Genomic DNA, 144179 nt, shown 5'->3' on the forward strand with positions numbered 1-144179 from the left:
GACAATCACCCTATTCGACCACTCTGTTGGGATGGAGATATAAATGCTTAGCTTCACTGTCTGCATGATTAGGTGCTGATAGAATTTCTACACTAAAAAGGGCAAAGTTGTAAGAAGCAGAAGAGAGGAGACAGAAAAAACCCTGCACTTAGGTTGGAAAAATAGCAGGAGGAAAAAAAAAAAGCTGTTAGAGAACAGAGGTTCTGGCAACTGCTTCAGTGCCAATGAGAGGATTTACAACAACCTATTCACAATAAACCAATGGACCACTGACCCAATCCAAATGGAGAATCCAGCCCCACAAACACTAACATCGGCCTGAGGTGGCGACGTGGATAATTAGCCCCAAAGGTTATGCTAACCTGGCAAGGGTTGTGGGGAGCTCTGTTGCAAAAGGGATTGTCTTTGGTCTCACAATGAGTTGCTGAAGTGTTGACACAAGACTCATGTAAGTATAATCATGGCTAGGAATACAGATTCAAGTTGTCCGGAATGGTGTAGTCTCTCGACCGGTTTCTTTCTTCTTTTTTCTTTCATTTAGTCTATTGGTGTTTTGCTTGCATTTATGTCTGTGTGAAAGTGTCGGATTCTCCAGAACTGGAGTTACAGACAGTTGTGAGCTGCCATATAGATGTTGGGAATTGAACCTGGGTCCTCTGGAAGAGCAGCCAGTGCTCTTAACCGCTGAGTCATCTGTCCAGCCCCTTGACCTGTTTCTTGATGAGCACTTTTCATCTGCTCATTATTGTTAAGGCCCTGTAACTGTCATTAGTAGAAGACAAGTTATCAGACCAGCACACAGTTGCCTCTACCTACTGAACCATCTTGCCGCCTTTTTTTTTTTTTTTTTTGGCCTTTCCCTGCCCCCTTCATTGCACAAACTCATGAATCTAACAGTTTTGCTCTTGGATCTCTTTTCTCACTCCATGTAACAGTCTCTGTTGCTACTCAACCATCTACAAGATGGAAACCTCATGTCACAGAGCTCTGTCTCACCCTTTCTCCTGAGTGCAAGGACCTGTGTTCTGATCCCTTGTAAACAACGTAAAAACGGAACACATGTTTTCTGGAAACTACCCCCTCTCCTACAGTTCTTTTCTGGTACCCTATGCCTCACTTGGTGTGGTGAGATTTTCTTTGTGCACCCCAATAAAGCTTTTCTGAGGATCAGAGGGAAAAGCCAGCCACTGTAGTAAACATAGAAGTCAGGCAATGGTAGCACATGCCTTTAATCCTAGCATTCAGGAGGCAGAGATCTATCTGGATCTCTGTGAGTTCGATGCCACACTGGGAACAGAGCCAGGTGTGGTGGCATATGCCTTAAATTCCAGCACTAGTTAACCATAAAGGTTTTGAGGTCTGTATAGACAGACAGGAAGTGATGTAGGTGGGTGGAGAGAGGAAATGGGATGGCAGGACAGGCACATAGGCATGGGATACAGGAAGTAGGTCTTTTTGGAAGGTGAGGAGTTGGTGAGGTGAGGTTGGCTGTGGCTTGTCCTATTCCTCTGATCTCTCAGTTTTTTACCCTGATATCTGGCTCTGGGTTTTTGTTAATAAGACGGTTTAACAATTCATCTTACAACTCGGGAATGCCTCAGACCAGAACTGCATAGTCACTTCGGCCACGGTACCTTCTCCATGTCTGTTCTGTTCCCCTCCTCTGTCACCACCATTGCTTCACTTTTTTATACTGATTGGTGTGGATACAGTTGAAGTGTGTTCCTCAAAGACTCACTGGAACTCTGTAGGCCAGGCTGCCTCTGCCTCTCAAGTGCTGGGATTAAAGGCGTGCATCGCCATCACCCAGCTAGAAGTTTATTCTTAACTGTGGCACCCTTGAAAGATGGTGGAGCCTTAAGATATAAGGCCTACTGGGAGGTAATTCAGTCATTCCTGGTGCACCCTCAGAAAGAATGGATATAGTTCTCTCGGGACTTTGGTTTGATCTTGGACACTGATCTCTTGATTCTGTCTTTCTATGTAGTCTCTTCTGTGCAAACGCCTACTGAGATGTTATCTGCCACAGGGCTGTCACCAGAATCTGACCGATGAGGCTACTCAGTCTTGGGCTTTTGGCCTTTAAAACTGTGAGCTAAGGGCTGGGGGAAAGGCTCAGTCACCAAAGTGCTTGTGTAACCATAAGGACTTGAGTTTGGTCCCCAGAAGCTGTATGAAAAAGCATAGAGGTGACCTGTAGTCTGCTGGGGAGGTGAGACAGGCACCCTCCTTGGGTCTGATGGACAGCGAGCCCAAACTCTTTGGTAAGCTCCAGGACAGGGACAGACCCTGTCTATAAAACAAATGGACACAGTCTAAGGGATAACACTTGAGTTTGTCTTCTTGCTTCCCTATGGGTGTATGTACATGCGCGCGCACACACACATACACACACACACACACACACACACAGAGAGACACACAGACACACAGACACACAGACACACACACACACACACACACACGCACATACACACATGCACATCCTGAGAACAGAAGTGTTTGCCATAATAGTATATTCTGAAATCCCAGTTTCTAATAATTTTTATTTAGAACAATAATAAAGTATTGAGCCATTTTTTTCCAGGTAATCATGGAAGTACATTTGAGGAATTAATGAAAAGAAAAATAACTTATCAATAATCATATTCCAGACAGTAACTTCAGTAAAATTTTAATCCCTTCTCTTTCTGTCTCTCCCTCCCTCCATTCTTCCCTTCCTTCTCTTCTGCCTCCCACCTTCCTTCTTTTTTGGACAGGGTTTTGTTATTCAGTCCAGGCTGGTCTTGAACTCTAGATCCTCATGCCCTGGTCTCCCAAGTAAGACACTATTAGGATGAGACAGAAGTATTGAAAGGTGAGGCCTGTGTGGTGTTTGAATGAGAATGGTCCCATAGACTCATGTATTGGAATGCTTGGTTCCCCATTGGTGGAAATGCTTGGGAAGGATCAGGAGGTGTGGCCTTGTTAGAGAAGGTGTGGCCTTGGCAGCAGGCCAGCTTTGAGATTTCAAAAGACTGGGGCCATTTCCACTGTCTCTCTCCCTGCCTTGTGCTCTTGGATCTAGATGTTAGCTCTCAGCCACTGCTCCAGCTCCATGCCTGACTGTTTGTCGCCATGCTCTCCAACATAATGGTTATGGACTCTAATCCTCTGAAACTGTAAATTCCCAATAAACCCCTTCTTCTCTAAGTGGCTTTGGTCATGGTGTCTTATCCCAGCAATAGGGAAGTAACAGCCTATTTACATGAAGTAGGTATCAGGATCAGGGTGACCTGGAGTTGTATCCTGCTTGAGACCCTCTCTGCTTCCCTTTTTGCTTCCTGAACACTATGAGATGAGCTGCTTTATCTGCCCCCCCACACCTCCCCCCCCCCATACCACACACACCTCTACCTCTCATGATGTCCTGACTCATCACAGTCCATTACAATACAGCAAGACGACTTAGGGCTGAAACTTTTGAGACTGTGAGCCAACATCAATTAATATCCTTTTAAATGTTTCTTTTCTTTTCCACGGACAAAAACAGTGGACACAGTTGCCTTCAGACTCCTGATCATTATATTAGCCTCTAAAATTGAGGTGGGAAGACCCTTGGCAAGCCTGGAAGGGGAGTATCTTGATTAGGTGAATTGAGAAGGGAAGACCTGGGTGGCATCATTCCCTGGGCTGGATCTCGGACTGCATAAAAGAGCCCAGCACAAACATTCATTGCTCTCTGCTTCCTCACCGTGGATACAAAGTGATCAGCTGCCCCAGGCTACTGCTGCCTTGGCTTCTGCACCAAGGTGAGATTACACCCTTGAACTGTGGACCAAAATAAACATTTTCTCCTTCTAGTTGTCAGAGTATTTTTATCACGACAATAGGCAAGTTAATCAGCTTTTCACTAGTCAACTTTTAGGGAGCTTTTATTTTCTGGTTACTGAGAAGGAATCACACAGTGAAGGCAAAATCGCCATGCTGCTTTTATTTCATAAAACATAGTGAAATGTAAATAGCTATTCCAAACTCAGCTGTGGACTGAACTCATACTTTCTATTTGATAGTGGGACATGGGTGGAAACTAGCCTAATGGTCCTGATTTTAGGGCAAAAAATAGGTGTTTCTCAACTGTTTCTGTGTGTGTATGTGTGTGTCTAGTGACCTGAAAGTTATGTACTTTGACACGTGTGAGTTCCTGGTTGTGGGTGAGACATGCCCGCCCTCGGTACCCACAGTCAAGTAGGGGAGCCCACCGAGGTCCTGCAACCTTGGCTTCTTTGAGGACATCTCAGCTGTGCTATGGACATCCTTCTCTCTGGTTCCACACAGAACCAGGCTGGCTGCCTTGGGCCTTCCTTCCTCTGCCTTAGCGCTGGAAGACGTCATCAAACTATCTGTAGGCGAGCCAGATTGCTCTTGCAACCGTGCAGTCCGGGACACGCGTCCCTTCCAGTAAGGTGCGCGCAGCGCGGCTCTTCGGAGCCACCTGTTGAACACAGAGCGCGCCCTCCACACCTCCCGCTCCCTCCTACGGGCTCCCGGGGCAGAAACGACACCCGACGAGCTTTGACAAGTTGGAGGGGGCGGGGCCTCGAGAAGGAAAAGCCTAGCGGAAAAGACCCGGAAAGAGGCGGGAGGCCGCAGCGGGAGGCGCGGCCCCGCCCCCGCCGGTGCGCGCCGCGGGAGCGAGCGGGTCCAGCGCGCGCGCAGCCGGGCGCCTGACGTGGCACTCGCAGCCCAGAGCGACTCGGCGGCGGCGGCGGCGGCGGCGCGGGGCGCGGAGCGTGCAGAGCAGGTACCGCGGACGCCGGGGCGCGGGACGCGGGGAGGGGGATGGGGACGTTGGGGAGTCGCAGGTACGGCGGACTCGGGGCGCAGCTGGGGTGCCGAGCGTCCCCACGCGGCTGCACCGCGACTCCCCATCAACTTGGCTCCCTGGTTCCCAGAGGAGGAGGAGGAGGAAGAGAGGGCTGGAAATATTCCGAGGGAAAATGGCAACGCCAGCGTTCGGCTCCGGGACAGCCTTAGAGGGAAACGCGAACTTGTCCCGGGTGACGGTGGACAGGGAAGGATGTGTTGGTGGAATGCGAGCGCTCTGGGTTTGGATCCGAGGCCGCTCTGTGCCAAGTGGCTTTCTGCCATGTCGCCGCCACCGCTTGCAGCTGAGTCAGGTTTCTGCAACTTGGTGTTCTGGGTGAGGAAGTTTGACGTGGCATAGGAGGGTGAGGAAGCGAATTCCTCCCTGGACCAGGGAAGAGGGCTGGGCTGCTTCCCGTTCTTTGCGGGGAGCATCGCTGCCAGGCTTCCCTCCCGCAGCTGCTGCGTGGGTGTGCCGGTGCGGTCTTCTAAAGGGGCTGGGCTGGAGGGGGCCAAGCCGGCTGCCACGTCTCTCTATGCGCAGTGGGAGGAGGGAAAGTGTTGTCAGGAACACAGTGGACTGGAGACCTTTGTCTGCCGTTCTGTCCTCCGTTGAGAAGACAGTGACCTCATAACTACTTTGTCTCGGCTGCCCCTCAGAAGCTTAAGTTTTAATAGGAAAATAAAGCTAAATCGTGAATTTTGGCCTTCACGTTATAGATTTGCATGCCATTTCCAGAATGAAGACAGAGCCCATGTCTTAGGAGGCAGGGCTGGTCTTTATCTTAAAAGCAGCAACAAGAAATGACAGGAGAGGTATGCAAATGTCTGGTGGAACAACTGGAAAGAAACTAGAGAAGCCGCGTTTCACGTGTATTATGGCTTTTGGACACTTCATTTTCTAAAACAGAAAACTGAGGCCCAGTTTGCTCTGTGTCACAGAGCTATGCATTGGCAGATGGGACATGAAAACCCAGTTCTTTTGGCAGGGTTCAGAGGACCCCCTGTCTTGTTACACAGCAGGCAGGTCTCTATGAATTCGAGGCTAGCCTGGTCTATCGAGCTAGTTCCAAGACGGCCAGAGCTACACAGAGAAACCCTGTTTTGGGGAAAAACAAACAAACAAACAAAAAGACAAGCAAGCAAGCAAACAAACAAACAAACAAAAAGACAAGCAAGCAAGCAAACAAACAAACAAACAAAAAGACAAGCAAGCAAGCAAACAAACAAACGTCTTTTGAAAACCTCCCTAGGAAATACGTTTTATCAAAACCCGGGAACATAAAAGTGTAAAGCTAATTGGTATTTGAGCTCTAAATAGACTCAAGATGGGACCTTTGTATTTGTGATTGGGTATGACTACCCACATATGAAACTTTTCTCTTGGTTCCTTAAATATAAGTGCTTGTGTTCTTAGAGGTGTGACATCGTGTAAATCAGAAACCTACCTAGCATCTTTGACTGTGATGGTTGAAGCTGCCACTTGCTCCCTGGCTTGTCAAATTATGACTCACAGAGGCTATTATCAATTCTATCTCAGGCTATAGCCGACGGACTATGGCTTTTTCTTGTCTTAACTATGGATTAAGATGACTAATTAGAAGGGCACCAGAAAGATCCAAGTCATGAAACATCTGGCTGCAGACTACTTGTAATCATGGTGGTCAGTCACTTGAATAGCATGGTATACTTTCAGAATGTGACCATGGAAACCAAGACACAGAATTGTAGGAACTAATGAGAGACTGTAGGAAGCAATTCAGGCTTCTGGGGGGTGGGGGCAGGGGAGTGGTTTGGCAATTACCATCCAGATCTGTGCCTGAGAGTTTTCCTGGGACCACTGGAGTGAAGCTGCTGAATCCCAAGATGCCTTAAGCCATATCCAGGGGGGTGATAATATGATATGTAATGTTGTATAAAACGAAGATATTTCCCGAATGGACACTTTTACTGGTTTTCAAGCCATCCCAAATGTTTCTTGATAGTGTTTACATTTTTTAATAGCATTAAGCATCTAAAATCCTCTTGCCAATTTCTTGCTTTTATTCTTGCAGGGTTTTTCTGCAGTGGCTCTCCTTTGGAATGATAGTTTCATAATGAGCCAACAAGGTTATGTAGCAACACCCCCGTACTCTCAGTCCCAGCCTGGAATGGGCCTTTCGCCCCCTCATTATGGACATTATGGGGATCCGTCCCATGTACCGTCTCCACCAGGTAAATTGCTAATGTCACTTGTATATGATTAGTCATTTCTTGGACTCAGACATGGGATAGTTCTAGTTGGTAGTCTCACATGACAATGTCCTCTGAAGAGGCTCTCACAGCAGGGCACGTGAAGCGCATGCGTATCTCTTCGATCTTCGTCTTCAGTCTAGAAGTCTTCCTTATGCCTGGCCAGTGTTTTCATCGTTCACCTGTTTACTTAGGCATGGCCTGCTCGTATTCGGAGCAATTTGTTCTCTCTCATTGAAGCCTACTTTTTACTGGTATTCCATATCACATGTCAGCCTCACTTATTTAGGATCAACATCCAAACCTTTCGTTATTACAAAACCAAAGCACACTAGCTGTGGTGGCACATGCCTGTAAGCTTAGCACTCAAGATTGAGCCAGGAAGGTAAGGAGTTCAAGACCAGCCTTGGCTAGATGGCAAGTTCAAAGCCAGTCTGGGCTGAATGAGACCCTGTCTCCAGGAAACAGAAACTCCAAAATCAAAACAGACACTTTTATCTTTTATCTGTTCTAATCCAGTCAGTCTTCCAAGAGTTTATTTTTTGATTTTTAAAGATTTTTATCTTACATGTTTGAGTTTTTGCCTGCATATTTGTGTGTGTGCCACCAGCCTGACTCCCAGACTTGTTTTGAGCAGTCATGAGCATCTCTTTCCTACCTCTTCCTCCTCCCATCATGTTGCTGTTTTTGTTCAGTCCATCCCTCTCTCACCCAGGTTACAAACAGCCCCTTAGCCCTTAGGTGTCTACCTGGTACTGCCTTTCTTCAGACCATCTGCTCTTGAACTGGAAGAATTCTGTATAACACACTTGGCTTAAAGCCTTGTATGACTTCCCACTGCCTCTCTTTTTGCATTAGTTCCTCAGGCCTTCATTATGTTATCCATTTCTTCTTTTCAGTTCACCTGTGCTAGCCCCGCATCCATTACATAGCAACTTGTCACTGGGGCGGTGGTTACACTCAGTGCCTGGTGAGCACCTTGCTCTCCCAGGAAGATGACAGTCCTCCATGTTGTCTTCACAGCTGTCTATCTCATGCTCTTTCAGACTAACAGGCAATTCTGAGCAGATGTTTCCCCAGCTTACTTATACATCTTTCCCCTGCTTTATCCTCCTGACACTATGCCGGACTTTAAACCATTTTCCACACTGTTGTACTAGGTGGCGGGGTCTGAGTGACAGAGCACTTACTTGCCTAGTGTACACGAGGCTCTGGGTTCCCTTTCCCAGTACCACCTCACACATATTTTACACACACGTGGTATGTGATCTTTTTGTTGCTTTTCTGACAGACAACCTAGTTGTGGCTTTTTGAAGTGTCTGATCCACCAGAGTAGTCAGTGCTCAATCTTGCCTTGTGTTTTCCACAAATTGCATCTCTGTCAGCACCCAGTGATTGTGTTTTTGTAATTTTCATGTTACGTGGTAACAAATTGAACAGATTTATTGAGTGAGCAAAGTACTTGTCACAAAACAACAAACACAATAATTTCAGTCCATATGTTACTGACTTATCTGGAGGGCAGCACACACAGTAAGCAGCTTGACAATTGCAGTTCCTGGGGAGGGCCTCAGAGAGGAAGAGGGGGGTGGGCCGGGAAGCACACAGCAGCCACAGGAGCAAGTGCCGGGCTCTGAGATGGAGGTCAGGGACAAAGCATCATCTTAGAGGAATGACCTGAAAGGCGGGTGAGACTTGTAGGTAGGAAGTTGACTTGCTGGTGTAAACTAGACACTCAGCATGTGAGCGGAGGTGGGGGGTGCGGAGGTGGGGGGCTTGCTTAAAGTACAAAGTAGTGGGGCCATATCAAAGGTACTACTGCAGTGATTTAAACTGGAAAGGGCCACACTCCAGTGCACAGTGAGAAAGAGCTACACTGGTTATTAGAAGTTGTGGAGGAGAAACTAGGGGTGGGTATACTGTGTGGGGGGAAGAGTTTCTAAATCTTAGCGTTCTTGACATCTGACATGAACGAACTCATTCACATTCTCTCTCTGTCTCTGTCTTTCGTGTGTGTGTGTGTGTGTGTGTGTGTGTGTGTGTGTGTGTGTGTAAAGGGGATACTCTGTGCATTTAGCTACACCCATGGTCTATGGTCTATGTCTACTAGGTACCAATGGATCTCCCTCCTCCTCAAGTTTTATTTAGCACATGAGAATGTCCTGGCATTTCCGAGTGTCTTCTGAGTGGCAAAATCATCTGTGGCTAGAAACAGAGGGCAGACTTGTCACTGTTCTGGGGTCGGGCCTGGGGTAGTGGGAAGGCTGCTGCTACACCATGAGTTTATATAGGTAACCACCAGCTCAGCTCAGAGCTTTGGGAGCACTGGCCATTAGGATTCACAAATGTAGCAGGGAGCTTACATTTGTTTGTTTTAGATAAAGATTTTTTCCCCCACAAATGTTCTTTGATTTTTGTTTTCCTTTGTTAGAAATGGGATCCAATTTAAGGTCTGCTTTTCCATGATGTTGTTTTGATCAGAGTCCCTTTGCTCATAACAGAATCCCTTGTAGTGGAAAGGGGTTTGTTAATGGATGTCAGGAGACAGAGAAAGACTGAGCCCAGGACTTAGGATCTTCTTATCCAGTCTACAAAGATCCTCAGCCCACACAGGACCATTCTACCAAAAATCACTTCCTTCTCGGGCAGAAGGGCAACCTGTGCCACAGAGCTGGCCTAAGATTCTCAAGGGTGTGTCGCTTTGCATAGAAAAAGAAAGAAAGAAACAAACAAATAAACAAACAAACTGTAGATGATCCTAGGAAACAAGAGTCTGTGTTTCTAGCTCAGGATCATAGGTGAAGACAAGCCTGGAGGGGATTGATGGTCCCGCTGAGTAAACCAGCCCATAATACCTGCCGCCATGTTAAAGATGGCTCTTCTGGCATAAGTAGTGCTTTCTCCTGCTGTGGTATTCCTTTCCTCTTAAAGTTCCCCTCCTGCTCTGAAGAACTGGATCTTCTTTGTGTCTGGTCACTTTTGAAAACGTCAACTCTGTGGCCCATCCAAGACTCTGTCTGCCTCTGCCAGTCACCATGATACTGACTTCCCTTTGCCCTGGGGTCAGAGTCCAAATGACACACCAGACTTTGTAGTCTGACTCCAACCAATCTGGATGGCAATTTCTGTTCTTGTCACCTTACCCCCTGCACTGTGTCCACCCAGGCCTCTGCCAGTCCTTGATTAGGCCATGCTTTCTCCGACCACTGGTCAGGCTCCACTTCTGGCTAGAATCCCATGTCCTGTCTGCTGTTCTAAGAAGGCACTGTCCTGAAGGTGTGCCTCAAGCTGTCTTTCCTCACTGATTTTTCCAGGAAGGGTTAGGAGTTCCTCTGCATAGTGTAACTCCTGTCACATCACAGGGTCACTATTTCTTGCATAGCTGTGTCCTCCATAAGTGCCCTTAGTGAATTGGAGGCATGCTAAATGCATGTTGAGGGAATGTGGATCATGGTTGACCCCAGAAGTAAGAGGGAGAGCATATCTTACTGGGACAGATATCTAACAGTGCTCTGTGTGTGTCTCAGGACTGCTACAAGTCTCCTAACACACGTGGACGCTGGGGAAACTGGTCACTAACCTGCTAGCCTGGTTGTTGTTTTGTTGTCTTGACACGAGCTAGAGTTATCTGTGAAGAGAGACCACGACTGAGGAAATGCCTCCACCAGACTGGTCTGTAGGGATTTTTGTTTTTTAATGATTGGTGAGGAGGGTGGTCCCAGCCCACTGTGGGTATTACTACCCCTGGGCAGGTGGTCCTAAGCCGTATAAGCAAGCAGGCTGATGGAGCCATGGGAAACAACCCAGTGAACAGCACTCCTCCATGGCCTCAAAAAGGTCTTAGTTCCTGCTTCCAGCTTCTTGCCTTGAGTGCCAGCCCTGACTTCCCTCAGTGGTGAGGTGTGAGCTGAGAGCTGTAAGATGCAGTAAACTCTTTCTTCCCCAAGTTGCTGTTAGTCATGGTGTTCAGCAGAGCAATAGGAACTAAGACACCTATTTTTGACTGGTAAGGGTATCTGGCTCCTGCTCAGGCAGTAATTATTTAACCTGAAATATTCTGGTGATGCTCCTGTGGATTTCTACCCTTGTCCAAACTAACATTTTAAAAATAAAAACATAGTGTGTTCTTAATGATCTATGTTTTATTAAATCATAAGCCCTAAAGGTAAGACGAAAAGGAAGTCAGGGCATATGGCCAGGCAAGAGAGAATGGTTTTGAGTATTCCCATAGCTCTTTGCCTTGCCGACTTCTCAAAGCAGCCATGGAGAGCAGAGGGATCACAGCTGTGGTGCAGCCTTCGAAGTCGTGGGTCGGAAAGACCAAGTGTCTTGGTTTTTCAGTCATAGCAGCTCCGTGGTATGGTTTTCTTACATTGCTGAACATCATCTAAAAATGCAGTGTTCAAAGAACTGTTTTCACTTTTTGGGGGGGTGGGTGGGAGGGTCGCCACCCAGCTCCCAGTTATATCACACACAGAGGCTTATTCTTAATTATGAATGCCTGGGCTTAGCTTGGCTTAGTTTCTAGCCTGCTTCCCTTAAGTTAAATTATCCCATCCACCTTTTGCCTCGGGCTTTCCCCCTTCTCTCACTTCTGTAAATCTGTGACTTGCTGTGTAGCTGGGTGGCTGGCCCCCTGGCTCCTCCCTCTCTTCCCCCTCACCTCCTTTTCTCCTCCTGTATATTCTCTCTGCCTGTCAGCCCCGCCCATTCTTTCTCCAGCCTCACTATTGGCGGTTCAGATCTTTATTACACCATCAGGTGTTTTAGACAGGCACAGTAACACAGCTTCACAGAGTTAAACAATGCAACATGGACAAAAGTAACATACCTTAAAATAATAGTCTACTACAAAGAACTTTTTTTTTTTAAATTCATGTAGGAAAAATACTACATGATCTGAATTGTATGTGGAAGCCAAGGAAGTTGATCTTATAGATGTTGAAAATTGAAGTGTGGTTCATAGGAGCTGAGATAGTGGGAGAAGGAGGAGAAGGAGGAGGAAATTTGATTAGTGGGAGCTAAGTTAGATAGAAGCAGTGAGCTCTCACGTGGTATTGTATAGTAGGTACAAATAGGTACCATGTATGCACTATGTTTTTCAAATAGCTATAGAAAGAGTGTTCAGTTGCTTCACCATAAAATGATGTTTCCAAGATATGTATTTAACCTGGTTAGAATATCTCATATCTATAAATTTATCACACGGTACCACACTAATATGTATTTTTATCAGTTCAAATAACTTATAATTAAATAATAATATTTATTATTCGTCCTATATGGAAAGTTGCAAATAGGACTGAGTATAAAGTTAATAGATAACGTTCCTCACTCAGGCTGTGGTGTGGGCCTGTGATCCCATGTGCTCAAGAGACTAAGGTGAGAGGCCTGAAGTTTAGAGTCTTCCTGGATGAAGAGCGAATTCAAAGGCAGCCTAGGTAATTTAAGAAGACTTCATTTTAAAAAGATAAAATACAGAGAAGGGCTGGGCTATGACTTGGGCTATGAACTGGGGCTTGCCCCATGTGTGGAGTCCTGGGCTCCATCTTCAGTTCAAGGAATCATGCTTGATGAGGCATGATAGGCATTTCAGTCTATAATCACTCACAAAGACTGCTGCTCCCCCAGTCACATGGGCTGGATTATCCAAGGACACGAAAGTGCTTTCATGAAGGTACTAGGACAGTCTGACGAGGTCTTCCTGGGTGACTGCCGTCCATGCCATCATTTCCCTTCCTCCTGGGGGGGGGGGGGGGGTGGGGTAAGCTTATGTGTGTGTGGGAGGGAACAGAAAGAAATCAGTATGGATGCCACCTCCAGGTGTAATGGAGAAGAACACACAGGCAGCTTGTAGGTCACAGGGGCGCACAGAGAGGGGGTCGAGCTAAAGGTCAAGGGACCAGGCCGTCTAGAGTAGATTTCATTTTCATTTTACAAAGATGCAAAGGTCCTCGGAGGAAGCTCCTCATCCTGTTCTGAGCAACTGCTAGTCAATGCAGACGTGGCTTGGGGTTCTCCATCACCACCAGGCTTGGGGTTCTCCATCACCAGGCTTGGGGCTCTCCATCACCAGGCTTGGGGCTCTCCATCACCAGGCTTGGAGGTCTCCATCACCAGGCTTGGGTACTCACCTTTGCTTTAGAAGAAAAGAGAAAAATGCCTGAAAAGGGTTCCAAAGAGAATCCTTAAAGCTCTGTGGTGATATTGTGTTCCCCAATATATTGTGCACCCTAATAAACTTATCTGGGGTCAGAAAACAGAAGAGCCAGTAGATAAACAAAGAGGCCAGAAAATGGTGGCACACACACCTTTGATCCTAGCATTCTGGAGGCAGAGATCCATCTGTGCTGGCTAGTTTTATGTCAGCTTGACACAAGCTAGAGCTATCTGAAGGGAGGGAACCTCCACTGAGAAAATGCCTCCCTAAGATCTGGCTGTAGGCAAGCCTCTAGGGCATTTTCTTAATTAGTGATTGAAGGGGAAGGGCTCAGCTAGTGTGGGTGGTGCCATCCCTGGGCTGGTGGTCCTGGGTTCTGTAAGAAAGCAGACTGAGCAAACCATGGGAAGCAGGCCAGTAAGCTGCACTCCTCCATGGCCTCTGCATCAGCTCCTGTCTCCAGGTTCCTGATCTGTTTGAGTTCCTGTCCTGATTCCCTTTAATGATGTGGAAGCATAAGCCAAATAACCCCTTTCCTTCCCAATTTGATCTTTGGTCATGATGTTTCATCACAGCAACAGAAACCCTAATTAAGACACTCTCTGAGGAACCACTGCAGGACTGGTCACTGCGAGGAGCGCCCGTCATTGTGTGGGATTCCCACATTCTCTGAGTGTGATGGCTCAAACACTCCCTCGCCTGTCTCAGGATATGCTGGGGAGATAGCCAGCTCTCCTAAGGCACTGTCAGGGGCTTGTCTTGCATGCATTTAGGATGCTCTACCAGGCTGCTTTCTGATTTGTTGACTTACTTTATCATCATTTTATTTTTTGTTTTTCCTTGTGTGATCTAGTATTTGTAAGATACTGAGTTCTCTTAGGGTACCTCCAACCTTATGCAGAGTTGATTTCTTCTATTCAACTTTCCATTTGGTTAAAAAAATATTCTTTTTTGTTCTTTTAATATTATTATTACCAAACATCAATAGCCACTCTAGAGAGAGGCTGGAGAAGGTTGGAAGGGCCTGTGTCTACTCATTGGCATCCCTCACTCACTCATGTTCTGTTAATTTTCCTCCTTTGTATTATTATTTCCTTTTGCACTTTAACATGCCCATAACTGTTCCCTTCTGTTGCAGGCATGATGAAGCCATCCGGGCCTTTGGGAGCTGCTGCTGCTCCTGCAGGGCTATTGCCCCCAGGCCCTTTACCTCCTGGACCCCCACAGTTTGGCCCCAATGGAGCCCATGCCCCAGGCCATCCTCCCCAAAGGTGAGCTAAATACATTTCTTTTTTTTTTTTTTTTTTTTTTTTTTGGTTTTTTGAGACAGGGTTTCTCTGTGTAGTTTTGTGCCTTTCCAGGATCTCACTCTGTAGCCCAGGCTGGCCTTGAACTCACAGAGATCTGTCTGGCTCTGCCTCCCAAGTACTGGGATTAAAGGCATGTGCCACCACCACCCAGTGGCTAAATCCATTCCAACCCTCATTTGAATGCCCTACAGTACTCTCCTCAAGTACCTTCTCAACTTGTATGTTTCTTGGTTGAAAGTTTATTGGCCTTGTCACAAGTTCCATATTTAAGAACACATAAAAATTGCTTGTGTCAATGCTATGTATTTTAGGTTGGGGTTATATTCAGCTTATTTGTAGAGTTTTGTGTTTGTCTCCAGTTCCTTCAGACACCTAGAGTCTATATTTCATACAAAATATTAGATCATGCTGGCATGGTGGCACATACCTTCAATCCTAGCACTTGGGAAGCAGAAGTAGGCAGATCTCTGTGATCGTGAAGCCAGCCTGGTCTAAATAGCAAGTTCCAGGGCTACATAGTGAGACCCTGACTCAGGACAAAACAAACATTAAAATTTAGAAATTCTCTTAGATCATGCTCTTCTCCGGAGCTGCCCACATCCCTGCACTCATTACCAGTAAGTGCCTACCAAAAGTTTTAAGACGAAATCAGATTGAGGTCAGTGGTGCATACATATGCCAGCCAGGGATGCTTCATTGGCAGGCCTGCTGTGAAAGCCACTCAAAAACTACCTCTTGTGTTTATTTGTAATAAATGGAGAAAGAGGAAGTCAGAGGCAGGCCTGTCAAAGCCAAGATCTGCCAGAGATATTGAGAGCCTGTGATCCATAAGGGACTGTCACCTGGGTGGAGCCAGCAACACCCCTCAGGGCTTGGAAATCCCCGTGGTACTCCGGCACCTAGTAGCTTTTACCTTGGAGCTGCTCCAAGGATGGCCCAGAGGCCCCCTTTCCCAATTCCTTTCCCAGGTTGTCAGGTGGAGTGGGGGTGGGGTACAGAGTAAGTCCGCAGTGTGAGTCTGTGTCTTTTAGGAAGGATGTCATTCCTGGTAATAAGAAAGTGGAGATTCTGAAATCAGCAGCAGCAGCAAAAGCTCTTGCGGTGCTTTTGAGTCTGACACTCCTGGATTTTGTTTGTTGTGGTAACTATCACTAAGATGTAGCTATGGCATCACAGAGAAGCATCACACAGGGGACAAAAAAAGGAGTTTGATTTGTGAGCATGCCTGTGGTTTGAGCACAAAGCAAGGATTTCAAAGGCCTTGTTGTGACCTGGCCTTTAGTCTCCAGAGCATGATGCATGGGGAATGGGGGTGCACAATGCTGAGGACCAGTGCAGGTAGTGGTATATACCTGTATCTGGCACTCCGGAAGACTGAGGCAGAAGGACTGTTATGAGTTCAAGGCTAGCCTGGGCTGTATAGCTCCAGACCAGGCTAGACTACAGAGTAAAACTTTGCCTCAGAAATCCAAGGAGTCTTATATAACTTTGGGTCCTATATACTGTGCTACCAATCTACCAGGTAGGATATACCCACTGGTGCATAGTGGCATGCCTGTTATGGGGGAAGCCAATAGCTTTCTGATTGGATTTGAAACCCAGTCTGCAGAAGGACGTCATGCCGGATATTGTGAACCTGGTTAAAAGCATGCTGCTGGTGAGGTCACTCTAGGGCAGAATCTTCTATTGTCGTTTTGCCAGATGGACACAGAGCTAAAACACTTTCAAGCATTTTAACATAAATATAATGTAAATGTATTTTTATTTATATTCACATATAATATAAATATAAATGTGTGTTTATAGCCATAGACTGGGGCTGTGTAAATTGGCAAGCCTTCTGTCAAAGCAGCTCAAGTGATATAGCTTGTGCTTGTGTTTGTAGTGAGTTGGGAAAGAGGGAGTCAGAGGCAGGCCCATGAAAGTCTTGGTCAGAAAAGTCTCCTTTTTACAGCAGATGATAGTGCAGAGACTATTAATCGAGCCAAGTACTGAGACGAAGTGACTGTTGAGTGCTCAGCCCAAAATGGTCCATCAGCCCTTCCTGGGTTCAGCAGACATGGAAGGAGAGGAGGGGCTGAAAACACTGTAAGAGCCAGAGGGTGGGGAGGAGTGCTGTGCAACTGTCTTCTAGACGTGACATCATCAGTGGAATCATAAGTGCACAAGAGCTGTGGAAACCTGCATGTCACCGATAGAAAATTAGGTCCTCAACATTGCATTGTGGATTTGGGGGGCACTCATGAAGTCCTACCCTTCCCTGAGGAGCTGTGGGCCATCAGTGATTACCAGGGGATGCAGAGTATACCATCTTGTTCAGGGGGTGGCCCTTGGTAAGTTATCCATGCCTTGGTAAATAGCCTCCCACCCACGTTCATCCACTTGGCCCTAATTCAACTTAGCAATTCAAACACCATAATACTCCCCTTCAATAAACCATGAAAGCTAGTTGGGAATAAGAATAATATGGCAGAATGGGAGAGGGCTAAGAGAATGTATAGGGAATTCATATTATCACAATACATTGTATAAATATATGGAATTGTCAAAAAGATGTTAAGTTTTAAAAATATCTAAGAATAAATAAATAAATCTAGAAAAAATGCTGAGAACTTCAAGGTAGCTTTGGCCTCAGTAGCAGAGTAGCCTGGGGTATTTGGTGACATCCTTGGCCTTAATTCCTTACTGGAAACATGAGGAAGTGATCTTCTTAGTCCAGAAGGAAAAGGAAGAAGACTCAGGACAGTTAATTACTCTCGACTCCCTCCCTGGCGTCTCCGGATTTAGAAGAGAAACACAAAGATGGAGCAGCGGTTTTGAGAACAAGCTTTGGTCACTGGTACTGGCCTGGCTGGTGGACCTCTTTGATGACTTGTCCCTCCTGGGAATGATGTCATGAGCCCCATACAAGGCTGGCACCCTGAGGAGTGCGGACATGTTTGCCAGGCATGCCTTAGGGGGTTGTTGGCTGCACATGTTCTAGTCACATGCTGTGTTGTAGCCGGAAGATTTCTCTGGTCTCATCCGCCCTGCGGTCCCTCAGCCACTTATAAAATAATCACTTAACATTAATTATCGACTGTATGGCCTGTGGCAAGCCTCTTGCCAGCTAGCTCTTACAACTAAACTCAGCCCATTTCTATAAATCTATATGCATTGCCATGTGGTCCTTCCACACCTTGCTTCTGGCAGCATCTCGCAGCGCCTCTCTCCTTTGGAGGACCTTCCGGCTACACTGTGTAGACTTGTTCCCCCCATTAACAGTGTGGTCTACAGGTTCTAACGAAGCTAGAGAATTCCTGGGGCTTAGTGGTGCCACAGCATCTGAATGCCATCACCTCGTGTGCTTGGGGTGCCGCTGGTGTTCACAGGTCTACTCACTGCCAGCAAAGAACCCTGGGTAGGGATGCGGTGACTGCACCAGGTCAGGTGTTTCCCTTAGTACTGATCATTATTCTGGAGTGTTCTCCTACTTGGAGACATCTGTTGTGACTCATGTGTCGTTAACCAGCAGCTGCTTGCCGGAGCTACTTCACCGCATCTTAGTTGCATTTTTCTCTCTGCTTGATTTCTGTGAGTGTTCTTTTGCTTTCCATGGTTCTAGGAATAGCAGACTGTGTGTACCCTGTAGCCTAAGGGTGTAGTAGGCACTTCCATCCAGGTTTGTATCTCCTATGTGTTTGCACAGGGCAAAAACACCAGTGACACATTTCTCAGACTATCCTGTTGTTAACTAGTGTGTTGTAACTAACTTAACCTCTGTGTGGTTTTCCTTTCTCATCATTCACATCTTGAAGACATTGTTGTGAGGATTTTGCATGCAAACTACTTTGCACAGCACACAATACCCACTTTAGCCCATTGGCTCAGTCTGTGTGTGTCAGCAGCTCTCAAAGTCATTCCATTGGATATAGTGTGCCATGTCATGGGATGGAAAGTCCACTTGCTATCTGTGGATTGCTCTGCCTCGGTCTGCTGACTCCAGGAAGCTCGGTTTCAGAATCGACTTTGACTCTGATTGCAAGGAAGCACAATTAGGTCCTGTTCTTTCCCCAGCACTTTTTACCTGGTACAACTTAAATAATGGCCTAAAAGTTAGAAGTAGGTTTGAAAGATGAAAAAGTTAGGGAGAATGTCTAACATTTCAGGCTGGGTTTCCAGGTTGACTCTTATCTGCCCTGTGGGACACGTTTCTATACACAGAGAGCGGTGCAAAGGTTAAGGACATAGTGATCTTATGAGTGAGTCACACTAATCTGGTGACAGAGGCTCAGAGGAGACTAGATGTGTGTGACTTTCCTCCCTCTCTCTCTCCCTCCCTCCCTCCCTCCATCCCTCTTCTTTCCTCCGTTATTCCTTCTCTTTGCATCTTTTATGTTTTAGAAGCTTTTTAAAAGTAAATTTTAATTTATTCTTTGAGAATATCATGTATTTATTCAATGTGTTTTGATCATATACACCCCATCCTCCTCCACAACTCCTCCCAGAACCCCAAGGACACTCTCCACTTCATTTGCTCTTTAGTTTAACATCTGAGTCCAGTGAGTGCTGTCACTGTGTAAATGTGTGTAGTACCCTCCAATGGAGCATGGGCAGCTGACCAGGGCCCGCTTCCCTGAGCTAAACAGCTCCTCAACTAGGGGTGGGACCTTGTGATTCTGTCCCTTACTAGTGATGGAATCTCTACTGGCTTGGTCTTGTCCAGGCAGCCACAGGTGCTGTGTGTTCATGTGTGCAATGGTCATGTCTAGAAAACACTGTTTCTCAGCAGCCCTCCACAATTGTAGGCTCCTACTATCTTCTGCCTCCTCTTTCACCGTGAGGAGAGACGGTCCAACATGGGCAGTATGGGGTGGGTAAGAGAATAATGGAAAGGGAAAGATTTAAGTGGGGAAGTAGATGTGAGGCCAGGGCAGAAGAAGGAGTTTGAGGAGAGATGGAGAACACCAATGGTCTTTGAAAAAGGCAGATAGAAACTTATTCTCTCAGTCACTGTTGTATTGTAAGACACCATGACCAAGGCAACTCTTAGAAAAGAAAGCATTTACTTGGGTGCTTGCTTACAGTTTAGTCCATTTTCATCATGGCAGGGAGCATGGGTGCATACAGGTAACCACTGGATCAGTAGCTGAGAGCGCTACATCCTGATCCACAAGGAGAGAGAGGAGAGAGAGGAGGAGTGAGAGAGACTTGGCCTGGTATGAGCTTTTGAAACCTCAAAGCTCCTTCCATGTCACGTCCTCCAACAAGGACACACCTCCTCATCCTTCTAATCCTGTGAAAGAGTTCCACTCCCTGGTGACTGAGCATCAAATATATGAACCTATGGTGGCCATTCTTATTCAAACCACCACACGTAACTATTTTAGAAACTCCCTCCAAACCAATCACACACACACACACACACACACACACACACACACACACACACACACACAAACAAAACAACAACAAAAAAAACAACTTCCTTTTTTCTTTTAAAGTCACTGTGATGATCCTCCTGCCTCACCCTCTCTAGAGCTGGGAGTTCAGGCAAGTGTCACTATAGCTGACTACATGTAATCTTTCTTTGTGCGTGACAGCACTTTATCCCTCCACAGAGACTCAGTCACAGAGATAAGACGTCAGCCAATTCAAGCCCAGAGTTACCATGTTGATTTAAATATGTATATGATTTTTTAAAACAGTGATATTTGGGGCTGGAGAGATGTCTCAGTTGTTACAAGTACTTGTTGCTCTTACAAGGGACCTAGATTTGGTTCTCCAAACACACATGATGGCTCATAACCATCTGTAACTCCGGGTCCAGATCATCCAACACTCTCTTCTAATCTCCATAGATACCAGACATGCACATGGTACAGGAAAAACATTCATACACATAAAAATAAACTAAATAAATCTTTTAAAGGTTTTTTTTTTTTTCTTATTTGTTTTGTTCCTTTTTTGAGACATGTTTTTCTGTGTATTCCTGGCTGTCCTGGAACTCACTTGGTATACCAGCGTGGCCTTGAACTGAGAGATCCACCTGCCTCTGCCTCCCGAGTGCTGGGACTAAAGGCATGCACCACCAATACATGCCAAACTAAATAAATCTTAATGATCTTTTATTTCAAAGGAAATATCTGATAAAATTTAAAAATAAATCTGTCTTAGAGTTTCTATTGCTGTAGAGACACCATGACCATGGCAACTCTTATAAAGGAAAACATTTAATTGGGTGGCTTACAGTTCAGAAGTTTAGTCCATTATCATCATGGCAGGATATGGTGGCATGTAGGCAGACATGGTGCTGGAGAAGGAGCTGAGAGTCCTACATCTTGATCTGTAGGCAACAGGAAGTGAACTGAACCAGATGTAGCTTGATCATAGGGAAGACCTCAAAGCCCTCCCACACAATGACACTCTTCCTCCAACAGGACCACACCTACTTCAAACAAGGCCACACCTCCTAATAGTGCCACCTCTATAAGCTTATGGGGACCCATGACATTCAAACCACCACACATACCTAGTTATGTGTTTTTATTTGATCATGGCTGAAGCAGGATAACTGTCTTAAAGTACTTCCAAGTACTTCTAAAGTTTTCTACAGAAGGTACTACTAGGTGGGATTAAGCTGTTAAAGTTTATACTCTAAGAAGTCAGTGTTTTCATCATAAGGGGAAAATGACAACTAGTCAATTGTAATTCATCTATTTTGACCAAGAAATAGCGAGTTGGAGGGAGAATGAAGGAGACCTAGCTTCCCAAACGGAATGTATGAGACTCTACCGAGAAGTGTTGCCGTGTTAACAGAGGTAGCAGTGAAAATAAGGCATCAGCTTTATTTGCTTGTTTGTAGTACTGAGGCCTGCATCCCTGGCCTTGAACAGGCTCGGAAAGTGTTCTTCCATCGAGCTACACCCTCTCCTTTCCTTGGTGTCTCTTTTCTTTCTTTTATGTGTCTGGGCGGTGGTTTTAGCCATGTGGGTGCTGGGAATCAATGTGGGTCCTCTGCAAGAGCAACAGAGTTGTGCCTTAATTTTAATCACAGTTGGAAGTTAGTCAGAAAAGATTCACAAGGACTCCCAGCTCGTTAGCTTCCTGTGACTTGTCACCAGGGGGGACCACTGCTTGGGTGAAGGCCATTGCTTAGACACAACAGACAAACTCCACCAAAGGTGATAAAGCATGGTGAAATTTTTAAATGAACAACACAAGAACAAAAACCACCCTCTGCAAACTTACTGCAGTGTTGACCGTCCTACACCATTTTGTGGGTCGTGTGCCTTGCTGACTTCAGAATGTAAGACAGGCCACATGTTGTTGAACCCCTGGGTCAGAATGATCACCAGCACACAACCACAAAACAGGTGTTCTCATCTTTTGTTTCGTTTTGTTCTGTTGATCGAGTTTAGTTTGTGACGTGGCTACGTTGGGCTCACCTTTCCAGCTGATTTCCAAAGCTGGCCTTTGTGTTCCTGTTAGAAACTTCTCTCTCCCTTGACATAGGAAACGTGTGAGCGGAGATGAGGGTAATGCCACATGGGTTATTTTGAGCTCAGATCAAGATTAAATATTTGATCCACAGTATCAGTCATTTTTTCTGACCCCATACAGGAGGTATTTTTGTTGTTGTTGTTTTAGAATATATTAACTATTTTGTGTGTCATTTGCTTAAGAAATTCTGTGACACTAACAATACCTTTTGTCTCTTAGATTTCCAGGACTCCCACCTGTCAATAATGTGGCACCTTCTTATGCATCAGGCCAGCCCTTGCCACAGTCATCTTACCCAGGTCCTGGGTCCACTTCCTCCATCACCCAGCTGGGCAGTCAGTTCAGCTCCATGCAGATCAACAGCTATGGTAAATGTGCATTTTTATATAAACCATTAATACTATGGCTAGTTTTCTCCTGAGCATGTTGCTACTATTTCAAGAAAACTGAAGAATCCTCAGAACATTTACTGATGAAACAATAAAAAACAAAAATGCTGACTTTACAAATAAGCATTAAACAGTGAAATTAATTGAGGAGCCATGAGGGTAGTTTTAAAATTGTATTGTTTAATACAGGTCCTCTAAATTGAAAATAAAATGCGTATTGTTTTATGGTGAGTTTTAATTCCAGGTTTAGGTCATTGGAAGAATCAAATCTCAGATGCCACAAACCAGAAAAGAGGAGAGGTCAGGAATGTCCTCTCTAGTAGCAGCATGACTACATGTTATACTTTCAGGTTGAGACCCCTGTGAGGGTCAAATGACCCTTTCACGAGGGTCACTGGAGACCATTTGCATGTCAGATGTTTACATTTCATAACACTAGTAAAATTACACTTTGAAGTAGTAACAAAAGTACCCTTCTGGTTGAGAGTCATCACAATGTGAGGAACTGTGTTAAGGGGTCACAGCAAATAGAAAGGTTGAGACCCGCTGCTCTGTGTTCATCATCTACTGCTGTGATGAACACCGTGACTGAAAGGCTGAGACCCGCTGCTCTGTGGTCATCATCTACTGCTGTGATGAACACCGTGACTGAAAGCAACATTAGGGGGAAAGGGTTGATTTCAGCTCAGACCTCCAAGCAGCTGTCCGTCGCTGAGGGAAGTCAGGCCAGGAACTCAGGGCAGGAACCTGGAGGCAGGAGCTGATGCAGAGGAGCCTGGTTCTAGCATTTAGAGAAGATGCTGAGGCCGCCTGCTGCAGGGTGCTGTGTTTTCACAAATAGCCTCTCTTGGCCTCTCTTCAGAGACTGACCCTGTCACATGGTGCTAAGCCTCAACTTCTCTCCCTTCAGTCCTGGGGCTTCTGCTTCAGCAGAGGTTGTACCCTGACCAGTGGCCTCCCCTGGCCTCTCATTGTGCCGAGCTGCTCTCCATGACTCCTTCATGCCTTCAAAAACGCTGCCACTTGGGAAACTCCTCCATATTATCAAGTCTGGCTGCCAGCACAGGGTACAGCCTTGGTACCCTTCTGGACCGCAATCTCTAGGTGCTGATGCCTGTCTCCTCTTAGTCACAGCCGATTCTCTGGCCCCAGCTGGCCAGCATCTACTGTCTCAGCAAAGCAAATGTTTTACCCAGTGGTTCTGGTTTCTTGTTAAATACGGCTGGTTCTTCAGCTCTAGTTGACACCATGGATTCTCCTCTGTTGGTTTGTTTGCTTTGAGACAGGATTTCTCCATGTAGTCCTGGCTGTTCTGGTACTCACTCTGTAGACGAGGCTGGCATCGAACTCAGAGATCTCTCTGCCACTGCCTCCTGAGTGCTGGGAATAAAGGTGTGTGCCACCACTGCCGAATCAACACCATAGATTCTTTGTTATTTACCTTTGAGACAGGGTTTCTCTGTGTGGCCCTGGCTGTCCTGAAACTCACTGTAGCCCAGGCTGGCCTCGACCTCACAGAGATCCACCTGCCTCTGCCTCCCGAGTGCTGGGATTAAAGGCGTGCACAACCTCCACCCGGCATACCACAGATTCCTAACATGAAAACATCGCACAGATGGCCCTGGTAGAGTCTCCGCTTTCCTCTGAAACTTCACCAGTTAGGCCTCCATCATCTGCACTGCTCACACCATTATCTCCTAAGTGCCAACAGAACAGTCCACTGATCTCTGAACTCTCAAAGGTTTTCAACCCGAAGTTCAAAGGCTATGACAGTCCTCTAAAAAACACATGGTCAGGTCTGTCACAGCCATCCCTTAGGCCCTGGTACCAGCTTCTGCCTTAGTTAGAGTTTCTGTTGTTGTAATAAAACACCATGACCAAAAGCACATTGGGGAGGGAAGAAAGAGGGTTTGCTTTGTTTTGCTTTGTTCAGGTCTTACAGCTTGTAGTCGGTCATCCAGGGAAGTCAGAGCAAGAACTCAAGGCAGAACTAGACACAGGGACTGGTGCAGAGGCCGTGGAGGAGTGGTTTTACTGGCTTGCTCTTCGTGGTTTGCTCAGCCTCACTTCTTACAGAATCCAGGACCACCTACCTACTGCCCACAGTGAGGGGGGCCCTTCCTCATCAATCGAGAAGATGCACCACAGGCCAGACTGCTGGACGAATTTTCTCCGTGGATAATCTCCTTTCTAAGAGAACTCTAGCCATGCCACGCTGACATTAAACTAGCCAGCACACGCCATAGAAGGACTGATCATAGTCGCCTGGAATGCTTCTGGTCTTTTTTACCAGTTTCCAAATGGACGACGCAGGAAGAACGATGTTTCACATAAACCTAGACCAGGAAACAATACGTGTTTCCGGTGGGGATGGAGAGCCTGTCAGTGCCCCGAACTTCGGGTTATTTCTACCCGCTTCAGAATTCAGTTGGTCAAGTCAAACGCAGAGTGGTGTAAGCTATCTGAATGATGCTCGCTCTGTACAGGTTTTTCTTTTATAATATTTTCAAGGTTCTGTAGGAGATACAGATGTTTTAAGTTAATTCAAGGGTCATGTGAAGTTAATGAACTGGAGTTAAAATTTGTGCTGTTAAGAAGTCTCTCACTGGGGACTGGAGAGATGGCTCAGGGGTTAGGAGCGCTTGCTGCACTTGCAGTGGACCCAGGTTCAGTTCCCAGCACACACATCACTGCTCATAACTGCTTGTAATTCTAGCTCTCTCTGGCTTCCATGTGCTCATGCACACACACAAATACAAAACCTTTTTTAAAAAGAAATTTCGTACCCAAACTAGAGATGTTACTTTTATAATCTCCTAATTTTTTTTATCTGTAAAAAATGCCCCCAAATAATGTTTTTATTACTTTCTGAGGGAAGATTTTAATTTGTGGCCATAATATATACATGAATATATACTTCGTAAATGTATGGAAAATAAGTGTCTCTGTCATGCTGAGACAATGTGGCACTGAGGCATGGTCTTCTCTTCCACAGGTGTGGGCATGACTCCTCAGAGCCAGGGTCCTCCTGGCCCTCCAACAGCAGGCTCCTTCCAGGGGCCTCCACAACCTCCACAGCCATCTATTTTGCAGCCAGGATCTCAGGTTCTGCCCCCACCCCCCACCACTCTGAATGGCCCTGGTGCCTCTCCTATGGCTCCACCAACTCACAGGCAGGATGGACTTCCTGGACCTAATCCTCTGAATGCCCAGTACCAGCCCCCACCAGGTAAGGTGGGCAGGGTGAGGCCAAGGCATGGGTCCCCTAGGGGTGTCTAGAGTTGGAAATCAGGTTGGTTTCTGGGTCAACTGTGAAGGGACAGTAGCCTCTGGCTAGTGTCAGGAGAGCAGGTTAAAGAGGAAGTGTGGGAACTCAGTTTTAATTTCCCGCTGTATTCAGCAAGATGGACTTGGTGGCATGCTTGAGTCAGCAGTGTGATATGGTCAGTGAGTCTTACACTTGGGTTTGGAGATTGTCATTTTCTTCTTTTCTTTTTTTTTTCAAGCAGCCAACTATGGACCACAGATGGGAGGTGCACAGCTGTCTTATCCAGGAGGCTTCCCCGGAGGTCCTGCACAGATGGCTGGACCACCACCACAGGTCCAGAGGAAGCTGGATCCCGACTCCATCCCCAGCCCTGTAAGTGGTCCTCTGTCTCTCCCACACAGAAGCTCTTCCATTTATTTGCTAGCCCTGAGTCCTCCAGGGCCCATAGCAGGCCTGGGACACTGGCCACATGAGGAGGCTTCTGTTCTCGCCTGTACTTGTAGGGAGGCATACTCAGGTTCACAGCATGCTGGGGCTTAGAGGAAGGACGCTGCCTTCTGATCAGGGAAAGTGTCGTGTTGCAAAGGAGACGGATACAGAGAGGGGTGAAGCATCTGGCTATTTTTATAATTCTATTAACTTGAAGGTTTGGGATAAAGTAGCCAGTATTCATAACAAACTTCATAATACATTAAGAATTCAACTTCATCAGCTCTCAGTACTTTCATTATTATGACTTAGAATATGAAAGATCCTCACAAATGCTTTCTTCCTGGTCAGCTGCTGTCTTGGAAGGTTTGAAGGTTTAGGAGATAGGACCTACCTAGAGGAAGCCAGCCTTTGGGCCTCTCTTGTTCCTGGCCTGTGGTTGTTTGAGAGAAAAGGTCCCCTGTAGGGTTATGCGTTTGACTGGTGGGCTCCAGCTGGTGGCACTGTCTGGGAAGGCTTAGAAGGTGTGGCCTTCCTGGAGGAAGTGCGTTCTGGGGTGGGCCTGGGTCCTTTTCCTACTGCCAGTTTGCTCTCTCTGCTCCATGCTCGTGGTTCAAGATGTGAGCTTTCAGCTTCCTGATCCTGCCACCATACTGGCCACATTCTGCCCCGATTTTTTTTTTTTTTTTTTTTTTTTTTTTTTGGTGTTTTGGAATCTAACCCTCTGGAACCATAAACCAGAAAAAAACAAGTTCTGTCAATTGCCTTGGCCATGATAGCCACAAAAAAGGAATTAATACATGACCCTTTTCTGCTGTGCTCTCTGCTCGCTGTCTGCTTGTGAGGTGTGCAAACACAAACACACAAATACCACATACATGCTACGTGCTCCTCCACCATGAGGTTCTGCCCAACACTGTGGGGCGCAGCGGCCATGGACTGAGTCCCCTGAAACAGCCGGGATAAATCTTTCTTCCTTTAAGTCTATGCCAGTGACAAAGTATCTTTAACTAAAACAAGATTATTTGATTGTTTGGGTTAAAAGATGTGTTTCTATTGAGCTTGTTTTGAATGTCTGCGCGATTTCAGATAGCCTCCCCCACTTCCGTTCTCACCAGGTCTAGTCCTGTTCCCATCCCAGGCACCTGTAATAGCCTTGCGGATGAACTTCCTGGTTCCCGACCTCCTAGTCTTCCGCCTTCCCTGAGTTGTCTAGGTTTCACCACAGTCATCAGCGAATACTGTCGACTTCCGGGCTGTCGGTTGGAAGCGTTGTTGTTTCCATCCACAGCTTCCTGCTTTGTAGCTCATTCCCTTCGAAACTGCACCCACCATTCCCTCCACCAGGACTCCCACACCCAGCACTGCTCTTCAACTTCCATGCCTCCAGCTCTCAGCCTCGCGTCTCCATTTGCAGGGGAGTTGTGTGTACCTTCGTGATTGTGCCTTTGTATGTGTGTGTTCGTGAATGTGCATGTCTCTGTGTGTTGTATGCAGGTGTTTGTGTATGTTTACCTTTGTGTGTGCATGTGTTTGTGTTTGTACATGTGTGTGTTCATGTTGAGTATGTATGTGAGTTAGTGTTTTTGCAGGTCTGTGTGTGTGTGTGTGTGTGTGTGTGTGTGTGTGTATACGTGTATTTGTGTATGCATGAATGTGTCTATGTGTGTTTTTGTATATACTGTGTGCTTATGTTAGTTTGTGTGTATAGGGGGTCATATGTATATGTGTATGTATGTGGTGTGTGTATATATGTGTATGTGTGCATGTGTATGTGTGCATGTGTTTATGTGTGTGTATTTGTATGTGTGTATATGTATTTAAATGTGGGTATATATATGTTTGTGTGTGTGTTTGTGTATATGTGTGTAGTCTGTGCATATATGTATGTGTATATGTGTGATATGTTTGTAGACTTGTGTGTGTATGTATTATGTATGTATGTATGTATGTATGTATGTATGTATGTATGTATGTGTATGTGTGTAGGTGTGGGTTTTTGTTACTGCCTGACACCCTTGTCCCAGTGTTAGAGTTCCCCAAAGCTTAACCTTTGGGATGACCTTTTCTTCATGGACATTTGTTTGGTCTCTAGGTCAACCTTATCCAGAGTACACCCCCAAGAACATGCAGCTGACCTCGGCTGAGAGCATTAGGAGTTCTTGATCTAGACCCTCCATTCAGACTGTCGGTCACTCCTGACCCGGCTCCCCTCTGCACATGACCTGGCCTCTTGCCCTGCACCCCTACTTTAGTTATGTCAGCTCTTCAAACGTGCCTTGTGTGCCTCCACTTGACCTCTGACATCTCCGCTGCCTGTGTATGCCCCTCTCCTAGGCATATGCGAGGCCCAGCTCATGCTCTTTTTTCCATGTTTTTACTGCCCATCTATGTCACACATGACCACGACATCTAACTGCCTGGCAGAGGGCACATTATTTGTGCGGTTATTTATTGGCCAGCGTTCTTCCAGACTCGAGCGTCTGCTCCATGGGGCAAGGGTCTGGTTTGTTCACTGCTCTTTCTAGTGTCTACTCAGAGCCTGCTGCTCAGTGCGCTGAGTGAAGGGGTGAATGAACACTCATGAGAAGCAGCAGCAGATGCCACGATTCATCATGAACCTCGAAAGTGTGTGTGTGCAAATCGGCCTGATGTTGCTTATCTTGAAGTAATGACATAGTGATGCCAGATGGAGCCTGTTTGTTTTCCTCTGACCAAAACAATGTGTTTTTCTAATGAAGTAAACTCTTTTTGGAAGGAAAGATTCCATACTCCATACACGGTGTGGGTGAGGTACTTAATCCAGCCCTTTGACTGGTGGTTTTAGCCACATTATGAAAGGGATGGAAGCATCATTGCCAAAGCTCTTCCTCACCCTTTTCTGCCTCTGGAGGAGGGCTGTACAGAGGTTATGTCCTTCCTCGGCTCCTTCTGCCACCCACAAGTCAAACAGTTCCGTCCTGAGCATCCCTGCTTGAGTGGCCAGGCATCTTCCCTGAATCCTCCTTGTGCATCTCTCTCAAGAGCAGTGCTTCCTTTGTATGCTCTCCTGATGATGTCATACGATCCTGCAACATTTCTGGAGATGATTCTGGTGGCACATTTGAAGGGGAACGAGATCCCCGTCTTCTGGGAGAGCCCTGACATTGTCCCATGGCACTGTGCTAGCTCTCGGCTCACAGGTGCAGGTCCCAGCCAGTCACTGTTGGGAGTTCTGCTTACTGTTTCATTTCTGATCCTGTTTCTCAGGAGTGTGCTTTTGAGGTAAATCAAAAGCTATTTTTAATAATAGCTAGACCTGCTTGATATGTCTTCCTCTTTTCTGTGTCTTGTTCTGACAAGATGTGGATTTAATTAATAATGATGAATTATAACATTGTTTCTTTGGGGATAGGGCTTTGAGAATTGTAAAAGGATAATTTGAAATAAGATTTTCTGGAAATATGGTCTACTGATTGGTGACTGTGTAGGTTCAGTGTATTAGGCACATGGTGATAATGTTCACCTTAGACTTTGTAGGTTGGAATGATTATGCTAACTGTTAACATTTAATAATGGAAAAGCAACTCTTCTTTTGAGTAACCTGATTAGCTTTGTGGTTGAATGCAGAATATAATCACAGTGCTTGGATGTTTCCATGCATTTCTCCATGGTAGCATCTTGTCTGTGTCTTGCTGTGGTAGTGATATTTGGAACACATCCTGTATCTTTGTGTTTGTAAGTACTCAATTTCCGAGGAAGCCAGAAGGCAGCCAGATATAGGTATAAATTCAGGCAAAGTCGGTTGCCAATATTCTTGGAAACTGTGACACCAGCACCATCTGTACTGGGTGAGACCGGAGCAGAAGAGAACGCTTGAGAGATGGTTCAAAGTCAGCGTTATTACTAACTGTGGAAACGGTGTATCTTTTCATTTTTATTCCAGCCTGGCTGTTTCCCATCGCTGTCTTCTTAGGCTTGTCTTTGGTTTTGTTGTCTGCTTGCTGTTTTCTTTACCACCCCCTCTTCTATAGACAGCGAGGGACCGGAGTGGAAGAGGAGGGAATAGAGGAGACGGTCCCCAGACTTTCTTCTTCTTTCCCTAACTTGGTTCTACTCAGTTTTGCTCCCAATTTTTAACCCAAGATAGTTATCACAAAAAGAAAAAATTAAAACTCTTGTAGCCTTCATCAGCAAATATTATTAGTAGAAAATATGTTTCTGAGTTAGATGGCAACATTTGGAGACCTTTGCTCCTGATGATTTCTAAACAATAGACACCCCACCCCAAGGTACCGTATACTCTTTATAGAGAAAGCTTAAAAGACAAACTGGGGAAGAAGATGGATTCTGAGTAGAAGGTAGGCAGCTTTAGCTCAGATATTGTACATCATCTCTTCTGTATTTAATGATTTAGAGTTTTCTTTTGATTACAAAAGTATTTTCATTAAGAAAGGTTTCTTTTTTTAAAGTATTTTTCAAATGATCATCTATGGTTATAATAAATAAGATAAAATATAATAAATAAGATACACATGATAAAAATAAGGATCTCTGAAGGGTCAGGGTCTGAGCTAAGAGTATTACAGACTAGTTTGACGATTTGATAAATATTGGTATAAAATTGTGAGGTAAATAAAGATGAAAACTGAAGGCGTGGTAAACTGATTTCTCTAAGAAGAAATGAAAGCAGTTTTAAAAGATGCCCCTCTCTTTTCCTTGTTCTCCTTCCTCTTCTCTCTTTACCTCCAGCCCTCCCACCCCCCTTTTCCTCTTTCCCTGGAAGGGAGGAGAGAGGAGGATGGGGGAACAGGAGCAAGCCATTGTCCCTTTAACTGAGTGTCATGTAACTTAGTTTAATTCACTCTTGTTTGTCAGATTCAAGTGATCGAGAATGACAGGGCCACCAGAGGCGCACAAGTCTACACTACCAACACCAGAGGCCAGGTGCCTCCCCTCGTCACCACGGACTGCGTGATTCAAGACCAAGGTATTGATTTTCAGTGGCTTTGAGGTAATCCATCCCCTATGTGGGCTGATTTGTGCACCATGCTGGGCATTGTGAGCAGGACAGTGAGGCTAAGCTGTATTAGTCAGCTCACCTGCTGCCGCCTGAGGAGACTGTCTCATCAGGTCTTTACACTCTGGTTCTGGGTTCCCCGCCTTTACACCAGGAAAAGGGGAAATTGAGCCCCGTGCCTGATCTCATTTTAATCTGCCTCTCAAGCCCCACACACATTATTTTCCTGTTGTCCCTGGCAAGTCAAAATGTGACCCGATGGGCTCAGAGCTGCAGTTCCATGGTAGAGTTGTGCCCGGCGTACCCGAGGCCCTGGGTTTGATCCTCAGCACCAAACTCAAAACAAGAGTGGCTTGGTGAAGTCAGAATATACCATTTTAATGGCCATGTACTCTATGTACTCTATCCTGGAAGTATGACGTCACCCCTTTATCTCAGAGTCGTGGAGCCATCGGAGACCCAGTCACCCCCTCATATTATCACTTGAATATTAAACTGAGTCATTTCATGTACTGGTCTAGACTGATTCCTTTGCTCCTCATGACTTACACAGTCATCGGAAGTGTGTAGTGAGTTCATGTTTGTACAGTGTGATGACGTGCCATACAATAGTCTTTCCTCCTCTTGTGGGTATACGGGTACGACAGTTTCACTCCAGACTCTTGGTTCTGCATGAGCATGTTTTTACATGCATTGATTTTATTTAATACTCTAAGTATGGAGGTATTGGAGTTCTTTTCAGACCTCCTCAGGGTCTCCGTCTGGATTGCTGAGCCAAGTGGTCACAGTGGTCTGGTAGCAACATCAGGTACAGGTGGTCATATACCCTTTTCTGGATGAGCCTTCCTCATTTCAGAGCTGGTTCCATGGACTCTCTGTTTTTAATCCTTCCTCGGTCTTTTTTAAGTGTGTTTCTCTCTCTCTCTCTCTCTCTCTCTCTCTCTCTCTCTCTCTCTCTTTCTCTCTCTCTCTCTTTCTCTCTCTCTCTCGTGCAGGTTCATGGGTGTATATGTATATGTGTGTGTATGTTTAATGTATATGTGTATGTATGTGTTGCAGGGCCCTGGGCTTGCTTAGTCCTTGTTCACCTTTCCTTTGGCCATGGTTATTGCTGTAGTGATTTAGCCTATGTCTATGTACCATCTCTGTTCAGAGCTCCTAAAGGTACACAGCCAGTCTGCACTCCGACTCCCCTCTAGCCAAGTACTCAGACTTGTTCCGTGACTGACTGCCTAGTACATTTCCCAAAAGGGACATGTTCTAACCCAATTCTGATCTCTCTCCTGACACACCCCTTAAAAACGGGTTCCATCCCTATTCTTTGCAGCCTTTCCATTTTCAGGGATGGCAACTTTAAATTCTTGTTCTTCAGACTCTCACATCTGTTTACCACACACATCGTTCCTGCAAACATTCATGCCACTGTATGGACAGGTGCCCCGAATCTTTCTATCACTCCATGCTCTGTCGCTTTGGGGCTGGTCTGAGCCACACCTGCTGCTCGCGTGGCCCCTGCAGCAGCCTCCTCCCGAGCCTCCCTGGCTCTGCCTCTCCTGTTACAGCCATTCTCCACACCATAGCCATGAGACCAAGTCAGGTCATGACACCCCTGTACCCAACCCAGCAGTGACGCTCCACTTCATCCGTAAAACCTTGAGGGCTTGCTGAGCTTTGAGAGTCTACGGGATCTGACTCTGTACCTCCTCTGAGCTCAGCCTCAGCTGCTGGGCCCCAAGAAGACTCCAATCTAAACAGCTCCTGTTCTTCCTCTGCTAGACTTCTTGTGTAAGTCCGCCTGAGTGAATTCCTTGTCTCCGTTGAGTCTTTATTCAAATGTCATCATTTTATTGAGGCTGACCCTGCAAGTATTTAAAATTTCGATCAGCCTCTTACTCTCTGGGACTCCTTAAGCAAAGAGGCATCTTTCCCCCAGCATTTATCACATTCTAATGTCCTAGATAGTGGACTCATGCTCTTTGTTTCTGTTATCCATAACCTGTTCAAAAACATGGATAGTCCACAGACAAACTTAGGACAGTGCCTAAAATGAAGTGGACTGTCAATAAACATCATTTGATTATATTCTCTGGTCCTACTAGGTTATAATTCTAAGTATTTTAGATCATATGATAGTTAAGGCCTGTTGTACTAGTTCCCCAGGAGGATGGGGCAAGAGGATTTCAAGTTCAAGGCTTGTCTGGCATATAATAAATTCAAGGCCAACCTGGGCAATTTAGTAATACTGTGTCAAAATAAAACCAAAAATGATAGTGGTGTATATAACTCACCAGTAGAATGATTTTCTAGCATGTGAGGCCCTAGGTTCTATCCCTAGGACCAGTGAAAAATATTATAAACCTAGGACAGTGCCTAAAATGTAGTGGACAGTCAATAAATGTTTTATTTTTATTAACCCTTTGAGAACTTCACACATGCATACAATGTATTTTGATCACACTCACCCCCTTCTCTTCTCAGATCCATCCTCACTTCTGCAACCCCTCCCAGATTCCCATCTTAAAGAAAAAAGCAAATGACCTAGTCCAACTTGTACGGCCATAATGGGTAGAGGGTCATCCACCTGAGTGTGATAGACCTGCCAGGGGCCACACCCTTAAAGAAAACTGACTCTTCCTTCTCAACAAGCCATTAAGTGTAGGGGCTTGAGAATCCCTTTGCTCTCCGAGCTAGAATGTTGAGTGGGTTGATCTTGTGCAGGTCATATGCAGCCAGCCAGTACTGCTGTGAGTCCGTGAATGTCGTAGTAATGACTGCACAAGTCCAGGTTCACTTAGGTCCTCCCAACCAAATCTGACTCTTACAATACTTCTGCCCTCTCTTCTGCAATATCGCCAAGCCTTGGGCTGGGGCACAGGGGTGATATAGTTGTGCTATTTGTGGCTGAGCAATCCAGTCACTTATTCTCTGCGCTTTGAACAGTTGTGAGTCTCTGTGTTAACCGCCATTTGTTGCACAAAGAAACTTCTCTGATGAGGTATGAGAGCTGCACTAATCTATGGGTATGAAGATACAAATTTAGAAGGCAGACTGGTTCTCTGTCCATTTAGCAAAATAATAATAATAGGCTCAACCCTGGGGCCTGTGAGATCCCTAATCATGGCTTCTTGACCCAATTTACAGTAGCAGGCTTGCATTTCCTTCTGTGAATACGGCCTCAAATCCAAGAAGAAGGTGGTTGGTGCCCCAGTAACATTCATGCCACTGTTACATCAGTGAGCATATCTAGCCATACCATTTGTTACAGTAGCTCAATGGACCCCCAGCTGGGTAAGAGTGTTGATAACTTTCCCCCTAAGCAGTCTAAAGAGTACTTTCTGTTACTATGAAAACTAGCCAATAGGTGGGAAGCTTGCTGGTCAGGAACTTGCTTTCTCCATATCCCAAGCAAAACATATGGTGTCTTCAATTGTAGGATCTTACCATCAAGTTCTGGTCAGAACCAAGGGCAATGAGAATAAGCACTGGGCTTTTCACCTGACAATCTCTGGCTTTTGGGAGGAAAATCATGGTCTGTGTAGGGTAACTCCAATTAAATTCTTTTATATGAAGCTTATAAAATAGGAGCTCTCCATATGGCTTTCCCAAACACCCTTAGCATTAATTTCCTTTGCCCAGCTCTCTGCCTGCCTAAACTTCCATTTCCCTGTTCTTTTGTGCATCACCTGTGTTCTGCTGTCCCCTCTCCCTTGAGGTCTTCCTCCTCTGTCCTAGTTCACTTGCTATTGCTGTGATAAGGACCATGACCAAAACCAATTTGGGAATAAAAGGGTTTATTTGGCTTATACTTCCATAGCACAGTCCATCATTGAGGGAATCCAAAGCAGGAACTCAAGCAGAGTCGGAACCTAGAGGCAGGAGCTCAAGCAGAGACTGTGGACAGCTGGCTTTCTTCTCATGCTTGCTCAGCCTGCGTGGTTCCAGCCACTCAGGACCACCTGCCCAGAGATAGACCTGTGCCTGGTGACCTGGTCCTTGCTTATATTCTCATAATTAAGCCAGTGACCAGCAAGTACACCTTCATGGAATTAAAAAGTTCTGTGGAGCAAAGGAAGCTGTTAGTCAGCTGAAGAGGAAGCAGCCTACATAGAATGGGAAAAACTTTGCCAGCCACATATCTGACAGAGGATTAGCATCTCTAACAGACAAGAATAAGGAAGCATTTTCCCAGTTGAGGCCCTTCTTCCCAGATGACTCTAATTTGAATCAAATTGAACAACAACAAAATAACCAGGGTGTCTCTCTCCCCACCAGTGGTAACTTCCTAGTTCCCCGTGTTCTAAAAGGTACCCCAAGTTAAGCAAACAATCTGAAGATTCAACACTAGGATCCATATGTGAGTGAGAACATGTGATATTCTTTTCTTGGATCTGGGTTACCTCACTCAGTATGTTTCCCAGTTACATCCATTTACCTGCAAATTTCATAATTTAATTTTTTATGGCTGAATGAAATTGTGTTGTGTATCGGTGTCATATTTTCATTGTCCCTTCATCAGTTGCTGGACATTTAAGCTGTTTCTGTGTTCTGGCTATTGTGAATAGAGCAGCTGTGGACATCGATCATGCATCTCTGCAGTATAGTCATCTGGGTATACACCCAGGAGTGGGGTAGCGGCATCAAGGAACAGCCACACTGATTTCCATAGTAGCTGTGCCAACGTGAACCAACAGTGCCAGAGGATTCGCCATTCCCCATAACATCAGAATTTGTGGTTGTGTGTTTTCTTCATCTTAGCCATTCCGACTGAGTTAAAATGAAGCCTCAAAGTAGTTTCAATTTGCATTTTCCTGATGCCCGAGGATGGTGAATACTTGTAAAAATACTTCTCAGCCATTTGTATTTCTTCTTCTGAGAAATCTCTATTCGGTTCCTTAGCCCACTTTTTAATTTGGTGGGTTGTTTTCTTGGTGTTTAGTTTTTTGAGTTCTTGTGTGTTAGAGATACTAATCCTCTGTCAGATGTGTGGCTGGCAAAGTCTTTTCCCATTCTGTAGGCCGCTTCCTCTTTAGCTGACTAACAGTTTCCTTTGCTCCACAGAACCTTTTAATTCCATGAAAGTGTACTTGCCAGTCACTGGTCCTATTTCCTGGGTGACTGGCATTCTATTCAGAAAGTCCTCACCTGAGCCTAAGTCCTCATCTGTCCTCCCTGCCCTTCCTCACCTGAGCCTAAGTCCTGAAGTGTACTCATTCTTTATTCTGGAAGTTCTAGAGTTTTGGGTCCAATGTGGAGATCTTTGATCCATTAGAAACTGATTGGTATTCGGGTGAAAAGTAAGATCCTTCTACATGTAGATATTCAGTTTGCTGGCACAATTTGTTAATGATGACAGTTTTGTTCAGTTCCTAGCACCCACGTTAGGCAGCTCACAACAGCTGTAACTCTGGCTCCTGGAGATCTAGTGCCCTCTCCTGGCCTCCGTAGACACCTGCACACAAGTGCCTACCCAACCTCTTACCCCTCCCCCATCAGACAGACACTACCATAAATCAAACTAAAAGTAACTCTTAATAAAAAGAATGACGGTGAGCCTAAACTGTATTCTTTCACACCTTCATGTCTCTTTGTTTCATATCTTCCATTAACTCTAAACCCTCTCAAGTCTGTATTTGGACGACATTAAAATACAGCTGATGGAAAATGATAATAGTAATCAAACACTTATGTCATATCTCTCTAGTAAAATCCAGCTTGTCTTATGCATGTCCTTGGACTGTAGATTACAGAATTTTACAATATTACACTTTTTCAGAAACAAAAATTTATATAGATAAGAATGAATTGTTTAGATGTACTCTTGTTTAAGTATCTTGGCCCAGATGTTTATTCTAACCAAGTTTTGTCTGCTGTGACTTGGAATACTCAGGCCACTCGAGCCCCCGGTACATCCGCTGCACCACCTACTGCTTCCCGTGCACATCAGACATGGCTAAGCAAGCTCAGATCCCACTGGCTGCTGTCATCAAGCCCTTTGCCGACATTCCGTCAAACGAGGTAAGAATGTTTTGTAGTATGAATCTTAAAAGTTCTTATTAATGAAACCAAACCCGAGGCCAGTTATTGGGGTGATTGCTGGAAGATCAGAGAAGCAGAACAAGCCACAGCTATCTCACCTTGCTAGTTCCTCAGGTGATCCTGTTTCCTCAGGCTGAAAGCTTCTGAGTCCTCATCCCAATGGCTCTCAGCTGAACTGGGTTGCTCCAAAGCCTGAATGCTAACCAACCAAATGCTTAACTAACTACGTGCTTTACCTTTCTAGTTCCTGGCCCTCATGCCTTATATACCTTTCTCTTTCTGCCCCCACTCCCAGGGATTAAAGGTTGAGTTTCTGGGATTAAAGGCATGTGCTACCACTGCCCAACTTCTGTTATGGCTTACTCTTCCCATTTTTTAGCCACCATTTTTGGCTTTGTTCTAGTGGCTGTCTGTTCTCTGACCCCAGATATGTTTATTTCAGGGAACACACAATATTTCAGGGAACACAATACCCACCACAATGCTTACAAAAAATGATTCGGTAATTTACCTACTCCAAAATTTCTCTTGTCAGTTTTTTACTATACATTATTACATACTCCAGGGAACTGGAGTAAACTTATACAATTTAAAAGCAGCTAGTCATCCAATGCCTCTGTAAGTCAGAATCTCATAAGCAATATTATTAAATGCCCTGGGTACTAATCAAAATCGTCTGAGTCATGTTTTGACTTACTGTAATAATGCACACAAAAAGTGTTGCCTCGGAGAAGGTTGTGTAATGACAAACCACATGACTAGCAGGAAGGCCTTATGCCCATTTCAGGGCCTGCCATTGAGGTGTTTTGTTGGTAAAAGTCCTTGACCTTAATACATCTGCTTTAATAATTACTGTGCCAAAGTGTTCACAAACTATATATTAGAAACATAAGGTAGATAAATCTATGTGTATTTGTTTATAGGGATATGCCTAATATATAGTTCAGTAGTAAAAAAAAATAGAAAAGTGATTCACATTTAAAATGTGTGATTATAGGTTACTGTTGCTATTGATCAAGTATTAGACTGCTGAAGTATTTGATCAAGATATCCAGACTGCCGCAATTCTGTTCCTCCTGCAGCCATTCTTTTTATAATGGTCCTTAGTGACAGCTACTCCAGTGCACAGAGAGAGGGCCTATAGCCGAGAAAACCTTCAGTGAGGCTGTGACATGACCCATCCCAGGAGTGCAGCCCTATGCTGAGCCATTGGATTCCTTTGGCTGTGCTAAAAGTTGAGTCCCCACTCCCCTCGCCAAAGACCCTCAGTCTTAGGTCTAGGGATCCTTAGAGGGAGGCTGGTCTACTCTAAGTAGCAGCATCTTTTTAGGGAGGGGAAGATCCTCTGCTGCAGTGGAAGAAGGGAGGAGGGCCCTCACCTGAGGGAAGAAAGGAAGATGGCACCCATGCATACAGTGGCCTTCATACGCTGCAGGATCTCTTCTCTGGAGAGTGGACTGAACTGGCTAGAGTGGGTCAGGGGGAGGCCTGGAACAGTCTTCAAACTCTGGAAACCACATGTCCTGGATTCAGTGTCAGCTCAGGAAGCACATTCAGCAATTGAGCGCTCTTCTCTCCCAGTCTCAACAATGGTCCGCAAGGCTTTCAAACTTAAATTATTTTATATCTAACTGTGTTTGGCCTTTGTGTAAGTACTCACAGGGTAAGATGAGGATGTTGGATCTCCTAGGATTAAAGGTCCAGATGGTTGTGTGCCGCTATAAGGGCTGGGAATAGAACCCTGATCTTCTGCAAGAACAGTTGGCACTCTTAACCGCTGAGCCACCTCCCCAGCCCCATGAAAACTCTTTAAAAAAGTCAAAACACTTAAGGAGGCTAAGATAAGCCAGAATGTATTGATAAAGAGATCCTGTGGTGTACCACATGTGTATCTGAATTAAAGTGCTGTAGTTATTGCCAATGTTTTATTGAAGGGGTAAAAGGTAAGGGGGAAATGTTGTAACTATATTATAATGTCAAAAATATTTTGCCGGCCAGTGGTGGTGCATGTCTTTAATCCCAACACTCGGGAGGCAGAGCCAGGTGGATCTCTGTGAGTTCAAGGCCAGCCTGGGCTACAGAGTGAGTTCCGGGAAAGGCAAAAAACTACACAGAGAAATCCTGTCTCGAGGGGAAAAAAAAAAAAAATAAAAAAAAAATATATATATATATATATATATATATACACACACACACACACACACACACACACACACATACATATATACGTATATATACATACACACATATATATAATGTTGAACCCACAGAAATTTTAAAATAATTTCATGTCATCATCTAAATACTATTAATGTTTGTTATTTTGTCACATACCTACATTTTTATTTTTGTGTTTTGGAAGTGTCTTAAGGTTAGTTGTAAATGTCAATATACTTCACTCATGCACACATTATTAACTAATGTCCAATATCTGCTTACTGAGACACAATTCATCTATGATAAGAATGTACACCCTTTTGTGGTCTGGCAATCAACCCCAAGGTCTCATGCTTAAGAAATGCGTGTCTTGAAGTCACTATGGGTTACATATGAACCAGTCTATATACCTGTGTGACCTTGATGCCTATCAAATCTAAACTATCACAGTTACTCTAGAGACGTACCCATGGTTCTCAGCCACTCCCACCCTTCACACAGCCTCCCTTCCTGGTACCCACTGTTCTGATTTTTTTTCTGAGACAGATTTGTATTGTTCTTCTAGTGCCTTATTTGGCTAAAATGACAGAGGATAGAAAAAGCTCCTATGAAATTTGGAATGGTGCACTTACTAGTTTGAAAAGGGTACACTTACTATTCACATACACATGATTTATCATTAATAATATAAATGTCAAGATCTGTTATGAGTTTTTAGAGAATTAACACATCCTGGGTATATGTACTTTCTCCTTTACTGAGATCCAGTCCTCTTCCCTCCCTTCTTCTTTAGGGACAACCACAAACACACTTGATGCTTTCCTCACCTTCTGACAATGTGTGGCATTCTTCTTCGCTTAACTGAGATGATGACATTTGAATAAATGTGGGCGTTCCCAGTGGAGAATCATTTCTCCCTGCTGCTTCCCCACCACCTTTTTCCAAACAGCCCTCACCCATTCTTGGAGATCCCTCTTACAACTAAAATATACACATACCAGCAGGCACGCGTTCATCCTGTAACGAACTCAATATGTGAATGACTGTATCAGTGCTGGCACAGCTGTGCCCTGCTCCCCACCTTTCTGTTGTCTGTTAGTGCACTCGTCCCGTGCTCCTGTTCATAGACCTGTGTCATCCTTACCAGCGGGGAGACATACGTGTCATAAGACAAACGTCATTACCATGTGTGTGTCAGGGTGAGGCTCACACTGAGTTTGGAAGCACAGAGCTTTTGTGGTCCCAGAGCTGAGGAGCTGTGTTCCCGTAAGAACTGTGTGCCTGGAAGAACCAGAGACTCCCTCCTCCTCGGGGTGGGGTTGCTGCAGGCGTACTTTCTCTGCCTTGCCTCAGAGATCTGTAACTTTCATGGTCAGGGGAAGATGAGTTTATATCTTAAAAGCTATCCCCAGAATATGTAAAATAAGAAAGTATTCTAGGCAGAAGTTCTGTTGCGTATCAAAATCGTGGATGTGGGCTTTTGGCCCCTAATAGTATTGTTTTGGGGTATACTGGGTTCCCTGTAATAAACTTGGCACAAGCAAAAACCACCTTTCGTCTCATGAGAAAGCTAACTTGGCTCCAATAGCCCTGGAAGGGGAGTGGGCTCAGTCAGTAAGTGCCAACTTTATAGGCAATGAGGACTTCAGTTTTGATCCCAGTCCACAAATAAAGTCTGGGCCCAGCAGCACATACTTGTCACTCTAGCACTGGGACAAAGAGACAGGTGGTCCTAGGGGCTTGATGGACAGCCAGTCTAGCTGATTAGTGAGCTCCAGGTTCAGTAAGAGACTCTGTCCCCCAAAATTAGTAAGACAGCAATAGAGAAAGGCACTCAACATTGACCTCTGCCCCCTCTACACATGTACACACATATGCATATACTCCTATACATATACTTACACCATACACAGACATGTGCTTACCCAGAGAGACAGCATACCTGTGCTTGGAACAGAATAAAACTCAACTGTTGTTTGCTGATAACACGACTCCTTAGCCATCTTATTATATGTTTGTTTCAATGGGTTTTTGTTGTTTTGAGACAAGGGTCTCATATAGGCTGGCCTCCATCTCACTAGCCAAGAATGACCTTGAACTCCTGTCTTCACCTCCTGAGGGAAGAATGTGGTATGGGGCTGGAAGCTAGGAGCTCCATGCACACAGGGCCAGCGCTCTGCCCGCTGAAACATACTCCCCGCCCCCAACCTTCCTGTTATGCTAATACTAATAATGTCATTATTCAATAATGTGTTTCTAAACATCAAACCTGATATTTAAGGAGATTTTGGGTGTTGTTGGGGAAAAAAAAAAAACCCTTTCAGCCATTAATCCAAGCCTTTCCCCCAAATCATACAGACATTTATATCGAGACTGAATATATGCTTCCCGAGTTTAAAAGTCAATAGTTTTAACCGAATGCTATCTACCCTCAAGCCTGAAATGTTCCTTTGTGCCATCTTAAGCTTCAGGAAAGTCTCTGAGCTTTCCAAAGCCATGAGCAGGTGAAGTTAGACTGCTCGATGACTTGAAATCTGGCTTGGGGAGAAGCTGGACTTAAGAATAAAAGACCATTGCTCTTTCAGTGTTTGGAGCCAGTGTGCACTGATCAGCTAGATGCCTTTGACAGCTGCCTCTAGAGGGCAGCCTCTGTCAGAAGCTCCGCCCCTTTCCTCAGAGCAGCAGCAGAAGGATCATTTTGAGTGGACAGATGTGAGGGACGCAGCACCTGCTATGGCAATGTCCCCTTGATGAGAATTCCTGCTCAAAGAAGCACATTCGTTTTACTTATTGAAGCAGAAGGAGCAGAATAGGGGTGAGCACCTGCTAAAGCTCCAGGGACTAGTTCTGGAGGGCATGCCTTGAGGAAGCATATACTCCGTGGGCCTAGCTGGACCTAAATGGGGAGAGCCACCGGCAGCCGAGAAACACTGTCGAGAACTGTGCCAGCCAGCCTGGGTCATTATTCCCATTTTAGAGAGAAGGAAAGCAAGGCAGAGTGCGGTGTGTTGAGAAGGTCAGCAGCTATGAAGTGGCAGAGCTAGCACCCAAAGTCAAGCACCAGAGTTCTTTAAAGTCATATGCTCTCTCCCTCCCTCCCTCCCTCTCTCCCACTCTCCCCATTCAATCCATATCTACATACTCAGATGCTTCTCATAGATTCAACATGTTCAAAAGTGAATTTCTTGCCTATGTGCCTGTTTATTCTTCTGTATACAAATAAGTGTTACCATTGTTGGCTCAGGCTAGAAATGAAAACTCAGTAATTATAGTTAGGCAATAGAATGTGGAGGACAAGGCTGTTTTAGGTTTTTGTATTTTATTATCTTTTTTTTGAGATAGGGTCTCACTGTGTATACCAGGTTGGCCCCAAACTTACAGAGATCCACCTGCCTCCTGAGTGCTGGGATTAAACATGTGTGCCACCATGCCCAACCCTCAAGGAAATGAGTTTTAAAATACCTTTCTCAGTGGATAAGAGCACTGACTGCTCTTCCAGAGGACCCGTGTTTGATTCCCACCCAAACATGGTGGCTCACAATCATCTATAACTCTAGTGACAGGGGATCCAACACCCTTTTCTGGCCTCTGTGGGCATCAGGCATGCACCTTGTTCACAGCCATACATGCAGGTAGAAACATTCAGACCTGTAAAGTAAACATAAATAAAAAAGATTCAAATACAATACCTTCCCTAAGCAAGGTTATATAAGTACAGGTTTCCATATGAATAGCATTTAAAATCATTGCCCTCTGGTATAGGTGGCTTGTTATTTCTGATTGCCTAAATGCTTAGGATTCTGTTTGCAGTGGGCTAACATGACCATCACCACCACACTGTAAAAGCTTTCTGAGTAACAACCTGATTTGGCATCTCTCAAAACAATTTATGTAGCACAGCTTTTTAAGAGTTGGTTCTGTTGTCTGACAAACCTTTAGGAATGCATTGTGTTAGCAACAGCCTGCAAAATCAGACCTTGCCAGGAAGTTATTATCAGGTCCGTCCCTGCCAGCGTTTGCTTTGGAGACGCCTGCTGCCTCCAGGGCAGGGCTGGGTCCTCATTGTCAAACATGTCGCACTGCTTTTAAACTAGGCTTTAAGTGGGACCCATTCCCGTGTTCAAATACAGCTAACCCTGAAGTATTTGTTTCATCAAGTTACTGATCGTGTTGAACATTTTCTTAAATCATTTTACTTTTGATGCAGTGTCTTAAAAACTGAGGTAGAAGCCGGGCGGTGGTGGTGCACGCCTGTAATCCCAGCACTCTGGAGGCAGAAGCAGGTGGATCTCTGTGAGTTCGAGGCCAGCCTGGTCTACAGAGCTAGTCCAGGACAGGCTCCAAAGCTACAGAGAAACCCCGTCTTGAAAAACCAAAACAAACAAACAAATGAAAACCCAAAACTGAGGTAGAAATCCTCTTGATCTCAAGTACGAAAAGACCGAAGACTGTAAACATTTGGATTCTTTTCTATGAAGTGTGAGAACTTTGCTTTTTGTGCATTCCTAGGTAAGTAACGAGTAATAGCCATTATAAAGCAGGTGGCAGAAGTTTTTATTCCGTCCGTGGCTATTTGTGTATACTTTTCTATCGCAAGTGAACATAATAATGTCATTTGCTTCCTTGCTGCATTAGCAATGTTGAGCTTTGGTCCATAGCTCTACACTTTGCTGAAGTTACCTTTCTTACTTTATGCTAGGAACTGAACTAGACATTAGAGACAATGGAGAAAACACCAGCTACTCTTGAGCAGGTCTTAAGGAGAATTTGCAAACATACAGTTTTGTTTTGTTTTTTGTTTTTTTTTTTCAGTGTGAAAAGGGGTCTATAAGTCTTGTCTGTGGAGTTCACAGTTAGGGAGCATTTTACCTGAGATGTGGTTTATTTATGTATTTTTTAAGGTATGAGTGTTCTGTCTGCATGCATGCCAGAGAGAGCTAAGGATCCCATGATAGATAGTTGTGAGCTACCATGTGGGCACTGGGAATTGAACTCAGGAGCCTTGGAAGAGCAGCCAGTGCACTTAACTGCTGAGCCATCTCTCCAGCCCTGAGATGTAATTTAATAAAGAAGGTTGTCCTACTGTTCATTACTTCTTTAATTCTTTCTTTGAATGATTTTATATTCTTATAACTCAGTATATATGAAGAAGATATACCACTGGAAAGAAAAAAAGAATGGATATTTAAGAGCTGGCAAATAGTGCTAACAGAAAACAAAAACGAGCCTAGGACAGTGAATTCTGCCAGGGAAGGGTTCACATCCATGTGGAAGGAACTGATCGTCATGCATTCGACTTTCCAGCCAGCCTTTCGTGCCCCAGGTGACATACTTTGGCAGATCAGCTACTCTGTTTAATATACCAAAGGAAAAACATTCTGTCTCCCTGGAGCGTAGTTTGTGTCAGGATGACCGTGTGCATCCATCCTCCTTTCAGGAAAATTACAGCTTGTAAGGTCCATGTCACCCTCTCTCCCTCCTCCCCTGTCTTTTCTCGTTTTTCTTTTATGATGAAGCTCTACAGGTTCGGGCTGTTTAAGGCCACAGGTCTAGGAGTTGATGCCGCTGGAACTCTGGTTGGAAATTTGAGTTCTTCAGGCTCCACTGGGTTGAGAGAAGCTGGCCAGGGTTTTGTTTGGTTAAGTACTTAGAAGGGCATTCCTTTTGCTTACTAATAACAATGGGCTCTTTTGTTCCTCTGAATTTGTGAATGAACTTGCATCAGGAAGCCAGTCCTTCACAATCCTGGAAGGCCAAGGTCACCCAGAATTCATCAGTGGATGGAGTAGAGTTAGTTTTGCATAAGTGGGATCTCCTTGGGGTGGTAGAGACACAGATCAACTAAATCACAGAAATGGTGTTAGTTTATAGGTTCTTAGACTTCTAAATTAGTATTTTCAGGATAGCTACTCTTAATTGGGTCTGTTAATAAATGATACTAATAAAGTGTAAGTTTGTATCATATATTGGACATTTTGTTTTGTTCTTGTAAATGACTATAGATACTATTTATAGCTTTATTTACCTTTCCATAAATTCTGTGGTTAATAAAAAATCGTTTTAGAATCCACTGATGTCTTTTTAAAAAGCTCATCCACATTCATAAGAACTAACTTAGCCCGTTCTCTCTTATTAACAAGACAGACTACCCAGAAAGGACAGACACTAAGTTATGAAGAACCTTCAGACATTTAGGGAACCAGTGAAAATTGTAGTGTATGGCAACCTAGGGACAGAAAACCAGGCGAGGAACCAGGAGGTGATTACAGGTCAGGCTTTACTGTTGAAACCTTGGCCTCCACTCCCGGGTAGAAGCAGTCTGTCCCTTACAGACTGCAGAAGGCAGGGGCCGCCTGTCTCTTCTCCTGTCCCTGTTGAGTATCCACTGTGCACCACCTTCTGTCTATACACCTCGGGTGTTGTTAGACGTTCTCGTGAGCAAATGCGCAGCTACTTTTACATGTATCTATGCTTTAGAATGAAACTACCACAAAATATCGTGGCCTCTCTAGTTCCTTGCAGAATTTAAAAGGAGACTTACAATTAAAATTATTTTTGAACAGATGTTTCAAAAGCCCTAATTATCTATTAAGATGTGTGCTATAATACAGCCCAAAGCTTTACTGTAAAATTTTGAATATATTAACCAAAGGAAAAACTTGGAAAGCAAAGTGCACATACTAAAATAGAAATAAGAGCAGTGGATGAAACATTAGCAGACCTTTACTGTATAAAGTTACTTTGAAACTAAATCTTAATCCCTCGGTGGGGTGGGTCACTCTTGTGACTCTGTGAACAAGGCTGGCAGCTGAAGAATGTGGCCATACATACCCCTTACAGAGCTCTGCTATCATGCTGCAGCAGACTGTGGTGAGTTCACATTGGTCAGGGCAAAGTGTGTTTGAATTCTGTTTGTTGTAGCTGGAAGGTTTCTCTGGTCTTGCCCGGCCCCAAGGTCCCACGGCCGCTTAGAAAATAATCATTCAGAGGCTTAATATTAATTACCCATTGCATGGCCTATGGCGGGCTTCTTGCCAGCTGGCTCTTGTAGCTTGACTCATTTCTGTTCATCTATAAGTTGCCACGTGGCTGTGGCATTACCAGTACTTTCACATCTTGTTTCTCCTGGCAGTGCTGGCGTCTCCCCGCTCTGCCTTTCTTCTTCCTGTCTCTCTCTTCAATTTCCTGCCCTGCGCTAGGCCAAATGGCTTTATTTATCAACCAATAAGAGCAACACATATTCACAGCGTACAGAAAGACATCCCACAGCACTTTGTTACAGTTAGAAACAAAACGCACCAAGCTGATTTCCTCAATCACAAAACTATTCTCTAAAATCTTTTATTTTTGTTAGATGAAGAATGACCTCAGGGGAATAAGTAATAAAGGAAAACATCTGGCTGTACTTCAATGTACAGGGAAAGTAAGTCTGCAGTTTACAGTCTGGTGGCCTGGGGTGCCGTATCTACAGTCTGAGGCTCGACTAGAGACCCGCTTCTCTGATGGGAGCTGGGGTTCAGAGACAAGCCTCCTTAAAGTGAGCTCCCTAGCACCTGCTGACTGATGTTCCAGTTAGTGGTGGGGGTTGGGGGGTGACACGGATGGACACCCACTTACTTAGAGAGGCACAGGGTGCGGAGGGGTGTGTTGGTCAGACATCAGCTTGGGGACTGGAAGCTGTTCTCCTCTTTCTGTGTGTTGAAGGATTGGACAGAGGGTTCAGGCTTGGGGAGGTGCCTCTACCCATTGAGCAATCTTGCCTGCCATTTTATTCATCTTTTAGATTTCAGATTAACTACCACCTCAGTAGAACTTTCCAACTCCCTCACCCCACTACTTTCCTCTACACCTCCCATCGCAGTTTCAAAAACGTTTGAGGAAAAGTTTCAAATACATGTATTATTTTTCATAGATGTAATTGTGAAAAAGATGGTGATTTGATTTGTTATGCTCCTTTATAAAATAAGATTCATAATTATATAATCACATCTTCTATTATAGCAATATTTCAATGATCATAAATACCATGATCCACATTGTCATTTGATTGGTAGTTTATAAGCAGTGTCCGTTTTTGTGATGGATAATTGATTGATTATCGTCTTATTTCAAAATGGGATTTCAGAGTAGCCATTGGCTGCTCATGCAGCTTGGGCTGGATGGTGTTCTGGGCACGTAGGGTATGCTAGTGAAGAGCAGACAAGGGTTTCACCCCGGAAGAGAGTCTGTTCTACTGCAGGGAGGTAAGACCCCAGATTATCTAACACTGTGGAGGAAGAGAAAAGAGAGCAGTGAGGGACATGACAGCTTCTTGGATGGGGCTTCAGATTAAACTGGATGGCTGCTCAGCTAGGCTGGCCTGACACAATGCCATCACATAAGTCCCTGCACAGATGGAAGTTGTTTGGAGATGTTTTCATGACTGGGAAGAGACAAATGAAGGGAACTCCTCCCCCACACACTGGTAATTCCTACAGACCCAAAGACAGTTCAGCTTTGAATTTATTATTTCAATCCTTCCAACTTCTATTTGAGGAAGAGAAGGCTACCATGGACCCTATTAGGGAAAAAACACACTTGATTGATTCAAAGTGATTTAAGTCTAAGATAAGCTCCCAGTGTCCCTGGAGCACTGTGTGTTGCAGCAATTAAGCGTGTCTTCTGCAAGCGGCCTGCATTTGAACTCTAAGATACGGTTCTCCTTTAGAAATCAAAGTGCAGCTACATAGGGTCAAGGTTTATGAGAAGCGGGAGGGACTGGCATTGAACAGCAGTACTCTTGTGCATCGGATTCATTGTGCAGAGCATCCTCAGAAGTTTCTAACATCTGTCCCAGCAAGAAGAACGATGCTGATCTTTGCACACGCATGACTCTGCTGTCTGCCCAGCTCAGTCCAGGCAGACCAGTTTTAGTCTCAGGAATATTATCTTTTATGGTGCAGCCCTGTACCAGTGCTGCCTTTCAGGCAACTTGATACCGCCTCCAACTGTGCTGATAGTCATTTCCAAGACTGTTTATTTTAATTATGTGCATCTGTGTGTGTCTGCATATGGATTTGTGCATGTGAGTGTAATGCTTGCAGAATCCGGAAGAATTAGATGTCTGTAGCTGGAGTTACAGGTGATGGTGTGTAAGCTGCCCGATGTGGGAGCTGGGAACTGAACTCAGGTCCTCTGTAAGAGCTGCACTGCAGATTCTTAACCACTGAGCCATCTCTCTAGCTCGGGTGTGGATACTTACTTTCTCCTTTGAAGGTATAGTACCTGAGTTAACAACTACTTTCATAGACTCAATCCGATGTGACCTTCCCTGGCTTTTGAGGGCTGGATAGGATGGTCTCAGCTGTGTTTACTTTAGGAGTCACATGGTGTGGTTATTGATGCCTATCTGAGGATTAACTTAGCATGTTCAGGCTTATATAGCTTTGAGGTCTGTAGAGGCTAACCTGTTTCCATGCTTTGAAAGCCCACCATTATCTCCCTGCTGGTGGGGTGCTCTGGACCTGAAGGAAGCCGCTTCAGGGGCTTCTGCGTTCTCACTCTGCAGCAGAGCTCCACTCCAAGTAAAAGGCTCTACCTACAGATCTGGGGATCTCCCAGTTGATGAGGTCTGCTCCTGGGCACTGAGGGCAGGAATCCTTTCCTCATACGCTTCGCTGCTGGGCCCAAGCCTGCTACCTGTGCTTTTCAGCTTGTTAGTGCCTAGGCCTCTGCTTCCTATCATGCTGTGGGGCTTGTATCCTGCCTGTGACTTGAATTCGGGCACTCGTGATGATGTTTCTCTGTTCCCAGGGCCGGCCCCAGGGTAGCTCAATTTTAAACGAGGGGTTGTCTTTCAAAATGGCACCTGGCCATGGCCCTCTGAGCCGGAGACCTGTCTCATCATAGAATTCATTGTCCCAGCAAGACCCACAACTGGAGTCGAGGCCATGGGAGCTGTGGGATTAGCCAGTGGGTAGGGCTGCCTGTTTCTTATCCCTATGCTCTCTGACCTTTAGGATGAGATGTCTGCTTCCCTCACTGCCAGAGATCCAAGTGGCTGGAGCTAGGCTTGGCATGACCATTTTCTTTGTGGTACTTTGCCCTCTTGTCTCTCCACACTGTTCAACTGTCTGCTGTGTGTGTATGTGTGTGTGTGTGTGTGTGTGTGTGTGTGTGTGTGTGTGTGTGTAGGCTCTTTGGAACCACCTGTGTTTCCTTATTCTGTTTCTTCTCTTTCACTGGGTCGCACGTGCGAGGTTTCAAACCTTGGACAACTGGCTAACTGAGGTGCCCATTAACTTACCAAAGTGGACGGACATGGGCTGCCAGATTTCCCCTGCATCCCTCGGTCTCTACCTGTTACAGAGCCCTCCTGGCTGGCGGGCCTCACCCCTACCCCAGTCTTCTCCGGCCCTGGGACTGGGCTGCCCTTCTCCCAGCTGCCCTTCGCTATATAATCCAGCCATTCTTGTTACCTGGCTCTTTCTCTACTCTCTTGGCCAGGCTCTTGGCCCAGGCTGCCCCTCTTGGTCGGCAGCTGCTCTTCCCTCTCCCTTCCCCTCCTGCCTCACATGGCTCAGGGTCATGACCATTCTGGATTCTCCCAGATGCCTCTGCCTCTGGCTATGCTCCCCCTTTTTATCTATAATAAACTTTCTCCTCCACCATACCTAGGAGCTATGATGCCCTCCTTTTTATTTCCTTTTTTTCATTCAATGTGGAAGACAGCTTCTCTCTAGCAGCGCTAGAGGGGGAAAAAAATGTAAAATCATCCAAACTTTCAAAAAGATAATTTTCTGGAAATATAAAATGAAGTAGAGCCAACTACAAAAATTCTTAAAAGTATAAATGCGATCTTTGAATTGTACGTAGAAGATATGTGGTGTGATATTTAATAGCACTCAGAAAAAATACTCTTCAGGCAGGCAAGTCACTATGTGTTTGGGGACCACCTCCAAGACTTCAGGCTGGCCTGATGATGAGGCTGTCCCCTGTCCACGAAGGCCAGCATGTGGTCATCCTCAGGCTCAGCTGTGGCAAGGGCCCCATGTGCCAGAGGGTCACCCAGAACTCTGCTCTCCAGTGACCCCTCCTTGGGAGAACCTCAAGGCCAGTGTGGATGTGCTATAGAGCAGTACCCAGAGAAAAGCCCATTGGTTTCAGATCATGTGACCACGTGCTCTGTGATGTCCGAGCTGCACATCCTGAGCCAGGAACACCGACTCTGAGATGGTTTCTGAAGACACTGGCACAGGCCACAGCACAGTGAAGCCTGTGATCAGGACTCAGTGACCAGCCAGAAGGCTCCATTTGAAAATTTTAAAGATTGTGCCAGCCAGTGCTGAATTCACCCTCCTAGTGGTAGGGGTTCATGATGTCACTGGCAGGCCAGCAGTTCAATAGGAAGAGGAAAAACCTGAAACCCGGGTTGCCAGGCTGAGTGGGTGCAAAGATGCCGCAGAGCCATTCACTGAACTGTGCAGGAATTTGAGGAGCCAATGAGTGTGCACCCGTTTTCTGGGATGGAGACTAACAACATTGGGTCTCATGTTTACACACTCTTCCCAAACAAGAGCATGCCAATTTCGTCCAAAGAAATAAATCCTGAAAAAGAGGGAAAGGTGACTGGAGGTGGGGGAGGGGAGTGGGAGAACCCAAGTGTGGGTGGGTGGGGGGTGTGGGGGGGCTGTTCACATGAGTGCTGGTGCTCGAAGAAGGCAAGTCCCTAGGGGTGAGGCTCGTGCAGTTTCCCCTTCCTGTTAGCTTATTTAGTGGTGTTGTCAATGTTCAGGTCTTCTTCAGGCAGCCATAGTGTTCCAACAACATTGTGGATGTTATTTCCCTCTCATTTGTGAGAGACAATTATGTTTTTCCCAGAGACGAGCCTCCTACTTGGTTATCCAATACCAAAGCATCAAATTTTTTATTCATACAAACAAAACTAAATGGCCTCAGTAGTTTATAACTATATATTTATGTGTGCACATATATATGTGTGTGTTGTATATATATACCTATATGAACACACACACACACACACACACACACACACACACACAGAGAAATAATAATAACGAGAAAGAGGCCATGGATTTGAGGAGGAGTGAGGGGGGATTTGGGAAGGATTGGAGGACACAGGAGACACAGGAGGGATTGGTGGGAGGAAAGGGAAGGGGAGAGATGATGTAATTATGTTTTAATTAAACATTTTAAAGTAAAGAAAGTGTCTAAGTGAGGCAAATGCAAGACATGAGAAGAGACAGGCGGGCACTCACTCACCCACGGAGTCCTGGATGCTGGAGGCAGGCCGTGACTGATCCTAGGCGTGGTCGCTGGGCCTCATCCCAGCATCAGCATCCTTACTGCGCTTTCCTCTTGGCTGCATCTCCTCTCCATCCCAGGGCTGCCCAGAGCCGTGACTCAGCACTGGGCTCCTCTGCTCTGCTGTCACTCAGCCCCTTGGTTGCCAGGGTACAGAGCAGGAGGTGGGAGCCTCCGTGGGCGTGCTGGCTTCCTGATGGCCTTAGCTTTCAGCCTACTTTGATGTCGCCCGCTGTGCCAGTGGCTGCCTGTCCATCCCAACAGTATTTCTGCTTTCCTATGTGGAGTCAAGGAGGAGTTGGCAAAATGTTAGCAACATTTAAAACACAATGTTTCCTATTACCTCAGTAAATTTGGTAAGTGCTTTAATGTCTATGAAATGTCTACAAAATATATTATATATGCTGTCTTTTGTTAATTTGTTTTAGAACAGTTTTCAGCTGTTGGTAAGTTTTAATAAACTTTGTTTATTAATTTTATGCTCTAAGTTAGGCCGTCTCTAAAATGACACGAGTGCTGTAATTGTCATCTTGGCCATGGCCCCAGAGCTTTGTTTTCAATTTCAGTCTCACAGTGCCACCTACTGGACATAGTCTATAAAACAACTTTACAGTTCCGACTTAGTGGGTAACTGCTGTAACTCCCCGCTGCCCTAGAATACAAAGTCTACGGCAAAACTTAAGTGTCTGGGGTTTTGTTTTGTTGAGACATGGTCTGTGTAAGCATGGCTTCCCTTGGACTTCCCATACCCCTCCCACAGCCTTCCTCCTGCCGGATCGCAAGCTCCTGCCCTTGTTTTGTGCTTTGTATGCACAGTGTTCACGGCACTGTGCAAGCCCAAACAAAATCCCACAGCCTAAAGATCTTAGAAAAAAATTGGTGGGCTTTCCTACACAGAGGTTCGTTCTCTTGACCAACCGATTTTGCTTTGAAGGTCTAATCTGTGACTGGTTTCCCATGTCCTCTCTAAGCTAAAAATAGCTTTTGTTAGTGATGCTCGGTGATGCATCCTTGGCCTTTTAACTGCACACATGCACATGTTTCCCTACTGTCCACTCCATGTGTGGTGAGCCCCCTAAGACAGACAGTGACTCAGAACCCAAGGCAAGGCTGCCACAGGTGCAGGAGAATGAAACTCACTGATCATTGAAATAGGAGTACTGACAAGATTGTGTCGGTGATGTTAGAGAGATGTTGACTGATACTGGAAGACCTCTTCTTTAATGGAGAAAAATAATCAAACATTATTGTGTTTGTAATCAATGACTGCATATTAATGCTGAGTGGTATTTTTTCTTTAAAAATTTCTTTTTTACATATATTTTTATTATAATTCCCCCTCCCCCAGATCCTCTCCAGTTCCCTTACCCAGTCAACTTCATGTTCTTTCCCCCTTAAAAAATCCAGAACATTAAAAGGCAAAATCAAAACAAACAAATAAAAACCAACAATACAAAATCAAACAAACAAAAAAAAACCCCCAAAAGTAGTGTCTACAAGATAAACAAAACAAAACATGATCTGTTTTGTGTTGGCCTGCTATCCCTGGGCGTGGAGCCTGCCATGGAATGTGATTGTCAATATGAATGCACTCTATTGGAGAAAACTGATTTTCCCTTTACCAGCAAATGCCAGCTGCAAATAGCTTCTTGGTCGGGGTGAGGTTTCATGTTCCCTTCTCCTTCTCTGGGATTTGGTCTGTTTTGAGCCTGTGTATGCTCTCACGGTTTCTGTGAGTTCATATGTGCATCAATTCTGTTGTGTCCCTAAAAAACAAACCAAAAAAGCTTTGGCTCTTCCAGTCTTTCCCCCTCCTTTTCCACGTAGACCCTTGAGCTTTGAGGGGAGGGGTTGATGAAGATACCACATTTCGGGGGATGGGCCAAGTACGCCAAAGTCTCTCACTCTCTACAAATTGTCCAGTCTTGAGTCTCTGTGTTAACGCCCATCTACTGCATGAAGAAGCCTCTCTGATGAGGGCCGAGTGATGTTCTGATCTATGGGTATAGCAGTATGCTATTAGAAGTCATTTTATTGCTGTGTTTCTTTAGCAGAATAATATAGTAAGGTTTCCCCTAAGCCCATGACCTATCTGTTCCTGGCCATTTTCAGTTTCAGATGGGTTCCATCTCATGGAATGGGCCTTAAATCCAAAAGTGGTTGGTTACTCCCTTAACATTTGTGCCACTATTACGCCACTGTATCTTGTATTCAGGTCACTGATGTAGGTCATAAGAGTTTGTAGCTGGGTAATATCAATGATTACTTTTCTCTTCAAGTAGCGTGCAGAGAATACCATCCAGCACTATGAACTCTAGTCATGTGAACTCTAGTCTATGAAACTTCTAGTTAGGCACCAGTTTGATTCTGCATATTTGATACTGATATCTTTAGCAACAGGCCTAACCATTATATTGTGGAGAGTAACCAATAGACTTGGCAATGGCCTATGATGTTTGCATGGTCTATAGGACCCCTTTGACCAACTCTGAATGGTAATTTTACTTACATAAAAAGATACATTTTGGTTACGTAAAACATGTTATTGAAAAATAGTATCACTATGCTATTTGTCATGTCCTTGATAATCCAAAGATAGGAGATTCAAAATCATCTTTGTCCTTGCCCGTCTTCAGTGGCCCCTTGACTTACATGGTGATAAACTCATGCATGGTAGCAGAACTAAGAATAGTCAGGAAAAAAGAGAAGAGTGAACAGGCATGTGCTAGAGGTCAAAGACAGAAGCATACTTAGAAGAAACTATGGGGGCAGGTGTGACCCGGTGAGTGCCCGTGGTAAGGAAAGTGAGCAGCCTTAGCCAGTTCTGCAGAAGAAGGAATTTCACTTACAAAAGTATATTCACTACAATGAAACAGAGGCGAAAAGGCATCTTAACTCTTTCTGAGAGTATATGCACTTTACTGTGCAGCAGATAAGGGGCATATGGAAAGAGAGTAAAACCTGATGGTTTTCAACACCGCCTGAGAGATTAAACAATACACTGCCATTTAAAAATCCTTTCCCTGTCACCCCTGAAAAAAAGGTAAACAGTTAAAAAGCTTTTAACATTCTTTACTGCTACCCTGGTTGTCTGAAGACCCTTCTTTCTTATCACCATCTGCTTTCCAAAGGAGGGAACACAGGAAAACGTGAGAGTTCTAAATAGCCAAGATATAGTCTTGACTTGACTGAAGTTTATGGCTAGACATCCATGCTTAGTTCTGTGAGTTGAATCTGCCAGGACTGGAATGCTTGCATGGCGGTTAGTGATAGTTCCCAGACGTTTTAGGCATGGTCTGCCTTTGGGCAAATTATAATACTGAAAATAAAGGCAAATTACCTTCCATTTCCACTGGCTTGTCTAGCAAATAATTGTGTCGTATTTGTTTCTAAAGTATTTCAGGGAATTGGCTGTAGTCTTTGAAGTCTTTGAAAACAAAAGGATGAAAGAGTAGAATTTGGCCACGGTGAAGGTGAAGGCTAACTGCGGAATTCCTCCTTGCTTAGCTTCAGAAAGCGGTGTCTGGTCTGGGGTAAAGAGAAGCATCCAGAAGCAGTGGCCTGACCCGTGCGTCTGCCCTGTCTTCAGCTCTCACTCTACTGAGTCTTTAGTCCCAGGTCTCTCTGTTTGGTGCCTGCATCTTCTTGCTCAATCTGGTCCCTAGAGCATGTTTTCTTGCTACTCTCTAAAAAGAGCAAACTGAGGCCAGTCCGTATCTTTCAAATGAAAAGTATATATAAAAACATTACCGTGTACATCCATGTGCAGGTTTGAGGCAAATCCCTAGATGCTTAAAAATGCCTCTCAACTTTTAACCACTAGTTCATAACCATGTTAAAATCTCCTGGAAGGTAGATTTTCTGTCCTCTAGGTCATTTTTATGAGAACACTTTGCAGTAACTAAGAAGTTTTTCTTCAGAAACCCAAGTACATTTCATACTATCCAGCTCTAACCCTCCCTTTAAAGACAGTTTTTTTTTTTTTTTTTTTTTTTTTTTTTTTTTTCCGTGTGCTAAGTGCTTTTTACAGAGATAAAGTTGTTCTGGATAGAAACAATGGCAGCTACATTTCCCCAGCCATCTGTGCCAAGAACATGTCTCTACATTCGCACATTAATCCTTGTCTCAACAACTCCTCCGTCCTCCCCTTTCCTCCTCTTCCACTGTTCTGGGACCTCACAGCTCATTTCCAAACCCCCAGCAGTGGATCGGCTTTCTCTTGGACCATCTGACAAAGGCAAACATCAGGACTGGGTTTCCTAAACCTTTGGGAGAAAATGGCCTGAGGTCCCTCACCCCCACCTGATGGTCCCTCACCCCACCTGATGGTCTCTCACCTCACCTGATGGTCCCTCACCCTACCTGATGGTCCCTCACCTCACCTGATGGTCCCTCACCTCACCTGATGGCCCCTCACCTCACCTGATGGTCCCTCACCCCACCTGATGGTCCCTCACCTCACCTGATGGTCCCTCACCCCACCTGATGGTCCCTCACCCCACCTGATGGTCCCTCACCTCACCTGATGGTCCCTCACCCCACCTGATGGTCCCTCACCCCACCTGATGGTCCCTCACCTCACCTGATGGTCCCTCACCCCACCTGATGGTCCCTCACCTCACCTGATGGTCCCTCACCCCACCTGATGGTCCCTCACCCCACCTGATGGTTCCTCACCTCACCTGATGGTCCCTCACCCCACCTGATGATCCCTCACCTCACCTGATGGTCCCTCACCTCACCTGATGGTCCCTCACCCCACCTGATGGTTCCTCACCCCACCTGATAATCCCTCATCCCACCTGATTTTTTTCAAAATTTTTTATTAAATGTATTCATTTTATTTTACATGTGAATGTTTTGCCCACATGTATGTATATGTACCATGAGTGTGCTTGGTGCCCATGGAGGTCAAATGAGGGCATCAGATTTTCTGGAACTGGAGTTATGGATGGTTTGTGAACAACCATGGTGGTACTAGGAATTGAACCTGGGTCCTCTGTAAGAGCAAAGTGCTATCAACCTCTGAGCCATCTCTCCAGGCTAAATAGTTTTATTTTAAAAGAAGTCATTTGTATACTACATGAACAACATGCTGCCATACACACTAAACCCTTAAAACAGCTATCTTGTTATTTTGTTTGGAGTGTGCACAGCTTAGCAGTATGCATGATATAAGCACCAGGGACATTTTAACATAGCTTAATGAAATATTTACATTGTTACGTTTTCTGTATTCTCTTTTCACACACATACGGGTAATCATGCATATACATATTGATTTCCGCATGCAGGTGTTAATATGTGCTTACAATTGAGATATGTTTGTAAATTCAAATGAGTCTTTGAGTGTGGTGGGCTGTGTCATAATCCTTGAATTCCGTGGTCATCTGGGGAGAATCTTCACTGTCCTGGCAAATGCTCATTAAGAGTTTCTTAGTGAGTTCCAGCGGAGGATTTTGATGGTACCCAGAATCCCTGTACTCCCGATTCCTTTTGTCCTTCTTCTAGACCCCCCTGTACTTGGTGAATCACGGGGAGAGCGGGCCGGTGCGGTGCAACAGGTGCAAAGCCTACATGTGCCCATTCATGCAGTTCATCGAAGGCGGAAGGCGCTACCAGTGCGGATTTTGCAACTGTGTGAATGACGGTAAGGGGCGCCATTGAGAGCACTCTGTAAAAGCATTTCATTTAAAAATAAGATGGGTTATACTTCTTAGCTTAGGAAAGACAGACTTTTTGGGGGGCAGGGGCCACTACTTGTAACGTCCCTAAAGAGAAGCCATTGCGGATGGAGCTAGGTCCCTCTTACCTGGGTGTAGCTGCAGGAGCCTCCCATGGAAACTGCTGTAGCTTTGCATGAAACTGACAAGTGTGATGGTGGACTGTGTCTCCCCCACGGTGCCCCATTCAAATGCAATAGGAGACTTTCCTTCTTGCATTTGCAGAAGATAAATAAGACCTGGAGACTTCTCTTTTGTCTCCTGGGCTTGTCCTTGAATTCATTGTTATTTAGGAAAAGCTCATATAACCAGGGGCTTTCCCCTTCTGATATGAATGTTGAATATTTAGGAGGAAGGGACATTATCATGATGTCTTTTCGATGTGTTTTTCGTTTTATCCTCTCACAAATCTGCTAATGTGCATGCTAGGCGAAGTGAGGGAGGGCACTATGGAAAAAGCACTTGTCCACAAACATGAGGGCCTGAGTTTGGTCCTCAGCATCCATATGAAAAATAAGCAGAGTGTGGTGATGCCTGTTTGTAGGCCCCAGGGTTGACAAGGTGGAAACAGGAGAATTCCTCTGGCTTCTTGCCTGGCTACCCTAGCCAAATGGTCAAGCTCCAAGTCCCAGTGAGAAACCCTGTCTCAAGTCACAAAGTGGACGGCTCCTGAGGAACACCACCTGAGGTTGACCCGGCCTCACATGTGCAGCTGCAAACACACATACACATGCACACGCACACACATGCACACACACACGTGCACATACATACACTCACATACACACACACAAGGAGAGAAACAGATCATAATTTATGGTGTGACTTGAGTTTGGTTGAGGATAGGTGACAAGATAATATTAAATGTTAATGAGCATGTAAAATTAATTTTAAAAAATCACATTATATGTAGATGTATGAGTGTGAGTGAATTATATATTATGCTGTATAGAAATTACCATTCCACACACTATAAGCCAGACAACCCAGAAATCTGCATGACACCTACATGTAACTAAGTCATCATCATGGCCCCTGGTTTATTTGACTTTACTGAGAGAGACTGTCATCTTCGTCTTCTGTAATCTTTTCAAGATGTTGAATTCATCAAGTTCAGGGTCAAAGTATGTAAATATAAACTTTATAAAGTTCACTCCTAAAAGAAACAGCCATGAGATGGTAAGAACATAGAATCTGAAACTTCTGTTTTTTTGAAAGTCTGGCTTTAGAAAAATAGCCCTGTTATAATTTGCTTGTTCACAGCTGATGAGTGTTGGTTTCAACCCAAAAGGTACTGCTTTTGTGTTTTTACAAAGGGAGATGCTGTTCTTAGCAAAATACTTAAAAGCATTGGTAACTTTCCCACATACTATTAACAGCATTGCACGGCCTTCTCTGGCCATCTCCAGGCAACAGGAGCTCTTTCGCGCAGAGACACCAGGCCTTATTTGTCCAAGAGTTCAGTGTGTGAGTCATAAGTCTCGCTCTGCCTTTGGGTGACTTCCAGAACGTTGCTAGAAGTAACCTTCTGAGACATTTGAATCAAATTAGGACTTCAACTGAGATCTTTCCCTAATACAGTAATCTTCTCCATGAGTAGGGCCAGATACTAGCAGATTAGCATGTGAAAGCCCAGGGCTGAAGATATTTCTTAATTAAGGTGGAACAAAGATCGTAGTTGAGAGTATAATCCAAATAGCCAGCATCAGTCTCTGTCAGCTATGTTAAAAATTCAGATAGAAAACTAAATCCTTAAAATGAGGTAAATGAGTAGAGGCAGATATTTGGGTATGTTATCGTGAAAACAGCAACACTTTTCTCTGGCATTTCCAAAATTATGAATGTTCTTTGCCATCAGTAACTTGTATATGGTCAAGAGGCTTTTAGCAAAGCTCTCATTCTGGTTACATGAATATAAATATTGTGGTCTGTGGTTTTTCTATATGTATAAAACATTTTATGACTAAAATGTAGTAATACATTATACTGAGAAACAGTAAAGAGGAAATCAACATTGGTGAAAATTATTTATAAAATTATGTAGTTCCATAGATAGAATTCTAGGCAGATTGATTTCATCATAAAAAATCAAAATTTATATATGACAAAACTATTATAAACATAATTGAAAGGCAAAAGTGTCATGACTTACACCATATACAAGAGTCAGAAAGTAAGTTTAAAAAAGAGAAAACTCGTTTTTCACATATTTCTAAGACATGCTCTCACAGTAGTGATGCTGAGAACAGCTTGTGTTCTTTATCCTGACTCCTTCCCTCTATTATAAAATCTGAGAATTTGTTGTGTTGTCTGCCTGTGAAAACAAAGGATTTCCTGCCTTGGCTTGTTTTTCTTAGTCCCTCCATTCTATTTCCAACATCTGGACCACATTGGAAGGCGAGTGGACCACTTTGAGAAGCCGGAGCTGTCGCTGGGATCCTATGAATACGTCGCCACGCTGGACTACTGCAGAGTGAGTGGTGCCAGGACTTGAGCATTTCTGTGCTGATGCTGAGTTTCACTGAACGGCTTCCATCTGTAAAGACATGACTTGGTTCGCAGACGGAGCATCTCCCAGGGCATGTAGAAGCACCTCAGACACCGATCCAACCTAATGTGTTAGCATGGTTCAGTTGCTGCAGAGCCTCCTGGGGTAATCAAGCTTAGAAATGTGGGATAGAAGTAGGAAACCATTCTTTTTGTTTGTTGAGAGAGAGTAGCCTGTCTTTTTGTTTGTTTTGACTTGGTGTCTGAGACAGGTTCTCACTGAGTTTGGTCCTTGACCCTACTATGTGGCTGAAGGTGACCTTGAACTGCTGATCCTCCAAGTCCCAAATGCTGGGATGAGTGGTGTGTGCCACCACTCCCAGATGTTGTACTGCTTTTTAGTGCAGTAATCCCATCCAGGTCTCTGCCTCTTTTGGTTTGTTAATGACTTCTCTGCCGAGGGAGAAACTTAACCAGTATGCTTAGAGGACTGCTGGCTTGCTCACTTTAATGTGTAACTGTGAGACTCTTGACTACCCCCCTTAAACTTCTTTGGCTTCTTTCTTAAAAGAAAAACAGAAGATAACAAAATTAACTTTCCTTGTAAAGCCACCAACTGTGGGACACTGCCACCACCGTCGCAGAGCTGTCTACAACTGTATGAAAGTCTCAACACAGAGACTGGCTTTATCAGCTCTGCCTTTGTATAGATAAGAGAAGAGGTGTCTTTGCACTCACCCATCATGTGTGTACGACCCTTGTCTGGCAAGTTCCTACTTCTTCTCTACTTCCTGACTAGATGGAAGTTTACTGTGAGCACATGTTTTCATTTATTTGTTCCAAGTGGTGCTTTGTGTGTCTTCATCTAACTTAGGGGACATCTTTATTTTATCTGTTCTCCCTGGGGCATTGGGTGTTTGCGAGTGTGTTCTCATAGATTCTGACACCTTGGGGTCCCTCTAGTCATCTTGTGACATTCCTGCACGTCTGACACAGGTGGGAGTAGGTCAGCACAAGTGGGATGAGGGGGTGAGTGAGTGTGCGCACCTGCAGGTGTGGTACCCTGACCCTTTGTGTTGTGCTGACAGACTCCAGCGTGGGTCCCCACAGTGCCTATTCTTGAGTCACAGTGCTCCTGAAGCGTCAGGAGTCGGTGAAGGCACAGGTCCATTGGGACTTCTTTCCTTCCTTTTCCGAAAACAAGTGCCTGCTACTATCTCACATCTGGAAAACAGCCTCTGGCTGCAGCTTCCCTCCAGAGACTTAGTCTAGAGGCCAAATTTGTGTGTTGAGAGCAGATAGCAAGAAGATGTATCCAGATTAGTTTTTCTTTGCAGTTGGTTTTGGTATAAGGGCAATAGTAGCTTCATAAAAAGATGTAGGAAGTATTCCCTCAGTTTCTATTTAGTGGAACAGTTTGAGGGGTATTGGCATTAGTTCCTCTTTGAAGGTCCGGTAGAATTCTGTACTGAATCCAGCTGGTCCTGTTTTTTTTTTTTTTTTTTTTTCTGTTTATTTTTGTGTTTTCCTTTTTGTTATTGTTGTTAAGAGATTTTAAATTCCTGCTTCTGTTTCACTGGGGGATTATGGGTCTGTTTAAGCTTTTTATTTCATCTTGACTTAACTTTGGAAAGTCTTATATATATGAAGAAATTTGTCCATTTTTTTTAAGGTTTTTCCAGTTTAGTGGAATATAGATTTTTAAAGTATGTCCTTGTGATTCTCTGAATTTCCTTGGTATCTGTTGTAATATTCTTCTTTTCCCCATAATTTTATTAATTTGTATCACCTCTCTCTATATTTTGATTAACTTAGCTAAAGTTTTGTGAACTCATTTATTTTTTTCAAGGAACCAACTCCATTTTGTCTACTGTTCTTGGATGGTTTGTTCCTTGTGCCCTCTTGGGTATAGTTAACCTCTTCAGACTCAAGTTTCCTTCTAGTGACTTCTGTGGGGGTAGATTGGTAGGTAGAGATTGTTTAAACTGGTTTGTCATGGAATGATTCTCTTTCTCCTTTGATTGTGATTGATAGTTTTTCTGGGTGTAGTAGTCTGGGCTGGTATCTGTGGTCTCTCAGAGTTGGTAGAACACCCATCTAGGCTATTCTAGCTTTCAACTGTTGGGAAGTCAACTGTTATTCTAATGATCTTTTTCCCTTACAAGCTGGCTAGAGCTATGGGGCAGGTCAGTGAGGAGTGACTTATGGGGAATGTATGAGAGAGTATTAGATACAGTTGGGATGGTCACCAGGAGGCTTTGCTTTGATTAATGAGAATGGTTGCTATTTTACCTGGTAGAATCCAGTTTATGGGAAAGAGGAGATGGAACTTGGGAATTCAGAAGAAAGTCTCATGCAGACACTGGCAGAGCTCCCTCATTCCTAGGCTGTTCTGATTTGGGATATGGAAAAGTGACATTTTCAGATTGAATTTTGAGTCTTATAAGTTTTAATTTGAGATGGGGTATTTTATTAGAATGGTATTATGTCTGTTACAGTAGATACAGACGGAATCAATGAGATCATTTGTAACCGTTATCATCTAATCATATAATAATGGAAATATATTTTAATTTTAGAACATTTTTCTGCTTTACCATAAGTTGAAAAACTCTTGGTCTTGGATCTTTACTCTCTAGTGGAGGTCACTGATGATATTTGCCTGTGGCTTTCTTTTCCAAACATTTTATAAATCCCAGCTGAAGGATCGCTTCCTTATGAGCTGTTTGGACAGCAGCCAGGTTGGGAAACAGTGAGGCCCATTTTCCTCACAGCTGCTTTCTGTTACAGTGACTGCTGCAAAGACATAGGGAAGGGGCCATTTTTCTTTACCACAGATATGAAGTGAGTTTTGAGAGTATTTTATAATGTACATTTTTGAAGGTATGCAGTTAAAACTAGACATTTTCATATCTGTAGTTGAGTGTGTTGGTAGATTCCTGTAACCCCAGCATTGGAGAGCCTTAGACAAGAGAATGGATGATGTTTGAGGCCAGCATGAGGCACAGCGAGACCTTGCTTCAAAAACAAAACCAAACAAAAGTATATCGAAAACCAAAGGAACTGGCAAGAGACCTGAGAATCCTGATATCCCAGTTAATGAAGCTTGGTTTTATCTCCCAAAAATGTTAATTTCCAATTGTACTCCTTTTTAGCATTCCTTTTCAGGCCCCCAAATACATTTTCTCCTATAAGGGAGCATGTTGCATGCAAGGTTGGCCTAATGCTCGATCTCCCTTCAGCAGTCACAGTAGGGGGTCTCTGGAGATCTGAAGGTGAGCCATCTCTGTTAAATATAATAGACAGTTCATGTCATAACTTGGAAACTAAGTGGCTTCTTTTATTTATTTATTGAATAGCATCAGGGACTGAGTTTCCTAGCAAGTTATTTGATTCACAAATGTTATATCCTAAGTATTGACCAAAGCATCTGATAGCCCTCGGAGTTTGTTTACACTTGGTTATGAGACATACTGACGTTGTGTCTACTTGTGTGGTGTGTTTGCCTTCCTGCAGAAGAACAAGCCACCCAACCCCCCAGCCTTTATCTTCATGATTGACGTCTCCTACAGTAACATAAAGAATGGACTGGTCAAGCTCATCTGTGAAGAGCTGAAGACTGTGCTGCAGAGACTACCCAAGTAAGGGAACTGCTGGGCCTCTGTGAGTTATGCTGTAGCACCGAGCTGGTGCAGACTGGCTGGTGAACGTCATTGGCTAATGGGAACACTGTAGTTATAAATCAAACTTCACCCTTCTTCTGAAAATCCAAAATGTCAAGGTGGATGTTTGCATAAGGAAAAGAAAAGGAAACAGAAATAAAAACAGTGATAGACAAACGGACCATCTCAGAATACTTTATAAATGACAAGGAGAGTCCCAACAGTGAGGATGTGGGGAAAAGTGGGGAAGTCTGTTACAGAAAAGCTGGTGGGTGCTGAGAGTGGCAGAGCCCAAAGGGTTCCGGAACACTGAGTGACGGTCATATGAAGGGAGGGAATCTTTTTAGCCCAATTCCCTTCTGCCCTTATGATGGGAGCAAGCTCTGCCCTGCTGCTTGTGTGTCCTGCCGTAGCCGTAGCCGTGTAAGGGAGGTGAGCCTCTCTCTGCCATTCCAGCAAGTGGTACTGAGAAGGAAATGCAGCAGCAGCGAAGCAGGTGCCTCTACCCTGTCCTGATGACGTCACCACCGCAACCTGCGTTGGGAGGCTCGCTGGCGGCGTGCTACCTGCTCTAGACGAGAAAGGGAGACAAAATTGATGGCAATTTTAGCCATAAAATAGAATTGTATGCATGCATGTAGCTTACACTAAATTTGGCAGAGAAAAAAAACAAAGCAGATTTGCTTTGAGAGGTCGGAGAGGGGTGCACAAAAAGCATTTTTTATGTAAATAAAACCCTTAAAGAGAGACTAGGAAAAAAATGGCAGAAAGAAGCTATTAGTATCCTTTTGTTTCTCTCTCTGGTCTCCTGCACCAAAATTAAAATCATAGCTGAGTTCTAGCTGTCTCTGTGCACAAGCTAGCTGCTTGGAACTGGAGTTCATACCGAGCATGGAGATGGGAGCAGGGGGATGTTGTCTTCTGCCGAGAGGCCAGGCTCGGAGGACTGGGAAGCCAGGACGTGTGCGTTCCACACCTCTCACCTCCTCCCTCAGCACACAGGGCGACATCTGGCCTGGACAGGGGAGTTTGGGTGAGGAGGAACTCCTCAGCCATGGTGCTTCTTGGCCTCTGAAGGCCCACCCCTCTGTAGTCTTTCCATCAGAACAGATGCTTTGTCTGTGAGGAAGGAGGACGAGTGGGCTCTGGACCTCCCAGGAACGCCTTTGTTTGGATCTGTTAAGCTGAACTCATAATATTGTTGCGATGGTTTGGAAAGTCGTGGGGATGTTTGAGAAACACTGAGGTGACTTCAGACTGGCCTGAGGTGAAAGGTCAGCTGGAGCCAGCTGCAGGTGGCGGCAGAGGCCCACCCAGATGCCCTGAGACAGCTTTTGTCTCACAGTGTTTTCAGAGGGACTTGAGAAGGAGCGTTTTCTATTAGAGGCTAGATAGCATGTGCCTCATCATGGAGCCTGCCCATGGGCTGACTCAAGGTCAAATCTGAATTTTACATTTAGTCTATAGAAAGGGGTAGTTTATAAAGAACCACTCCATTTTCTGAAAACGGAACCATTCTTCCCTTTTATTGTCTCCCCTGGGTCAGGCTAGCCTATCTTCACCAACAGTCACTCCGCAAACCCCGTGTTCCTTACCAGGAGCAGTGGTGTGAAGCTGGCAGCATTTAGGTCTAAGATCTGAAAGTACACCTTCTGGTGTTCTCACTGTAACCATACCCCCTGAAGCAGCGTGACTTTGGCAGAAGACAAGAGAGAAGAGTCAAGGGTCACAGCTGCTTACTCTCTGGTGCTATTCAAATCTCTCTGAACTGTGCATTTTCAAAACAGCTGTCTTCATTTTAAAAAAAAAAAAAAAACAAAACACCTGGTTGCTTTTGGACTGAAATTGGTTTTGGTCTGTGTGCATATGCGGCCTTATTTTTTATTTTTTAATTTTTTTACGGTAAGACTGCCCCATCGATCTGATAGCTCGTCTTGTATGGAAGTGGGTGACGTGCTTTGTGGTCTCTGTAAAACAGTCTGCGTGTGCTTGGTGTTCTAGAATGTTTTGAGTTCTCCGAAAAGAAAAGCCCCTTCTTTTCTGTTTGACTTTGAATTTGCATCTGGCCTTGCAAAGTTTTTAGATTTTCTGACTTCTTTGAAACAAAGAAGAAAAACTTTAAAATCCTTCATCTGTTGTTCATATCAAATCATTGGGTCATTTCGACTTTTGTTTCTTTCCAATGTTGATGAAGCAAATATTGGAAACGAGGCTGGCAGGATGGCTCAGCTTATAAGCATTTGCCTTCATTTTATTTTATTTCATGTGCAAGGGGGCCTGAGTTCAATTTCCAGGACCCAGGTAAGAATGCCAGGGCCTGTGGCTGGCAGCTAATCTAGAGTAATTGGCAAGCTCCTGTATTGGTGAAATTATTAAGGCCACTCCACGTAGTTAAAAGGGAGGTTTATTTTGTGGGGTACTTACAAATGAGGGGGTAGGTTACAGGGTCTGGCAAGGGTATAGTGCAGTCCGGCCGTGTTCTCTGGAGAACTCTGCTCGGTCTACCTCCAGCGTCCAGAGTCCGGGAACCAAGAGAGTGACCTCTTCCCGATCCTTGGTCTTCCGCTTCCTCCTCCGCCCTGCCTTGTGGGCGTGACCATTACCGAAGCCTCAATGGGGGTTGGAACTTCCAGGCAATGCTGGGATGGCTATCCACTACACTCCTGGCCAGTGAACGACTTTGTGTCAAAGGAGGTGCTGGCACCCTGAGGATGACATCTAATGCTGACTGTTGGCCTCCACACACACCTGTACACACAGAAATCTACAGGAGCGTACAAAAGAGAACAACTGTCTAAAATTAATAAAAATTCATGAGTTTGGAGTTTCATGGTTTATCTGCTTACCAATGTCTGCGGTATCGCTCTGCCAGATTCATACTATTAAACAATCTGGCTGCTGTTAGAAAGAGTGTAGCTGAAAAGCAGAAGAGGAAGGCCCCTTAACTCCTGACCTCTTCATGTACCCCACAGAGTATTATAGTCATTCATGTATTCCCACAGTTATGATACAGCCCTGCATGTACCCCACAGAGTTAGGATATAGCCCTGCATGTACCCCACAGAGTTGGGATATAGCCCTGCATGTACCCCCCAAGAGTTATATAGAGTCCTTCATGTACCCCACAGAGTTAGGATACAGTCCTGCATGTACCCCACAGGGTTATACAGAGTCCTTCATGTATCCCGCAGAGTTAGGATACAGTCCTACATATACTCCACAGAGTTATACATAATTACTGGGGAAAGGCAGTTTTCTTCATGTGACATGTTAGAATGTTGAGGAAATTTCAAAACAGTTTTATGAAGAAATTTTTGAAAAGTTTTGTATTGTTTCTCAAATTAAAAAGCATGTTTCTATAAAGATGAATGATAAATTTTACAATGATGTAAGATATTCCAATTAGATGCTCTTTTAAAATGTTAATTTAGATCACCAGTTATCCCTGTGGGTCCCAAGATGCTCTTTCCCACCTAGACAGAACGTGCCCAAATCCAGTGAGAGGTATAAGTCTGGAGTGAGTCTCTCTTTTTCTCTTTGTGTGTGTGTGTGTTTGTGTGTGTGTGTGTGTGTGTGTGTGTGTGTGTGTCTGTGTCTGTGTCTGTGTCTGTGTGTTGCCCTATTGACTGCAATTTGACTATGAAAAGAGAATCAGTCCCTCATGATTTATCAGACATTTTTATTTAGGCAATGAAAGGTTACTAGGAAACATAGGTGAATGCATGATGTGCTGGTGAACTGTTTGTCAAGTAAAAACCCATGATTTGCAGCATCTTCTCATTGCACATGTCAGTGTTTCTGGCCAGGCTGATTATAAACCAGAGTTGCACCATTATGGCTTACCTTTAGACTTCTGTTACAGAAGCAGCTGAAAGAAGGGGTTCATTTTGGCTCACACTTTGTGGGTACACAACGTCATGGCAACCAGGCAGGTTGGCTACATTGCATCTGCAGTCAGAAGCAGAAAGAAATGAACAGCACTATACAGTGCTCTTTCTCCCTATTTGTTTATTGTCAGTTACGGGTGTGTACACATGAGTGCAGGTGCCCACAGAAACTTCTATAAAAGATTCACATTCCCCTGGGGCTAGAGTTACAGGAAGTTGTGAGCCACTTGATATGGGTGCAGAGAACTGAACTCGGGTCCTCAGCAAGACCTCTATGTGCTCTTAGCCACGGAGCCATCTCTCCAACTCAGCTTTGTCTTCTTTTTAATCCAGTCTAGAGCTCTCCCCCAAGGAATGTTACTGCCCACATTCAGGATGAGTCTTTGCGCTCATCTAGATAATCTGTCACAGACATGCCCAGAAATCTTTGTTGCAATTGATTGTCAGTCCAGTCAAGTTAACAACCAGGATTAACCGTTACAAGCTCTGATTTGCCACCGCACAGTCCAGTGTTTCAGCAGCGTGTAAGTCACCCTCAATACGAATTCTCCACCACAGTACGCTTTGTGGAATGGCACAGGGCAGGGGTTGGTGGTAGATAAGTCTTGGGCATTTCCTTCCATTAACTTCCAGCTGTGCTGTACACTAAGAAACGCTTTACAGGAATTTAGAAGAAGAAATTACTTCTAGCTGGTAGCCTCAGGAGATTTCATAGAGGAGGAAGAATTTATGCTTGGTCTTGACAAGCAAGATTGTAATAACAGGGAATCAGAGAAAGCCCAGAAGCAGTGCCGTACACGCAGTGATGCTCAGGGTGGCACAGCATGTAGCGTAGCAGCTGCTGGGGTGAAGTCATATAGCTCAGGAGACACCCGTGTGTATCTATATCTGTTTGAACCAAGTAGATGGGAACTCTCACTTCTGAAAGCATTGCAAATGTCCAAAATGTAAGCATTTACTCATTGCTTTGGCAATAGGTAATGAGAACCTTTTAAACTTTACCCATTTATCAAACCCCATTGAAGAAAGAAGTGAAACAGGTAAAAACCAGTTCTTGTCAGCCTGGACTCTGACATTTCCACCTGAGATATCTCTTGGTGGGCATTTTCATTTCCTTTTTCCTTGTGTTCAAGTTGCTTGTATATAAACATGCGCACACACACACACACACACACACACACACACACACACGCGCGCGTACACAACACACCTCATTCATTGATTATTTGAGTTTTTTGAGACACTCTTATGTAGCCACGGCTGGCCCTAATCACCTGATATTCCTGTCTCTATTTCCGAAAAGCTTGGGTTACAGACAACACCACCACAGCCTCAAGGCAGGATTTATGTTATGGAGAAAATTCAGAAATGAGAAGAATATACCCTTCTTCAGAAGAAAAGTGCCCTAAGCAGATGAGATTTCACTGAAATGGAAGAGTCAAGGAAAATGCAATGTACCTTTTCTGTGGCTGTCATTCAGACACTGAGCACTGTGCTGTATTTGCCTGAAACCTAGAGTGTGTGTGGAGTGGATAGTTTACTTAGGGCAGTCAGAAGTGGGCAGAAATGTGGTCAGTAAGCAGGTAACTGGAGCCTGTACCACTAAATTCTGAATATCTTCACTACAGATGAGGTGAATGAGTTAATTCTCCTATACTTTCTGGAACATTAACAGTTTGTTTGGAATTCCTGAAAGAAAAGATGCTGTTTATTGCAGTTTTAGAGATTTCATCTTCTTATCATGACCACCACAAGACATCTTATTTATAAGTGCTGTTATATAGTTCTGTGGTGTATTGTTAAAATCTCACTATTATTACATTGAGATTTTGTAGGATATGCAGTAAAAGTATCATGCAGGAGCTGAAAGTTCTTTCCTGATGCAAACAACTGTCCCATTGGTAACTCAAGCATCCCTTCTCTCCAGTTGCTTGAGATGCCCCATTGGTTTGGTCTTTCAGTGACTTCTAAGAACTATTTATTTATATGAATATAATAAGCCCAGGTTGTTCATGGAAATTCTAAAAGTGTAATTTCCTATGAAGTAAAAATAAGCCAAGCATATTGTAGCATGCCTTTCATCTCAGCACTTGGAAGGTAGAACAGGCAGATCCCTGAGTTCAAGGCCAGTCTGGTCCACAGAGTAAATTCCAGGAGAGCCAGGACTACACAGAGAAACCACATCTTGAAAAGACACCTCACCTCCCCCCAAAAAAAATTAAAAAGAAAGAAAGAAAAAGAATCACATGAGCAAATATGTATGACATGTTTTCATAATATCTAATCCTAGACCTAGAATTTTGAGAATGTCTTCCTTTGTCAACCTGCTTAGTTTTGAAGTAATCTGGATCCCTTCCTGCCATGATTTACTATTGCTTTCTAAGGGCAATAGAAATTGAAGCCAGAACTTTAAATATGCCTTTCTGATGTTCTGTAGGAGGCACAGTTGTTGAAGTTAGGTAGAAGCCTCGTCTCACAGGCAAAAGACTTGAGAAGGCAAAATGGTCTCCGAGTCCCAAGTCTGTGGTGCCTTCATCGCCTTTGAGCGAGAGCCAAACCGTGTTCTTGAGAGCTTGTGCCTGAAGTTCGGCTTTGTTTCTTCTCCTAGGGAGGAGCATGAGGAGACATCTGCGATTCGAGTTGGCTTTATCACATACAACAAAGTCCTGCACTTCTTCAACGTAAAGAGTAATTTGGCCCAGCCTCAGATGATGGTGGTGACAGATGTGGGAGAGGTCTTCGTTCCTTTGTTGGATGGTTTCCTTGTCAACTACCAAGACTCTCAATCTGTGATTCACAAGTAAATATCAAGTGTCTTCTACTTAGGTGCAGATTAGGTGTATGTTTTAAGTCACACTGTGTTTCCATTCAACTACAAATCTTGTTTGGCATTGTCGTTAGCAGGGGCTTATGGCATAGAGTACACAACTCTTGGCATGCATGTTAGATTTACCCCTTTGTGGTGTAGATCATTCACTCTCAGCCCTTTAAATTCTTTCTCCTTGATGGAAAGGGAATGAAAGGAATGCATTTCTTGCATGTACTGTACATATTAAGATAGAGTAGGGCTGGAGAGATGGCTCAGAGGTTAAGAGTGCCGACTGTTCTTCCAAAGGTCCTGAGTTCAATTCCCAGCACCCACATGGTGGCTCATAACCATCTGTAATGAGATCTGGCGCCCTCTTCTGTGTACGTAATAAAATAAATAAATAAATCTTTAAAAAAAAGATAGAGTATTATTTAAAGCCTCATGGGTATTGTAAATAGATAATATAATGAATCAAAAAGTGTCTACAGTGAGGGTAATTTAGCAAAGGTTCCATCCAAAGAGTAGGTTTTGGTGCCAGACTATGCTAAAATATCTTTCCTTAAGGAGTGTCTGTATCAGGATACCTATTCCCTGTGGGTAACAATTACCCACACATGCTTGCTCACCAAATAAATGTCATATGTGTTCAGGCTTGAGATATCCGTGATTTATCTTCTGAAGTTTAGGACAGATTTGCTGAGCATTTAAAAGCCTTTCTCCTCTTGTTTCCCTCAGTTTATTGGACCAGATTCCAGAGATGTTTGCTAACTCTAACGAAAACGAGACTGTCTTTGCTCCTGTCATCCAGGCTGGCATGGAAGCCCTGAAGGTGAGAAATGGCCTCCTCTCCTTGATAGCAGAGGACATTTGTGACCAAGAGATTAAGACGGAAAACATTGCATATAAAAAGAAGTACAGTCTTCATTAAATGCCTAGGTTCTTAGGGTTTCTAAACTTGTCCAGGTTTCAGGAGGAAATGGCCCGAGTCACAAGCACTCTCTGTGTTGACATCCCAGGCCTGTTAGCATCAAACAGCTGTTTGTCAGGATTTCGGCTTTCCCCTCTCTTTGCCTTTTGGATGAACTTTTGTGATCTAGTTGTAAAGTTAGTTCAGTCAAATCAGAGCTATCAGATATGAGGAGAAAAATTCCTGCCCTGCCCTCTCCTTCCTTGGGGTTTTCAAGCCTGCAAAGGCAAGGCCCGGGGATAGTTTGTGCCATGGAAGTGACTGATGTGCATGGCCTCACTGACTGTCATAAGTGGAGGAGATGTTGTCCTTGTGTCCACTGGGAAGGCTGAGCTCAAGTGGCATTTTGTCTTATGGGACTGAAGAAGTCAGTGTGGTCTAGAAGGCCTTATTCCTAATCGCTGTTTCTTTAGGACAGTAGTCAAACCTGTTGGCTTTGACAGCTCATTCCTGAAGTTAGTTTTAAAGTTGTGTTTTTAAAATTAAGTCCACACCAACTTTTAAAATGGAATGACTAGTACTAATGACAAGAATAATACAAGAAACAGTGTTGGGAAGGCCTCTTCACTCATTCATTCATTCATTCTTTTTGACCAATAAAAACCAGTAAGTGCTTGTGTTTGCAAGGCAGTCTAGACTGTCCTGCTCCTAAGTTCTATGAAGTGTTGTAGGGGAGATTTAATTCTGTATTACAAGACACAATTCTCCTGCTGGCAAAAGAGGGAGTAGGGAGGTCAGGGGTAACTTGGGAAAGCCCAGGACTGTGGTTTGGTCAGTAGCTCAGAATATCGTGTACAGGGAGCAGAGATGGGATGCCACTCGCTATGTGCAGGGGCAGCATCAAAAGGGGGCGCGTTGTACTGTGAAGGCATTTCAGAACTGGGCTCCCCACTTGATTTACACCTTTTATTTCTACCAGATAGATACCAAGTAAAAACTTTATATGTATATATGCATATATAATTATATGTGCTACTAATTATTCATATAATTATTATATACCACTGATATATATTATATTCTAATTATATGCATATGTCTGTATATAATTCACATATATGTAGAATTATTAATAATACACTTCTTAAAGCAAACATAACAGATCAAAATTAGCAAAAAATGTGTACATTTGTCACAAAGATAAACTATGGCTGTTTGGAAAGTCTTGTGCATGTTCCTAAATGCCCTTGAAATACTCAACTAAGGGCTTTAATGCTTTTCTGTTGTGCTGTGTTGTAGTAGAATATTATTTTAAGCTGTGTTACTTTTGTTTGTATTGCATTGTTTAACTCTTCGAAGCTGTGTTACTGTACCTGTCTAAAACATCTAATAGCCTAATAGAGACTGGCCAATAGCAAAGCAGGAGAAAGGACAGGCAGGGCTGGCAGGCAGAGAGAATATATAGAGGGAGAAATCTGGGAGGAGAGAGAAATCTAGCAGCCAGAGAAGGAGGAGGACTCCAGGGTCCAGCCACCCAGCTACACAGCAAGCCATGGAGTAAGATTTACAGCAGTAAGAGAACGGGAAAAGCTCAGAGGCAAAAGTAGAGGGGATAATTTCAGTTAAGAAAAACTGGCATGAAACTAAGCCAAGCTAAGGCTGAGCATTTATAAGAAATAATAAGCTTCCATGTGAGAACTTATTTGGGAGTTGGGTGGCAGGCCCCCCAAGAGAGCAAAAACAAACAATAACACTATGTTCACAGCATCTTCCAATCTTAGCCTCTTTTTTTTCCTCCCATGTAGTAAAATCTGTATTTAGCCTCTGACACTCACATAAATCAATTACATTCAAATTGCTGACAAGATTGTTTATCTAAGCCAAATAACTTGATAAATAAACTTCTCTATAAGAATTGGGCCAAAGGGGTGCTAGAGAGATGGTTTAGTGGTTAAGAGTACTTGCAACTCTTGCAGAGGACCCAAGTTCAGTTCTACACAGTGGTTCACAACTGCCTGTAACTCCAGAGGATCCTGTGCCCTCTCCTGGCCTCTGTGGATACTGCATGCACATGATGTACTTAAATACATTCAGGAAAAACCTTCAAACACATAAAATAAAAATAAGGAAATCTTTAAAAAAAAAAAAAAAAAAAAGAGTTGGGCAAAGAGTTGAATATACATGGGTTTCAATGGTTATACCTGAAATGTATTACTACCTGAATACAGGGGTTCAATCTACTTTGAGATCATTCACAATCAATACTAAAATTCAATTTCAAGATCTATCATGACACTCCATTTATAGACTGTGCAAAACTCTTAAAGAGGGAAAGACAGACCTGATGTGAAGCGGAGAAGTAAAAGCATCTCTTCTTCGTGGATCCTTTTGTTTCCCGGAGGCCGTGGCCGTTAGAGGGTGGGAGGCAGTGTCATGATCCCAGAAGCTGATCTTTAGAATGGGCACACAGTGACAGAGGCAGCTGGCTGGTCGCTAGTACAACAGTCTCTTAGACGGAAGAACGTTGAAGGTGAATTGGAAGCAGAGTTCTTGAGGCTCGTCCCGGAAATCAGAAGGATGAATGCTGTTCATCTCATTCTGAATGAGTCACTCTTGTGAGCACAGTTGAATTTTGACAAAAACATCAAATTTTGTAGGAGTATAAACCATTTGCCAGATATAAAATGCTTTATAAGGCTATAATTAGTGAAGCTATAACTTTAAAATAGGTTGAATAAGAATAAATAAATATAGCTACTGTATGTCTTACATGTGTATGTGTTGTATTCTTGTAAGTTTTTTTGTGTATATATATATATGTGTGGTGTATGTGTAGAAATGTGAGCATATGGATGAGAGAGAGAGAGAGAGAGAGAGAGAGAGAGAGAGAGAGAGAGAGAGAGAGTGTGTGTGTGTGTGTGTGTGTGTAGACATGAAGTTGTCATCAAGGGTCTGCCCAGATCGCCCCTCCTCTCCCCTTGGAGCGGGATTTCTCCTGGACCTGAAGCTTGCCAATTCTGGCTAGTCTTTTCTGTTTTTCCTAATTGAGTGCTGGGATTACAGGCATCCAGTATGCCTACCAGTTCTCTATGTGGGAGTTGGGGATTGGACTCAGGTCCTCACATTTGAACTGCAAGCACTGTATCCTTTGAGCCGTCTCCCTAGTCCAAGCTACTCTCTAGTTTACAATGCTGAATGTTCTAACGGGCCCTGGGTAGGTCTTGTTACTACTCATTTAAGCAGACAATGAAGTATGTTTATCGTAATCAACTGAGCCACCTAAGTCTCCTGACTCTTGTGTTCTGTGGTCACTGTGTCTAGGTCCTGTGTGGTATGAAGGATTTTTAGAGGAGTTGAGTGATTTTCCTGAAATCACAGAGCTCACACAGCAGCTAACATTCTAACCCTTAGCCTGGAGGAACTGGGACCTGTGGTCTGTGTGGTACAAAGTCTAGCGCCTCTGTGACTAGACAACGCCTAGATGGGGTGATAGTGAGTCTCTGTGGGAATTGGGTGGCCCAGACAGGAGACATTTCACTTTATATTTTTGAGAGCTGAATGTGTGATTGTGAGAAATATTTTTAGTTTGATCCAATTAACACAGGAAGTCTCCATATGATGTGATTTTCACTTTCCTTTTTAAAGTAAATACTAGATACTGTCTTGAAAGCAGAAAACAGAAGGGAGGGTCATTTAAATTTGAGGGAAAAGCTGGTGGTGACCGTTCAGATACAAATGCAGGCTGTTGCTTTTGTGGTAATTTTAGTGCTGAAGAACATTCTAAACCTACTGAAAAGTAGTAGATAGTTTGCAAATGCTTTGTTGACTCAGACTCGCTGTGGATAGTGCTGGATTCATCACATTTCTCCTGCACACACCCCCAGTCTCCTCTCCCTTCTCCGTTTCTTTCCTTTCTCTGGCATCTATGCTGCTAGCAGGTCATAGGCATGTATGGCTTTCTGTGTGTATACAAAGCACAGGAGCCAAAAATGAGAGAAAACTTGCTGTCTTTCTGAGTCCAGCTTATTTAACTTAATACGATGATCTCCATTTGCATTCATTTCCCAGCAAATATTCTCCTTCTGTGTCATAGCTGAATAAAATTCCATTGTGTGTATGGACTACATGTCCTTCATCATCTGTTGGTGAACACCTAGACTGATTCCGTTACTTGGCTGCTCTGAACAGTGCTGCCATGAACAAGGATCTGCAGGGATCACTGTGGTGTGTGGACTCAGGGGACTGTGTGTGTGTGTGTGTGTGTGTGTGTGTGTGTACAGTACATATATATGTATGTATACGTACTGTATCTTTGTCATCAGGCGAGATAATGTCACGTTAAAGAAAAGAAACAAATCCATGGTGTTGTTTACCCGAGAGTGAGCCTGACGGGATTGGAAGAGCTCTGGCCTGCTCAGGCCTCCTAAACAAAGGCCATTCTCTTATTCATTGAATAGCACAGCAACTAGGAACTTACGTCTTGATAGGTCTCCTATAGATGTTTTACAAGAGAGGAAACTGCTTTTCGGCCCTACTGACCCAGAACAGTACACAAAGCCACAACCACATGTTACCAATCGATCCTCACATGGTTTTTCTTCTTTTAACCCCTTTACGTTGATCTCACTGCCTCTCTGCTTCCAGTGAATAGTCTCAGGTGTGACCACCACATCTTAACCACACAGCACTGTCCTAAGTCAGTGGTGTGAGTGGGTCACCAAGGAGAAATAGAGCATTTAGATCAGGGAGTTCAAAGTATAGAAAGATTAGTTACATTGTTGTTTTCAAAGGTCATTTAATTCTGGACGGGCTGAGTGCACTGTATGTAAGCAGAATGAATACATCATGATAAATGATCTCCAAGCACATTATTAACTTGGTTCCAGGTGGGGTGAGTTTGCTTTGTAAAGGCAGTCTACAAGCAGTATTTCTCAGAAAGCTCATTCCCGCGGTGTGGTTTTCCGTCACTGGAGGGACCTCCACACCATTTTCCTCAGACTTGACTGGTTTGCATTCTAGAGACAAGCAAGAGGCCCCATCCTCAACAGTAGTTTGCTCTCTGTTTTCTTTGATACCTTTCTGACTGGAGTAAGGTGGACTTTCGTGTATTTATGATTCTCTTAAAGTACAGCTGTACCAACCCAACATTTTGTGTGATGTTTTTAGGCAGCAGAGTGCCCTGGAAAGCTGTTCATCTTCCATTCCTCCTTGCCAACTGCAGAAGCACCAGGAAAGCTCAAGAACAGAGATGACAAAAAGCTGGTGAACACGGACAAAGAGAAGGTACTTGGGAGCGGTCACTCTCTGAGGCGTCCACTGAGGCGTCATTGAAGGGGTCCCTCACTCCCTTAGAATTCTGAACTGTAAACCATTAAGGAGTTGCATATTGCTAGGGAAGCTGATAGTGGACACATCTGAATGGAAACTGTAAAATGAGAACTTTAGAGAAATGGAAGGGGGGGGGGGTTGCTCAAAGAAGAGACAGTGGAGAGGGAAGATGGATGCACTGTGGCATCCTTCCCCTGAGGAAGAGACACTAGTCCTGAAGCGAAGGCCCCAGGTGCAGAAAAGAAGCCTTCACGCAAACCCGAGCCAGTGTGGCAGCCAGGAAGAGCCTGTGGTGTGGAAGATAGCTCTGACTGAGGTGCACACCCCTCAGTCACACAGACCATCCAGTCCACAGGGCGCTGTCCAGGCCTGTGGGCTAGGATGGGGGCAGGACAGCCCCGTTAGGGGTGTTAGAGAATCAAATAACCTGAAGTACCACCAACGATTTTATTTCATTAGCCCAGTCCACTTAATGGGAGGGAAAAATCCCATATTTTCCTCATTTAAAATTTCCAATTAAAACAATTGAACAGAAAACTTAAATTTTAATTAAAAAAAAATACCGCGTGGCTTTTCTTTTCATTTTCTTCCATCCTTTTCTTCAGATGCTTTTCCAGCCCCAAACAGCTGTCTACGAATCTCTGGCCAAGGACTGTGTGGCCAACAGCTGCTCGGTGACCCTCTTCCTCTTTCCCAGTCAGTATGTGGACGTGGCTTCCTTGGGGCTCGTTCCTCTGCTCACGGGAGGAACGCTTTACAAGTACAATGCTTTTCAGGTAGGGGCAAGCCATCTGTTCTTCTGTTGGAATTTGACTGTTTCCTTAAAATACACTTTGTCTTTCTCTCTCTTCCTCTTTCCTCCTCCTCCTTTTTCTCCTCCTTCTCTCTCTCTCTCTCTCTCTCTCTCTCTCTCTCTCTCTCTCTCTCTCTCTCCCTCCCTCTGGTGTATATGGGGTTGTGTGGATGCAAGTGTCACTGAGAGCTTCTGGTGGTCAGGGCAGACATTCAGGAGTCAGTTCTCTCCTTCCACCCAGCTGAGGTAGAGTCTCCCTTGTTTCTGCTTGTGTGCTGTGCAGGGCCCTAGGCTAGCTAACCCATCAGGCTTTCTGGGAATTCTCTCTACCTCCTGTCTCACCATAGGGGTTCTAGAAGCCAGAGTCACAGCCTCGAGCTACCACACCTATTCATTGTTGCCTATTTTATGTTTTTACATGTGGGTCAGGACCAAACTCAAGTCATTAGGCTGGCACAGCAGGTGTTCTTTTAAGGCCTGTGCTGTCTACCCAGTCCAGTTTAAGTTGGATGCTTAAGTTCATGACTTAAGAAAGTTGTGTCCCGTTGTGGACAGCTAGCAAAAGTAAGTTTAGTAGATATAAAACCATGCATGTCTGATTGGCTTCCTACTAATTTTAGCCACACATTGCGCTACCCCAGAGTTGACTATTAATGTGAGCTTTGCTGTGGGGGAAATGATACTGTCTATAAGAGACAGCTAAGATAACGTGTGAAAACATAAGTGCATCTTTGTTTTAATTTGTTGGAATCTGAGGTGGGTTCAGTTCATTACACCCTGCTCTTCCACATTGGACTAACGTGCCTCCCCTCAATTTGACAAAGGCATACACCCCAGTTTAGGGTAGGCTTCTCTTGTGGACAGTTGTGCCTTGAAGTCTTGCTGTATTTAGGCACAGAGAATGGGTGCTGCTCCAGGAGCACCCAGAGCCAGGCCACTGATGTTTGCGCTCCCCAGGGCAACTGATCATAGAGAGGCGTTTCCCTAACAGAAGACAAGTGTTCATGCTGTTTTAGCTTAGGACTGACTAAACATCACCTAGTTACATGCTCGTATTGGAAGTTAAGTAGGAGGCTTAGTGATACCAAAGACTGAAAATGAAGTAAGTTAAAAACAAACAAACAAACAAACAAACAAACAAACCTGTAAGAGCCCTTTGAAGACTTCTGGATACACATGTCATTGCTAGTACATTAGAACATAAGGTCTTAATAATGATAAAATTCAGACACTCATCTGGTCGGAATTCAGGATGTTTGAGGCATGGTGCAACTGCTTCAGCTCATTCTCTTGTGAGGGAAATCCATGTGATCAGAAACCTCCGACTTTGTTCCTTGTTCAAATCCTGGCTGAGGAAGTGCTGGGGTCCCACGTGGGTGAGGCTGTCACCTAGTGTCACAGTGACCGAGGGCAGGGTTGACAAGAGGCTCTGGACCTCACTGCTGTTGATGCCATTCTGTGTTTCCAGTGGTGTGCAGTTCTGTGGTTTTTGGTAAAAAGCCCTTTGCTTGTGTGTCAGTATACCAGAATTTACTATTGATTCCATTGATGTTATTAAAAAGGAAGGGTATCATCATCCAGCAGAGGAAAACCCTCTGCGATTTCAGTAAGCAGAACATTTTAAAACCAGTGTTAGTGTTAATTCGCTTCAGCTTTTATGTGCATTGTTGTAGACTGAATCATATCTTAGCATCTCCATCTTAGCTTTAAAAGTAAAATTTTTAATGGTTTCTTCCATTAAATACTATTGCCAGATGAAAATGATGGTCAAGAATGAGGTCAGGCATCTGGTGTATACCTGCAGTATCTTTTATAAGGACTGTCTGTGATGTCGCTGTCTCCTTTCCTCTTGGGGATTGGGGATGTGGGAAGGGGGGCAGGGAGGAGAGAGGAGAGAGAGTGGAGAGAGAGAGGAGAGAGAGAGGAAAGAGGGGTGAGAGAGAGACCGCCTCTCTGCTGCCTGTCAAGCAGCAATGGTAGGAATCTCATAAAGGCTTACTTGACCAGGTCAGAGATACAGAGATACAGCATTGGCTGCTGCCTCTCAACTAGGTAGTGTTCTAGGTGAGTCTCAGCTCTGTACTATATGATTATGTACTCCTTTAGTATTGCTCAGGTGTGGGCTGTGAACAGCTTTCAGAAATACGGTTTAAAAGAGTAGGGAGAGTTTATTCTCCAGACTCCATCTGAACTCTGACTGAGCTGCTAACAATAAATATGGTCAAATAAAAGACCCCATCCCACTGCTCCCCTCCCCTCCACTGCCACCTCCATTACAGTGTTTTCCCCAGCCTCGCTGAATATGTTAATCAATGCATCATTTCCCATGCCTAACACCAAACCCTGAGTGAATTGCTTATGCTATTTCTCCATTTGCAAAGCAAAATTAAGTCATCTTCCCATCTGAATGCTCTGAAGATAAAAAAGATAGGCAAGGGTTAGGAACTCAACTTGGAGTCACTGCCCAAAGAGGATATATTTTCACAAGATTATACGTGTACATGAGATATATATGTAAGTGTGCTAAATCAAAATATAAAAATAATTATTTTAAAATCAGGTAAAAGTAATGTGTTTGCAAGTCTTCTACTGCCCCCTGGTGGCCACTGATCACATTTTTATCTTTTAGGTAAATGTGGATAGCCAGCAGTTTTTGAATGACCTCCGAAATGATATTGGAAAGAAAATAGGCTTCGATGCTATTATGAGGGTTCGTACCAGCACAGGTAATTATCATTTATATCATTTCACGGCTCTTCTGAATAATCATTTTCTCTTTAACAGCCCAACGAAGAACAGCGAAATTCAGATAAGCAAATTTCCCTTTCTTCCTGCTCTTTAGGTTTCAGGGCCACTGATTTCTTTGGTGGAATATTTATGAACAACACCACGGATGTAGAAATGGCAGCCATCGACTGTGATAAGGCCGTGACTGTGGAGTTCAAGCATGATGACAAGCTCAGTGAGGATGTGGGAGCCTTGATCCAGGTGATCAGGCATTCCCCCAGCCTTGGTTTCATGCGGCCAGATGTGCGGCATCTTCCCAACAACACTCTACTCGCTTTCCCAAAGCAGGAACCCTTAGAGTACTCGTGTGTGCTTTATCCCCAGGTTGATACATAGATGCTACTTAATGTGACAGGGTGATCATCAGCCAAGCCAAGCGATGTGAAGTGTCAGGCACCACCAAACTTGTTTCCTCAGTGTCTGTGTCCAAGGTCCTTGCAGTCATATAAACCACCCCCATTAGTTCATTTTCGCTAATTCACCCCTTTAAAGGTGCTGCCTCCCTGGCCTTTCCTGGGGAGGACCACATCCCTTGTTTGTCCAGTACCAGACAGTCAGCCCTGAAAACATACATACAAGTAACATTATATGGACCGAACAGGTTGTATTCAGGAATAAATAAGTATATACATAGATACATACAATAACAATTAGTGAAATAAGAGGCCCCGGAGTTGAAGGAGAGTGTGGAGGGGCATATGGAGAGAGGAACAGAAGGGAGAAATATTGTAATTGTATTAATCTCAAAAATAAAAAAGTAAAGGTCCTACCTCCAAGGAAGTCATATTCTGAGGTGCTGGGGATTAGAACTTCTGCCTGGGGCGGGGGTCACAATTTAGCTTCCATCCTGTGCATGCAAATAGGATCCGATGAGCTTGTCTGGATCTGGCCCAGTAATACTTGTGCCTCAACATTGCTTCTGCAGTGTGCTGTGCTCTACACGACCATCGGCGGTCAGCGAAGACTTCGGATCCACAATCTCGCCTTAAACTGCAGCACCCAGCTAGCAGATCTCTACAAGAGCTGTGAAACAGATGCCCTGGTCAACTTCTTTGCCAAGTCAGGTAGCGTCTTGCTAATCTCATAGTCTTGTATAATACTAGAGGACCAGCCTCAGTATTATACATCCCAGGGGCTCGGGAGAGAGGACTACTAATGGCGAGGACTATTTTCAGGAAGTAGAATCAGCACACCGAGCTCCAGAGTCCACTTGCTTTAACTCCTCTGGCATAACATCCTATACACACACAGCTTCAGTTCTGTTCTTGTGCCTAGCTCCTTCCTTGCCTGATTTCTCTCTACACTTATCTAAGTTCTATCTTAATTCTCCCGTCTTAATTCTGCCTCATCTAGGTCCTTCTCACCTTGTTCTTACCCAGTTAGGACTTCTCATCTGACTCTTCCTCATCTTCCATCTCGTTCCTCTAGTACTCTCTTCTAGCCCTTCAGTCTAGTTCTTCCCCATCTCAGTTTGTTCCTCTCAAGTTCTTACCCGTCTAGTTCTTCTATTCTCTTTTCTCTTCTCCATCCCTCATGCCCTGGAAGTCCTGGTATATAAAGCCAGGCTTCCAGGGTCAAACGGAGGGGTGATAATAATCACAGAGAGGGGCAATAACCGTTAATTATCATTTGTAACCCCAAATGGAAGTGACCAAAGGGGAAATGAATTAACTAAAGGCTAAATTCGGGTAGTATCTAAGAAGAGGGAATCTTATGTGCTCAACTATAGTCTTAAACATGATTAGTAGAAAATGTTAAGAATCTATAACTCTAGGTCAATGGGAGAAAATAAAACTGTCTTCTTTTTTCCTGTGGCTCCTATCTGTCCAAGCTATCTGCCGTTTTTTCTGCAGGGTGGGGTAAAGTGTGCTCAGTCGCTAGGCAACCTGTGCACAGCTAGATGCCTCTGGTGATAGTTAAAGGGAGATCTGGAACTGGAGGTAAGGTTTGGGAAAGGAGGAAGTTAAGTTTAATTGGCACATCCACCAGGCTTTCTCAAACAGGTAGCCTGGGTGCTTAAGTCTGTTCTTAGAGAATACAGAGGGATCTCTGCTCAGGTACTTTTCTCCGTCTGGGGATGGACCTGGCCGGGTGCTGCCAATAATGATAATTACAGGGAGGCTTGAACTAGGGTTCTGGCTGAGCATAGCTGTCAGCACAGAAGGTTATCTAAATATTCCTAGAAGTGGTTAGGTAAGGAGTTAGAGGTCTATAAAGTTAGTAAGGCTATAAGAAAGGAGGGTCTTAGAGGTTTATAAAGTTAGTAAGGCTGTAAGAAAGGAGCTAAATCGTTGTAACGTCCACCTGACCCAGGCGGTATCTCCTTGTGGAATTTACCTTAAATCAGGAGACTTTCATGTTGACTGTTATTACTGCTAGTTCTTGAAAGTGGCTAAGGGAGATACCTGATTCCAGAGAAAGCCTTTCCTGAGGCTGTTCTCCAAATACCTGGAATGTGTATGTCCAGAGAATAATCAGTCCACACTGTTAGCCCTTCTTAGGGAAAAGTCAATTGGGAAAACTATGAAGGCACACATGATTTTCATAACAGAAGACAGCTGATATATAACAAGCCAAGTAACACCTCTGGAGGAATTCCTTAATCTCTTTAGGTAGTGACTTTGCCATAACCAGCTGAGTTCTTATGATGTATTCCTGCGGCCCGCAGCATCATAGTGCAGTGATACAGTCGAGACTCATCGGGTAACTAGTCAGAAGCTGGAAAACACTATAGTGGTACAAGAACCAGTAAAGTCAGAGGTTGAAGTGCAGCCAGCTGCAATGGGTGAGACAAGACTCTCGGGCCAGTCCACACAGATCTGGCTTAAGTTTCCTTGCTAGTAAGGAGTATAAGGTGAAGTGTAAGGGTGTGTGAATGTGCTCTCTAGCACAAATGATGTGTACCAATGTTGATTATCTGCGGCCTGACCACTGAGAAGCAGGATGGGTGATTTCTTTGGCTTCCCTTCTGAAAGTCTATACTTAAGGTATAGAGGAGAGCATTTCAGTCTGCAGAAGTCAGGGCCTGGGCAGACAACAGGCTGGCCTGTCTTTTCTGTATATAGAATCCTATTTCTGGTAGTCTCAAGATAAATCTGGGTCAGTGTAACCCTTTGCTGTAATTAGAGCATTGTCCTTCATTGCCTGGATCATCCTATTTACTCAAAAGAGGGCCAGTAGCAAGAACATCCTTGTTTGGTTGTCTCAAGACAACAGCAACTTGCTCTTTGTTATTATTTGAAGAGATCAGTTTCTAAAGCTTTCGTGTCCTTTCTATTTGTGGTTTTGCGCTCCTAGCTTTTAAAGCAGTTTTGAACCAGCCTTTGAAGGTCATCCGGGAAATTCTAGTTAATCAGACAGCCCATATGTTGGCGTGTTACAGGAAGCACTGTGCCAGTCCATCTGCAGCAAGCCAGGTGAGTTCCCCGCTGTGCTGAGCAGCCAGCATGTGCAGAGCAGGTGTGTGCAGCTGCTGCAGCCAGCCTGTGCAGAGCAGGTGTGTGCAGCTGCTGCAGCCAGCCTGTGCAGAGCAGGTGTGCGCAGCTGCTGCAGCCAGCATGTGCAGAGCAGGTGTGTGCAGCTGCTGCAGCCAGCCTGTGCAGAGCAGGTGTGTGCAGCTGCTGCAGCCAGCCTGTGCAGAGCAGGTGTGCGCAGCTGCTGCAGCCAGCATGTGCAGAGCAGGTGTGTGCAGCTGCTGCAGCCAGCATGTGCAGAGCAGGTGTGTGCAGCTGCTGCAGCCAGCATGTGCAGAGCAGGTGTGCGCAGCTGCTGCAGCCAGCATGTGCAGAGCAGTTGTGTGCAGCTGCTGCAACCAGATGCTCTAAAGTAGAGCATGCAGTCAGGGAAACTGAGGATGCAGCTGGGGTGGGAGGGGACCATGACAATGGACATATGTGCCTTTGTAGTCAACATCAAAAAAGAAACCTGGGCTTAAAGTATCTAACCAAAAAAGGTGACAGTCACAACTACATTGTTTATAAACAGAGGAATGTCATAACAGAACAGGATTCTCTTTTGTATGTAGACCTAGATATTTTTTGTGAAATGTGCATGCATAAATGCATCTAGGCATATAAATAGTGTTGACATGAACTGACAGCAGTAGTAACTCTTTAAAAAGTAAATGTAACTTATAATGATGGAATTATTTTCATTTAAAAATTACATATTGGGACATGGTCTCACTATGTAGACCTGGCTGGCCTGCAACTCTCTGTGTAGACCAGGCTTTTTACTTTTTCATGAGTAAGATAGATTGCGAAAGGTCTGGGAAGGTTCCTGTCAGTAAAGTGCTGGCTGCATACTGTGAAGTCCTGCATTCAATCTCCAGAGCCCACATTAAACTCCTGGGCAGAGTAGAGGGGTGTGATCTCGGTGCTCGGAGGCAGACACAGGACAGGAGAGGCCCCAGTGCTCACCAGTCAGCCAGTCTGCTTAACTGGTGAGACTTTGTCTTAAAGGAAGAAGGTCTTCCTGATATGATACCCGAAGTTGTCTTCTGGCCTGCACACGTGTAAACACACACACACACACACACACACACACACACACACACACACACACACAGAATGCTAAAGGCTCATGAAACAAATGTTTTTCTCTTTCAGCTTATACTGCCAGATTCCATGAAAGTACTGCCTGTGTACATGAACTGCTTGTTAAAAAACTGTGTGCTGCTCAGTAGACCAGAGATCTCCCCTGATGAGCGGGCATACCAGCGGCAGCTGGTCATGACCATGGGTGTGGCTGACTCCCAGCTCTTCTTCTATCCCCAGCTCCTGCCTATTGTAAGCATGCGGCAACTGTGTATTCCCTAGCATTGTCTTGGATGGAAAGCATGTGCTGGGCTCTTGGTTCCAAGAAATTCAGTCAAAACGTGCCGTCCAGGCTCATAGCAGACTCTTGGAGCAAGTTGCATGTGCTCAGAGTGGCTGGGGAAGGGTGTGAGGGGTCCAGTTTTGCTGAATTGTTCAGATTGCATCCCTTGTGTCATTCTCGAATTAGTAATAATCAGGTAAGTAGGCACTCTTAGAATCTGTAATCATGTTGGTGCCCGAAAACTTCAGTCGAACTGCACGTCATACAAGGTCACATGTGGAAACATGTGCTGGGGAAATCCTGTGCAGGTGTGAATGATCTGTTTTCATATAACATGTGACTGTCAAGAGTCACCACGTTTATTCAGACTGGCTTTTCTCAAATCATTCAGGGACTTCAGATGAGCACATACTTGAGGATACCTGTGCCATGATTCCTCAAGGGTTCACATGGCAATGCATTCCACTTTGTTGAGGTGTTGTTAACATCTTGATTGCCCAGCACCCTGCCTGGACTTTCAGAGGTCTAGAAGGCTGATAGGTTGTATGCAACTCCTCCTTAGTTTCAGCGGTAACAAATGGTAGGCATTTAGCAACAATGCAGTCAGTGATAACTTGTGCTAGATGCGAGGGTAAGAAATGAATGATTTCAAATGATTGTCATGTAAACTTGGATTGTCAACAATGGGTGGACCAGAGATTAGAAACTGGAGCCTCTGGGAAGCTGCTTTCTTCCTTCATTCTGTCCCTTAGAGGTGCTTGTGTTCTGGGCTTTAAATGTCTAAATGACCACACATTCCTGTCTCTGGATAGGAGGTAGGCATTGGAAGGTTTCTCCCACAGCCCTCCTACCTCCTGCCTTCATGCTGGCTGGGTGCAAAGTCTTGGCTATCCTCACTCTTTTCTCTCTACCTTACATACCCACTGTCAGCAAACAAGCCAGCTCTCCTGGGGGGTCCACAGTGGAACTACTTTTTGTCCGTTTGTTGCTACCAAACTCAAGTGGAATCGTCACTGTGCTCCTGCAGTCTCAGCCTAGTGGGTCTCCTTGTTCCCAGATCGCTCTTCTTCTGTCTGCCTGCGGCTCACAGGTCAGGGCAGACTGAGACAGCCACCCCTCTCTCCTCTCCTCAGGCCAGGCCAGGGCATCTCTGGCCCCGTGCTGGTCCCCCTCTGCCCCCTCTCTGCCCCTTGCTAGCTGGGCTTCTCATTTCATGCCAGCTGCACACTTCTTGGCTGATCCTCAGACACCCTAGTCAGGCTCATGCCTCAGGACCCTTGTATAAATTTTCCTCCGTGTCTGGAATGCTCTTCCTTAGATTTCTCTAGGCTCAGCTCCTCACCTTTTCTCACCTGCTGGGGTAGCTTTACTCAAAAACTTACCTTTACCTAGCTACCCTGCCTCCACCACCGACCTTGATGCTACTTACCATTTGTTGTCCATAAAGCTCTTAACACCACCTACAATTATGCATATTTTATTTATTTTATGTCCTATGTCTTCCTCCAAAAGGCAGAGATTCTTGTCTACACCACGTAGGTTTTAATAACTATGTACTGTAAGGGAGGGAAAGGGGGAAGAGAAAGTAAATGAAATCGAGAGAGGAAGGAGTTCCTGAGTCTCTCACTTTGCCCCAACAGCACACATTAGATGTGAAAAGCTCAGCACTGCCTGCCGCTGTCCGCTGCTCCGAGTCCCGACTCTCCGAAGAAGGAGTATTCCTGCTGGTCAATGGCCTGAACATGTTCTTATGGTTCGGAGTGAGTAGCCCACCAGAGCTGATTCAAGGAATATTTAATGTGCCATCATTTGCACATATCAACACAGATATGGTAGGTAGTCTTCAGTTTTTATGATAAAATACAAACATAAGTTCTTAAAATTTATGTGCAGTTTTATGATACAAAGAAGAAAACCAGTATGTGTTTATGTAATTCTATACGAGGATCATATTTTGATGAATAAAATTAGAAAATGTAAAATAATTTACTGAAGTGTTGAAGTAAACATAGCTTCAATAGAAACTGATAATACAGAGGGCCAGAGAGATGGCTCAGTGGTTAAGAATGCTTGCTGTCCTTGCAAAGAACCTGAGTTCAGTTCAGGTAGCTTATAGCTGCCTGTAAGTCCAGCTCTAGGGGATCTGACATCCTCTTCTGGCCTCCATGGACTCCTGCACATATGTGGCATATGCAGACAGACAGACAAACCCACATTCATGCACACATTCACGCACACACCCATTGACAACACTTCCAGATCCCTGCTGTTTGCCAGTGGGTATTCGCTGTATGTACTTTAAAACCATAGTTCTGTTTCCCTGTCTTGACACATTAGTCAGGTAGATGCTGCAGCAGTGGGTTCCTGATGAACTAGTGATGCTAGGGGCAAGTTCTTGACACATTAGTCAGGTAGATGCTGCAGCAGTGGGTTCCTGATGAACTAGTGATGCTAGGGGCAAGTTCTTGACACATTAGTCAGGTAGATGCTGCAGCAGTGGGTTCCTGATGAACTAGTGATGCTAGGGCAGGTTCTTACAGGTGATGAAGTCAGAGGTAGAGCTGGATTTAGTTTTCAACTTGGTTTTCTTCATCCTTGCCGCCGAACTGCCTGTTCAGTTCCCTTCAGAGGTATTTTGATACATAGTAAGATGAATGAGGCACAAAATAAAAAATCACACAAAGCAGAGTGTCCCCAACCCTACCCAAAACCCCAACTCTCCCTTTCTGTTGTAATCATGACAAAGGAAATTGTGTGCTGATGAAGAAATGAATAGAAGTATCTATTTTCAAATGTCTTAGGAAAACTCGGCACTAGCAGGAGAGTTAACCTGTGTTGCAGACTTCCTTGTAGGACCTAAGTGCACATGAAATAGGGGTCTCTCCACCACAGAGCAAGAGTCTAGGGTTTGAGCTTTTATCATCATACCTCCTCACAGGGTTTCAAAAAATGAAACAAAACTAAAACCCAAATAGGGTTATTTTATTTTTAGGCTCATTTGGCTCTCTGAGATATGTGTTGTATATTCAATATTATTTCTTGAATAAAATGATCCACCATAATACCATAAAATAAACAATGGATGGAGTGTGAGCATTAGTGACAGATGCTCTGCCCTCCTCAGAACTCCTGTGAAATATTTTGGCCATAATCTTTCCCCTAAGATTTGAAGCTTTACCATCACGCATTCTCATCCTCCCTGGTGGCTAACTCGTGTGTTGATTGGATCTTGGTATCTCCTCACTGAGAAAGCAGCATTAGCACCCTGTTCTCTTACATGAAAAACTCCAAGGGCAGCTGTGCTGTTTTCCAAATTAAACAGATGTCATGGAAGTGTAATATGTAGCATTTCCTTGGCAACCAACACTTGCTGGTTACTTCAATGTTGGAACGCATTTCCTAAAGAAGGTAAAGGGATAGAGACATCCTTTTCTCTCCCTTGAAAGGGTTTAATCCCCTTCCTGAGAGATGGTCCAAAGCTGCCCTCTGCATGAATCACACCTGTTGCTGCATTGCAAAGATGACCTGTATTTCCAAAAGAGATAATTGGTTCATTGGTGGAAATGTATGCTAATAAAAATGAGTAATTTATAGTTCAGTTTTCCATGTTTTCAGGTAAATGAACTGAGCCAATAAATGGTCTCTGTAGCATTAGAGGGAAGGTTTTAGCAGTTTGGTATCTTGTCTTGCTGCTTCTGTTCTCAGTAGCTCAAGCTGTACTGAAATTGTGCTCTTACATCTAGACATCGCTGCCTGAGGTGGGAAGTCCATACTCTCAACAACTCAGAATGATAATGAATAATATCCAGCAAAAGAAGCCATACTCAATGAAGGTAAACTGAGATTTTTTCCCCCTCTCCCTTCAAGTGTTTATTTAATCAAAAATCCTCTAGATGCATATTCTATAGTTAGATCTCATGATCTTTGATGGAAAATTCTACCTCTGAACATGTCTGTCTACTTATTAGGCACAAACTCAAAAATCACCAGCTTTGACCATGGGTTTTCTTACTAGATACCAACTTAGTGATCATGATGGTCTTCCTTAAGGTGTAAAAACAACTGTTGTCATTAACAACCTTTGAAATACCTTCCCTTTGGGCACCTAATGTTATATAATGATAGAAATATTATTCAGAACATTTGTAAAATGTTTTGTTCTGTATCTGAAAGATTTTACAATTATAGTTACTCTCAACCATTTCATTATTTCCTATTTGAATAAAATTATGTCTTGAATCCAAGAAGGTTGGACTTGGTTGCCAGGTCCAAGCTGCTTGTTCCCATCTCCTGGAAGTTAGGTGCTGGAGTCTCCTGCATTTGGGGCTCTCACTGTGTGTAGTACTCTTTACCATAAGATGTAAGACATCTTAGATGCAGGCCCCTGCATGACCCAGGCGACTGTGAGGCCAGTTTCCTCCTGAAATGCAAACTGGATGCCAATCTTAATCAATAACTTTAACTATAGAAGTAACTCCTGTGTGCAGATAGCAATTCTGGTAGAGCTGAGGTAAATGGAAATATAACAGCTTCACAGTCTCTAGACATGCGGATGAACACTTGACATTCCAGAACTGTTTCCATGCCGTGTGGGTGCAGTGTAAAGCCAGGGGCAGGGGCTGGAGAGAAGTTCAAGTACTCCACACGACACTCCCCAGCATTGGCAGAGGAACGGCATGAAACCTTGAAGTCCCAAGAAGCACACATCGAAAGCCCCACATTGCTAGTGCACAGTGATGATGGTCCCCTTCATCCTGCCTGCAGCGGCTGCAACCCCCTCCCCACGCCCATCAGTCAGGCCATGGAGGTCATCCTGTGCCCTATGCCCTCCTTCCAAGGAGCACCAGGCATTTCTCTCCTCTGCTTTTTCTCCCCTGCTCTACTAAGCCCTGAGTTAAGGTCATTTCGACACTGGTTGTAAAATAAATAGCTGGGGTAAACTTTGCTCTGCTGTGTGACTAGAACAGAAGCAGCTGGAATAGTTCTTGGATTTTCTAATGCATCTGCTGTTACTTTAGATTTCTCTGACTTTCCCAGTTTGAAACGCATTAAGCCTACAAATGTCACAGCTGAAAAGGGACGACAGCATACCTGCTGCACTTGGTCCTTCCATTTCCACGCCCCCAGACTGGTGAGAGCAGGCTTGAGGGAGCCAGCCAATTTAGTCGGCATCTCACAGCTTTCTCAGGGCAGATTCAAGGCCAGCAGTACCATAACAGGGTCACAGCAGTTCCCGGTCCAGAGCCGCAGCTGTACTATGACACTTTCTATCACAGTGTGCTCCCAGATGATGGAAGTCAACTGCTTCCCTCTTAGTCCCTGCCCCTTTCTGTTCTGTGTGCCGCTGTCCCTTCCTATTACCTGACCTAGTTCCTCCCCACCCACTCCTTCGCACAGGGGATAAGCCTGCAACTCTCCCTTCAGGAAGCAGCTGCTGCTCTAGGATTTCTTTCCATTTTTTTCCTGTTCATTATTAAACTACTGTATCGCACCAGGCATCAGTTTATCTTCCAGACTTCCAGAGAAAGTCTGTGCTAGCTCCACCTCCTTCGATGTGTAGATTTGACTCATTAGAGATTCCTCACATGGGACACCAACATGTGGCCGGTTTGAATGCAGTAAGGAAAATGGTTAAAGCACTCCCCATTGATGTCATTTAAGAGCCCAGGTTTGAACTCTCTACTTCTTTCTCCTGTGTCTTCCATCATTGCCGGTCTATCTGTTGTACGAGTCTGAGTCTTTGCCTGCCAGAAGGCTATCTTGTAAATCTGTCTGTCCCTGGTTCTCTGTGTGTACCTGTCTCTAATAAACACCCTCCCTCTCCCATTATTGACAGCGCAGAAAGTGTCATATGGGGAAGGAATGAGGTATCTTTCAGTAGAGTTTTACAAGGGGTTAAGTCACTGTCTCCAACTGACCCAGATAACAAACGGTATTACAAGCATCACTGTTTATCAAGCAATATCCATCTGTTGCTTTCAACATTCATGGTTGCTATTTCTAAAGGACTGTTGTCAGCCTATTTGCTATTTTCAGCAAATCATGTTATAACATACAAACACACATGTATTACTTGTAGGTCAGGGACATGGAAAAGTACAGCTAGGTGTTACCTTGGTTCGTAAAAATTGATTATATGGGAAATCCAAGGCAAGTAAGGTCTGCTGTTATTGTTCTCTCAAGGGCAATTTAAACAAACAGGTTGATTACACATGAGGATAGCAGTCTTAAGTGATCTCAAGGTGTATTATTACCTGTCTTTGAGGTTCAGCAATAGTTCTATTCTCTTAGAATATAAAAGACATTTTCATAATAATATATAATAAATAATGACCCCCTTCCCACTTCCAGAGAAACTGCCAAATTGCTAAAGACAGTGGATTTCCAGGTATCTGGCAGCCACCCAGGGCTGGGAGAGAACAACTTCATTTCTCAAAGTCATGCATGGGCACATTCCTGTATAGACAGATGAAACAACCCCTTGGCATAGTCATCTTCATCATCACTGTTACATGTGGGGGGAGATTAGATCTACTGAGGAATTTGTCTCCATTGAGGAATTGTCTCCATTGGGCCAGCCTGTGGGCATGTGGGGGTGGGGCATTCTCAGGATTGCTAATTGATGTAAGAGGTCCAATCTACTATGGGCAGTGTCATCCCCACGCAGGTATAGATAGAAGAAAGGTAGTAAGCAAGTTTTCCTCTGTGGTCTCTGCTTCAGTTCCTGCCTCTAGGCTCATGCCTTGGCTGTCTTTGATAATGGACTGTAACCTACCAACTAAAACAAACCCTTTTCTCCAAGTTGGCTTGGGGCAGTAGCGAATTAGAACACCCCTTAAAGGAAGTTTCTCCAATGGTGTTTTAAGGTTACACCCTGACCTTGAACCATGGGCATCCTCTTTATGAACCATGGCCTCGTGGCTGTGTTGCACATCTCTCTCCTACTGTACAGATGTGATGGGGGCACTCCTTGTGCTCTCACCAGTGAAGGAGTGGCAGGCGTCCTGGCTCTTCTCCCATGTACAGGACGCGGGAGTTAGCATTTCCACAGGGAATCAGTATAAGCTGTTTGGAGAGTTTCTACATTTCTATACTACATTTTACAATCTGTTGATTCTTGCATTTACAGCACATGCCGATTAGGACTTCCCCTAGCCGTCCATGGAGCTGTAGCTACTGTTGCCATGAGCAGCGGTGGTTGTTTTGGTCTCTTTCTCGTATTTACTCCTTTTCCTCTCTGTCCCTTACTGGTACTCTGGCCACCTCCTGCCTCCACTAGCAGCCATTCCCCATGTCCCCTTCATCTCACTAATGGACCTCCTGCTGCCTGTTGACTCTCTCACTTCCTCCATCTTTACCCTCACATACCGTGTCCTGCAGAAGGCCCAAACTCATGATAGTGGTAACTGTCTCTAATCCCTTACTACCTTCTAAATGTCTGTAAGAATTTGCATGCCAGCTGTCTCTGTACCTCTCTATGTGGCATGGTATATACCAGTCCGACCTGCCCTGTCCTTCCAGATGTAGAGGACAGTGATCGCCATTGTGAAGCTTATCCCCAGAGCCACTCTACTTATGGTAAAGTTTCACTTAGGATTGCCTTTGTGGTTTAAATGTTAGTGTCTTGCTCCTCTCCCAAGTAACAGGCATGGAGCTGGAGAGGTGAAACATACTGCTCTTCCAGAAGACCCGACCCAATTCTCTTCCCAGCACCCACATTGGGTGACTCATAACTGCCTGTAACTCTTGACTCCAGGGGATCTGCTACCCTCTTCTGGACTTTCTGGGCACCTGTACTGATTTCTACACACACACACACACACACACACACACACACACACACACACACACACCTTTTAAAGACCTACAGAATCAGGCGACATGCTGACACCATCATCCAGGCCTCACACTCCTACCATGTTTGGTAGGACTGAATCAGATGAAATGGCCGGACCATATTCAGAATGTGTGTAACCAGCTGTTGTTGGGTTTCCCTAGCTCATCATCGTGAAGCAGCGCGAGCAGCGTGAGATGGTTTTCCGACAGTTCCTGGTGGAAGACAAAGGACTCTATGGCGGATCCTCTTACGTGGATTTCCTCTGCTGTATCCACAAGGAGATCTGCCAGCTGCTTAACTGAGTCCCCTCCCCTCCCACTGAGCTTGCATTTCTGAGGAGACAGACTCCGACTTGGTGCCTACTTTTCCCAATGAGAGTAGGCTAGTTTTAATTTCTTGATCATTTTCAGGATAGCTTGCCAAGACAGCACATAGACCTTCAGCTTTGGTGCTCGGGTAGTAAGCCCGTGGAGGTGTGGTAGTACCATAAATTATGGAACAGTCTCTTTCTGGCTGTCCAACTTCTAATTCCTAAAGCTGACATTTGCATTTCATAAATAGTTTACATAACCATTCACAGTCTCAATTGTCTTTCTTTGTGCTAAATATATAAATTATTTTTCAAATTGTATAGATTCACGGTAAAATTGTCTTGGTTCCTCCCTCTTTTGCTGAGAGGAAAAAGATTTCATTTTTACCTTATACCTAATGTTTTAAAACTCTGTGACTACAGTGAACAGATTTTTTTTTTCAACTTAAGATCTGCATGGCAGACTTTTGAAAACCCTGTAATCTGTCTGGTAGAACAATTTGTGTTCTCCTCTTTTCATAATTATATATTATCTGTTTAAACTATTTTCCAGTTGTTTGTCTATAAAACGGTATCTATATTCTTAATGGTTCTTTGTACAATTTTGATTGTTTCTACCTGTATATAATGGATCTTAACCAATATCAATAAATTACTTCATATACTCTGGCTGTTTTTTATGTCTTTTGAAAATTAAAACAAAACAAAACAAAACAAAAAAACAAGGATAGCACTAAAAGTACATGGCAAAAACTCCCAAACTGGATGGTTTACTGAGAATAAGTCTGGATAAAAAAATTATCTTTGTAAATATTCAGTAATATTCAGCTATCAGGAACACTCCTTGAGAAAGGCATTTACAAGTTATTGCCTAAGACACATCTGGCTGAGCTGCTTGTGCCCATTGGACTCTGCTCTTGGCACCGTGTTAAGTTTCCATCAATGCACATAGTAATAAATAAACAGTTCTCTTAAACCTAGAATGGCTTTGAACGGCACCTGTTCCATGTGTGCCTTCCTCGACTTCATCAAAGAGAGGATGTATAATAACTGTTGCATCACAGTGGATACACACACCTCCCCAGATCTCCACTGTCTTCTGACCATTTCCGCACTTGTTCCCTGCAGCAAACTTCCCATTGTTAGCATCTTTTACATAGGAAGACAGCCTTGTAGTAGCTCAGTACTTCATCTGTGAACACATGGCTCGGAAGGATCATTCATAGGTTGATGGATGCTATGAGCTGAGAACAGCAGACACATTCGCTGGCCTACTAAAATGCCCTCGTGCTAGCGGACTAGTGGGCTGTTCTGCTTGACCTGGATGAGTTTAACAAGAGTCGAAGGTCCAAAAATGAAATAATAATGGAGATGTTTATGGAAAGCAGGTTAAAAACTTAAAGGCATTTGTCATGAAGGGAAGTGGGGTGAAAGCAAACGTGGCCTCAGTGGAGAAGCAGCCAAGGGACTGAGGGACCATGCTGCAGCCCAGCAGAGGGACCAAGCTCAGGCCCTGGAGCCAATATGGACTTCTTGCTCCCACCACTAGCTGTGACATCAGGGTAAGTAACTGTCTCAGTTTCCTATTCATGTGCCAGCCCCTGTCATCCTCCTCTCTCTCTCTCCCTCTCCCTCTCCCTCTCCCTCTCCCTCTCCCTCTCCCTCTCTCTCTCTCTCTCTCAGGAATTCTACTGTCCTGGTTCACAATGTAGACTACCTTTTCCATTTAGGCATTCGATTAAACCGCTATTCTTTATTAATTTAAATAAAGAGCAAACAAAGGTGGCTCTGTCCAAGACCTTGGAAAGACGCTAATTCAGAGAAAACGACGTGATTCCTTGTCCTCAGAGATAATACTCTCAAGACAGAAAAAAGCATCAGTGGGTCAGAAGAGATCTTAAAAGGGGTTATTAGAAATAGCCTGAGGGACTGGAAAGATGGCTTAGAGGTTAAGAGCTCTGGCTGCTCTTGCAGAGGGTTCAGTTCCCAGCACCCATAGTGGTTACAACCATCCAGAACTCCAGTTCCAAAAGATCCTCCACAGGCAGCAGGCATGTAGGTGGTGCACATATATTTATGTAGGCAAAAATCTGAAACTAACATAGAAGTGTCTGGCTAAATAAATAAAGATATACCAAGAATTACTCCAATTATTAATAAAAGGGAATAAGGAACTACTTACCGAGCACTTATATGTGACATATACTTCAAGTTGAGAAAGCATACTATTATGTTCATAAAGAAAATAGCAAAGACTTAATACTCAGAGCTTAGACACCTGGACAATAAGCTCAGGAAGAGTAGATAAAGGCAATTATCAGATGAAGCAACAAGCTTTTTATTTGACTAGAGCTCAATGAGGCAGCCACAACTGGTGCTGTCCTGACCCATATCTTACCAGGATGGAGTTGGAACTTGAGATTCAAGGAGTAAGCTGGCTGACACACTTAAAATTACTATCTACATGGTTCTGAATTTTGCTATAGAATTATGAATACATGTGTATAGTATTGTGGATCGATCACAAGGCTTCAGGAATGACAGACAAGTTTTCTTCCACTGAGCTACATCGTTAGGCCTTTGACTATTAAAGACAATCCAGAAACTGTCTTGAACCACATACTTATTGAATGATAACCAGTTTCCCAAGTCACTTCAGCAATTGCCTCTGTCATTTAACAGCATAAACAACTGGATATACCGAAAACATTTCTTGACCTTTTGCCCTCTGCTTTCACAAAAGGTAATCATACACAAAGGGAAATGATCTCTCCGTCTTCTACACTCTTAAGAACTGTAAATGTGCCAGGCGGTGGTGGCGCACGCCTTTAATCCCGGCACTTGGGAGGCAGAGGCAGGTGATCTCTGTGAGTTCGAGGCCAGCCTGGGCTACAGAGTGAGTTCCAGGAAAGGTGCAAAGCTACACAGAGAAACCCTGTCTCGAAAAACCAAAAAAAGAACTGTAAATGCTTGTTCTTGTGTAGGAGTCTCTAGCAGGTGATGAGAGAGAAAGAGGTCTGCACCTCTACACTGTCTCTCACTGGGGAGGTGAGTGGCTTAGTCATATCACATCATGGTGGGCAACTTCATAATCCACATTGTGTCATACTTGTGTGTTTACCCCAAAGTTTGCCAATTCACATCTTTCAAAGACAATGGTTACCTTTTCCAAGTGAGTAATGTCCCCCCCGCCAATATCTCAGTAAATTTGGCCGCATGGTATTTAGAAGCCAAAAATTACAACAATGGTATCCTCATCTTAACAAATTAAAGTTCACGAGTAGAAAATAAAGCAAAGGATGCAAACAAGCTTGTCAACGTCTACAAATAGGAGCGATTTCACTTGACCATCCAACTCTTTCTTTCTGTGTGACCATCAGCTACTGATGGCAATCAATGTCCACATTAACCAGGTCAAGAGCTTGAGGGAGACCAGCTCCCACTTTTCCTCCCAGGGTACTCTTGAAGGAGAGATGAGAAATATTTAGGTAGAAATATAGAGGGAGATAGAAACACAGGATAGCTGTAGGAGGGTCTGGATCAAAACCCACCAGCCCCTCCTGTCTCTACTAAAGGGCTTTTAAAGGAATGCCAAAAGGTGAAGCCAAAGACCTTCCCACAGCACAGCCCAGTGCAGACCCTTCCAACCACCTGGTAACCACATACATGGTCAAGCCATCCCCTAATGCAGCTCTGCTGTGTAAAGCAAGCTCAGATCTCACTAGGAAACCTTTATGGGTTCCCTCATGAGCTCAGTCACCATCCTTTTACAGACTCAAGGCCAAGGCATTTGTTAAGGGACTCTGTGCTGCTCTAATTTCTTAGGAGTGGAAGAAAAGCAGTGAAGGAAAAAGAAAGTGAGTCATAACATCTACCCCTGTGTTTAAAATTTAGATAAAACATGCCTAAAACATCAATTGTTCCAACATGCAACAAATTCCTAGCCTGCTTCAATTCTGGGGTATATACTTGGGTCTGTGTGCATTTTACACTGTTAAACTTTGAGGATTCTGACTTCATCTCAAGTTGGGAGAGAATCTACTTCATCTTCTGTTCATAATCACCTTCAGTTAAAAGGAAGATCTGTAACACACACACACACACACACACACACACACACACACACACACACACACACAGTGATCATTTGAACATTCTGTTTAGCTCTAAAGACAGTGTTTATTAGGAAAAGTTGTCCAGATCATTTAGACTAAAGGAGTTAGTTTTTTCCTCTGGCAATGTAACAGTGTTCACACCTTAGTAAGTAAGTGATGGAGGGCTTGGAAGCAGGAGTGGTATGGTCATCTGGAAAAGGAGTTTTCTGCTGGAGCAATGTTATGGGAAGTCCTAGATTTATAGCTTCATAACTGACTGTACATCTTGAGACTCTAGCTAAATTTCACTCTTATCAACAAAGGTTAAGGACAGGACAATGATAAAGTCCTACATGAACTCTGCTATTATAGTGTTTTGTACATTTTGTTTTGTTGGTGGTGAGTTTGGGATGCTGGAGATTGAGCCCAGGGCCTTAAACATTCCAGGCAGTGCTCTACTCCTGGCCTCCAGCATGCTTTAAAACATAAGCTGCTATAACTAATTAGAACGTGGAAATCAGCAACTTAGATGGTGTAAAGACAAAGGCTGCAGCCACTCCTAGCGACGGCTGCAACAATCTATTTCACCTCCGTCCACAAGTGGCTTTAAGTGAGAATAATTCGTGGCCCTTTCTTAGCTTTAGCAGAATGGGTGTGTGTGGTGTAAGTTTCTCCACATAAAGGCTCACAATGAAGCTCCCCAATTCACCACAGCTACAGGGTCCGTACAGCTGCTGCAGTATGGACCTAGCCTAACTCTGAATGTGACTGCCTCCCTAGCACTTCCAGCTTTACCTTTCAGAACCTGTTACTCCTGACCACCATCTCCATAAGCGCTAACAGAACAGGATAGTTTTGTTGGGTACAGTAATCTTCACTATAGAACTGTAGGTGATATCAACTACTTCCCTGTGAAGCACAGAGTCTAAGCACTTTAGGCCTCCTCCTTCTCATCCTTTGAAAGACGTGGGAAGAATGGCTGCTGCTAGAAATGGGCACTGCCCTGGCCACACTACCTGGAGCCAAATGCTATGTAATGCCAGGCATGCTGCTCTGAAACTTTAAATAGAGAAACAAAAGGCTATGCCATAACTTTTACTCTCCAGAACAACTAAAGCAACTAAAACCTGTTTTTATAGAACTTTGTGACAATATGAACTCAACAAAGATCCACTGTCTCTGCCCTCCAAGTACTGGGATTACAGATGTGTGCCACCACACTGGGCACAACACTGGAAATGAATGAATTCTAATCTTTCCTCGATCAACTCCAATCTTACTGCTTTTCTACATAAGATGGGCTGTGGATCTAAGCTCCAAACTACAAAAAATCTACTTTCTCTGTGAGATGAACTATGAAGCATATCTGATAGGAGCCTAGGCCAAGGGAACACCATATTGCCACTGTCCTTTATGCCCAGAATTTGGAACATGAGAACCTGATGGAGAATCTATGGAGGGAAGGGATACTCCTTAGTCAGATCTCCTAAAAACCCACCACTGAACCAATGGGAATTCCTACCTTCTCCTTACAGGTCAAATCTGGCATACAGTTTTGCTTTTGGGTAATTTATAATTACTGAAATTACAAACACCATTACAGCAAATATTCTAACCACTTGTGATATCTAAAGGTCGTCTGTACTAGAAAGCACCAGTTGGTTTGAGGAAGCCAAACTCAGCAAGCATTTAACATGTAAGTCTTTCCAGCTGTGTTCCAGCTGTGTTCCATGGCGCTCTTATATACCCATCTTTGACAGGGAGAACTCAAATGCAATCCAAAAGAACTTCACTTTAGGTCAGGCCCTTTCCATTTGCTAACAACAATTGTGTTTAAGGAAAACCAACTCAAATTTCAAAGTTTTAAAGTTTTATTAGAAAAGTTATAGCAAAATAAAAAAGGAGTCACCAAGAACAATAATGTATTATCTCATCTGGCATATCCAAATCCATTCAAGCATGAGTTAAGGTGTGGAAACACAAAAGCATGAAGTTTTCCACAGCCAATGACAACCAGCCCCGAGGAGAGAAATGCACCACAGTTTTAACAAAAGTCAGCTGCAGCTCCATCATCCAAGCTATGTTCTGGAGGGTTCTCTGTAATTGCTTTTACATAAAACGTTTTCAGTAGCAACTTTAAAGATTTATGTCATTTCCTCATCACCAAGCATTTATTCTGTAAAATGTCTAAACCAACCCCCTGGCAAATCTGTTTTCACCTTTGTTAAGACACAGCAATCATCTTAGAAAGTCAATCCAAGATCAAGTCCACACCACAGCTCTCTGACTTGGGTATGTGCCTTCTTTTGCTTCTTAAGAAGCATGATTATGAGTCATCTGTAGCTGCACAATTTACATTATGATAAGTTTTTTTTTTTTTTTTTTTTTTTTAAATCTACTAAGTCCTACCTCTTCCTTTACCTACCCTGAGGGCTCCAGCACCCCTTGGATCCTGATCTGGAAGAAAGTGATTTCATTTCATCTCTCAGTCTTCAGTACTCAAATGATACTTCAAGTTATTTTTTAGGATTTAAAAGTAAGGAGGAAATGGTCTACATCTTTTTAGTGTTTCAACAGGAAAATATTAAAGGCCCAAAAGGCTCACCACCAGTCTGTTCTCCCCAGGTTCCCGGTCTCCCATTGCTGTGGACACCATGGCAAGAACAACACAGCCCCGACTCCTGCCATGCTCCTGAGATGCAGAAGCCACTGCTTACCTATTTTCAAGCCAAAGCCTTGGGTGAAATCAGTCATTCTGTCCCGCTGCGTGCACGTGACTCACCTACCCTGAGCAGTACTGCAGTCTCTGTGACAACTGCAAGGACCTGGGGATGGGGTTGGGGTAGCTAAGATCTTTCTGGCAACATAGAAACTAAAGCAAAGTGCAAGCTGGGTGTGAGTTCTAAAGTACGTCTCCACAATAGAAGCCAGAAGGGTCATAGTCAAGTGTCTTGAAGTTACCGTGGTGGAAAGCCACCTCTGTGTGTGCCTCCACGACCACCCCTAAAGCCACCTCTTTCTCCTCGAAAATTGGATCTATTTCTTTCTCGACCTCGGCCAGCAGACGCTCCCCCTCTCCCTCCACCTCTAGGAGCTCCACCACCACGGTCAGACTTGGATTTGGGAGGAGGTGACTTTGGTCTAAGCCTCTCGATTTCCTCTGTACATCCAGTCAAGTATGAATTGGGGGCAGTGAAATAGGATGCGTATGTTTCTGCATTGTAGTTACTGTTTGTAAGCGTTGGTCCAACTGTGAGCCAGCCTGAAATAAAGGGGAAAAAAACCAGATGAGACTTTCCATCTCCTTTCTCTTTTATTGGTCCTGTAGGAGCTAGTTCAAAGCCTCAACACATTGTTAAAGCTGGCTCAATTACCCACAGAGCCACCATCTCTGGTATAGAACATAAACACCCATGGTCATATCGTAAAAGGGTTCATACGCACACGCCTTGCTTCTTATCCTAGATTATGGCTTTTGTGTTCCTTATACATGTACTATAGTTGTGATACCACTAATAAAAAATATTTTAGGATCTAACAAGTTTGGGTTGGGTTAAAATTTCATAAAGTATATACATACATCTTTCCTATTTATTTGAAAATGGGGCTGCTGTTTTCTCATTAAATCTTTTCTCTTACACAAAATATACTCAGTTCCTAGGTCCTAGGGGTTCAAGGACAACGCTGTTGCTCCTCATGCTATCTTTCCATGGGCAACGACTTCTCTGAAGACACACACAGCCAAGGAAAGGAACAAAATGCACACCACCATTCATAACCAAGGAAACAGAACCACAGGAGCTTATATCCTCTCACCCCAGTCAGAGTGGCGTGATCCTAGGGGAAGGGAACGACCGCGGCCGGAGAGGCTGCAGAGAAAGGGACTGCCACATCCACTGACGGAAATGTACGCTAGAACAGCTGTTATGTCACACAGTACAGAGGTTTCTCAGAAACCTAGGATGAGGGCTTCGTATGACCCAAAGATCCCACTCCTGGATACACAGCTAAAGGAACTAAGATATGGAAGCGACCTAGGTGTCCACTGATGGATGAATGGATAAAATGTCATATACACACAAAAGGATGAAATTCTGTTGTTGGGTGTAAGGGAACTGGAAGGCATTATGTTAACTGAAATAATTCGGGCAAAGAACAAATACCACATATTCTCATTTACAGGTAGAAACAAAAAGTGCATCTGAAGGATGCAGAGACTAGAAGAGAGGTTACAAAGTTCAGCTAATAGTGGGGGAGGAGAGTGCACAGAAGGACAGGAAGGCGCAGTGATGCAGAGATAACTATGAGTGACAACTGAGAATGTCACAACAGCAAAGAAGATTCAAAACTTTTCCAATACAAAGAGAAACTGAGGCGCTATATACTTCAGTTACCCTGACCTTACTACACACATGGACAGAAACATCACTATAACCCCAAATGTGCATAATTATAAGGTACCAAAAGCTAAGTGGCGCACAGAGGACTTTCAGGCAGAAGTACGTGGTGTAATATTACAATGGTGGTTAACGTACACTATGACCAACTTGTCTAAATCCACAGACACTACACCCCACATCAGTCCTGAAGTAAATTATGAACTTTGCACAGTTATGTAAGGACTACTGACAATGGAGAGGCAATGCATGTGTGGGCAGAGAGTACAGGAAATCACTGCCTTCTCAGTTTGCTAGGATATAACTGCTCACATGTGAAGTATAGGGAAGAGGAATCACATATGTAAGACTTCTATTTTAAACAACACTATGTCCTATTATCTAGAACTGCATCTTAAAGAATAATAAAACTATCTTTTCAAAACTGAGTCTCACCTGGCCTGATAGTACTATCTCTTCCAAACAGGTGAAGACGTCTTCTTCCAAGACAAAAATGCTCTATTATATGAAAAATTTCTACAGGTTTTTCTATATTGCCAATCTCAGGTTCTTCTGTGATAATTAAGTCAATGTCAACATTAGCATGAATGAAGTCCCCATCTGTGCTTCGCTTCACAGTCCCTTTGATCCCCATGAGGCAATGTTCCTGTAACAGAGCAGTCCAATTAACTCTCAGTATCAACAATCATATTTCATAGATTTAACGTATTCAATGTCCTCAATCAATTCTAAAACAAATTCATTTCTATGGGTCATTGGAATATTTATGATAAAATTATGACAAAAAAGCCTAGATCCCTGGCTGTCAGGTAGTCATCAAGTAAATAAGGAAAACATTTCTCCCCACTTCTACATTCTCTCAAGTACTTTCATTTCAAAGTCCTACTTCACTTCCAACCCAGGTATGAACCACATAACTCTCCACTTTTCCCACTGGAGTTCCACATCAGTTCAGTTATGACATAGACTACCTCACTGGTACAGACCCCAGTGGTTAAAGGCAAATGATCCTAAGATGACACTCCAACTTCAGGTTTGAATCCAAAGTCATATGCTTCTGACCAATTATAGAACTTAAAAATACAAATATAAATTAGAGGTTGCAATGATCCTCCTGGGTTCAAACGTTTGCCTGGGTGGCTCATGGACTTAAGTGCTTTATTTACTATAGCATGTTTATTAGAAAAGGATGCACAACTCAAGTAGCCAGATGGGAGGATACATATGATAAGGAGTAGGGTAAGGAGGATGGAATTGAATTCTAGGCTGCCTCCAGGCACACCTCCCTCTCAGCAGTTCCACAGCTTCACCACTCTGGAGATTTTCTAAATCCTGTCATGTACATGATCTAGTTCAAGGAAGACTTAGTAAGACAGATGCTCCCTTCAGTGGCTTCCAAAGTGTACTATGCAAAAGCTCTTACAGCTTAAACTAGCAGACAGAGTCACATGCAGTAGAAGTCCTCAGTGGTTCTTGTATAGTAAAAGGCGACATTTGCTGGGTGTTGGTGGTGGCGCACGCCTTTAATCCCAGCACTTGGGAGGCAAAACCAGGTGGATCTCTGTGAGTTCGAGGCCAGCCCGGTCTACAGAGTGAATTCCAGGATAGCCAGGGCTGACACACAGAGAAACCTTGTCTCAAAAAAAAAAAAAAAAAAGGAGGCAAAGGGCAAAATTAGGCAAACATGGCTCTGACCGGTCAGCTATTAGGTGCCGTAGTCATTTCTTCTTCCTGAGCTCGGAGGAGGGCAAACTGCTGCGTCAGAGCACACACCTAAATTGGAATTAATGTCAGTTTACTATATACTGGTCCAAGATGGCGAAGGAGACTCTTTTTTAAGTTGTAATGCTACACTACTTTACAAGCATGGGAGCCTTACCACTGAAATTAATTTCATAGTATATACCAATTTAGAGAAGTCTGAGAGAATAAGAATATAGAAAAGAAAGTAAAAAAAGGCAATACCTTTGTTCTCTGAAAAACTGCCTTTGGATCTAGAGTCTTTGTCTTTCCAGGATTGTTTTTATTGGTTTTAATCCAACAAATATCTTCACATCTTCTATAACCCCACTTTCGTAAACACTAGAAATAATTTCAAAATTAAATCCTTAAAAAAATACTTAAAATAACCAAAATTTTTCTAGAGGGATACCAAATTGCAGAGCATCACAACAATTTTGCTCTAATGAAGACAAAAGAAGAAATAAAGGCGTAATACATATTAAATAAATTGTTTAAATATTACATTACTTTTCTTATCACTGTGACCAAATACCACATATGTGATATACCTCAAAATAAAGAACCGTATGTTTTTAATTCTAAATTACTTTTAAACGAGTTCAGAAACTGGAGACAAAGAACATTAATCTTGTTGCCTGTAAAACATTTTTCCCGAAGGAACATAAGAATCCACTGAAAAGGAACTAAGAACAAAACAGCGAACTACTTACGACTCTCCCCAGGTCTAGTCCTTCCCCGGAACCGCACCAGAGAAATATAAACGACCGAGGAGCTGCAATCTCATCGATTTCCAACTTCATAATCTAGAAGAACCAAATAATAGTGCATAAGGTTTGCCATTCATCATAAATCCAAAGAATAACTATTGAGACGTATTAGGATCTCTACAGCTGTATTCTTCAGATATTCTAGGAAAGACCATAGAAAATAAATCCTACACCTGAAATTACTTTGATATGCTGCTGTTTTGTTATTCTCTATATAAGCACCACACATACATGTGCAAAAATACACACACATAAACTTGTTTTCCACATGTGTTCAAGAGAAAAAGTTGATAGAAAAATACACTTACAGAATGATGGAATTTTACTACGGGGATTATAAAAGAAACAGTCAGGTTAAGAGAGCCCAAAGTTACCGACAAAATGAAATGTAAGTCAGGTGTGGTGGCCTATGCCTATAGCCAGACAGCTTGGGTGGCTGAAGCAAGAGGCCCACTTTGCCCAGTTATCTGCAGAGCTTCTCTTCCAGGTGAGTACTGAGTCTTCTGCTGTTTCTTTGTTCATACTTACTGCAGTCTAGTCCAGCTCACTTGCCAAATGGATGATCTCACTAACCTCATTAAAACCTACAAAACCTCAATGACTGTCAAATAGAAGACTAAACTCTAAGAACCACAGTATAGTGTACTCATAACTCCACTTTCAGACCAAAGAACCACATATTCATCTGAAAGGTAAATACTTCATATAAAGTTTCCCCATACGTCATCCCACGTCCAGCACTTCTCATTTGCAGTGATGCCAGTCTCTCTATAGTATTCTTCCAAAGGAGGCTCCAGAAGAATCACATCAAATTTGGGGGTCAATTCTCTGATGTCAAAGGCTTCTATGTCTGCTTGTAAGTACCTAACAAAGGGGGAGAGGATTTTGAAATTATCTCCAGTGGTAATGAAGGAAATTCCTTACCCAGTCTTATTGGATAATTATTGCTAAACATTATTCACAAGATAATCATGAGCTAACTACTAATAGCTTTAGTAGGTTTTTTGTTTTACTGCAGACTTTATATCATCAAACAGCAACATCTTCCTTAGGACATGGACATATTTACAACAAAGTAAAAATTATTCTCTATGTATATCAAGAATATATTCTTCACTTATTATTACACTGGAAATCTACACTTAGATGCCATCTCTAATCTATTTTGATTTTTGTATTATATAACATTATTATTTGCACTAGTATATCATTATTTAATTAGGTTAGAAAAATGACATCTATCTAAGTTTCAAATTCCTCCTTTCAGAGTTCTATATATGGACATTATTTACTTTTATGAGCTGTTCAGTAATAAATATATTTACATTAATGGTGCTGTCACACTCCCTAATGAACTACTAGTCTTTAATGAAGTTATTTTTACACAGCATTCAAGACACTTTTAAGAGAACATTTATTTATTATTACTGGGGTTGGGGAGGGCAGGCCATGGTGTTCAGTTGGTGGTCAGAGGACAAACCTGTGCCCTGGGTTCTCTCCTTCCACCTCTACACAGTCTCTGGGTTTGGAACTCAGGTCACTAGGCATACAAAACTGGACAACAAGCACCTTTACCATGGAGCCATCTCACTGGTGCCCAACTCAAGATACTTTAAATATAGGGATTTTTTTCTTTTATTGAAAGCCAATGCTTAGACTAAAAATCACAGGCTTTAGTGACGTCATCACCATCTCTGAAGGACAAGTACTTTCTTGTCATTCAAGTAACAGGTAGAGGACCAGACTTGCCCACAAGCTCTACTGAGTAGAGAGTAGACAATAAACAAGAATGCAAGAATATGTAGCAAAGCATCATGAGCCAGGCTTCGCAAGGCAGTCTCAAATGCAAGTGGAGACTTTGAGGCAGAATTCACAGCCTCCCAAATTTCCTAGAGGATTACATGAGAAGCCACCACAGACTCAGCAGTTTCAAAATAACACAGTTTACTAGAAATAATAAAGACTAAGGCTACAGAATAGACAGACTGATATGTGAGTCAGTTAGAAAGACAAAGCTTCGAATACTTACATAGGAGGAGTATTTGATTTAGCTATTAACTCATCCTTTAGTCTGATGAGCTCCCTAAGTTTAGGGTATTCTTCAAATCTGTCAGCTAACCCTAAGAAGGAAAAATAGTACATCCTAAATTTCAGTTCAACTGAAGTTAGCACTTTATGAGTTGTAAGTCCTTTTGACCATCACTTTAAATTAAAATCTGTAGTTCATCTTTATTTTTGTTTCCCATACACAAGAAACACTAATAAGAAAACAAATTACATAAACCTCTTAAAAACTAAAACTGTGGGGCAGGAGATATGGTTCAGCAGCAAGAACACTTGCTGCACTTCCAGAGGACCCAAGTTCGGGTCTCTGCATTCACATCAGATGGCTCACAACTGCCTGCGATTCCAGATCTAGGGGACCTGAAGCCCTCTTCTAACTTTTGGGGACACAAGCACTCACATGAACATACACACAAACACATACACCTAATTAAAAATAGTAAATTAAAAAAAAAAAACAGTCTTTAACATGAAGAATAAGGTGAAAAGCTTGTAAAGCTCCTTTAGTCAGTGACATGAACTACATTTCAAATAAAAAAGTTTGAAGACTGTATTGCTGCCGGGTTTGAACACAACAGTCAGCCTCTAGTCTACAGAACAGAAGGTAGAACCTGAAGCAATCTGAACCTGTCTTCCTCTACGATCTGATGAGCAGATCTGAGGTGTCCTATTTGGTGCATGGAGATCTACAATCAACCTTGGTCCTTGTTTCTCAGCATTTAAACCTTGGAAAAATCAGGTACCTTTTATCATGCTACCATAAAAAATATTCACTGGAGTTTTTTGTTTTTTGTTTTTGTTTTTTTTTGCTACATCAATATAAGGTATTTTAGATCTCAGTTTTAATTCAAATCTCTACTTGATTCAAAATACAATTAATACAACAACCTCTTTTCAATTTACAACAATTTTATACTTACATTTATCTTGGGAAATCAGGTATTTTAAGAGATGACTCTATATTCAAATATGAGTATACAACTGACTGTAACTTTTTAATGCTATCCTTAAATTCTACTTATAAGAACATTAAAAACAGAGCCTGGAGTGGTAGTATACTCCTGTAATCTCAACCACTGAACAGGCTGAAGCAAAAGGATCACAAGTTGAAGGCTTGGCTAGGCCACATAGCAAGTTAACAGTCAGTCCAACAGCCTACATAGACCTTGTCTCAAAATGACACAATAAAATAGGGCTTGGCACTTGCTTAGCATACACAAGGACCTGAGTTCAAGCCTTCCTAGTGAGAAAAACAATATATAAAAATCACATTTAAATTAATTCTTCAGGGGTGATGATGCTTACAGCTGACAGAATTTAATTATATCACATTTAAATTTTTATACTGCAATGATACTATCAAAAACCTAAAAAGACAACTAGCATAATAAGATATTTATAAATCATGTGTGTATGTACAGCAAATACAAAGAACTCTTTTAATTCAATAGTAAAAAGACAAAATATTGTACAATATAAGCAAAATATTTGGTTATTTCGTAAAAGATATTTAAGTGGGTCAGTGTGCCTATGGGATGCTAAGCTTATCATTAGTCTCCAAGAAAATATAAATCAAAACCATAGCAGAATGTGGGCCTGGTGGCAGAGACTTGTGATCATTGCTACCCAGAGGCTAAGGCAAAAGGATGTTCACTTGGGAGATAGAATGCTTAGGCCATCTTGGGCTACACAATGAGACTATTTTAAAAACAAAACCACAAAACAAATCCAGTGCACCAACCTAGTCTAAACTTAAAGTTAAGACTCTACTGACATCACACACTCTGGACGCAGGAGTTGGAGGAATCAAGCTAGGACTGACCTGGAAGCCTCCTCCCTGAGGACTGGCTCTCGGTAGTATTTGAAGGTGCTATTCAAGCTGCCAAGGGAGAGGAGCAAATGGTAGTCCTAACCAGCTTTAAAGCCTATGAACCACAACAATGATTGGCCCTGCAAAATATCCCCAGTGGTACAATAGCGGCACTTACATTTTGGGGGCAATCAACAGCCATCTACATGGACTTAAGGCTCTCTCAATAGGAAGGAGTTCATGCCTAGTACTGTAAACTACTACTGTGACTGGAGGTCACAGACCTGAGGGTACCTACTACTGTCATTTCCCTAAACCAATATAATTTCGAACTGTATTCTAAACGTATCCTTATATCCACAGGTAACAGCAGCTCTCACCCTCACATCAAAGAAGCTTCTTTTCTGCACCAGATGGGGCCTATTACAGAAATCCACAACTGGTCAAAAGGCAGAGAACAGGGGACTGTGAGTGCCCAACTCCCAACTGATACATCTACAACACAGCCCTCACATCTTAAGGCTCAGGGAAAATCATGGAACAGGGAGTAGAAAGATTATAGGAGCCAGCACACTTATTGTTACTAAGAGCCAGAGGGCTAGCACACCTACTGTTAGGTGCAACAGGGAAAACGCACCTCTGAGATCTCAACAACATGGTTGCCTGAATAAGACCAGAATAATGACAATACCAGTTGCCATGTCTACATTGACATGGGGAATTCCACTTGGTGCCACCATGAGACAGGGAGAATCAGTTTCCTCTAGGGGTGAACTACCACATAGGATGTGCTTAGCCTGGGACACAAGCACTTAACTAAATAGACATACAAATGTATACATATAACAGCAATAACTAAGAAGAGACCAGGAATGGGGTGGGGGTTACAGGAGGAGCTTGAGATACAGTGACATGAACAAAGTTCTCAAAACATTAAAAAAATCATGGTGCTGGAGATGGCTCAGTAGTTAAGACCACTTGTTACTCTTATAGATACCCATGCAGTTCCCAGTACCCACATGGTAGCTCACAGCCACAACCAAATGTAACTCCAGTTCAGAGGGCCTGAAGCCCTCCTTCTGGCCTCCAAGGGCACCAAGCATGCAAGTGATGCACAGACATAAAGCAGGCAAAACACTCATATACATAAAATAAAATGTAGATTAAAAAAGACCACAACAACCAAACACAAATCCACAATGGCATACTTAACCAGAGATGCTATAGCGAAAACACAGACAGTAACAAAGAATGTAAAGAAGCTTGAATCTTTATACACTACTCATAGGAACAGGAAATGGAATGGCAGGTTTGAAAAGCTCTGGGGGTGATACCTCAAAAATACACTTCATTTTTTAATACACTTTTTAAAAAGAATTACATGACCCATCAATTCCATTCCTAGGTGTTTGTCAAAGAAAATTGAGCACATGCCATACAATACTTTTTACGTGAGTTCTTATAATAATCCATAACTGCAAACCTAAGTGAATAAATAAAACTTATGTATGTATGTATGTGTGTATATTTACTTATCACATGGACATTATTTGGGAGTAGAAAGATGTACTGATATATGCAACAGCACTAATAACCTCCGAAAACACTGTGCTCAAAGAAGCCAATCACAGAAGGCCCCATGTTGCATGAATTCAATTATATGAAATGTCCAGAATAGATAGCCAAACTTACAAAGAAAAAAGGTAGACTATCAGTGGTTAATCCCGAGAGGCAGGTTAGAGGAAGGAATGTGGTCCCACTGCTAATGGGTACAGAGCCTTCTTAGAGAAGCAAATGCTCTGAAACAGATTGCTGTAATGGTTGCCAAGAAGGCTCTGTATGCACTAAAAGAACACTGAATTATATCATTTCAATGGATTAATTATAAGGTATATAAATTATATAAAAAAATAGAGAGAGACATAGTATTGCTTAAAGGAGAGGGAGGTAGAATAGAAGCCCCAAGACCCGAAAGAAGAAGTCAAGCCTAAAAAAAGTTAGTTAGAAATAATCTACAAAATGCACAAATCACATGCATGTAGCAATAGCAGGATAGTTCAAATAAATCTGACATACCTACATCTCTGATGAAATTCTGAGGTCTATGTCCAGTGTCTACAAAATGTTGGCAGTAATCATTATGGGGATTTAAGCTTTGCGTTCCCTAAAGAAATGGTCAAAATTAAATACACAGTATGCACTCTGATGGCAGATACACTAACTTTGTATGTTTTTTAAATGAAGCTGTACAAATTATGACAGATTGAAAAAGCACTGATATTTGAAAACACAACTAAAAACATTATTTATCAAAAGTTATTGATATGAATACACCATTATCACAGCTAAACATCCAAATATCAGAAGAATATATCATGAGTAATTTAAGATCTTTATTTTAACCCTGAGATCTCTCAAAATTTGAAAAAGTCCTAAGGTAAATTAGGTCCTTTCAGGCACAGAGCTTAATTGTCAACAGTTTTAAGACTTGAAAATTCTTTATTTTACCTTAAGGAAGGTACTGGAATCTTTGTAAATCTCTTCTTCATATGGCAAATTTTCTTCCTCCTGTTGCAATTCTAGCTCATCCTTGAAAAAGAAAAAATAAGAAAACATTTAAAATCTATACGTTTAGCTGGGTGTGGTGGTACACTCCTTTAATCCCAGCACTCAGGAGGCAGAGGTAGGCAGGCCTGAGTTCAAGGCCAGACTGGTCTATATTTAATTATTGCATCTTAAAGCACAGTGTGTTTTATTTGCCTTAGATATGTTTATAATAAGTCTTTAGATTTACTTTCTAAAAAAATTCTGTTGATTGACTTGTTTTATGGGTATGAGTGTTTTGCCCTCAGAGGTAAGAAGAGGGGCCCAGATCTATGGAAGCTGGGAAATGAATCTAGGTGTTCTGCAAGAGCAGCAAGTGCTCTTAACCACTGAGCCATCTCTTTAGCCTCATTTTTATTATTTTTAATCATGTGTAGGTATGTGTGCCTGTATGTTGGTACACATGAGTGCAGCTGTCTATGGATAGGTGTTCGAAACCAAACTCGGGTTTTGCTAAGTGGGTAGGGAGTTGGGAGGGGGCTGTGTATGTATGTGGGTGTAGGAGGGTAATTAACTAGCACTAAGGCTGTTTGAAAAAGTCATATGCTCATCTACTATTTTATAAGATATTCAAATACATAGCCATATATAAAAAGGAGTTTAATTCAAGTTTCCCCATACAGAGGAAAATGCACCTTCCAGAAGCCATGGGTTGCCAAATAAAAATCCCAGTGCCAGTGTGGAATACCTTCTCTTGAGCCAGAGGTGTCAAGAAGAGGTCATTGGCATTGTTCCTGGTCACCCCCTCATGGTACACACTATTGAAAGGGTACAATACTTGAGTCACAAGACATAAAGAAGCCAAGCTGGTACTAACTAGAAAGCTTCCTCCCTGCCTGCTGGCTGGCTTTTATATGGCTAGAAAGTGCTATGTAGGCCACTGGGAAAGCACACTCACCAACAGCTTTATCCAGCTGTGAACCTCATGATACAATAACAACTGGCGCACAAGGTATGGGTATGGTGCAATCACGGCATGACTGTTATGAGGGTAACTAACCAATTTCAGATTGAAATTCAGGCCATGACTTAATGTCTGGGACGCTCATGAGCCCCAGGGAAGAACCAAGTGGACACAGTATCAAACTGCTCTCTAAATAGGTTAGTTCTACACTCATAGGTTAGTGTAGCTCTTACTACTTAGTAGAGAGGTTTCTTTGTGCAGTGGATAGCGGTTAATACAGACTCAACTGGGCAAAATGTCAAGTATCTGTGGAATATTCAGCCATGCCCCCCAGGCTTGGGGAACACAGCAGAAAAGGGGAAGAGGGATAAAAGACTAAGAGCAGAGGCTGTGGAGGACCGAGATGGACATGGCAGGACCACTGTACTCATGAACGAACAGCAGCTCTGGTTACAAACCATCAAGCCAGTCAACACTCCATCCTGGAAGGTGAAGGAGCTCATGAGTCCCCATCCTCAGCTGAGGAACTATTAAGAGTTGAGTGTTGCACACCTTTAATCCCAGCACTCGGGAGGCAGAGCCAGGAGGATCTCTGTGAATTTGAGGCCAGCCAAGCAAGTTCCAGAAAAGGCGCAAAACTACAAAGAGAAACCCTGTCTCGGGAAAAAAAAAAAAAAAAAAAAGTTGAGTGTTGAGTGTTGTATGGAGGGGGAAGGCTCCATTCTTTAGGGGTATGGTTCCTGGTAGGTTAATCATGATCTAGTGAATAGCTACACACTCTTCTGTTGTCCATGCACAGCACAAACTAGACTCTGGGTTTTAAATATGGCTATGAAGTTGGGAGAGAGGATGGAGGAGTGAGAGGTAGGATGGATGCGGAATAATTAGGGGTTAATGTGATCGAAATGCACTGCATTAGTAAAGGACTACATCAAATCAAAAGACGTGAGTTAGCTTGGGTTCTTTCAGAAATGGTTATTTAGCTACCTTGGAGTCATGAGCTGTCAAAATACTTTAACCATACTATCTTGTGCTGTTAATATAGAATAATGTCACTCAAAGGTCACTGCTGCAGCCCCTCAAAATCTGCTGCATTTCTATCAGCTAAAGTTTATGATATACTTATCTTTTTGCTGTTCTGAAGAATATTACTACCAGTGCTTACCAATAATTATATTGTTTTATATACATAAAATAAGCAAACTCATATGAGTCTTTAACTGAAAAGAAAAAGGTTACTCAAAAGGATTTTAGCACATCTTAAAATTGAGCTTCTAACTGAGATGAATCTACTAGAAGTATTAATTTTTTCTCAACCATGCAGAAAACGATCTCATTTCCTACTTGCCTTATATTCTTCTACTTTGTCTTCATCTGTATCTCCTTCATCCAGACACTTCCGTTTTGAATTTGGAGCAGGGGTATCATAGGAAGCCCTGAAAAGTAAGCCGCAACTATTACACAAGAAAATTCAAAGGTGCATATGGATCTGCTTGTATTAACAAATTATAGGGACAAAGTCATGTGTTTCCTGATTAAATATCTATTTATTCAGCTTATAAATCACCCAAAAAGTCACAGGCAATAATTTGTAGCCTATCTTTATAAGAGAGAAACCAAGTAAATAAATAAGCTACTTTAAAGACTGTATTAAAAAAGAAACTTTTAAACTGTATATCATTTATACTAGTTTATGTATATGTTATACTATATACTATAAGCAAAACTGATACAATTGATAAACTAGAATTTAAAAAATGAAATGTTTTCTGAATTATCAAATGAATACTACTTTTAGGTTGTATTCTTTTATAATTTCATAAAATTGTAATTTATAATGTAACATTACTTAGAGTATGTAAGCTAATTCTTAGTATAACATTTCACTTCTACCTACTTTATAAATAGAAACTTAATGTTTTTGAAAATACTTCATAATTTCAAACTGACAGTAAAAAACAGTTTCCAAAATCTCCATTTTCGTGATTTTCCTAATGACACATTCATACCTACAATTAATTGTTCATTAAAAATCAACCCTCAATAGGTGATTCCAGTCCTATGAGGTTTGGGCAGAGGGGCTGCAAGGCCAGCATGGGGTACATTCATAGCATGACTGTGTCTCACTCCCCCAAATAACCCCCATGAACAAGCACAACTGAAAAATAAAACAAGTGATCCTTTCCCGCCGCAAACACGTCACTATACACAGTCGCTCAACATACCTGCACGTCTCTCTGGTCTCGGCAATCTCCCTCTGCTCATCTTTGCTGTTTAACACAGCACCGATGCTGTCTGCACTCTCAGCTCCCAACTAGGAAGCGGAAACACAGTTAAAACACAATGCACTCTCCATACCCTGCAAAATGTGCTGCTAATTTTAATATGTCAGTCTATAAAAGCAACCTCTCCCATAACAACACTATCCATCGGCTGGAAGATTAACTCTAAGTGAACTGAAAGATCATTTCAATTATGAATGACTTTGTCAGCTGGAAAACAGTTTATGCATTTGGTTATATTTGAAATTAAGATGACTACTTTTAGCCAGTTTTGAATAAAACACAATTTAGCAGCAGTAGCAATAACCAAAAGAGGCAAAGCACTTCATATGAACTGCTTCATAAACTGTATTCTATCTCACGCTCTCACAAAAATTTATTCAGTTTTATTAAAGCAAAGATTTTAATAAAGTTTACTAATAGCTTAAAAATGGTAATGCCTACAGGCAGTGGTGGTACACACATTTAATCCCAGCACTCAGGAGCCAGAGGCAGGTGAATCTCTGTGAGTTCAAGGCCAGCCTGGTCTACACATCAAGTTCCAGGACAGCCAGGACTGTTAAACAGAAAAACCTTGTCTCAGAAAACCAACCAACCAACCAACCAACCAAACAAACAAATTAATTAATTAATTAAATTAAATTGGTAATGTCAACTTTGAATGGCCACTGGGGAAATTCTGCAGAACGCAACAAATGTAAACAAAATATTCTCTTAATCTACCACTTCATATGACTATCCTCATTTCTCCAGTGAAAATTTTCTTCTAATATATGAAATGTTCATCAATTTCAACTCCTCCATAAAATCTTCTCTAATTCTTTTTTATTAGAGGACAGAACACCTACTTCCTATAGTTGGAATGTTTTCTAATTTTGTCCCCATGACTAATTTCTATTTGTAGTTCATATCTCAGAATACAAATCATTTCTTCAGAGAGTTCTTTGAGGAACCAATACTTAGCGATGGATTTAGCAAGCTGCCTCACTAAAGTTTTGCACATTTCCCTCTATCACTTTTATCGATCTGTATGGTGCGATGAAAACAGCCTCAGATTTTAAGTAAAACAACGTGTAATGTGTTTTACTTTGCACGTGCAGTCCACTAATCCGCAAGCACTTACATACTCATCCACAAGCTTCAACGAAAGCGAAAGGTTTGGAAGACAGTATTTGGAGAGACAAATCTCAATTAATTCTCTAGTGAGGAGCGGCCAGGGGAAGCAACAATCTTGGAAACCCATTCCTTGTTTAGTAAGTGAACCTAACACTTCCTGTTTCTATAAATTACAAAGTAAGGATTCAAATATTGGTAGGGGATTGTGTTTTAGTGCAGAATCTAAAATTTACTCTCCGTTTGCTTCCAAGCAGTCTTTGGACACGATCTCAAGAAAATAATACAAACTTCCGTCAAAATTAATCTCAAGAAGGTGAAGCTGGGCTGGAGAGACGGATCAGCGATTAAGAACATGCACTGCTCTTCCAAAGGACCTGAGTTCAAGTCCCAGTACCCACAATTAGGAGGCTTACAGCCACCCGTAACTCCAGCTCCAGGGAGATCACTCCTAGCACCTCTGCTGGCACTTGTACTGAGCACATAGACAGACAGACAGACAAAAACGTGAAGCTGAATTGGCAGAACGGCAAGACGCGAAACACCGCTTAAACAGTGAAGAGAAATGTAGAGGCGAACAAGCCACTTGTCCTTGTATGAACCGCTGATCTTCCACTACCAAATCCATCCCCACCACTGAAAAGGGTGCCCACAACGAGGGGTCCGCCAAGCCCAAGAGAAGCGCTCCTTGGTCTTCTACATAATGTCTCCGACAGGCACCGCACCTGCCTGAGTTAAGAGCAGGGGGAAACTAGGGAATAAAAGTCTCGGGACAAAGACCTTGACACTGGCAGTAGAGTTCACAGAAAGGGCAGGCGCGGGGGGAAAAAAAGAAAAGAAAAGAAAAAAAAGAGGCGGCCGCGCACGCGCACTGAGCATCCCTTCCACCCGGCCGCACACCTGCTGAGCTAGGAGCTGCCGCCGTAACTTCTGCCGCTCCCGGATCTCCTGCAAGCGGCTGTCCATGCCCCAGCTCCTGCTTCTCACCGCCCCGGCAGACCCGGCGCTCGCTAAAACACAAACCCTCCTCCCAAACCAGGAAGCAGAGTCCCGCAGAAGCTTCTGACCGGGAGACTTTCACGTCCCTCAGGAGGGATTTCCGGCGCGCCCGAAACTGGTCGAACCCAGCCAGGAAGCCCCGCCTCTAGGACGCCGGTGATATGACGTCAGAAGACGAGGACCAATGAGGGGGCTGAGGTGGTCTGGGGCGGAGAGCCGCTTTCGCCTGGCTTCTCTATTCTTAATTCTTTCCGACAAGGTCAGGTTTTTAACTGATCCTAAAGAAAATATCCGTCCCTGGTCCGGTTAACCACCTACCCACCTGCCAGTCCTGGCTGTTTTAAATTTTGAGGTATGCGTGTGGGCTTCCGAACGATTGGCTCTTCACTCTGACTAGCTGAGTGACCTTGGCAAGTTAGCGAGCTTTTGTCAAAGGACAGCGCCTGGATTATGGGGAAGTGGCTGACTTGTGAGGCCGAGGCAGGAGGATCCAGGAGTTTGGCGCTAGCCTCGGCTACGTAATGAAATCCTATCCAAAAAAAGCAGAAAGAGTTGGAACGTTCAAAGAATAAACACCTAGTACAGAGTGTCCTGGAAATGTATCATGCATTTCTCAAAACCTCCCCTAAGTTGTTCTCTGACCGCCACGTGTGCAGGCACACACACAAATACGGAAGGAAAGAAAAAGCCTAGCTTAAGTAATTTCAAAAAAAGCAGCCCTTAAAAATGACTAACATAATGGTAGAATTATATAACAAAAATGTTCATTTCCAAAAAGTATGCCGTAAAACATTTTTAATATAGTGTTGATATATATTTATTTAAAACTCAGTTGTATTACGTGCTAATCATGACTGCTGATTTAAATTTTTTGCCAGTGATGGGACTAGATAGTTACTCAATGAGCATTTTGTATGGCAAGTACTGTGGTAGGCTTTAGGGTCTATGAAGTCTCAAATATATATATCTCACATGGTGTTTACTGTCTAAAGAATACCCCCTTCCCTCCATGAAGTGCTGTGCAGGTTGAATTCTGGGGATCTTTGATCCCCATATTTACCTATGTTGCTCTGAAGGGGTGCTTGGGCTGGGAGTGTGGTAACTATAGTTCATAATCTCTTGCCTCCCAATAAAAATCATTGAAGGACAGGCCAAAAAATCAGAAGGTAGAACAAACCAAGCTATTGTTTTAAATTTCTCATCCTTTCTGCTCCTGGAATCCCTGATCGGACACCATCTCTTTCTTAAAAAGTCATAACCAGTTAAAAGAGCCCTTCATTTTTTCACCTTCAGTTGCCTCTGAACATGCCAGTTTCCCCTTCTATTCCATCCACTCTAGGATGGGTAGCCATTCCAATGCACAATATTCTTTTAAAATAACTGAGTGAATTCCAACTTCCTGCATGGAAGCTAGACTGATAAAGAATGGATCAATAAAATTATAGTACTTATGCCAATGGGATCCATCAGAGAATTGTTGGAGTTTTTACAAAGAAAGGACTATAACTCTTAAAATTCACCCCTCCCACCAGTGAATTATAAAGAACTAGCCTATATCAGTCTACCTGTAGATTCTGTACATGCTTATTTGTACACCCATTCATCTTGTCAACATGAGGGTCACAAGTATGTGTGAGAAAGTGAGAAGAGGGAGAAGAAAATGTTTAGAGTCTGTGTGTAATTCATACTCCTTGAGGAAGCAATTTCATTTGTAGGCATTTTGTTTAAAGAAATAATGATACACATAACAATTTATACATCCGCCTACAAACTCTTAAGATTGATACCTCCAAACCTGTATGTACAGCTGCCTATTATATACCTTAGAATATCTCCCACCACTTGTTACATTGTTTCTGTTTCTTCCAAAACTTCATGATGAAACTTAATTCCCAACAATGGAAAATGTGACTTTTAAAAATATTTTTTATTGTATTTCCTCTTTATATATGTATTAAGTTCTGATTATTGTAACCCTCCACCTTCTAATCTCTCCCACACACCTATTAACCATCCCACATGTCTTCGGGTTGTTTGCTTGTTTTGGCTGATTGGTTGATGATTAGTTTATCTGACTTTGTTTTGTTTTGAGAACCACTGAGTTTAATCACAACTGTATGTAAGACCATGGGTTTGGACCTATCCATTGGAGCTTGGTGGGCTTCTCAGCAGGTACATAACCAGAGACAGTGACTGTCCCTTGCCCAGAATCTGTCAAGATAGACAGTAGTTCATCGGAGAGAAGTAGGGCTCCACGAGCCCTTCCCCAACCTCTGACTGACTGGGTAGGCCCAATTTTATGATGTCATGACTTCATTGGCTAAGACATGCCCTGTTTCCAGTTCTTTCATTCTTCCTGTCCACTCTTTCTCAGTGATCCCCAAGGCTTGAGCAGGTGGTATAAATGTCCTATTTAGGGCTGAACACTCAAGGGTCCAGTTATTGTCAGCACCTTGAGCAGCCACGAATCTGCATTGGAAGTAGATAGAAGCATTTAGGAGGTGATTGAGTCATGAGATTACTTGCTTTTTATAAAGGTGTTTAATGGAAAAATTTATCCCCTTTTTGAATTCTTACCTTCTGCCATGTAAAGATATGATGTTTCTACCCTCTGGGAGAGATGGGATTCAAGTTACCATATTAATAACCAACTAAAAATGCAGAAAGCATCACAATCTATGGCTTCCCAGCTTTGAGAGCTGTGAGAAATAAATTACTGTTGTGCAAGTTCCCCAGCCTGTGACTGCAAAGAATCAAATGATATGAATATAAATACAACCTAAATGTATTGGTTATTCTTACTCTCAAAAATATCAATTCTATTCCCCCAACATCTCCTATTTCAAATAAAATGATTAATAACAAGCCATTTCCTAAATGAGAAGCACTCCAATTTCCATTAGCTTATGTATCTATTCTGTATAGTCACATACACACACACACACACACACACACACACACACACACACCCCTTCATTTTTTCTACCATAACCTGATATTGATCCTGTTTCATATCCTAATTGGTCTAATCATTTCTGATCTGTTCAAGTCTTCCTACCATTTGTGGAAAACTACAATTCTGTCATTTCAAACATGACTAAAATAAGCTGTCCCAATGGCACAGTTTAGAAAACCGCTATAAAGAGCATATGGTGTGAGGAGAAAGGCAGGGCATGAGTCACTTCAGTGCACTTTTGTGAATCCTGAGTTAGACTATATCCACATGTCTGCAGACATCCCTTCTCCATATCTCCACATGAAGCATCAACCCTCTCTCCTACCAATGGACAGGCATTTACAAGCTACAGTTTAGACAAGGATGCTCACAGGCATGTCTTACTGTCCATGACACACAGTTGCTCTACTAAACAGACACAAGGACTGGCATCTACTAAACTGACCACAGCTGGCATTTGTCAACTGGCCTGCCAGCACCAACACCCATTTCTTCAGTAGCACACATTAGGCTCAGCTGATTTAGTCTGTTCACCTGTTTTGTGATTTTCAGTATAATTTGGTTTGTATTTGGAGATAATTTTTGTGAACACTGGAGAAAACAAAGTTCAGAGTTGTCTAGAATAAGTTAAAAATAGTTTAAAGAGGGTAAAGGTTTTAAAATATCTACCCATTAATACAGCAAAAGGCATACTAGGCAAATAAAGGACAAAGCATGAAACTGATTCACCGAAAGGGACTAAAATAAGAAAGATAGGTTTATGGCTTTGTCTGTGTTTTGTTAATTTCCTGGATGCAAATTATGAGATCAAAAGAAATACTTCAGAGGGAAATACAACGAAGTCCAACATGTGAACTAATACCTGGGTTTCTTGTAATCCATTTCGTATAGCATGTCAATAGTTTTAAGAAAATGTTACTATATATTTTGTGTATGTATGAGTGTGATGTGGTGTATGTGCATATGGGGGGCTGTACATGCATGAGGAGACCAAAGGATGATGTCTGGTATTCTGCTATATAGCTTTCCACCTTATTCCTTTGAGACAGGGTCTCTCACTGAACTTGGAATGGATGGGTAGCCAATGCCAACGATCCTCCTCTCTCTGCCCCTTTCTCAGGGCCGAAGTAACCGGCACATGGGGCTATGCACATCTTTTTTTTTCTTTAATTAACATTTTCTCCTCCTCAGTCTCTATTCAGAAAGGAGCAGGCCTCCCATGAGCTTAAACAAAGCATGGCACATCAAGTTGAGGTAAGAGTGAGCTCTGCCCCCTGCATCAAGGTGAGGTAATCCAGCATAGCACAGGGAACCAAAGCCAGCTAAGTGCCTGGGACAGGTCCTGATCTCACTGCTTAGGAGCCTTACAAACTGACCAACTACACAACTGTCACACACATGCAGAGGACATACCTAGGTCGGTCCCATGCAGAATCCCTAACTGTTGGTCCAGAGTCCATGAGCTCCCACGTGCTCAGATCACCTGTCTCTGTGGGTCTCCTCCCACCCCCCATCATGATCTTGGCTCGTACAATCCCTCCTCATTTTCTTCAGGAGGACTCTAGGAGCTTAGCACAGTGCATGGCTGAGGATTCTGCATCTGCTTCTATCAGTCACTGGATAAAGGCTCTCTGGTGACAATTAGGGTAGTCTCCAATCTGATTATAGTAGATGGCCAGTTCAGGCACCCTCTTCTAGTGTTGCTAGGAGTCTCAACTGAGGTCATTCTTGTGGATTTCTGGGGGTTTCTCTGGCTCTAGGTTTCTCCCTAATCCCAAAATGCTCCCCCCATCAAATGTCTCTTACTCTCTCTCTCTCTCTCCATCTTTCCCCCAACCTGCCTCCCTCACCCAGCCCATCAAACCGACTCCCTTAAGTTCTCATCCCCTTCCCCCACCCCCAGTTTACTTAGGAGATCTCTTCTATTTCGCCTCCCTAGGGAAATCCATTATACACATCTTTTTATGTGGTTGCTGGGATTTGAACTCAGGTCCTCACACTTGTGCAACAAGTGCTCTTACCCACTGAGCCATGCCTCTAGTCCTCGTTTATTGTATTTTAAAATCAATTAAATCATTATGAAAAGAAAAGTTGTAAAGGTTTGTTTTAATTTTGAGGATGTGCATTGAAATAACTTTTTATAAGACATTCTGTTATTTAGATACAATTACCAAGGTATTTCCTTTAAAACAGTCACCTACTGTAGGAACTTCTGAAGATATACATAAACATATATAAAAATCTTGAATGGAGTTACCTTGTAATGTAGCAACACTGCTCTTACTAGATACCACAGAATAACAAACAAAAATTCCCATGCTGTGAATGGACAGGAATGGGTTACCTCCTTTGGAGCCATTGACAAGTGAAGTCCTTTAGAACCCCAAATATTGCAGGTTAGAACCCCAACTCTTGCCAGTACTCTTGGCTACCCTCCAGAACTTGATAGTGAGACCTTATTGCTGTAGAAAAGACTTAGATTATTTAAAGCATCCGTAGAAAGATATGGAAGGAGGAAAGAAGGAGAGGCTTGGTCTGACCTTAGGCAGGACCACATTTTTATCACCCTTGTGTGCAGCTGGCCAAAATACCTACGGAAGAAACTGGGATGTGGCCTCTTATGGGGCAGAAACAACTTCTATAGTTCCTTAGGAAAGCTGGGAAGTGCAGTCTTTCAGCAGGAAACTATCAAAGACACCACACATTTGCATCAGAGAACATGGGAAAATGAAGCTGGTACTCACCTGACAGCTTCATCTCTACTCAGCAGCTTTCACAGTGCTGGAAGGTGCTATGTGCACTACTGGGGGAGAAGAAGAGTCTCTAACCTTTCCCAGCCCTGAACCCTGTGAGCTACTACAATGACCAGCCCAGCAGGGCACTGGTGCAATAGTGATATGAATGTCATGGGAGGAAACAACCACTTGCTAATTTAATTTCAAATCCACACTCCAAGTTGAAACCAATACCTAGCCCCATTATGAGAGCCAAGAACTTGTGGTAGAATAGTCATAGGCCTAGAGGAGAACCTACTGTTATTACTCTGCTACATGGACATAGCATTAAACTTATTCCTAATGACTAATCATTATACTCATAGATTACTGCATCTCTCAACCCTCATCGGAGAGGCTTCTTTTTGCATTGGATGGCAATTAACACAGAAACTCCTAAGTGGTCAGTGTGCAGAGAATCAGAGACTGTGAACTGCTCAGCTCTAAACTATATGTCTTTTTTGTACCCCCTCCTCCCATGGTTAGGGATCCTGGTAAAAGAACCAGAGATGGTGGATGAGTACAAGAAAACTATGTTTCTTGGACATAACAAGGCAGTTGCACATTTGAATTTACAGCAGTTGAGACAGCATGTGCAAGACCTTTGCAGGCTTTTGCATTGAGAAGGGAAAGGAGCACAAAGTCCCGCCCCGAGCTGCAAAGTTATCATTTGAGAACTGCTGGAAGAGAGGGGGCAGTTTTCCCTAGGATTGTGTTCCCTAGTGTGTGGACCACCATACAGTGAAGGGCACACATCCAAGAGTGCATGAGCCTCGCACACTGTACTTGATGGGGTTTCTGAAGAAAAAAAGAGGAGGAAGAGGGGCACAAGTTGGGTAGCTATAGCAGGGGAGGTGGGTCTGGGAGAAGTTTGGGGAAGGATGAATATAATCAAAATGCACTTAGGAAATTCTCAAAGAACTAATAACAAATGAGAAAAAAGTGTTTGAAAGGCACCAGTACTGCAACAGCTGCAAAGGTCATGGGATGGAAGATTAGCAAACTTAAACATTTCATTAAAAGAAAAGCCATGTAGTTTTGTAGTTTTCAAACAGGTCACTGTGCTACACTTGAATGTTTCTCTGGAAAAAAAGAAGGTATTGAAAATAATCCCATGTGACAGCATTGAGGGATGGGAACCAAGAATGGCGGCTGGCCACAGGAACAGCACTTTATCAATGAATCATTGCAAAAGTGAGCTCACCATAAAACTGTGGGTTTGGAGGGAATCCCTTCCCACCCTCTGTCTCCTTTTTCTTTCCTCTCTCCCTTCCTGTGTCTTGTTTTCTGCTAAGGATGATGTAGCAAGAAGGCCTTCCCCAGAGGCCCATCCTTTGGTCTAGGATTTCCCAGCTTCAAGGATCATGGGCCAATAGGTTTGTATTTATTATAAGTGACATAGTCTGTGGAATGGTTTAAAGCTGCTCAGATGGACAACACTCAGTGTCTGCATGTATTACAAAATACCAGTTAGTAAGGAGAGTAAAATCCTGGGAGTTGCATATGTAACCTGCACACAGGAGTCAAGAATCTGTTCAACTTCTGTGAGAAATAAAATAATGTATAAGTAAGCTACTTCTTGAGGCTCATTCTGATGTCTGAGAAACATGTAGTTCTGTGAGATTGCACATTCAAATGAAAAGCCTTTGCAACACTGTCTTTTGCTTTCGTAGCTCAGTTCTTACTTAAAAGTTGAGTATTGTCTCCTATCCAAACCTAAGTTAGAAATGGCAAAAACAGTGTGAGGTCTGTGATGAAGCAATAATGAAACCTGCATTTAAAGAGATTTCACAATTTCAAGTCCTGCCTGTTTTCAGTGATCTGTTTTGGATTTTAAATACTTGTACAATTCTTGGGCCTAAGAAGTAAATAAAAATTTTGTTCTTTAATTTACAAAAGACTAGATAAAACAGTTATCTAGAGAGTTGTATCAGGTGAATACTGTGGGCTTTGTTGTTGTTTTTGTTGTTGTTAATGAATGTTGCTTTTTTTTCAATATCTATTGGGCCTGGAGAGATAGTTCTGGTTAAGAACACTGGCTGCTCTCTAAGGACCTAGATTTCATTCCCAGCATCCATCCCAGATGGAAACTCACAACCATCTGTAACTCCAGTTCCAGGGAATTCAATGTTCTCTTCTAAATTCCATGCATTCACTTGATGCACATATATATACAAGAAAAATACCCATACATGTAAATATAGAATAATTTAAAATTATTTATATATATTCTATCAAACTGTTGTGTTTTCAAAGTGAAATGTCCCCCAGTTGCTTTGCTTGAACTCTTGGTCCCTGTCAGATCGCTTTTCTTTGGGAGTCAATGGAATCTTTGGGAGGTTGGGGTTAGCTGGAGTAATTGGACCCGATAGGTGATCTTGCTTCCAACCTGAGCACTCTGTTTCTTGGTTGTTGCCATGTAACTCTCAGCTATTACATGTTCCTGCTCCCCAACCTCCCCACAAACCTAAACTAGTCCTTCCATCATGTCCCCACTATGATAGACTCTATTTTCTCCAATTAAATAATATAAAATAAAGCTTCCTTTAAGTTGTTCCTTGTCAAGTATTTGGTTACAACAATGATAAAAGTAACTAATAAAGTAAATTCCTTCTGAGAAAGTGTGGTCATTGCTGTGGTAAACTTGACCATGTAATTCACAGGGCTTTGAAACTTGTTTGTGGAGCCGGGCATCCTGGCATACGCCTTTAATCCCAGCAGTTGGGAGGCAGAGGCAGGTGGATCTCTGAGTTTGAGTCCAGCCTGTTTACATAGCAAACTCCAAGACATTTAGAGCTGTATAGTGAGACCCTGTCTTGGAAAAACAAAACAAAACAAAACAACAAAGTGCTTTGTGGGAGGAATGTGGGAAAGTTTGGACACATGAGGCACAGAAGCCTCAGACTGCCGTAAGCACAGCTTAATGAGTAACTATGGCGATTGTAGCAGAGCAGAATGAGAATAAAAGGCAGACAGAGAGAAAAAACAAAAAACAAACAAACAAAAAAAAAAACCCTGTACCCGTTAGGTTTCAAGTGGGAATAGAGATTCTCCTGAGGATTGTACCAGACTGTACAATTCTCCCACAGCAATCATTAATGAAGAAAATTCCCCACAGACTTGTCTACGGGCCAATCTAAAGGAGGTTATTTCCCAATGGAAGTTCCCCCTTCTCAGATGACCCAGCCTCATAGCAAACTGAACCCCCCCCCCAAAAAAAAAACCTAAGCAGGACATACTCCTTCAGCTTTTCTGCCACAGCATAGGTACACTAACAACTCAGTCCCTGTCAGAAGTCCCTCCAATGTCCTTGGGGTCTCTATTGTAAGTTAAACTTCATTTTCACAGGTTTACAGAGTGGTTTCTTAGGATCTCTCTCCAGGAAATATGACCCTGCCACACATTGTCTAACTACATGGCTCTGTGGAACTTCTCAGTAGTGTTCAGGACCATGTAATGCCTGTATTCTGCACGCCTATAAAACCAGCACAATGTGGTCAACAATGACAAGTTCTGCTGTCAGCTTGAGGTGTAGCCCAGCCCCACTTCATGATTCATGCCTTGAGTTCGTGCACTGCCTTCCCTTCAAGATGGACTGTAATTAATAGGTTATGTAAGCCAAAGAAACTCTTTCCTATCCAAGTTGCTTTTGGTTGTTGTCTTTATCATGGGGATAGAAACCAAGCTAAGACAGGCAGGACGATCCAAGACTGTTGGAGCCCACATGATGCCACCATGAGCCTCGGGTGATGGATGTGGACACAGGCTTTGCCCTATGGGGTTTAGGTTACACTTCAGTTCAGTCTTTCTGTTTTCCATTGTTTTCTTTGGGAATGGGACTATTTACTCTGGGTCACTGCATATTGGATATGTATAAATTACTTTTGTTTTACAGAGGTTCACAGTTAAGTGATTGCCTTGACTCTCAGAAACGACTTTGGACTTTCAAATAGAGTTTCCCTTCAATGGGGGCTTTTGAAGTTGGACTGCATGAATTTTTCGATAACCATGAGCCCATGGGGTCTTGAGCAAATTGTTACAGTTTGAATGTGAAATGACCCCTAATGGCTCATGTGTTTAAACACTTGACCACCAGTTGATGGCGTCTTTAGGGGGAGATACTTGGATCCTTAGGAGGTTGAACCTACCCTGGAGGAGTGGATTTCTGGAGTGCTTCATGGATTACAGCCCAGTACTGCTTCCAGCCTAGTCTCTCTGCTTCATGGTTGATGCCCTGAAAAAAAAAATCAGCAGCTACACATCTCTGCAGCCATGAACTAAGCTGTACCAGGTTCTGTGTCTTCCCCACCCTGACAGATTCCCCCCTCAGACCATGAACCCAAATAAATCCTTATATTTTTGTCATATTTTTGGACACAGGGATGAGAAAAGTGGTACACAAACCACCATAAAATGGATGGAATGTGTAATTATTATTTTTTTTTATAATTCCTTTTTGTAATTATTTGTTTTTATTTTATGTGCACTAGTGTTTTGCCTGCACATATATCTATGTGAGAATGCTGGATCTCCTGGAACTGGAGTTACAGACAGTTGGGAGGTGCCATGTGGGTACTGGGAATTGAACCCAGGTCCTCTGGAAGAGCACTTAGTACTATTAACCTCTGAGCCATCTCTCCAGCCCCAGAATGTGTAATTCTAAACAGTTTGTACCTTATTATTATAACCAACACAAATACTGGTTCACCCTAAAGAGTTTAGTTTCAAATGAATGTGAAAAGCTGAAAGATAGTGACATCAACCTTTGGCTAACACACTAGGTCTGTTTCTGATTATGGAAAAATGCATCTAAAAGCAATCACGGGTCGCTCTGCATTGTAGGCTCCCTCTGTCCTCTGGGCAGTTAAAGCAGATGACTTGTGAGTGATGCGGAGTTCCTGCTTGTTGGCCAGCCGTCAACTATGCATAATTCCTTCTGATTGGAGTTAGCCTCACTTGATTCTTCCTCAGCCATTCATAGGAAAAGTGTACAATAAATAAGCGTGTTGAATCTAGTAAGAATTAGAAGAGAAGAGGAATGTGGCTGTTTGCCACAGAAGCTTACACAAGAAAAAAAAAAAGAAAGAAAGAAAGGTCGCGTTTTCCCATTGTTGATAGGAACTGGCTTCCAACTTAAACTTGCAGCTGTAATTGTTTTACTGTACTCTGCAATCAAGACTGTCATACAACACGCCAAAACCCAACTCATATCTGTGGTGCTTTATTTGGGAAACCAGATATTGTATGATGAAGAAATTCTACTATACTTATATGTAGTCTACTCTGGGAGTTGCTGGAAATTGATAGAGTCACACTTGAGAAAAAAGACCACACATGCTGCTGATACGTAAATCAGAAATAAGTTTAGATATATAGGACATACCTTTGCACTTAGAATGTTGTGCATAAAAGACCTACAGTGTTCTTTGCTCATTAAATTAAATCAGTGCTTTGTATGGAGCTGCTTCTGTCCTGTTCCTGGACAAAAATTTAAGCAGCCTTCCTTCAATTTTGCAGTTTTGATTATATTTTAAATGTGTGTGTGAATGTGTGTGTGCTTGTGCAGATGTATATGGAAGCTAGAGATTGATACTGAGTGTCTTCCTCAATCATTCGTGGCCTTGTCTTTTGAGACAGGCCTTTCACTGAACCCAGTGCTCACCATTTTGCTAGACTGGTTAACAAGCTCTGAGGAACTAACTGCCTGTCTCAGCCTGCCCCCTTTTCACTCCTGTGAATGTTGATGTCATACATACACATTGCCATACCCTACATGGGTTTTGTTTTTTTTCATGTTTGTTTTCCCCCATGGGTTCTGGGAATCCAAAATCAGGTCCTTTTTTTTGCATGGTAGCTATCTAACCAACTGAGTCATCTGCATTTTGGGCTACTCATAATTGAGAAACAGTCACTTGGTTATTTAATCCTCAGTCTCTATTCAATATGAGGTTTCATTCTGCTTCTGCTACAAAATGCAGGCTCCTTTTCCTGCTTGATCTCCACAACTGTGACATGAGAAGTGTAGGAGGTGGATCTTGAAGGTCATGTCATGAGTGTGGTGCAGCCTTCCCTGTGCAGATGCCCTGTTCTGTCCGATCAGGTTTGAGGCCCACCTAGGCCTGGAACTGTTCTGTCCAATCAGGCTTGAGGCACACCTAGGCCTGGAGCTATTCTGTCCAATCAGGTCTGAGGCCCACCTAGGATTTAATGGAAGCAGTTTGCTATGGTTTGATTATGAAACATCTCCACATTCTCAAGAGTTGAAGGCTTGCTCCCTAATTCTTTTTTTAAGTTTTATTTATTATTTACACAGTATTCTGTGTGCATGTTTGCCTGCATATTAGAAGAAGGCACCAGATCCCATTATAGATGGCTGTGAGCCACCATGTGGTTGCTGGGAATTGAACTCAGGACCTCTGAAAGAGCAGTCAATGCTCTTAACCTCTGAGCCATCACTCCAGCCCCTGCTCCCCAACTCTTGATGTTGGAAAATGGAAACTTGATGAGGTGGGCCCAGCTGAAATTAAATCACTGTGCATATGCCTTTGAAGCTTGCAGCTTGTCTCTGTACCCTGGCTCTCTCTCTGCTTCCTCTCAGTCATCAGACCGCCATCATTTCCCTACAATCAGCATTATCTCTCACGTTCCCACAACAGCTTATTAAGCTCTGAAAACTCAATAACTTTTCTAGTCCAGAGTTGGAATCTCCTTTCATACTTGTCCCCAGAAAAACAGGGTCATGCCTTTCACAATAATACCACGGAATCCTGGTACCAACCCCTAGCTTCGTTTGTTTTCTCTTGCTGTGGTGATGATCATGACCAAAAGCAACTGTGGTGAAGATTATGACCAGAAGGGGAAGAAGGGTTTATTTCACCTGGAAGGTTTCAGTAGTCCACAATCAAGAGAAGTCGGCAGAAACTCAAGGCAGGAACTGAAGGAGAGAGATGGAGGGACATTGCTTACTGGCTTGCTATCCCTGGCTTGTTCCATTTGAGTGCTTTTCCTAGTCCCTCCTCCCCAGGGATGGCACCAACCACAGTAGACTAGGCCCTTCCACATCAATCACCGATTAAGAAACTGTACAACAGGCTTGCCCATAAGCCAGGCTGATGGGGGCATTTTCTCAATTGTGGTTTCCTCTTTCAAAATGATGCTAGCTTGTGTTAAGTTGACAAAAACTAACCAGCAAAGACATGCTATGGTTTGCTTAACAATTTAACCAGTAAAGATATACAGTTTGCTTCCAGTTTTGAATATTCTGAATAAACTTACTCTGTATTAAATACAAGATTTTTGTTAGAACCTAAGTCTTTACTTCCTTAGGCTATATGTATACTGAGTACTTGTATAGTTGAGTGCCTGGTCTCTAAAACAAACTGAAATGATGTTTTCCAGAGCATCCATACCATTTTATAGTTTCACCATCAGTGTGTGCATAATCTACTCTTCCCAGCCCTTGCTGGCATCTGGTGCTCTATTTTTATTCTATGCCTCTTGATATATTTAAAGTGGTAATTCATTTGGTTCTAATTTGCATTTCCCTAATGTTCAGCGATGTTGAACATAATTGTATAAGTTGATTGACCATCTGTGTATCTCTTCCTGTTTAAATGTCTTTTTAGAAGTGAGTATTTATTTATTTTAAGTGTATAAGTGTTTTGCCTGCATGCATATGCACCATGTGCTTATCTGGTACCCACAGAGGTAAGAAGAGGGATCAGATAATCTGGAACTGTGAGTCACCATGTGGGTGCTGGAAATTGAACCTGCATCTTCTGCAACAGATGCTCTTAACCTCTCAGCCATCTTCCCATCCTCCCTAAATGTTTTTTTGGTTTTTTTTTTTTGTATCTTGTCTGTGTTCTAGCTAAATTGTTTAGAATCTTTTACTGATGATTTTAAAGATATCTTTAAAAATTAGGATTAGATTTATTTTCAAGAGGCCCAATTTCCTTTGGTTTAAATACTTCAAAGTGTATTCTCCCATGTAATAGAAATCTAGGAGTAGGCACCTCTCATGTGTGGAGAGAATTCTGTCTCTTTACTGTGAGCTGTTTCCAGTATTGGAATTTTTTGCTCCCAAGTGGCTTCCAGAGTTCTGGTCTTTCCATTTGTAGTTCAGGAAACAAGCAGATGTTAGAAAGAGGGTGAATGTGGCTCCTTTCACAGGCCCTATTTAGAAACCTTCTGTTGCATGTCTTACATTTCCATAGGGTAAAGACATGACATAAATTATAGCCACTGAAATTATTATATATTCATTATAAAAGAGTTTAAAGAACTCAAAGAGGTAAATAGAGAAGATTTAAAAGCCCCATTATTACAGCTTCCAGAAGTAATCATTGTTAACAGTTCAGAATACTTTCTGCTATGATTTTAGGAATTCGTTGAAGTTTAATTTAAATATTTCTCCTTTTGAATACACAGGTCTGAAATTAGTCAACACACTCTTCTGTGCAGCCATCACCACGGTTCAGGTTTGTAATCCTTTCCATTCCCAGTTCTGAGGTTTCTGTGGGGACTCCACTACTCGCCTCACCCTCAGGGTGGATATGTGGTTTCCACCTTTCTCCCTAGCTTGTTATTGTGTTCTCTTAACACGTCCTTCCTCAGAGGGAAAACTTGTGGAGGAAGGGCACATTTTACTATTGGGATCATGCCTTTGGTATGAAGGAACAGTTAATATTTTACATGTGGAAATCAAGACATTCTGTCTTCTCTCATCTCCCATGTCCACTTCATTCCCTGGTCATGTCAACACTACCTCCAAAATGTCTCCGCTAATTCTTCTCCCCATTTTTACAGCTATTACCAAGATTCAAACCACCACTATTGCTCACATAATTAATCTCTCTTCTCATGTCATGTGACCTCTTACCTAACTGCTTCCAAAGGTTTTCCACCACACTTTAAATGAAATTCAGTTTCTGCCACAATCTGTAAGAACCTGCCATGTTTGGCTTATCTGTGTCTGAAAGCACCTTGATGCTCTGACCTCTGACCTTCCTCCTTCTCACCCTGTGCACTAAACTAAACACATGCTCATAATCCCCTCTCCAGATTCTTGCCTGTGCTGATCTCTCCTCTAATGTCTGCCGAGCTACCATCTCTTACTCAGGACTCAGCTCGTGCTGACGATCCCAAGATACTTCCCTGATTGATCACCATGCTGAAAGTAGCCTGCTTCTCTCTCATCACCTTGCACCTGTCAGCTTTACTAAATTGTTATTTACTCCATCTCCCTACCCTGGAGGGGGCCTGTCAAGGCTGTGCCCTTGCCTGCCGTTCACACTGCTGCATCTTCAGCACCCAGCACTTTGGAACCACTAAAATGTTTGTTAAATATTGAGCACTTCCATCTTTTTTTATCAAAAAAATTAATTACTTTTTGAGTCCTCACCTGCATTTGCAATAATGATAATTAATTCCAATTAACAATGACAACTCATTTTTATTTCTGATGAGTTCAATCCTTAGTTTAGTCACATGCTTATTCATGTTGCCTGTAGAACACAAATATAATGTAAGATAAATTATATCTCAGCCATATCTTGATTTTAACTGTAGAATCAGTAACAGCAAAGGTACCATTATTGCATTTTTGCTTCAAAAATCATGTAAGTTTGTATTTCCCACTTCACCAATAGTTCTCTGGAGTATCTAGGCAAGTCCAGACAGATTTCCACAGCTTTGTGTCTTGTTCTGTTAAAAGAATACAATATGAACTTTCTTTACCAGGATGCAATGTAAAATTGCTTCTATTTACTACAAGTATTGCAAGATTTTTGTGTCTTTATTAGTGTGGAACCCCACAGTTATCATATGAGGACATCAAAGACCTCGGGTCACAGAGGATGCTACCCTCAGAAATACTTGAGAGATTACATTGCACATGACACTAATGTTCCACATAGTGTTGCAGTTAAATTAGAAGATAAATTTAGAATTTGACTAACCAGAAAAATTGTCTCAAGTCATTTAAGTCTTTTGTAATGTGATTCTTAAATATCTCAAATAGCCTAAAACTTCAGAAAAATTGGTAAAATATACCTTATAAATGTATACATGTATAGAGTTTGTGTACGATGTACAGATAGAACATTGTAGGCACATTCCTCACTTGAAACAAAGAGCTTCCTGGTATTTGTGGATGTTTACTTAAGATCCTGAAAGCTGACATAACTAGAAAAGGGATTGCTTATTCTGAAGAAACAAATATCCTTTTTTTTTTTTTTTTTTTAAAGATACTGGAACTTGTGGTATACATTTAGTTTAAGATTCAGGCCAGGGCATACTAGTGGAAGCCCATGAACTGTGGACTGGTGGCTGTGGAGCCCCCATGGGACTGGACTAGGCCCTCTGTATATGGAAGACAGTTTTTTGGCTCGAACTGTTTGGGGGGCACTCAGGCAGGGGGATCGGGATCTGTCCCTGGTCTATGGGCAGGCTTCTGGAACCCGGTGCCTGTGGTGTGACACCTTGCACAGCCTTGGTGCAGTGGGAAGGGGCTTGGACCTGCCTAGGCTCAGTGTGCTGGGCTCTGCTGACTCCCCATGGGAGACCTCGGTTTGGGGGATGTGGGGATGCCGGGTGGCTTGGGAAAGACGGCTGGGGGTGGGAGGAAGGAAGAGGGGGTTCTGTGGATAGCATGTGGAGTGAGTAGAAAATTTCTTAATAAAGAAAAATGAAAAAAAAAAAAAGAAGAAGAGGCTACTATGGCCTATGGCAAGGCAGAATAGAGGCAGGCAGGGAATCCAAGCGACGAGACAGGGCGAAGAAGGTCATAGTCAGAGGAGATGCTGAGCTGCTGCCTGGGAAGCAAGCTGTGATGGGACAAGCAAAGCCACAGAACACATGGCCATATGTAGACTAATAGAAATGGGTGGAGTTAAGTTGTAAGAGCTAGTTAATAATGAGCCTGAGCCATCGGCCAATTTGTAATTGAAAAAAAAAAAAAAGAATTTAAGTAGATAGGGTTGATGTATTCATCAAAGAGGAACCTAAATTGTTGAATTGATGTAATACGTCCACCGTAATTGATAAATACTATAATAGTGCTGCAACAAGCAAAATGTATATGCATAAATTAGGGCTAAAATGCAATAATTTAGGCAAATCATCAGGTTATTTGATGAAAATAAATCAAGAAATGCTCACATAGACTGTTAAGAGATGGAAATACCTGTTTCAGAAATATCTACCTGTTTGCCACATAAAATAATACACAGCAAAAATATATTGTGCATTTTTATAACATGATATGTAACTATTGCCAGTTTGCAGTATTCTCAAATGGCATAGATATTTCTTTTTCTATTTAGGTTTTTATTTTATTATCAGTACCTTATAATTCTTGTAAAAGTTACATGTGCAGTTTTTCTTACTTATAAATGCAAGGGTTTATAATAAAATATTAAAAAACAAATTTCAAGAATAAAAAAACCAACCAACCAACAACAACAACAAAAAGATTTAGGCCATGTGTAGTGGCACACGCCTTTAATCCCAGCTGGAGGATCTTTGTGAATTTGAGGCCAACCTGGTCTACAAAATGAGTTCCAGTTCCAGTCCTGATCTACATGGGGACAAACCATGTCAAATAAAGCAAACAAAACAAAAATGTTCATAAATAGTTTTCAAAAGGATTTGAAATATCCAAGGAGTCATCTAGCTGTCAGAGTTAGCAGTTAGATTCTGTTAGGATTCACTAGAATGAAAGGTGGATTTTACTGTATAATATTAAAGGTTTTGTTTGTATTTAGACTTTAAAATCTTGGGGTTATCAAAATAACTAGCTATGTGTGCTTAGGTAAAGTCTTCTGTTTTTGTTGTTATTGTTGACTTTTTAAATCTTTTACTTTTAGATTTTTTCACTTGTCTTTTCTTTTAAGACAGTCTCGTGTATATCAGTCTAGCCTCACCACTTAGCCAAAGATGACACTGAATTTTGATCCCTCTGCCTCTTTCTGCCAAATGCTAGGATTGCATGCCTACACCACCGCACCAGGTTTATGTGGTGTCAGGCAATGGATCTTTTTTTTTTTTTAACCTGATTCTTCTCTTGTGGTTGTTATTCAAAGGGAAAGAAGGTACTCACTGATGCTCAAACACTATTGAAGGGATCCATTATTCTCAATAACTGAGGACAGTGAAGTGCTGTTTATGTTTATGTAGACTACATAACAGTTTATAATGTTAGAAATTAAAATTAAAATCTGGAAGAGCAGCCAGTGTTCTTAACTGCTGGGCCATCTCTCCAGTACATCCATTCTGATTAAATGACCTCTATTTCTTGCCTTCCTTTTGATGTTCTCAATGATTTATTTAAAATACTTTAGAATACTAGGTAATGCCTTAAATCTCAGCACTTGGAGGCAGAAGCAGGCAGATCTCTGAGTTTGAGGTCACAGAATAACCCTGTCTTGAAAAAAACCAAACCAACCAAACAAACAAAAATCTGAGCTTGCATCTAATGGTAGATAAAATATAATTGAACAAGGAATAAAAATGGACAATTCATGGAAGTCTTAAATAATCCGTATGTAAGTGAAGAGGTGTACTACTTGGTCTGTAATCAGAGATCTTCAAATTAAGTCAACAAAGAAAATTAGTTAACAGCAAGTACTAATTAACATGAAGAGAAATTGGCCCTCATGCACTGGTGAGAGCATCAATTCATAATATTTAGTGAAATTAATTTCAGTTATATGCTCTTAACAAAAAATACTTTCTAAGAAATGTTTGTCTTTAGGGAGTTTTTCTTGGTCATAAGATGTACTTGCACAGATTTAGACAGTGTAAGTCTCTTTTCAACCTTCCTAATGCTATGACCCTTTAATACAGTTCCTCATGTTGTGGTGACTCCCAACCATAATTTTGTTGCTTCTTCATAACTGTAATTTTGCTAGTTATTAACCATAGTGTAAATACCCGTGTTTTAGGATGGTCTTAGGTGACCCTTGTGAAAGGGTCGTTTGACCTCCCAAGGGGATCGCTACCCACAGGTTGAGAACCACTTGTAGAGTCAAGAGATATAGTTAACAAGAGATACACAAAGCAGATGCTTATGTGACAACATACTGTCTCACAGTAGAGTTTTTTGTAAGTACTCTCTAAAATAGCGATGAAGGAATAGCATTGTAAGTATATGAGCCAGCAACCTAGTTATTTATTATCATCAGTCATCATGTACTATACATAACTCTAACTGCTTTATTCTTATATGATTGACAGTACATTAGGTTTGTTTACACATCACCAGCACTAATGTGACATGGCTACATTGTGCTGTGTCAAGATATTACCACTATGAAGTCTCTAGGTGAGATGGTTAATCTTCATTGTCAGCTTGATTAAGTTAAAAAACAGGGAAGGCATTATCATGTTGGGTTGTGCATGTGAGGGTATTTCCAGAGATGATTAATAGAGGGAAAAAAAACATTGCAAGAATGTTGGGAGCAGCATCCCACAGATGGGATCTTGTTAGAAACACAAACAGAAAAAGGAGAAAGCAAGCTGAGAAGCAGTGGTTGCTGTGGGATGTTCTGTATGTTAAATGTACTGCTCTGATTGGCTAATAAATAAAATACTGATCGGCCAGTAGCCAGGCAGAAAGTATAGATGGGACAAGGAGAGAAGAGAATTCTGAGAACAGGAAGGCTGAGTCAGGAGACACTGCCAGCAGCTGCCATAAGTACCAACATGTAAGATACTGGTAAGCCACAAGGCATGTGGCAACTTATAGATGAATAGATATGGGTTAATTTGAGATAGAAGAACTAGATAACAAGAAGCCTGCTGCAGCCATACAGTTTGTAAGCAATATAAGTCTCTGTGTGTTTACTTGGTTGGGTCTAAGTGGCTGCAGGACTGGCAGGTGAGAGAGATTTGTCCTGACCGTGGGCCAGGCAGGAATGGAGAAAAATCCAGCTACAAGTGGTCTCTTCTCTTTCTGCTTCCTGTTCTGGTAAAAGGTGAAAAGCAGCTTTCCAATGATGCAGACAGAAGCTGGTCCCACCTATGCCTTCACTACCATGCTGGTTCACAACCATCCATAATGCCATCCTTAGATCTCCTTAGGCACCAACGACCCACATGGCAAACAGATATACATGTAGCCAAAACACCCACACATAAAGTAAATGAATAAATCTAATAAAAAAATTAAAAAGTAATGTGCATTCAAAGCACATGCACCATAAAGAAAACAATATGTCTCAAAGCCTAGGGAAATACAGTGAATATATGAAAATGGCCATCTCAGATGAGAAGGACAAGGCAAATGGGGTTAAGAGGACTGGGGACAAGTAATAAAATAAAATAAAGGAGAATCAGAGAGGCTCAGTGTAGAGTCTGAAGTCTGTGTACCTGAGAGCCATGTGATCATGGATAATGGATGCATATGCTAATTTTCAGGAGGAAAACTTAAGTAATGTTCCTAGCAAAAGCATGCATGGATTTTAAAACAGATTCTGGCAAGATTTAAATGGCCTTATGTAGAGGGCACATAGATAGCTGATTGACACAAATCTTTCAGTATATTCTTCCACCAACATATTTGAAATTAAGTTGCATGATGCAATCAGTCTAGAAAAATGTTAAAAAATTAAAATATGGTTATTTGATACTCAAAAAGAAATGCTCTGTAAATCTAGAAAATACAAAGATACTTTATCAAAAGATTTTCTTTGTTGAGACTCATGTAATTTGCCTGATAGTAGTTTTTAAATCACTAATTAAATTTGTCCTGTTGTTATTTCATTGCACACACTTGCAGAATAAACCTTTAGTTTAAAAAATCTATGTCAGCCCAAGGTTCCAAACAGCCAGCTCATGCACTAAGGACAGGTCCCGGTCCCACAGCCTGGATGCCTCCCAAACAGTTCAAGCTATTCAATTGTCTCACTTATCCAGAGGGCCTGATCCAGCTGGGGGCTCCACAGCCTTGGGCTTACACAGGGACACTTTGCTCAGCCTGGAAGGAGGGGACTGGACTTGCCTGTACTGAATCCACCAGGTTTAAATGAATCCCCAGGGGAGTCTTGGCCCTGGAAGAGATGGGAATAGAGGGGAGGGGCTGGGGGGAAGATGGAGGTGGGGGAGGGAGGGGGGAGGACAGGGGAACCCATGGCTGATGTGTAAAATTAAAACACAAATATAATAAATGACAAAAAAGAAAAAAATCTATGTCATTAATTGTGAGAACAATATTCTGCAAAGTGTTGCTTTTTAATAATTTTTTTTTTCCAGACAGGGTTTCTCTGTGTAGCTTTGCGCCTTTCCTGGAACTAGCTTTTTAATAATTTTTATATGCATAACATCCCAAATTACTCGATTATATTTGTGCTAGTAGTATTAAATCATCATAGGCCCTTTAACAAGGTCTTCTAAGTGTTATGTCGTTTCTGCCCATATTATTATTAATAACTCATAGCAGTGCTAACTATACAATGAAATAAAGGCTGAGGGATACAGGCTGTAGGACTCAAAGGCTGCTGCTGCTTGGCCGTTCAGCCTCATATGGGGGCTTTCAGTGATGTTTCTCTTGGTTTAAAAAGAGTGTTTCCAATAACTACATTTTCTTTTTTTTTTATTATTAAGAAATTTTCTATTCATTTTACATATCAACCACAGATCCCCTCTCTTCCCTCTTCCCGCCTCCTAGCCTTCCCCTCAACCCACCCCCCACATTCCAATCTGCTCCAAGGCAAGGTCTCCCATGGGGAGTCAGCAAAGCCCCTACATTCAGTTGAGGCAGGTCCAAGCCCCTCCTCCCTGCACCAAGGCTGCCCAAGGTGTCACCCCTTAGGCACTGGGCTCCAAAAAGCCAGCTCATGCACCAGGGACAGATCCTGATCCCCCTGCCTAATCCCAAACAGTTCAAGTTAAACAACTGTCTCACATCTCCAGAGGGCCTAATCCAGTCCCATGGGGGCTCCACAGCTATTGGTCCACAGTTCATGGGTTTCCACTAGTGTGGCTGGTCATCTCTATATTTTTCTAGACATCAAAATACTGAACAATCCAATTTTAAAAAATGGACTACAGAGCTAAACAGAGAATTCTCAAGAGAAGAATCTCAAATGGCTGAACAACATTTAAGGAATTGCTCAACATCCCTTGTCATCAGGAAAATGCAAATCAAAATGACTCTAAGATACCATCTTACACCTGTCAGAATGGCTATGATCAAAAACACTGAAGACAGCTTATGTTGGAGAGGATGCGGAGCTTGGGGAGCACTCCTCCACTGTTGGTGGGAATGCAAACTTGTACAACCATAACTACATTTTCTAATTTCTTTTCTGTTTCTTTCCTTCTTTTACATGTTAGAAGCAACATGTTTTTCTGTGAATTTTAAATAATTACTTTAAATAATAGCCTTTAAGTTTTGTACTGCTTATACAGCAAAATTTGAGAGCAAATCAAAAGTGTTACTAGTAGTGTGACTAAAAATACATGTATTTTTAATGTTTCCTGTTTATGAATTCTAAGATCTCTCTATTCAGTACAGTATATTTAGTTCTTGGCCAGTTTAAGGAAGTCAGCTCCCCTCTCAGCCCAGGGTGACCAGCAGCCGATACAGGTGGGGCAGCTGCCTCTGCTTCAGGCAACCTCACCATGTTTTCTCCAGATCCCTATAAATATTGCAATATTTTATGTTACCAGGGAATGAAAAACATTGGAAAGAAATGTATTAATATGCTCAGAACATTAAAGATGGTAAAGTCCATGGTCAAGAAGAGTCTCATTATTTCAGTGTTACTATTGTTTATTACTGTCATTATTGGTAGGTATGATTTATCTTAGGAATTATAAAATCAATGTCTGTCCTGATTAGCAGAAGTCAAGCAGGCATAGAAAGATGATAGGCAAGCAATTTAAATTAACCCATATTTCTTTCTACACTCTACCATGTGGGGGTACCTTTCTTCAGTACAGCATGTTTCTCTTGCTTCTCCCTGTGTCTCCTGATGACTAGGCACTTCTTCATCCTCGAGCTCTCCTCCTGTTAACAAGTCCCACCTAACCTCTTCCTGCCTAGTTATTGGCCATTTAACTCTTTATTAAACCAATGAGAGCAACACATCTTCACAGTGTACAAAAATATTGTTCCATAACAAATACCTCTATCTGAAAAAGTTGAGAAATTCTGAAATAACAAAGTTATACTTAATGTTTGATGTCTGAGTCTTTAACATGCTGGCATTATTTGTGGTTCCAGAAGAAAACTACAACATACATTTTTTCAAATGTTTAACTATGTATACTTTGTTTTATTTCTAAAAGCATCTATTGATTTCTATCAAGCACAAGGATTTCTCCTGAGTAAACTTACTCCCTTAAAATACACTATTACAAAAACTACATACTATCTTTGAATCCTACATACTGTTTGGAAATAGTAATCTTTCCTTAAGATGGCTTAATGGAAGTGATCTCTCTTTTTTCATATTCTGTCTTTACAAAAGATAACATAATATTTTATTAATTCTTTCAGAATTTCATATAATGTGTCTTGATCATATTCACCTCTGATTCCTCCCCACAACTCCTCCCAAATACAACCCCCTCCAAATTAATGTTGTCATTGCCTCCTCCTCCTCCTCCTCCCCCTCCCCCCCCCCCTCCTCCTTCAATAAACTTATTGGTTCTCTGGCTCTTTCCAACCCCCTCTTCCAAGATGTTTCATGAGCCTTGAATATGTTGTAAGTGTGCTAATTGGGTGTGGGCACCTCATGGTTAGTTGAGCTCTGAAGTTTGAACAGTTGTGGCTTTTCTAATGATATCCATCTGCTGACAAAGATGTTTCTTTGAAGTGGGGTGAGAGCTGCACTTACCTGTGGGTGCAAAGATAATTATTTGGAATGCAGGTAGAAATTATACTGATTTAGGAAACTGGTAGTAGTGGAACTCCTCTAGATTCTATGTCCTCACTAGCCATAAGTAGTAGGCCAAGTTTACAGTGCCAGGCATGAATTATTTCCTATTAAGTCTAACTAGGTTATCCCCAAAATATAAGTACCACTTTCAGAACATCTTGCAATGCTGGTCATTGTAGTTCATTGGCATTACAGCTGGATAGGACTGTTGATTGCTTCTTTATTGGCATCTTGCATGACACCTTCCAAAGCTATGAAAGCTAGACCCTTCAGTGAGGAGGTTCCCAGGTCAGAATTATTGCTCCAAATCCTGGGCCAAAATGTGTAGCATCTTTAGCAGTAGGGTCTTGACTTCTTTTTCTGGAAGGCAACAGAGGCAACTGCAATCACCTATACTATTTTGGGGGTCTCCTGGACTTGCCTGACCAACAACTTGAAAGAAAGTTCCCCATGCCTGGTGTTGGGGTTTTTGTTAGTCTGTTCTGTGGGGGAGCATTGTCACCAATTGGTTATAACTTTATATATATATAGTGTGTGTGTGTGTGTGTGTGTGTGTGTGTGTGTGTGTGTGTGATCATAGAGTAATACAATTTCCTGTGGTGTTTCTAAACATCCTGAGTGTTGTTTATGCCTCTGCCTCTGTCTCACTCTGTGCTGCTGTCACCTCTCCCTCCCCAGGGGAATCCCCCCCCACTGCTCCCCAGCTTTAACATTTGTCCCAGTTTGCTATAAGAGACATCAATCTTTGGTATAAAGTTCTCAATGACTAAGTTTCATGCTTTTTGACAATCAAATTTTTCTAGTAGCTAGAAGTTTTTTATTGTTACAGGAAAACAAATGTTGAAAAGGAGTCATACATAGGATTTTTATAACATCCTAAGATTAATTTCATGTGGCATATTTAATTTTTTTCTACTGTGACTAATAAAATGTTGAGAATTAGAACTCTTCACAGTTTATAGTATATATTATTTGTTGTTTTGATGATTTCTTTCTTTAGATATCTTTTTTAGGTATCAGCATGGTGGCTTGGATAGGAATGGCCTTCATAGCCTCACATATTTGGATCCTTGGTCATAGGGAGTAACACTATTAGGAAGTGTGGACTTGTTGGAGGAAGTGTGTCGCTGGGGATGGGCTTTGAAATCTCAAAAGCACAAGCCAGGCTCAGTGTCTCTCTCTTCCTGCTGCCTGCTGATTTGGATATAGAACTATCAGCTACCTCTCCAGCACCATGTCTGCCTGTGTGCCACCATGCTTCCCAGCATGATAGTAATGGACTAAACCTCTATAAAATGAAACTGTAAGCCAGCCTCAATTAAATGTTCTCCTTTGTAAGAGTTGATGTGGTCATGGTGTCTCTTCACAGCAATAGATTATTGACTAAGACAATCAGTTTTTGTAAAATTTCTGCCATAAGATCCATCCATTTCTTATTTTAAAAGACTTTATTATATGCATTGATATCATATAAAACATATAATTTGAAAGAAAGCAGAAGGGAATGTGCAAATGTAACCAATTATCATGAGTTAGAGATACTATATCTGACTTTATCATTCTCCCATTTTTTTTTCTGTGATAAAAGTGGTTAAAAAAATCTGTAAATGTAGCAACATCCTGAATACATATGAGGAAAAAAATCTTTTAAAACTTACTTTATATATTCAATTTTTTCTAAATTCTTTAGTGGTGGGAAATCTTTTAAAAGAAAATTAGACAAATGTCACATTTGTGGAATCAAGACAAGGAAACAGAACACACAGCAGAATTTATCTGCCCTGTCACTTAGTGCATGCTGTAACTGATTTCAATAGTCCTTTAGCTGAAGACTCAGAAATTCCTTCTCTGAGAGTAGAAAGCATTGTCAGAGATCAACAGCACTGTTTCTCCTAGTATGTTAGAATTAGATTTATTAGAAGTCATGTTTCAGATCACAAGTAGGTCATCATTTCAGGATGACAATTTAAAGCTTCCAAGTGCTTCAGTTTGGAGTGTTTCTACTTCCATTCCACCCAGGCTCTGGTTTTAGCCTAAAAATACAGTTGGTGGAAGCATTGTGGTCAGAGTACACAAGCATGCATGCATACTTTCCTATCCAGAATGAGAGAGGGTCATTTAGGGGGGGGGGTGTGATCACAGTGCATCGTGAACAAGTATGACATGGTACAATTTTTTAAAATTATCTTTTAAAAATAAAAAATTTTGTTAAAGATCCATAACGCTATGTGACAAACTACTAGAGAATTTAGAGACTGAAGACAAATTCCTTATCTGCTACCCCAGCACATTCCCTTTGCAAAATCTGGCTGTAAAAGATCTTCCTTAATGCTTTGAAACAAACAATGGCAGTCCAAGGAGCCAGTCTGAGCATACTTACAGACTGCGCAGCCATGAGAAATCCAAACACCAAGCTCTCTAGGGGTTCAGGTTTGTTCCTCTTGCCACTGTGGCGAGGTGATGCAGCTTCAAATGCCAAGACGAGGTGTGGAACCAAAGAGAGCTGCGTGAATAGAAGATTCTCAAGGACCAGATGTCCTCTCCCCTTTGAAAAATGTCTCTTGTTGGAACGGAAGAAGACGACACTGGAGACCATCACCTATTCAGCGGTGACATTGAGCAGTGTGGCCAAGTTGAAGTGATCGAGAGCCTAAAAGGGGCTTTGCTTGTGCTGCATTTGATGTCCATGGATGAGATTGTCATTCAGAAATACCATGTTATGAATGGTCACAGCTGTGAAGTCAGAAAAACCCCATCTAAGCAATGGATGCCCAGGGCTTCATCTAGAGAAAGAGGTCAGAGTGGTTTTGAGAACATTGCTGGTAGTTGTGAGTGTCGTTTGGTGGCGATGACAATTTTGGTTATGGAGGAAAATTTAGTGATGAACCTGGCTTTGACAGCAGCTATGGTGGCGGGTATGGCAGCAGTGGAGATGGCGAAAATGGATGTGATAATGACAGAAGCCATTTTGGAGGTGCTGGAAGCTATTATGCCTTTGGCAATTGCCATCATCAAATTTGCAAAGGGAGGAAGCTTTGGTAGAGGTCAAGTCTTTGTAAGTCACAAAGCCAAAGTGGTCCAGCTGTGTCTGCGGCAGGGGAAGAAGGTTCTAGTTACTGTCAGGAAACAGCTAAGCAGGGTAGGAGAGCAGACACATGACAGGAAAGCTTACAGGTTACAACAGGCTTCCGAAGTCAGCCAAGAACAGCGGTGGCGAGGCCAGCTGCTACATAGAGGACATACTTCAGACAACACTTTCATGTTTGGTCAAGAAAATCTCTAGGACCATATTTGGGATGGATTATGTAACAGGTATTGGAGTTTGTGTTCTGAGGAAAGTGTAAAGCATTCCATCAAAGGTATTAGTGCAGACTTTTTCACCTACACTGTGGATTGCTAAATATCATAGCCTGATCATGTCTCTGAATAAATGTATCCTTTAAAAATGGGAAGTGTAGTTTAATTAATCCTGTATGCTTTTTATGTAGAGCTGATTTTATAAGAATGTAGAGCAAAGTGTCCTTACAACAGAATTCAGACAGGTATGAGCATATCTCAGGGTCCTGCCAAGGCCTGGAAAGGAGAATTGTGTAGTGGGTGGAGCCCTGTTTGCACTCACAACAGCCTGTATACTCACGGATGAATTCTAGGAAGAAAGAACAGTAAATAAATACAAAGCCCTTTTCATCACACAGTTAACAATTACCTGGAAGCTTGGTTTCATTGATATCAGAGCTTATGCTCCAAGTGAGAATGACTTCCATAACTTGGTCACAAATATATCAAACATCTGTGTTAAGGCCTGGAGAGCAGATTCCTCACGGCACTGCTGCAGATGAGCAGAGCAGTGGAGGGCATGATGCAGTCATCGAGATGACTGAGTTTGTGAGCACAGAGGAAGGCCTCTGCGAATGCACAGAAATGCTCAGTATGGTTGAGGAGGGACAGCAAGCCTTGTAATTCAGGATAGAGGGACATTTTGTTAATGTGTCATTCTCTGACTGGACTAGAATGACCGTATGAAAGCCAGGTTCATTGTGGATCAAGATTTTATTCTAGTGCAGTCTGAGCTACAAAGATCAGTTCCTGTCTTAGGACCACAGCTACCTGATGACACAGTGACAGAGACATGGTTAGTAGACTCCAGTGACAGATCCTGGGAGGCTGGGACTGTGCCTGCCTTGTTTTCTATCCCTAACATTTAGCATTCCACTAGTGCACAGGGGATTCTAATGAACAGGTGTAAACAAATGCAAATACATGCTTCGTGAAACCCAGTGCCTTGGTTACAGTGAGACAGTCAAAGGCCACTGGCGATTGGCAGAAAACCACTGAATTATGATAAAAACAAGAATGAACCTGCAGACTGCTGTAAGCTCTTTAGAGGTTAGAAACTGACCGAAACTCCTGAAAACAATTAAAGGTTTTATGCAGACTACCTGCAATCTATGCAAGTGTGATGGGATATTGTGAGCACAGGGTACAGTTTTAGTGATCTGGGCAATGATTAGCCCACAGAACATAAAAAAGAGGAAGATCTGTGGTAGAAAATTAAGAATGTGAGAGTCAGAAGCATGCTGAAATTGAGCATGATGAAGTGTGAGTCTGATAACTAAATTCAGTCCCCACGTTTTAGTCACTTAACATAATAAAAATGTTACTATGGTGCACACATTCATGCAGGTAATTGTCTCAAGGAGGAAGAGAGTATGTTGGCAACACACTAATAGCTTACTGTTTACCAGACTTGTAGCACATTAACTCATTTGGTTCTTGAAATGGTCTTGAGTTAGTGACTAATAACTCTTCTGTAGATGGAGAAAGATGAA

The 144179-nt window shown here is 43.0% G+C and overlaps 2 protein-coding genes across 3 annotated transcripts; one reads left to right on the plus strand and one right to left on the minus strand.

Annotated features, from left to right (window-relative positions):
- Positions 1-4707: 4707 nt before the first annotated feature.
- On the plus strand, positions 4708-93622 carry Sec24d (SEC24 homolog D, COPII coat complex component). Of its 2 annotated transcripts, none has more exons than XM_036191417.1 (23): positions 4708-4783; positions 6900-7059; positions 14376-14508; positions 22249-22397; positions 25414-25647; positions 25925-26058; positions 30973-31084; positions 37002-37129; positions 57122-57260; positions 59691-59806; positions 63337-63461; positions 69978-70169; positions 70914-71007; positions 76252-76368; positions 77019-77189; positions 79836-79932; positions 80049-80194; positions 80919-81057; positions 83291-83409; positions 84601-84780; positions 86452-86643; positions 88555-88644; positions 92810-93622. In XM_036191417.1, exons 2-23 carry the CDS (start codon positions 6942-6944, stop codon positions 92948-92950), a joined length of 3066 nt encoding a protein of 1021 aa, XP_036047310.1. In that variant the 5' UTR covers positions 4708-4783; positions 6900-6941; the 3' UTR covers positions 92951-93622. The 2 variants fall into 2 exon arrangements, with proteins under 2 accessions (XP_036047310.1, XP_036047311.1); XM_036191418.1 differs by having other exon boundaries at positions 25928-26058.
- Positions 93623-99409: 5787 nt separating this feature from the next.
- On the minus strand, positions 99410-115845 carry Mettl14 (methyltransferase like 14). Its single transcript, XM_036191031.1, has 11 exons — positions 115637-115845; positions 113567-113655; positions 112690-112777; positions 110342-110422; positions 109910-109997; positions 105989-106079; positions 104682-104823; positions 103903-103995; positions 103415-103531; positions 101885-102095; positions 99410-100314 (listed from the first exon to the last, which is right to left on the minus strand). Exons 1-11 carry the CDS (start codon positions 115700-115702, stop codon positions 100010-100012), a joined length of 1371 nt encoding a protein of 456 aa, XP_036046924.1. The 5' UTR covers positions 115703-115845; the 3' UTR covers positions 99410-100009.
- Between the last annotated feature and the right edge of the window lie 28334 nt (positions 115846-144179).

The sequence above is a fragment of the Onychomys torridus genome, chromosome 6 (assembly GCF_903995425.1).
Source record: "Onychomys torridus chromosome 6, mOncTor1.1, whole genome shotgun sequence".
Classification (NCBI taxonomy): Eukaryota; Metazoa; Chordata; class Mammalia; order Rodentia; family Cricetidae; genus Onychomys; species Onychomys torridus.

Bases quoted from the DNA above. Each gene is read 5' to 3' on its own strand.
- Sec24d (XM_036191417.1), top strand. From the start codon at position 6,942: ATGAGCCAACAAGGTTATGTAGCAACACCCCCGTACTCTCAGTCCCAG. The intron at 31,085-37,001 runs GTATTGATTTTC...TGGAATACTCAG, and splicing joins CTGCGTGATTCAAGACCAAG to GCCACTCGAGCCCCCGGTAC. The intron at 77,190-79,835 runs GTAGGGGCAAGC...TTTATCTTTTAG, and splicing joins ACAAGTACAATGCTTTTCAG to GTAAATGTGGATAGCCAGCA.
- Mettl14 (XM_036191031.1), bottom strand. From the start codon at position 115,702: ATGGACAGCCGCTTGCAGGAGATCCGGGAGCGGCAGAAGTTACGGCGG. The intron at 113,656-115,636 runs GTGTGCGGCCGG...TCCGCTTCCTAG, and splicing joins GGCAGCTCCTAGCTCAGCAG to TTGGGAGCTGAGAGTGCAGA. The intron at 110,423-112,689 runs GCAAGTAGGAAA...TTCTTTTTCAAG, and splicing joins ACAAAGTAGAAGAATATAAG to GATGAGCTAGAATTGCAACA.